At 45.3% G+C, this 104,326-nt stretch overlaps 3 protein-coding genes and 5 non-coding genes across 13 annotated transcripts; all 8 read left to right on the top strand.

Annotated features, from left to right (window-relative positions):
• Positions 1–9,170: 9,170 nt before the first annotated feature.
• LOC109865913 (protein FAM161A) lies at positions 9,171–16,825 on the top strand. The gene is made up of 7 exons (XM_020454419.2): positions 9,171–9,467; positions 10,941–11,209; positions 11,386–12,624; positions 12,940–13,107; positions 13,569–13,668; positions 13,901–14,058; positions 15,230–16,825. Exons 1-7 carry the CDS (start codon positions 9,309–9,311, stop codon positions 15,672–15,674), a joined length of 2,538 nt encoding a protein of 845 aa, XP_020310008.1. The 5' UTR covers positions 9,171–9,308; the 3' UTR covers positions 15,675–16,825.
• A 1,526-nt stretch (positions 16,826–18,351) lies between these two features.
• On the top strand, positions 18,352–35,105 carry LOC109865686 (exportin-1). Its single transcript, XM_031799410.1, has 25 exons — positions 18,352–18,938; positions 19,774–19,905; positions 20,555–20,656; positions 20,938–21,010; positions 21,209–21,270; positions 21,378–21,422; positions 21,522–21,703; positions 22,008–22,056; positions 22,144–22,263; positions 23,613–23,741; positions 24,039–24,197; positions 25,933–26,130; positions 26,423–26,561; positions 26,796–26,977; positions 27,432–27,588; positions 27,913–28,076; positions 28,312–28,446; positions 29,658–29,841; positions 30,293–30,399; positions 30,927–31,121; positions 31,590–31,758; positions 32,052–32,186; positions 33,517–33,673; positions 34,015–34,111; positions 34,277–35,105. Exons 2-25 carry the CDS (start codon positions 19,780–19,782, stop codon positions 34,421–34,423), a joined length of 3,213 nt encoding a protein of 1,070 aa, XP_031655270.1. The 5' UTR covers positions 18,352–18,938; positions 19,774–19,779; the 3' UTR covers positions 34,424–35,105.
• On the top strand, positions 27,172–27,304 carry LOC116355584 (small nucleolar RNA SNORA17). The gene has a single exon (XR_004204591.1). It is a non-coding gene; the product is annotated as a small nucleolar RNA SNORA17 (small nucleolar RNA).
• LOC116355577 (small nucleolar RNA SNORA5) lies at positions 31,277–31,413 on the top strand. Its single transcript, XR_004204585.1, has one exon. It is a non-coding gene; the product is annotated as a small nucleolar RNA SNORA5 (small nucleolar RNA).
• On the top strand, positions 33,798–33,933 carry LOC116355579 (small nucleolar RNA SNORA5). The gene has a single exon (XR_004204586.1). It is a non-coding gene; the product is annotated as a small nucleolar RNA SNORA5 (small nucleolar RNA).
• Positions 35,106–35,797: 692 nt separating the features above from the next.
• Positions 35,798–93,199, top strand: LOC109865684 (ubiquitin carboxyl-terminal hydrolase 34). 6 transcript variants are annotated; one of them, XM_031798988.1, is made up of 78 exons: positions 35,798–36,160; positions 41,666–41,753; positions 42,939–43,533; positions 43,850–43,900; positions 48,632–48,781; positions 49,170–49,237; positions 50,545–50,737; positions 50,981–51,042; positions 51,150–51,231; positions 51,354–51,446; positions 51,718–51,843; positions 54,072–54,201; positions 54,520–54,650; positions 54,936–55,624; positions 56,785–56,999; positions 57,762–57,901; positions 58,690–58,817; positions 58,979–59,068; positions 59,734–59,829; positions 60,294–60,376; positions 61,138–61,292; positions 61,641–61,754; positions 62,007–62,106; positions 62,313–62,475; positions 62,877–63,030; positions 63,376–63,523; positions 64,089–64,189; positions 64,443–64,646; positions 66,638–66,763; positions 67,425–67,547; positions 67,709–67,792; positions 67,905–67,991; positions 68,312–68,512; positions 69,315–69,397; positions 69,690–69,730; positions 69,963–70,087; positions 70,292–70,444; positions 70,656–70,816; positions 71,125–71,429; positions 71,826–71,989; positions 72,366–72,431; positions 72,615–72,818; positions 73,090–73,167; positions 73,457–73,551; positions 73,802–73,974; positions 74,363–74,513; positions 74,706–74,784; positions 74,887–74,940; positions 75,039–75,134; positions 75,242–75,306; positions 75,605–75,680; positions 75,837–75,884; positions 76,103–76,168; positions 76,284–76,364; positions 76,449–76,534; positions 77,136–77,304; positions 77,590–77,664; positions 77,735–77,886; positions 78,248–78,401; positions 78,650–78,706; positions 78,867–78,971; positions 80,338–80,485; positions 81,861–81,991; positions 84,051–84,224; positions 84,573–84,746; positions 85,005–85,160; positions 86,364–86,521; positions 87,223–87,301; positions 87,816–87,942; positions 88,494–88,601; positions 88,782–88,886; positions 89,261–89,385; positions 89,834–89,957; positions 90,069–90,148; positions 90,363–90,503; positions 90,823–90,969; positions 91,211–91,367; positions 91,584–93,199. In XM_031798988.1, the coding sequence occupies exons 1-78, from the start codon at positions 36,118–36,120 to the stop codon at positions 92,348–92,350; spliced, it is 11,076 nt and encodes a 3,691-aa protein (XP_031654848.1). In that variant the 5' UTR covers positions 35,798–36,117; the 3' UTR covers positions 92,351–93,199. The 6 variants fall into 6 exon arrangements, with proteins under 6 accessions (XP_031654848.1, XP_031654853.1, XP_031654850.1 ...); XM_031798993.1 differs by having other exon boundaries at positions 56,785–56,879; positions 57,786–57,901; positions 91,584–93,054; XM_031798990.1 differs by having other exon boundaries at positions 57,786–57,901; positions 91,584–93,054.
• On the top strand, positions 59,985–60,118 carry LOC116355576 (small nucleolar RNA SNORA70). The gene has a single exon (XR_004204584.1). It is a non-coding gene; the product is annotated as a small nucleolar RNA SNORA70 (small nucleolar RNA).
• Positions 88,999–89,131, top strand: LOC116355580 (small nucleolar RNA SNORA44). The gene has a single exon (XR_004204587.1). It is a non-coding gene; the product is annotated as a small nucleolar RNA SNORA44 (small nucleolar RNA).
• Positions 93,200–104,326: the final 11,127 nt, after the last annotated feature.

Below are 104,326 nucleotides of genomic sequence, written 5' to 3'. Positions count from 1 at the left end.
GCACAAATCTGGCCTTTATGGAAGAGTGGCAAGAAGAAAGCCATTTCGTAAGGATATCCATAAAAAGTGCCGTTTAAAGTTTGCCACAAGCCACCTGGGAGACACACCAAACATGTGGAAGAAGGTGCTCTGGTCAGATGAAACCAAAATTGAACTTTTTGGCAACAATGCAAAACGTTATGTTTGGCGTAAAAGCAACACAGCTCATCACCCTGAACACACCATCCCCACTGTCAAACATGGTGGTGGCAGCATCATGGTTTGGGCCTGATTTTCTTCAGCAGGGACAGGGAAGATGGTTAAAATTGATGGGAAGATGGATGGAACCAAATACAGGACCATTCTGGAAGAAAACCTGATGGGGTCTGCAAAAGACCTGAGACTGGGACGGAGATTTGTCTTCCAACAAGACAATGATTCAAAACATAAAGCAAAATCTACAATGGAATGGTTCAAAAATAAACATATCCAGGTGTTAGAATTGCCAAGTCAAAGTCCAGACCTGAATCCAATCGAGAATCTGTGGAAAGAACTGAAAACTGCTGTTCACAAATGCTCTCCATCCAACCTCACTGAGCTCGAGCTGTTTTGCAAGGAGGAATGGGAAAAAATGTCAGTCTCTCGATGTGCAAAACTGATAGAGACATACCCCAAGCGACTTACAGCTGTACTCGCAGCAAAAGATGGCGCTACAAAGTATTACCTTAAGGGGGCTGAATAATTTTGCACGCCCAATTTTTCAGTTTTTGATTTGTTAAAAAAGTTTGAAATATCCAATAAATGTCGTTCCACTTCATGATTGTGTCCCACTTGTTGTTGATTCTTCACAAAAAAATACAGTTTTATATCTTTATGTTTGAAGCCTGAAATGTGGCACAAGGTCGCAAAGTTCAAGGGGGCCGAATACTTTCGCAAGGCACTGTAGATTAAATAAACTCGATAATATACAGTACAGAGATTAAATAAACGGGATAATATACAGTACATAGATTAAATAAACGGGATAATATACAGTACATAGATTAAATAAACTGGATAATATACTGTACATAGATTAAATAAACTGGATAATATACCGTACATAGATTAAATAAACTGGATAATATACCGTACATAGATTAAATAAACTGGATAATATACAGTACAGAGATTAAATAAACTGGATAATATACAGTACATAGATTAAATAAACTGGATAATATACCGTACATAGATTAAATAAACTGGATAATATACCGTACATAGATTAAATAAACTGGATAATATACCGTACATAGATTAAATAAACTGGATAATATACCGTACAGAGATTAAATAAACTGGATAATATACAGTACAGAGATTAAATAAACTGGATAATATACTGTACATAGATTAAAAGCAGAAGGAGCTTTTATTAGATGGCTTGAGGAGGGAGAACAGAATTCATCCTATTTCTTTAGACTTGAGAAATGTCACTCTACAAATAACACTCCATAATTTAAACATTGTGGTATTACAGATTAGCAAAAATGATCCACTAAATACTGTAGCAATTTTTTACAGGAAATTGTATAGCTCTCTCAGGAGTCCACAGATATGTTTTTTGACTCACTGAATAATGTTCCCTATCAGTGATACAGATTCTAAACAGTGTGATGAGCTCATCATAGTTATTGAGTCTATCAAACCTCTAAAGATCAATAAATCCCGAGGTATTGATGGAATTACAGCAGAATTGCACAAGTTATTTTCTGAACAAGTAGTTCCCTTCCTACCTCAAGTTTTTTTTAGAGAGTATTAAAAACAATGTTCTCCCTCCTACAATGAGTCAGGGGTTAATAACACTAAGCATTAAAAAAAAGTGCTGCACATCGATAACTGGCGTCCAATTTGTCTTCTTAATAATGACTATAACATATTAGCCTTACTACTAATATAATTAAATAAGTCCTAGATTCAATCATTGATGAAACAGTCTGGCTTTATTAGGAACAGAGATATTTCTAACAATATCAGACTAGTATTAGACATACTTGACTACTCAGACCTAATAACCGAGGATAGCCTTATATTATTTTTTTGATTTTTACAAAGTATTTGACACAGTGGAGCATCAGTTCTTCTTCCACTCCCTTGGGAAATTTGGCTTTGTGGATTTATTCTCTAAGGCTATTAAGACTCTCCATACTGTCACACCCTGATCTGTTTCATCTGTCTTGTACTTGTCTCCACCCCCCTCCAGGTGTCGCCCATTTCCTCATTATCCATTGATGTGTTTTCTGTTTGTCTGTTGCCAGTTAGTCTCGTCAAGCCTACCAGCGTTTTTCCTATACTCCTGTTTTCTCTATAGTCCCTGTTTTCTAGTTTTCCTGGTTTTGACCATTCTGCCTGCCCTGACCCTGATCCTACCTGCTGTCCTGTACCTTTCGGACTCTGCTCTGGATTACTGACCTCTGCCTGCCCTTGACCTGTCGCTTGCTGTAATAAACTCTTGTTACTTCGACCTGTCTGCATCTGGGTCTGATAGTACGAACTGGCCATGACAGACCCAGCAGACTCGGACCAACTCTGCAACGTCATCACCACCAAGGAGCAACCATTGGAAGACACGAGGAGTCACTTTGAGGTCTTATGGACAAATTCCAGACCTTGGCAGAACGCCATGACTGTGCCTTGAATACATGGCTGGAGCAATTACACAGATTATCTGTGAGGCAGCCGGCCACAGCTACAGCCTCCCAGCACCCCAATAACACTGCTATAAGCAGTGCGTCTCTCCAGGCCACCCTGGCTTCCCGAGAAGCCCGCTTACCACCTCCGGAACGCTTGCTGGAGGAACCTGTTGGCCGTTTCTTTCCCAGTGTTCCCTCATCTTCGAGCTGCAGCCCTCGTCCTTCCCCTCAGACCGCTCGAAGATATCTCATAATGCTAATGTCCAGGGGGTGGGGCTCTCGCCTAGGCTGTGGCGGTGTGGGAACAACAATCTGCCGTGTGTTTCAGCCTGGAGGAGTTCATGGCTTAGGTGAAAAAGGTTTTAGATTCTCCATTGTCCAGGAGAGATGCTGCTCGGAAGTTACTCCAGCTTTGCCAAGACTCTCGTAGTGTGGCAGACTGCGGTTTACTTACGCACGTTGGCTGCCTGGAACCCGGAATCCCTGTTCGACACATTCCTTCATGGATTATCGGACAAGGTTAAGGATGAGCTCGCAGCCCGGAAGGTGCCTATGGATCTCGATTCGCTCATCGCCTTGACCATCCGGATCGATGGGTTGTTACGGGAACGTAGGAGGGAGAGGAGGTCTGATTCTGTTCCCAATCATTCACCCAAGGATCCCACCAACTCGGCAGAGCTAGGCTGCCTCCAGCCAAATGCTTATGCAGATTTAACACCCAGAATTGTCTGTATTGCGGAACTGCCGGTCATTATGTGTCTACCTGTACTTTCAAGAGACCAGCCTCCTCTGTAGGTACGAGTACTCTGGTAGGCATTACGGATAATTTTTCTTCTCTCTCGCATCCCTCTCCATGCCATCCGGCTGTGGGGCCACCAGTCTAAGTCTCTTTGGGTTCTCATTGACTCTGGGGCCAATGAGAGTTTCATGGACAACACCCTGGTGTCTGAGCTGGGCATCCACACTCAGCCCCTCTCCAGTTCCAAGGACGTTAGAGCACTGGATGGGCGTTCTATAGGCAGGGTCACCCATAATACTACTCCTATCCACCTGCATGTGTCCGGAAACCACACTGAGTCTCTATACAGTTTATGCTCATCAAGTCTCCTCAGGTTCCTGTGGTATTGGGGTTTTCTTGGCTCCAGTGCCACAATCCCCTTATCAACTGGATTGCTGGTATTATCGTTGGCTGGAACCTGTTCTGCCATGCCCATTGCCTGAAGTTGGCACAGCCTGCCCCGGAAGAAGCCTCGGACCTCTCCGCCATTCCTGCGGAGTACCAGGATCTCCATAAGGTTTTCAGCAAGGCCCGGCCCACTTCGCTTTCTCTGCATCTACCCTATGACTGCGGGATCAACCTTCTCCCGGGCACTACACCACCCCGGAGACGGCTGTATTCACTGCTAGTGGACACTATGAATACCTGGCGCCGCCAATCGGTTTGTCCAATGCTCCTGCTGTGTTCCAGGCCCTGTTTAATGACCTTCTCTGGGATATGTTGAACCGGTTTGTGTTCATCTACCGCAACTACATCCTCGTCTTTTCCCGCTCGGCTCAAGAACACGTTCTCCATGTCTGACAAATAATCCAGCATCTCCTGGAGAACCAGCTGTTTGCCAAAGCTGAAAAATGTGAGTTCCATCACTCCACCATCTCCTTCCTTAGATACAACATCTCTGCTGGAATGTGCAGATGCATCCGGGAAAGGTGAGAGCTGTGGTGGATTGGTCCCAACCCACGTCCAGAGTGCAGCTGCAATGTTTTTTGGGGGGTTTGCCAATTTCTATCACCGTTTTATCCGGAGTTACAGCACCGCCATGGCTTCCCCCATGTCAGCACTCACCTCTCCCAAGTTCCCATTCACGTGGTCCCCAGCTGTTGACCCGGCGTTCCTGGACCTTAAGCACTGCTTCATCACAGCTCCCATATTGATCCATCCGGACCCGTCCCGTCAGTTTGTGGTGGAGGTAGGCTTTTCGGATATCGAAGTGGGGGTCGTCCTGTCCCAGCATTCTGCCCTGGACTTTAAGCTGCATCTCTGCATCGCCTTCTTCCATTGCCTTAACGCCACGGAGAGGAATTATGATGTGGGAAATCGAGTAGTGGAGACACTGGTTAGAGTGGGTGGAACTTCACATTAATAGTGTTAATGGATCACAAGAACCTGGAATATCTCCGCACCGCCAAGGGTCTCAACTCCAGGAAAGCTTGATGGGCCCGGTTATTCACCATGTTCAACTTCACCATCTCCTACCGCCCGGGGTCTAAGAATGTTAAGCCGGATGCGCTTTCACGCCTCTATTGCCCCGCTTCTACACCCTCTAACACCGAGACCATACTTCCTACCTCGTGCCTGGTGGCTACCCTCATCTGGGGGAATAGACAACCATGTCTGTGGAGCAGGGTTCCCAGACGACTAACCGGATGTTCCAGATGCTGCCTGCTCCCCTGTCCTGGGCTCATTCCAGGCTTGCCTGCCACCATGGCTCCTGTCGGACCCTGGCCTTTGTGCGACAACACTTTTGATGGCCCACCATGGTTCCGGACGTCTCGGCGTTCGTCACCGCCTGCACTGTCTGTGCTCAGAACAAGAATCATCGGTTCGACTGGCCTCCTTCAACCTCTTCCTGTCCCTCATCGTCCCTGGTCACATATATCCCTGGACTTCATCACTGGCCTCCCTCCGACTGATGGAAACACAACTATCCTCACGGTTGTGGACAGGTTTTCCAAAGCCGCCCATTTCATTCCCTTCCCCAAGCTACCTTCTGCCAAGGAGACGGCCCAGCTCATGGTGCAGCACGTCTTCTGGATCCATGGATTTCCGATGGACATGCTTTCTGACCGTGGTTCTCTTTTTTTTTTATTTGCTGTTTTTTTTGTTGAATTTGACCCCTTTTTCTCCCCAATTTCGTGGTATCCAATTGTTAGTAGCTACTATCTTATCGCTAGGTTGAAAGTCATGCGTCCTCCAATATACAACCCAACCAAGCCGCACTGCTTCTTAAAACACAGCGCGCATCCAACCCGGAAGCCAGCCGCACCAATGTATCGAAGGAAACACCGTGCAGCTTGGTTAACATGCACTGCGCCCGGCCCGCCACAGGAGTCACTGGTGCGACAAGAGACATGAGACAAGGATATCCCTACCGGCCAAACCCTCCCTAACCCGGACAACGCTAGGCCAATTGTGCGTCGCCCCACGGACCTCCCGTTCGCGGCCGGTTACGACAGAGCCTGGGCGCGAACCCAGAGTCTCTGGTGGCACAGCTGGCGCTGCAGTACAGGGCCCTTAACCACTGCGCCACCCGGGAGGCCCCCCGACCGTGGTTCACATCCCAGTTCTGGAAGGTGTTCTGCACACTCATTGGATCGTCGGCCAGCATGTCCTCCGGGTTTCATTCCCCAAATTAACAGCCAGTTTGGAGCGTGCCAATCAGAACCTGGAGACGACTCTTCGGTGCCTCGGTCCGCTCTTCTCAAGACCACCTCCAGGTATCGTCTTGGGCAGAGGGTATGGCTGTCCACTCGGGATCTGCCCCTCCGGGGAGAGTCCCGCAAACGTTCCCCCCGTTTTATTGTCCCATTTCCAAGGTCCTTACCCCCTCTGCTGTTTGTCTTCTGTTGCCCCTCACCTTCCGTATACATCCCATGTTTCATGTAACAGGGATTAAACCTGTCTCCCCCCCATCTCATCGATAGCCATCCGGCTTACACGGCGGGGCGTCTCCTGAGTGTTCAATCTCGGGGCGGGGGATTCCAGTACCTGGTTGACTGGGAGGGTTATGGTCCAGAGGAAAGGTGCTGGGTCCCCTCTAGGAACATCCTGGACCCAGCCCTCATCGCTGAATTCCACCGCCGGCACCCCGGTCAACCAGGTATGTGCCCGGGTAGGATGCCAGGTGACGTCCCTGGGGAGGGTGTACTGTCACACCCTGATCTGTTGCACCTGTCTTGTGCTTGTCTCCATCCCCATCCAGGTGTCGTCCATTTTCCTCATTATCCCCTGTGCATTTATACCTGTGTTTTCTGTTGTCTGTTGCTAGTTCGTCTTGTCAAGCCCGTACTCCTGTTTTCTCTCTAGTCCCTGTTTGAACCATTCTGCCTGCCCTGATGCTGCCTGCCATTCTGTACCTTTCGGACTCTGCTCTGGATTACTGACCTCTGCCTGCCCTTGACCTGTCACTTGCCTGCCCCCTGTTGTAATAAACTCTTGTTACTTTGAACTGTCTGCATCTGGGTCTTATCCTGAGGTCTGATATATACGAATGGTAACAGCGCTGTCAAACTGAAACGTGGCACCACACCTACATTTTGAGTTAAAGAGAGGAATTAGGCAAGGTTGTCTATCTCACTGTATGCTTTTATTAATCACCCAAATACTTTAAATAATAGTCCTGTACAAGGTATTTCCATAGCTGATAAAGAAATTATTATAAGCCAGCTGGCTGACAATACAACACTTTTTCTGAAAGATGCTAGTCAGATTCCCATATCGATTCATGTGATAATCTTTTTCCAAAGCATCTGGTCTATGTCTTAACATTAATACATGTGGACTCATGGTGGTCAAAGATTGTGTGACAACCTCATATTATGGTATTCCAGTAGAAGAACTTGCATATTTAGGCATAACCATTACTAAGTATCAGAAATATTATCTTTAAAAGGAAGAGACCTTCAGCCTTGGTTATTAGGAATCTCTAGACATGCTACGCTATCTTTATATCTTGAAGGTAAAATAAGCAAAGAGAGAGACCAGATGCTTTTGAACTTTCTGTGGAGACACTGTACCCATTACATTAGGAAAACTAATGAATACACATTTTCTGAACTTTACTACCTTAAATAATACTTTTAAGATCAATTGGATAAAACAATTCCTAAGAAGACCCACTATGTGGAACTTTAATACTCATGTCGTCTCTACTTTTGGTGGCCTTAAAAGTTCCAGTGACACTCTCTGCTTTTCATTGCAGGTTTTCTTGTCATGGTCCTTAATTTATAAGCATAGTTTTTCTCCACACAGATATTATATATGGAATAATCGGGACATATTGTATAAAAATACTTCTTTGTCTTTAGAATATTGGTTCCGAAATAATATCCTGAGCCAACTTGTAAATGCAAAGTATTTTACTTAAAAAGGAATTCTTATCACTTTACAAAATCCCTGTAACACCTGAAGATTTTGCAATTGTTTAAAATGCCATTCCCTCAGGCGTTGCTTTATTATTCAGGAATGTGTCAAGACCTGACCCTCAGAACATACTTACAATTAAGCTGGTTGACTCAACAGTAGGAAAGATTTGTTTTTCTTTTAGTCCAATGGAGCTATATGAGCCTTGTTTCAATCTTGTTTCAATCTTGTATCAACAGGATATGTTGTACCTTATGTCATGCCTTACTGGAATGGTTTATTTGATAATATTGGTTGGGAAAAAGCAGTGGTGTAAAGTACTTAAGTGTACATACTTTAAATCACTACTTAAGTAGTTCTTTGGCGTATCTGTATTTTACTTGACTATATTTTTCACTACTTTTACTTTTACGTCACTACATTCTTAAATCAAATTCTGTACTTTTTACTCAATACATTTTCCCTGACACCCAAAAGTACTCGTTACATTTGAAATGCTTAGCAGGACAGGAATTTGTATAATTCACACACTTATCAAGAGAACATCCCTGGTCACTCCTACTGCCTCTGATCTGGCGGACTCACTAAACACATGCTTCGTTTGTAAATTATATCCGAGTGTTTGAGCATGCAACTGGCTATCCTTAAAAAAAATTACAAAAAATGGTGCCTTCTGGTTTGCTTAATATAAGGAATTTGAAATTATTTATACTTAAGTACATTTGAGCAATTACATTTACTTTTGATACTCGAGTATATTTAAAACCATATATTTCAAGACTTTTACTCCAGTACGATTTTACTGGGTGACTTTCACTTGAAACATTTTCTATTAAGGTATCTTTACTTTTACTCAAGTATGACAATTTGGTACTTTTTCAACAGCTAGAGAAAAGTTTGGATATTGCCACACATATACCTACTTATTAACAAAATGAAGGAAGTTTCTTTTAAAATGATTCATACATATTATCCTGCCAACCACTATATGAAGAAGTAAAAAAACAAATCGAATTGTACCTTTTGTAATGACCACCCAGAAGGAATCTGTGCCAAGACATCAGTAGATGTATAATTGAAAATGACATTTATGAAGATTTTACACTATTTTGGAGAGATGTACTGCTTGGATTATTTACCTACAATAGAAATAAATTGAAACTATTTTATGTAATTCATTTAATTATTCTTTTGGCCAAATTTCATATTCACAAATGTAATTTTAGAAACAAAACACCACATTTTCATACCTTGCAAAAATAAATTAAACTACATGTTAAGAAAATGAAATACTCTGCCAACAAGAAAGCTGTTAGGCTCTAAATACTAATAAATGTGCACCTTAAAAAAAAACATCTTACTTCCTGAAACAGCTAGTCATTTCCTTCACAACCACACGACGCGTCGATGTTGCTCTGGAGAGCACCTGCTGTTCTTTTGATAGCGTTTGCCAAGTAGTTGTAGCGTCTCTACTACATTAAACTTTGACAAAGAAAGCAAGAACAGGGGAAACAATGGCGAATGCCCATCGCGCCAACGTCCTGGTTACCTCCTGTTTGAAAACGCCGGTAGACCCACATACCAAGGCTCCGTTGGCGTTGTATGAAAGGCAGCGAGCCCTTCCATGTTCGCCAGCAGCTGGTCGTATTGACAATCGAGACTACGAGAAAGAGGTAAGATATCGGCAGATGAGTTTGGTATTTGAAAGCAATCAAGAAATATTCTGAAATGATTGGTTGAAATGCAGCATAAGGGTGGAAAGATGACTGGAGCACCATCCAACACTTGGCAAGATGCCATTCATCCCACTAACCAATCCATCAACGTTATAAGTTACCTCCAATCTTTATGTTGATCTGGAGAGGAATGGAATCAGTTGCCCATAGGAACCCTATATATATATATATATATACACATTCATGGGGTCAAAATTCCATAAGTCCTCCCTCATTGATCTGCTAGATGGCTTAGTCATAATACATATTGATCATACATTGCATACAAGTTGATGTAAGTAGGCCTAATGTATATCCTATGATACTGGATAGTGATGTAAATTAAGTGGAGAATCTATTAATGAATATATTTAATGTCACTCGTGTTAAAGATTGGGAAACTTCAGGTCAAGCATGTACTTATGTCGGTGGATTCTCATAAATCCATGTTGTTCTCAAATGTTACTACAGAGATTTGACTGTTTTCAGGTCCCACCTGCCTGTGTGGGAGAGGATTTCACCTGTATAACTTGTGACTGGCCTATTTTTGGCTCCCCTCGTTGACTAGCTTACGCTGACGTCATAGTGCCAGTAATCCTAAATGCTTAATTTCCTTTGGACAACATTATTTCAAATCCCATTTTATTTTTCCTCACTGGACAATGATCTTCCCTACATCTGGGCATCTCAAAAAATAAATAAATTAGAAAGTACATTCATTTTTATCTGGCTTGTACTCTAACCAGTAGGATACTAGTTAGAATTGCTTGTCCAAGCTTTAGACATATTTTTTTAATATTTGTAAATGTATGATTTGATCTCGTCCATTCATCAACCCTAGAAAAAAGATGGAGATGGTTGGGGGCCGAGCAGCTAGTGTGAAAGTTGAACACACTCCTTCCATTATCACCCACATTCTGTGCGTGACCATATGGATAGGTCATCCAAACCCACAGAGCTGGGGATAATGAGCTTAGGCCTCAAGTAGCCATCTCATATTATGTTCTACTCTACACACTTCATAACCATCCACAATATGTCCAGTCATCAGTACTACTCTTACATGATGACACACTTCCATACATTTGGCATATTAACACAAATGGGGCCACCCATTCAAGAAATATCTGAAAGTCATAGAAATACAGGTGAAAGGCTCTTTCTTCCATGCAACCATAATCCTATCCAAGATACCCGTTGCTTCCAATGACTTACTTAAGGGATAATGCCAGAGAAGCCGGTGTTTGGAGGATATATTGGCACCGGTGTTAGGTCCAAGACACAGTCGATTTTGCATTCGACCAATAATGTCCTTTGTAGGCTACTTTTATTATTTGTATGGAATGGATTCCAGACACATGCTCCACAATCCGTGCACAACGTAAATGTTTTTTTGCTTCATTTCCCTTATGACTTTCTTTGACTTCTCAGCTGCAGTATGACGACTCGGGGTCTGAGTACGGTGATGGGGATGCCCCCGGGAAGGGCAGCCCCCTGATTATCAAAGACTACCGAGTGACAGGGGATCACATCGACTTGCGTGAGTTCTACTTCTCCAACGAGGAGTACTATCGTAAACTGGAGGAGCTGAAGAGGGCCCACCTTCGCACCATGGCCGAGCTAGAGGGCATGTACCGCAAGAAGCTGGAGCTCAAAAGCACACCACCCTCAGAAAATGTGCAGGGGGCACAGGCACACAGGTGTGTTGTGGCTCTTGTTTGGAATTAGTTGTTTTTCTTGATTAACCATCAAGATGATAAGCTGAAGTTGGTAGGGTACATTATTTCTGCTCCTGGAGTGTACTGTACTCAGTGTCTACCATTTCTAACGTGTCAATTAATATTAGAAGGGTGTAAAATCTTTGTTTGCGCACCAGGTCGTACTTGAAGATCAGCCCCATGCCTGTGAGGCGTCTGAGGAAGGCCCACTCTGCTCTGGAGCTTAGGAGGGGCTCTGGGCTGTCGGACACATCTGACGAGGAAGGTACTGTCGACAACAATGTGGAGAAGGGTCTGCAGTCCTCCCCCAAAGAGCACATCAAGAACATGTGGCAGGACTTCAAGCTGTCGCCTCGCAAGTGTCACCCGTCCACATCCTCCCACCAGAGCCTCATTGGGGACAACAAGAACGGCATCAAGGGTAAGGACCGGAAGCAAGGGCGAAAAGATGTCGAACACGAGCCTTGGAAACCCAAAGTGACCGTCCCCAAGCCGTTCCACATGACGCTGCGGGAGAACCAGAAGCACCAGAAAGGTGTCAAGACACGGTCAGAGATTGAGCTGGAGAACACGGCCCTACGGAAGCAGCTGGAGGAGCTGACAGAATGCCAGCGCAAGTTCCGTGCCAGCTCCGTACCCGCCCACGTGCGCCTGCCCCTGTATGAGGAGCTCCATGAACGCGACGAGGCACGGCGGGCCATGCGTGAGCGGGAGCAGCAGCGTCTGTGCTCCACCCAGCAACCCTTCAGTTTCCTGGAGCGCGAACGTCTCAAGAGGGAGCAGAGAGAGGAGCAGCTCCGCAACCTCCAGCCAAACAGCAAGGAGAGAGTCCAACCATTTAGGGCCAAGCCCGTGCCCAAGGCAGTGTATGAGGCGGCGTCGGGCGAGCAACTGAAGGAGGAGCAGCTGTACCGCGCCATCAAGATGCAGATGAGGGCCCAGGAGTTGCTCCACAGCGCCTCCATGCCACCCAGCATGCTTGCACGCCACCTTAGCGAAAGGAAGTGGGCCAAGGATGAAGCCAGTGGGGACACCGCTGGATTTGAGGATGACAACAGTGCCTCTTACAGGCCTAAGATAAATACGGAGGTGCCCGACTTCGACGCCAGCTACAGGAGGTTCAAGAAGCAGCTGGAGAGCCGGCGCGACGTGAAACCTTTGACGACGTGCGAGCCTTTCCAGCTCCGGACGTCACAGATCCCCTCGCACCGCGAACGCATCCTGGCCGACATCGAGAAGGAGCAGATGAGTCCGCGGGCCAAGCGCTGGCCTTACATCAGCATAACTGGGCATGTCCGTTCACACAACTCTAGCCTCTGCTCCTCCCTCTCAGGCAGCCTGGAACAGCTGCCTGCCAAAGTCACCGATGCCAGCAAAAAACGGCAAGAGGCCGTAAGGTACTACCCACATAGAATAGCAAGGAGCGTCTCCTTTTTAGACGAGCTAGTGAGCGCTTCAGAATTTAGTTCCTCTTTTTAGGAATAGTTATTCCCTGAAAGTTGAAACCCTTGTCTGTTGAATCCTGTGGACTTCCTAACCCTATGGACTTCCTATACACTCCCAGCTCCAAAACAACCAAATGCCCAACCTCTGACATTATTACCCCCCTAGTCCTACTTCTAGTGTCATTGGCCTTCATTTTCCCTTTTGACAAAGTCCTTCCTCCACCCATGCCTTCCTGTCATCGATGACTGCCTTGTCTCCTTGAGTAGAAAGGTACTTGAGCAGAGAAAGAAGGCAGAGGAAGAGGAAGCGAGATGGAGTGAGAGGCAGAAGCAGAGAGAGAAGAAGCTTGCGAAGGTGGTTTCGAAGCGCGCCCAGGCCAACGACACCCACGTGCCCCTCTCTCAGACCAACCAGTCCAAGCTCAAGCAGTTCAGGTATCCATAGAAACCCATAACATTACAATAATACTTGTAGCAACCAAGAAACTCACCCTACCTGAGACCAGTACTAACACCCACTCCACAGCCCGCCCCACATTTTCATATGGAAGTAGTGAATGGAATTGCAAACCTAAAGTGTTAATTTAACACTATTAAAAAGACTGAACCGAACATTGCCTCAATAGTCTCAATTGTGACTCTTTTTCTAGTATATTGAAGAATATGGATGGATCTCTTCATTGTTTTTATAAGACATTAAAAACATACTTATGTGTGGATACCCTTTTGTTCCTTATCCCAATTTCAGTTTCAAGTAATTGTTTCGGAATGATTTCCATATCAGTAACAGTAAGCTGCGGTTGTAAAAGTGATGTTTTTGTTGAATAGGTCAGGGTTGAGGGTTATTTGAGGGTTGTGGGATCACAGGGGTGAGAGGTTGTCTGTGTTTCAAACAGAAAGCAGGACTTTCAGCGCAGGAAGGAGTACAAGGAAGAGATGAGGGAGATCCAGGAGAGAGTGAAGGGGAGGCCTCTGCTGTTGGAGCAGGTCGCACAGGTGAGCCTGAAACGCCCCCCCCCCCCCACACACACACACACACACACACATGTGGAGTGACATGACATGGGTTGCATTTCAGTAGTTATAAGTGGCTTCCTTTCCTCATCTCCTCAGTCCACTCATTAACACAATAAATATATATTGCATGAATAATAATAAATGTATAACTGACTATTTTACCCATCACTGGTCATGGTATATACAATTTTTCACTTCTGTCTGTTGACAGATGAATGCCAAACATGCTGCAGAGAAGCACTACACAGACACCCTGCGAGGCTGTGGAGTGAGCGAGGACTTTGTCAGTGGCAAGGTGCCCAAGTCCCAGCGGCCAGGTGGGCAAGACTCTGCATGCAGGACCTCCTTCTCCAGTGACTCCAAACAAAGGTAGACTTCTGGCTCAATGACAGTGAATTATACATTTTGTAAACATACTTCATTAGTCAAAATCTCTACAAAGACAAAACAGTATCACGTTGCAAAAAAATATAGTTTTAGGCCTACTTCATCACCTGTGCTGTGGTCTTAGATCTTGTATACAGTATTACAGTCTCAGATGGTGATAGTGAATAGACATATAATACATAACATATTTAACACAGTCGTAAAGTTACTCATAATCAATAGAAATATTATTTAAAAGTAGTTGAGCCATGTGTAAGGGATAATCAATGAGGGATATGCGTTCTGTGGAAAATAATGAAGGACATGGAAGGTGTATATTATTTTACAGAGAATGCATAGAGCCCCGAGTTTATTATCCCTTTTATACCATGGCTATAATGTACACATTTGCCGCTAGAAATGTGTTCATTTGCAGGTAGAAATGTGTTCAAAATCCACTGAAATATCTAGCAAATGTATTACTACTACTACTGTAGCAGTAGTTGCCTTGGTAACGAAACAAACATACTGCTAGTTTAGCTATCCAAACCATCAGTTTTAGCGCAGAATAACTGATGAATGTACGACCACTCAATACCGGTTGAATATGGCTGGTAAACGTCGGCAAAAAGGCGCAATTAAATTGTTGCCAGCAGTACAGTTACAGTCACCAACGATCTGGGTAACATGAAAACACGAAAAACTAACTCTGCTAGGGCAAGTAAAATGGTCTGAGTGAGTTATTCTCTCATTTGTAGCTAGCAGTTAGCTAGCAGTGCTTGACTGCCGTTGTGAGGTCAGAACGCTCGGATCAACGCTTCTCCTTGGCCAGAGCGTCCACTGTGCGCCCTGAATTCACTAAAGGACAATCTGACAACGCTCCGAATTTACGGACGCCCAGAGCGCACTCTGGCACTCCAGATTGAATTTACGAACACACGCTTAGCTTGCTATTATAAAAGTCGAATTCAACAATGGCAATAATGTTTTCAGTTCGACTTGTGTTGCTTTCATAGGCCACTCAAACATATAACATGTAATAATTAACGAAATATATTGAATCCTAGCATTCTGAAATCATGCACGCTCTAGAATGCACTTCAAGCCAATCAGAAACGAGTATTCAACAATGCCATGGTATAAGGGTTTATATGTTTTTATTTTGTTTCCTCAGTGACAAGGATGAGACAGATACACCAGCTATTTACAACACGGTCTTCCAGGATGACTACCCAGACAATTATGAAGACAGCTTTGCTGACCAAGAACTGGAAGGAGAGCAGGAGGCTGAGAAAGATGAATTAAAGTCCATGAAAGAGGAGGATGAAGGCCATGACGAAGTAGGGCGGGAGAGGGAGGACATTGGGCGTTATTCAGATGATTGTGATTATTCAGATGACCATTACTCAGATGATGATGACCATTACTCAGATGCTAGTGAGCATTACTTGCCCCTGGACGATGAAAAGAATGAAGGGAGTGACATCATCAAAAGGCCCAAGAGTACAGAGAGCAGCCCAAGCTATAGAAGCGGCCAGTACAGCCGAAACAGTCAGAAGTCAGAGAGTGATAGGGAAAACACCGCAATAGCAGACAAGAAAAATGAGGAGGATGACTGAAAAGTCAAAGGAGTGCATTTTCTCACACGTAGGCGGACTACATTGTGCGCAAACGTCTACAACACTGACACACAGTGGTAGAGATGCTTCTACTATAAAATAGGCTAAATGTATGGTAGGATATCTGTCTATGTATGTGTGTGTGTGTGTGTATATATATATATATATATATATCTATGTATATATACATATATATATGTATGTATGTGTGTATATATATATACATATATGTATGTATGTATGTATGTATATATATATATATATATATATATATATATATATATATATATATATATATATATATATATACACACATACATATATATATATATATATATATATATATATACACATACATATATATATATATATATATATACATACATATATACACACACATACATACATATATACACACACATACATGCATATATATATATATATACACATACATGCATATATATATACACATACATACACATATATATATATATATACACACATATATATATATATATACACACATACATACATATATACACACATACATGCATATATATATATATATACATACATATATACACACATACATACATATACACACACATACATACATATACACACACATACATACATATATACACACATACATACATACATACATACATACACACATACAGGGAGATATGTGTGTGTGTATGTATATATATATATATAATGGTAAATGTGTAAATACAATTGGTTAATTTCTTGTTTATTAAAAGAAAATGGCAAATACAATTTAGTTTGATACACAGACCAGAGTCAATTGTAGTAGTAGGTTATGGTTATGCAAATTGTCACATTGAACAGTTTAGGGTACTCTTTGTTTTGTGATATCCTACTATGCAGGAAATACAACAATACACTATGACCACTTACTTTTGGATGTTTGTGATACATTTTCTTTAGACAATTATTTGTCAATTTCTTGTGACTAAATATGTGTAGCCTAACATTTGCAATATATTTCAGGATCATACTTTCATTTCATATATACATAACATTTGGGAACATAAAGGTGTTATGTATTTCATGTACATTATGGGATATTTATATTTCTGTACAATTTGTCATAAAACAATTTGGAAATAAATCATCATCAAAGCACATTGTATTGGTCACATACACGTTTAGTAGATGTTATTGCGGGTGTAGTGAAATGCTTGTGTTTCTAGCTCCAACAGTGCAGTATCTAACAGTTCACAACAATACATACAACGATGTAAATAAAATAAAAACCTATGAGATGATGAGACAGCCTATAGGGAGGAAGTCAGAGTCCTGGCCGTGTGGTGCCAGGATGACAACCTCTCCCTCAACGTGATCAAGACAAAGGAGATGATTGTGTACTACAGGAAAAGGAGGACCAAGCATGCCCCCATTCTCATCAACGGGGCTGTAGTGGAGCAGGTTGAGCGCTTCAAGTTCCTTGGTGTCCACATCACCAACAAACTATCATGGTCCTCCAGACACACCAAGACAGTCGTGAAGAGGGCACGACAAAGCCTATCCCTCCCCCAGGAGACTGAAAAGATTTGACATGGGTCCTCAGATCCTCAAAAAGTTCTATAGCTGCACCATCGAGAACATCCTGAACGGTTGCATCACTGCCTGGTATGGCAACTGCTTGGCCTCCAACCGTAAGGCACTACAGAGGGTAGTGCAAACGGCCCAGTACATCACTGGGGCCAAGCTTCCTCCCATCCAGGACCTTTATACCAGGCGGTGTCAGAGGAAGGCCCTAAAAATTGTCAAAGACTCCAGCCACGCTAGTCATAGACTGTTCTCTCTTCCACCGCATGGCAAGTGGTACCGGAGCGTCAAGTCTAGGTCCAAAAGGCTTCTTAACAGCTTCTACCCCCAAGCCATAAGACTGCTCAACAGCTAATCAAATGGCTACCCAGACTATTTGCATTGTCTCCCCACCCCCTCTTTTACACTGCTGCTACTCTCTGTTTATTATCTATGCATAGTCACTTTAACTCTACCTACATGTACATATTACCTCAATTATCTCGACTAACCTAACATTGAATCTGTACCGGTACCCCCTGTATATAGTCTCGCTATTGTTATTTTACTGCTGCTCTTTAAATATTTATTTTGTATTTTTTTACAAAATACTTTTCTGAAAACTGCATTGTTGTTTAAGGGCTTGTAAGTAAGCATTTCACTGTAAGATGAAACCTATTACAATTTGATTTGATACACACAAACCTAAAAGTAAAATCATGGAATTAAGGAATATATAAATATTAGGATGAGCAATTTCAGGGGCATAGACTAAAAACAGTATATACAAATGAGATGAGTAAAGCCATATGAAAACATTTAAACATTATTCAAATAATTAGTGTTCCATTATTAAAGTGGCCAGTGATTTCAAGTCTATGTACAGTACATAGACTTGAAGTCATTTACCAACCCAAATTGATTATATATGTTTTGTGGTGTGTGGACCCCGCAGACCAACGGAAAACACAGCCGCATGGGTACTGAAGGATGGATGTTAATTTGGATTGACAGCATCTTTAGCCCGTAAAATAACAGGACAACCCTTGTACAATTTTATGACAAACCAATCGGATCACTCAAGGGCGTGCACATAGTCCAAATTTTACGCGGCGCCATGGGCCGAAAAACCTAGATGGAATATCCCAGTCTTAACCGGTTTCAACCGGTCTTGGGTTTGAAGCATGAGATGAAGAGCTAGCGTACAAGCTCTTACACAGCCCTGCTACCAAATATTATATACGAATAGAACCAATAATAAATTCAAGATTATTTTAATTTGTGATTATGAACCGGAATAACGCTATACGTGTGACTCCGTAAATTGTTAGCTAGCCAAGGGAAGCTAAGTCATCATTGGCTTGTGCATTAGCAGGCTAACTTGACAACATTTCTCGCCGTCAGCAACGGTTCAATCATTGCTAAGCTACTTCTAGGCTAGTCCGTGGACATTTATTTGCTATTTGGTAAATTGTTACATGTACATTATCATACTGAAACTTCGCTTCAGTGGCAGGACATACAGCTAACGACGTGCTATTAGGACATAAATAATTTGGCTAGCTAGCTAATTAGCCAGGAAGCTAGCTAGTGAATGTCAACCACACTGGAACGTGTGCCATGAGATAGCTTGACATCCAGCCAGACGACAGTTGAAAAATAAGGGCAAAAGTCTCTTCTTTTTTTATTACAACGGAAAGACTAAATAAGGTAAGTTTGGTAGCTAGCTGATTAGTGGGTTGAATCGCTTGAGTTTGGGTAGTGATATAGCTAACGTTAGCCAGCTAGCTATTAGTGGTAGCTAACTAGCCTTTTAGCTATCTGGCTGATTTTATAGCTAAACTAACTTGCTAGCTATAATTGTGAATATTACTTAATAGTTTGTTAATACGAGTGAGTGAAGTGAAATTTAATCATCTTACAGACTTAACATAACTACATTAGCCAGACGTTAGTTTATGCGATAAGCTAACTAGACCTGTGTCAACTTTGAGGTCAGTTAATTTAGACGTAACCAAGTGGTATACACAATAGAGGTAACGCTAGCTAACAATAGTAAACGCTAAGTTAGCCATAAGTTAAACAGTAACGTTAGCTTGCGTTATCAACTAGCAGCACTCTTGAATCGCTGGATGGAGGGAGGGGTTGCTGTATTGCCGCGTTTACGTGCTTCCCGGAACTAGAAAACTCAGAAATGTCCGAATGACTAACTGGTTTAAACCCGGCACGTGTTTGACTATAACCAGTTTATAAATCGGACATTTTCGATTCTCCTGGTTCCGACGAGCACTTGAACGCGCCATAAGTACCACTTGTGGTCCATGGTGTCGCAATTTCCAAATCTATTTAAGTTTACAGGCTTGCGAGTGATGTCGCAATTTTAGTCACACTCAATATTTCGCCATTGTTGTTACGTGGGTGGGTGTAGCCATAGGTAGCAATATCGGGAGTGAAAATAATATCGTTGGTCAGGTTTTATTTACACGTCTGTCTGTAGTTAAGTTCTGCCATTTGTTCTCATGTTTCCCTACCCCTCCATTGCTAGAGCTCTATGCCAGCAAACATGACAATGTTGGCGGATCATGCAGCAAGACAGCTGCTAGACTTCAGTCAAAAGCTGGACATCAATCTGCTGGACAATGTAGTCAATTCCATGTACTATGACATTGGATCACAGGTGAGAGCTGCTCCTTGCCCTTCTGCTGCTCTGTCATTTGCTACATAATTAAGTCAGACTGCCATCATTTAGGCTGTTTGCAGTGACTTCAAAACCAGGGTTTTTGTAAAAAAAAAAAAAAAAAAAAAAGTAATCAGTGATTGGATAATTTCTGATTGGCTTTGAGTATCAAAGCCAAATCTTCAGTTGCTTTTCCCATGTGTGTTCTGGCTCTCACCCAACCTTTTGGTGTAGTGGACCAGTCCTACGATCTAGAATAGCTTTCCATTCTAGAAATTGTCAGGAGTTACTCAGATCCAGACTCATTGCGAAGAAGAAACTTACGTCAGTAGGTGTGGTGTAGGATTTGGCCGGAGCAAGGAGTTTAGGTAGCCAGACAATTAATTGTACCCCGTTATGACTCAAAATACAAACTTACTTTACTCCCATGTTGGTAAACATAAACAAACACTGTATAGCCTGAACATGGTTAAAACTGTAACTTTCATATCATGGAAGATCAGTCCTGGCATCCATTGCTCTCTATGAATTTGAGTGTTTACATTTCTCCATCCCTTAGTGGCAGGGTTCATGCTTTGTTTCAACTGCGGATTAGACCTTTAAAGCCACACAGATCTCAGAACAGTTTCTCTCTCGTTGTCTTCCACAGCAACGCATGGCCCAGGAGGTGCTGACCAACCTCAAGGATCACCCAGACGCATGGACACGAGTCGACACCATCCTGGAGTTTTCTCAGAACATGAAGACTAAAGTATGTGTCCCAGTGATTCATTCCTTGTGATCGGTTTACATCCTCTAACCAGGGCGAATATATAAGTCAACATTGAAAAGCATATCATTACAGCCAGGCATTGGCAGTCCAGTTAGATCCATAGAGATGCGTAGATCTTGTTTATTACATTTGTTAGCTTTTGATGTATTTTATCCAATATATATCAAACATAAAATATCTCTTATTAGTGGAAATGAGATGAAGTTGTGAGTGATATGCCTTTCCTGATAGTCTAAGCCTCTCCCTCCTCTCCATTCCAGTACTATGCACTGCAAATTTTGGAGACTGTGATCAAGACACGCTGGAAGATTCTTCCAAGAAATCAATGTGAAGGTAACACCCGCTGTATAGATTGTTTGGAATAACACCACTATATTAGGGCCAAGCGTGAGATACGAACCTTGGGAATGAACGGTGACATTAAGATAAGGGAATAACGTGGCTAGACTACATAGCTAATGTTCTGTGTTATGCAGGCACAAACATTTGATATTTGACAATGTTGAGTCAAACATTTCTGCATGTTTTCAGGAATAAAGAAGTATGTCGTTGGTCTGATTATCAAGACCTCATCTGATGCCGCAAATGTTGAGGTAAAGAGTCGTTCCTGTGTTTGACCCTGTTCTCGCTGCAATGTTTTCGATGTTGAAATTCTGTGCTCGTTCCCAAATTTCATCTGCATTTTTAATCTGTGTTTCAGAAAGATGGAGTGTACATTGCAAAACTTAACATGATCCTCGTACAGGTAAAAAAAAAACAATTTTGTAAGAAACGCGTCTGTCCTGTCATTACAAATGGTTAAACCGAAACAATCAAACGCAACGTGTCTCCTTTGCTTGTGTAGATCCTGAAGCAGGAGTGGCCCAAGCACTGGCCTACCTTCATCAGTGACATCGTGGGTGCCAGCCGCACCAGTGAGAGTCTGTGTCAGAACAACATGATCATCCTCAAGCTGCTCAGTGAAGAGGTCTTTGACTTCTCCAGTGGACAGATGACCCAGGTCAAGGCCAAGCACCTGAAAGACAGGTACATAACGTCTCCTATCCAGCTACCTAATAACTTTAAAGTTTGTCATATGTGCAGGATACAATGTAGTCTACACGGTACAATTGAATGCTTATTTATACAATAAATGCTTTGGCTGCTTGGAGATGTATTGTATATCTCAAAGAGTCTGTTTCCCTGAGTATTAGTGGTTGGTATCATTACCAGTCTCTTCATGGCAACGGAATTGTAAAAATTTTATCATCACATTATTTGAAGGCATGGGTAGATAAGATGGAATTGTACACTGACATGCTATTTAGTAATGATTTTCTTTTTCTTTCAGTATGTGCAATGAATTCTCGCAAATATTCCAGCTCTGCCAGTTTGTCATGGTAAGCAATGGCTCAGGGATTCTAAATATGATATGAAATTGACATGTTGAATACCCAACACAAGTTAAATGCAAACATTTTCTGCAGGAAAACTCCCAGAATGCCCCTCTGGTCCAAGCTACACTCGAGACTCTCCTGCGTTTCCTGAACTGGATCCCCCTGGGGTACATATTTGAGACCAAATTGATCAGCACTCTGGTGTACAAGGTAACTCAACTCCTGATGACTCACTTGCACCTGTCTCCATACTGAAAATTAGATGACTAAGTATCGGGGTATTACTACTTCTTGGTTCCATTGAAACATCTCCCTAGGCAATTTAGTGGTGTTTTTGATGTGATACAGCAATACCGGCTTGTGTAAACTTGAAATGGCAGTTGAGCTATAGGCATCCTCTCACAAAGGCGCTCTTGCATTGGTTTTGCTTGCAAGTGCGTAAGAACCGGAGGAACAATATTGTGAATGTTTGAGACATTTGCACCTTGTTGCGTCGGCGACTTGGTCTGCTGCAAACATGCGTACACTTGTACCCGTATACGGGTTGAAAATGGCAGATTTGGCCACTAATAAATGCCTAAATTGGAACGTAGTGGCTGTACAGTAACATGCTGTACATGATGTCAGAGCTCTGTAGTGGCTGAGCAGGACTGTATTTGAGAGATGAGACATGAGGATTATAATACCGCTTTGATGTCATACAAGCAAGCCAAACACTCGTCCAAATGTGACTTTCACGTGTCCAAATCTCAAAACTCATGTCATATACCGTGTCAAAGTTTATGATTACTGTTTGTTGTACAGTTACAATATGACATGGCGGCATACCCTGGGTTGTTCTGAACAGAATAAGCCTATGTTTGTCAATTGTGAAGAAAATTTGCAGCAGCACCAGAATGCAGTCATGACTCCTTTCTACGTGCACCAAAATTCCGATCTGTTTCTCTGAATTGCCTTTTGAACACTGTAATATCATATTTTATAAAGACTGGTAATGTTGGCAATAGAATAAGCTTTCAAATTATGCCCACTTGACCCAGATTGCGATTTATAATTGGGTGTTATTGGATTGCATAAAACACAATAGTAATTGTGCGATGGCGGGGATGTGTTCAGGACTAAACTACAAGTGTGCTTGCTCTAGTTCCTCAACAGCACAGATAGGAGAGCAAAAAAAAGAAGCTTATAGTTGAAGACTCTTCTTTGAGAGGTGTGTGGCCACTTGGAGACACCAGTTAGTCCTCTCACTCAAATCCTTGTCATTTTTTTTGTCTTATGTTGCACCTACCCCACATGTTACTGAATGTATCTAGAGTATTTTCAGATTTCGTTATCAGCAAATGCGTCAAAGTACAGAATGTAAAATGCACATAAATCAAGTGTAATGTTTGGATTCAGTCTTGTCAGGTGAACTGTTGTGTACTCAACTTCGGTCCAGAACTTTTTCTTATTGGACAAGCTCAAGTAGTACCTCCTTGTTTCAGTCAGTTTTCTCCTGATTGGTGCCTAGTGAATACAACCCTGTTGACTAACCTCTTCTTCCTCTCGTCCGTTCCCAGTTCTTGAACGTGCCCATGTTCCGCAACGTGACGCTGAAGTGTCTGACGGAGATCGCCGGCGTGAGTGTCAACCAGTATGAGGAGCAGTTTGTCAACCTCTTCACGCTCACCATGGATCAGCTCAAACAGGTACACACCATGTCAGCTCAAACTGGTATGCTTAGCTCCATCTCCTGGCCAGTTAAGTCTACTGTCAAAACTCTATTGTAGCAGTGGTACCCAAATGATGGAGCAGGACAAACCGATGGGTTTCATATATTATTTTAAACAGGATACTGCAGACCCTATGTTTCAACAACGATCATATTGCAGGCATCATAAGAACTATTAAGATGTTAGCATACATTTTTACATAAAAAAGGTGATTTAACACTAATTGACGCATCACATAATATGCATTTTCCCCCATCTCTCTTTGCGTGTTAGATGCTCCCCCTGAACACCAACATCCGCCTGGCATATTCCAATGGCAAGGACGACGAGCAGAACTTCATCCAGAACCTCAGCCTGTTCCTCTGCACCTTCCTGAAAGAGCATGGACAGCTCATCGAGAAGAGGCCCAACCTTAGGGAGACACTCGTGGAGGTAACGTTAACGCCGTGAATACTGGACAATAATAGCAGAGATACTGTTCCTACAATGTTTTTTTGGTGAGAAATGCACGAATCAATCGCTTTCATCCATAAGTCACGTATTAACAGTTCACATACCCCCTTGTTCCTCCCCAACCTGTACTGCAGCCAGAACAATTTTACCTTTGACCTCAAATACTAAACTCGTCAAAAAAAGAAATGTCCTCTCGCGGTCAACTTTTTTTTTTTTTTTGCAAACTTAGTGTAAATATTTATATGAACATAAGATTCAACAACTGAGACATAAACTGCACAAGTTCCACAGACATGTGAGTAACATAAATGGAATGATGTGTCCCTGAACAAAGGGGGGGTCGAAATCAAAAGTTGGACACCAGCTGCATTAAGTACTGCAGTCCTCCTCGTGGACTGCACCAGATTTGCCAGTTCTTGCTGTGAGATGTTACCCCTCTCTTCCACCAAGGCACCTGCAAGTTACCAGACATTTCTGGGTGGAATGGCCCTAGCCCTCACCCTCCGATCCAACAGGTTCCAGGCATGCTCAATGGGATTGAGATCCAGGCTCTTCGCTGGCCATGGCAGAACACTGACATTCCTGTCTTGCAGGAAATCACACACAGAACGAGCAGTATGGCTGGTGGCATTGTCATGCTGGAGGGTCATGTCAGGATGAGCCTGCAAGGGAGGGTACCACATGATGGAGGAGGATGTCTTCCCTGTAACGCACAGCGTGGAGATTGCCTGCAATGACAACAAGCTCAGTCCGATGATGCTTTGATACACCGCCCCAGACCACGACGGATCCTCCACCTCCAACTCTATCCTGCTCCAGAGTACAGGCCTCGGTGTAACTCTCATTCCTTCAACGATAAAAGGCGAATCCGACCATCACCCCCGGTGAGACAAAACCGCCACTCGTCAGTGAAGAGCACTTTTTGCCAGTCCTGTCTGGTCCAGCGACAGTGGGTTTGTGCCCATAGGCGATGTTGTTGCCTGTGATGTCTGAGGGACCTGCCTTACAACAGAACTACATGACCTCAGTCCAGCCTCTCTCAGCCTATTGCGGACAGTCTGAGCACTGTTGGAGGGATAGTGCGTTCCTGGTGTAACTCGGGCAGTTGTTACCATCCTGTAGGTGTGATGTTTGGATGTACCGATCCTGTGCAGGTGTTGTTACATGTGGTCTGCCACTGCGAGGACGATCAGTTGTCCTCCCTGTCTCCCTGTAGCGCGGTTATTGCCCTGGCCACATCTGCAGTCCTTATGCCTCCTTGCTGTTTGTCTAAGACACGTTCACGCAGATGAGCAGGGACCCTGGGCATCTTTTCTTTTGGTGTTTTTCAGAGTCAGTGGAAAGGCCTCTTTAGTGTCCTAAGTTCTCATAACTGTGACCTTAATTGCCTATCGTCTGTAATCCGTTAGTGTCTTATCCACTGTTCCACAGGTGCATGTTCATTAATTGTTTATGGTTAGTTGAACAAGCATGGGAAACATGCTTTACAATGAAGATATGTAAAGTTATTTGGATTTTTACGAATTATCTTTGAAAGACAGGGTCCTGATAAAGGGACCTTTTATTTTTAGCTGGGTTTATTATCTGCATTTTATTATTTTTTGTTCAGTTTTTGTTGTCGTCCTCAAGTCACGCACCATTGAAATGGTGCTAACCCCCCCAATCCTCAACATTCTCCTTACCTTCTGTTGTTCTAATCACCCCCCCCCTCCAGGCTCTGCACTACATGCTGCTGGTGTCTGAGGTGGAGGAGACAGAGATCTTTAAGATCTGTCTGGAGTACTGGAATCACCTGGCGGCCGAGCTCTACAGGGAGAGCCCCTTCTCCACCTCCACCTCCCCCCTGCTTTCTGGGAGCCAGCACTTTGACGTGCCACCACGCCGGCACCTCTACCTGCCCGTGCTCTCCAAGGTGAGGAGTAACACACAGACCGACGGACGGGTACACACACTCTCTCTTGACCTTCCCCCAAACCAATGTCCTTCAGGGTCGTGTCATGGGGCAGAGCGTAGCAAAGCAATCAACAAAATTAAAAGATGTTTGACAATCGAACAAGGTTTCCACCACTTCAAACTGTTTCCCCCCCTACTGGGCACAACCTTGCTGTTCTACTGTGTCCCTGCCTCATGTTGTCTCTGATAGGATTACACTATTTAGATTGTCCATTAATAGTCACTGGCATGTTGTCTGCCCGGTAACACAGGTGCGTACGCTGATGGTGAGCCGAATGGCCAAACCAGAGGAAGTGCTGGTGGTGGAGAACGACCAGGGTGAGGTGGTACGAGAGTTCATGAAGGACACAGACTCAATCAACCTCTATAAGAACATGAGAGAGACACTGGGTAAGTGCCTGGCCCAGGACAGTTTGAACATTCCACACACACATACACGTCCTCTCTCTCTAGTCTGTAATGTCAGTTAATCCGCAATATTTTCCTTTCTCAAAGGTATTTTCCACAATTGATCGCTCTGTCAGTGATGCACATCTTTCCCGCACACTTTTGTTCGCTGTCTATAACGTAGGGAACTATTCACATACTCCCTCTCTCTGTGATTACCATACCCCCCCCCCCCAGTTTACCTGACCCATTTGGACTATGCGGACACGGAGCGCATCATGACGGAGAAGCTGCACAACCAGGTCAACGGGACAGAGTGGTCGTGGAGGAACCTGAACACGCTATGCTGGGCTATCGGCTCCATCAGCGGGGCCATGCACGAGGAGGACGAGAAGCGCTTCCTGGTCACCGTCATCAAGGTCTGTAGTATTCTTAACGGACACAGCGCACACTCGTGCACTCTCAACCAAGCACATACACGCGTCGCACCTTCACAGGTAGCTACGGTCTTTAAAGGGGAAAATACACACATACAGTAGTTGCTGGTCTTAGTCATCAATTCCGTGCTCTGTTAGACCAGAAATGTTCCCCTTACTGTTCAGAAATTGAATGGCCTGCCCCTTGAGGTGTTGCAGTCCGACTGTGCATGTTGAGCCTGTGTCATGAGGGGCGGAGAGTAACAGGGCTATGTCTACGCCGAGGACTCAGAACAGTGGGTGCTTGGAGTGATTGATAGAACAGACATTTGACCAAAAACCCACCTGACAAGACTTGAAATGTAATTGGCCCCAACTCTGCTTAGTGACTGTCAGGATGTACTGAGCTGCGTTTCTGTGTTGTTGACCGACTGTCGTTTTCTCATCATGTCTCCAGGACCTGCTGGGTCTCTGTGAGCAGAAGAGGGGGAAGGACAACAAGGCCATCATCGCCTCAAACATCATGTACATCGTGGGCCAGTACCCACGCTTCCTCCGAGCCCACTGGAAGTTCCTCAAGACTGTTGTTAACAAGCTCTTTGAGTTCATGCACGGTAAGCAACTTTGTTCAGGCCATCACTTGCATATCTCAAAAAGATACAGGATACTGTTTTCAGTGTCGTTTGAAAATGGATTTCCTTGGTGTGATTTTTGCATCCGTGCAAAATACCAGGGCTCTGTTCATTTGGCACAAGACAGAAGAAAGCCAACTGAAACAGGGAGGGACTACCTGGACTAGTCCAATAAGAAACAGTCATTTGCGGTTTACGATTCAAAGCTTCTTTTTTTTTTTTTTTTCACTACGGTATGTCCAAATGAACACGTCCCAACAGTGTCTTTTATTGAACGTTTTATTTGAATGTAATTATTCCCGGCAGAGACTCACGACGGCGTGCAGGACATGGCGTGCGACACCTTCATTAAGATCGCCCAGAAGTGCCGGCGCCACTTTGTCCAGGTGCAGGTGGGCGAGGTGATGCCCTTCATCGACGAGATCCTCAACAACATCAACACCATCATCTGTGACCTCCAGCCCCAACAGGTACACAGATACACCAAGATTAGCAGTGACACAGTTGAGCTACAGGCCTCTGAAAACAACCAAAACTAAGAGTAAAATACAGTAGTAGTTGAAGAACATTTTCAAGTAGCAACACTGGTTTTGAGTTTTCTATTGGCCAAGTTTAGGGAGCACCATGTTTCCAGTTGTCACAGCCATGTGAAAAGGCTGAAGTTGTTCATATGACCATAATCAACCTCGTATCGCTTCCCCCCAGGTGCACACGTTCTACGAGGCGGTAGGCTACATGATCGGGGCCCAGACGGATCAGGCCGTGCAAGAGCACCTCATCGAGAAGTACATGCTGCTACCCAACCAGGTGTGGGACAGCATCATCCAACAGGCCACCAAGGTAAGTCACACTCCACTATGGGATTGGGTTTTGGTTACCTCTGTTTCAAAGCATTTTAAATTATATGGATGCAACACAATCAATCAAATGTATTTATATAGCCCTTCTTACATCAGCTGATATCTCAAAGTGCTGTACAGAAACCCAGCCTAAAACCTCAAACAGCAAGCAATGCAGGTGTAGAAGCACGGTGGCTAGGAAAAACTCCCTAGAAAGAACCTAGGAAGAAACCTAGAGAGGAGCCAGGCTATGAGGGGTGGCCAGTCATCTTCTGGCTGGGCCTGGTGGAGATTGTAACGGAACAATGCCAAGATGTTTAAATGTTCATAGATGACGAGCAGAGTCAAATAATAATCATCACAGTAGTTGTCGAGGGTGCAACAAGTCAGCACCTCAGGAGTAAATGTCAGTTGGCTTTTCATAGCCGATCATTGAGAGTATCTCTACCGCTCCTGCTGTCTCTAGAGAGTTGAAAACAACATGTCTGGGACAGGTAGCACGTCTGGTGAACAGGTCAGGGTTCCATAGCCGCAGGCAGAACAGTTGAAACTGGAGCAGCAGCACGACCAGGTGGACTGGGGACAGCAAGGAGTCATCAGGCCAGGTAGTCCTGAGGCATGGTCCAAGGGCTCAGGTCCTCTGAAAGAAAGATAATTAGAGAGAGCATACTTAAATTCACACAGGACACCGGATAAGACAGGAGAAATACTCCCGACTGACTCTAGCCCTCCGACACAAACTATTGCAGCATAAATACTGGAGGCTGAGGCAGGAGGGGTCGGGAGACACTGGCTCCCCGTCCGACGATACCCCTGGACAGGGCCAAACAGGCAGGATATAACCCCACCCACTTTGCCAAAGCAGAGTTCCCACACCGCTAGAGGGATATCTTCAACCACTAACCTACCATCCTGAGACAAGGCTGAGTGTAGCCCACGAAGATCTCCCCCACAACCCAAACAACACGAGGGTGTCATCCACCTTGTACCACTGTGCCATGAAGAAATGAAGAGGAACACCCACCGTCTTAGATGCCCTTGTAGTTTTATAAGCAACAAATGCTTTTTCTCCCATTTGTTGTTGTAAATAGCAACTCGCAAAGCCTCATCTTTTTACACTTGAGTAAAAAGCTATCCAGAGCGACTTACCATATGTTGTCTGAAGATGCGGTGAAAGCATTTTAACTGACTTGTTGACTCTCTCTCCCCCAGAATGTGGACATCCTGAAGGATGCAGAGACAGTGCGTCAGCTGGGCAGCATCCTGAAGACCAACGTGCGGGCCTGCAAGGCCGTGGGACATCCCTTCGTGGTGCAGCTGGGACGCATCTACCTGGACATGCTCAATGTCTACAAGTGTCTGAGTGAGAACATCTCCTCTGCCATCCAGACCAACGGTGAGACGTCTGTGCCTAGTCGTCTGTCTCTGGTCTATCTGATCTGTGTACCCGAGGTGCTTGTTTGTCTTGGTGTGTGGGTCTGTCACTCTAGTATGCCTGAGGCACTTGCTTGTCAAAGTGTGTGTGTGCTTAACTGTCTGTCTGCGGCATCAGTCACAGAACTATAAGTCCAGTCAAACGTTGCGTTCAAGACAGCTGGGAACTCAGGGAAAATTACGATGTCAAATCATGCCGTCAGTGATATTCAGGTCGGAAAGTCGGTGCTGGGTGACCATTCACACCGATTTTTCTCAGTCGGAGCTCGTTTGTCTTGAACGCACTGAAGTTCTCAGTTGTTTTGAACGTGGAATAATAACGTTTCTTAAGCGTCACTGAGCTCTCCAATGCTAACTCCATGCTACCACACTAATCCCTATGCTAGCTAACTAATGCTCTATTGTCCTGCAAGGAGAGATGGTGACCAAGCAGCCGCTGATCCGGAGCATGAGAACGGTGAAGAGAGAAACGCTCAAGCTGATCTCCGGTTGGGTCAGCCGCTCCAACGACCCACAAATGGCGAGTCTGTCCTGTCTTAATCAAATCTAGAGTCACAGCCTGTAGGGGATGGTATAGACAGTGGTTATTCTATAGAGTAATTGTAGATACTAATTTGTAACTGACTTCCCTTGTTAAATAAACAGTAAATCTAATGGTGGGATCAGAGCGGGCATCTCTCAGACCATAGATGGCCTGTCTAAACCACACCATAGAGAAACGGGAGGCAGAAAGACAACCAGAAAGATTGAACTCGCTGTCTGGACTAGCTTGCACTCCACACAGCCCCAACCTTATCCAGAGGCATCATGCCCATTGAAACAATTTCATCCACTTACAGGTTGAAAAAGCAGAGTATAGCTCACATCACAGACAAAGATATAGCATTTGCCTGTCAGTTCCTCTAAAATAACTATGGTGTCAATAAATTGAACCACCACTATCCCCCAGTGGAGCCCCAAGCCCTCAGTTATCTGATAGTTTGCTTTGTTAGATTGAATGCCCTTTTATTAACTGGTCACGTTCTACCACGTTCCGTGGTTCTTCAGGTGGGGGAGAACTTTGTCCCGCCCCTGCTGGAGGCCGTACTCATCGACTACCAGCGCAACGTCCCTGCCGCCAGAGAGCCTGAGGTGCTCAGCACCATGGCGACCATCGTCAATAAACTGGGCGGACACATTACCGGGGAGATCCCGAAGATCTTCGACGCAGTCTTCGAGTGCACTTTGAACATGATCAATAAAGTATGTTTCATTGATGTTTCCTCTACTATACTATTACAGCACTATACTAAAAATGTGGTAATCTATTAATTAGTTTATATTCTTAGCTGGCCTGAGTGGCCCTTATAGACTGTACATGATGTCAAAGGAACATTAACAGAAAGTTAGTGTTGGTGTGCAGCCGTGTCAAATTCGGTGCTTCCTCCACAATGGACCGCACTGGCCAAAATGGCTGCCACAGTGAACCTGTAGTTCATGGGCCCCACATCCCTTTTGCGTGGGTGTTGGGGATAAATTTGTACTACAGACAATTGGTCAAGTCTTTACAATGCATGGTTGTGCAGGATTGTTGAACACAGGATACTTTTTGTAATTGTTTATGTGAACAAAGACTATGACTGAGATAATCCGAGCAGTCTTTATTCCTTATAGAAAGTAATTCCACTGACATTGTCCAACTTGAATTGTCCCCTTTTTCTTCCTCTCCAGGACTTTGAGGAGTACCCAGAGCATAGGACCCATTTCTTCTACCTCCTCCAAGCTGTGAACTCGCAGTGCTTCCCAGCCTTCCTTTCCATTCCCCCGGCCCAGTTCAAACTGGTTCTGGACTCCATTATCTGGGCTTTCAAACACACCATGAGGAATGTTGCAGACACTGGTAGGACCCTCCATATGCTTTTGCCTTACCTACCTGTTCATACATACTAGTACTTTCACGAGATTGGAACTGTGTTGATGAATGAGGTTGTCAAACTCCTCTGAGGTGAAATGCAGTTCATTGAAAGATATTTAATTAAGTGGAGAACTGCTTTTTAGTCCAGGACTAGGCTTAATCTGAGTCTGAGAAAATAGTCCTTTCGGTACATTGTGGAATATGTCCTGCTTATTATTGTCATCAAGCCACTCATCCCGCATCCTCTCTTTCTCCGTCTGTCTCGTTATGTCCCCCAGGTCTGCAGATTCTTTACACCCTGCTGCAGAACGTGGCCCAGGAGGAGGCTGCCGCACAGAGCTTCTACCAGACCTATTTCTGTGACATCCTCCAGCATATCTTCTCTGTCGTCACAGATACCTCGCATACAGCAGGTGAGGGGGTGGTGGGGTCGGTGGCTGAAAGTTAAATATCACCGGAAACATCTATGGTACTGTAAAAAGTGTTGGGTACAGGCGAGGAATCCGAGTCCTTGTTTTACACTAGATGGGTAGATTTAAATGTTTTATTGTTTTATTTCACCTTTATTTAACCAGGTAGGCTAGTTGAGAACAAGTTCTCATTTACAACTGCGACCTGGCCAAGATTAAGCACAGCAGTGTGAACAGACAACGCAGAGTTACACATGGAATAAACAATTAACAAGTCAATAACACAGTAGAAAAATAAAGTCTATATACATTGTGTACAAAAGGCATGAGGAGATAGATAGTAGAATAATTACAATTTTGCAGATTAACACTGGAGTGATAAATGATCAGATGGTCATGTACAGGTAGAGATATTGGTGTGCAAAAGAGCAGAAAAATAAATAAAAACAGTATGGGGATGAGGTAGGTAAAATTGGGTGGGCTATTTACCGATAGACTATGTACAGCTGCAGCGATCGGTTAACTGCTCAGATAGCAGATGTTTGAAGCTGGTGAGGGAGATAAAAGTCTCCAACTTCAGCGAATATATATATATATATATATTTATTTATATATTTATATATATTTATTTATTTATATATATATATATATATTTATTTATATATTTATATATATTTATTTATTTATATATATATATTTATATATTTTTTTGTGCAATTCGTTCCAGTCACAGGCAGCAGAGAACTGGAATGAAAGGTGGCCAAATTAGGTTTTGGCTTTAGGGATGATCAGTGAGATACAACTGCTGGAGCGCGTACTACGGGTGGGTGTTGCCATCGTGACCAGTGAACTGAGATAAGGCGGAGCTTTACCTAGCATGGACTTGTAGATGACCTGGAGCCAGTGGGTCTGGCGACGAATATGTAGCGAGGGCCAGCCGACTAGGAGCATACAGGTCGCAGTGGTGGGTGGCACTGATAAATGCGGATGGCACTGATCCGCTAACAAAGCGGATGGCACTGATAAACTGCATCCAGTTTGCTGAGTAGAATATTGGAAGCTATTTTGTAGATGACATCGCCGAAGTCGAGGATCGGTAGGATAGTCACTTTTACTAGGGTAAGTTTGGCGGCGTCAGTGAAGGAGGCTTTGTTGCGGAATAGAAAGCCGACTCTAGGTGGTTTGATTCCTGATGGGGATATTTAACTTTGATGTCACATTGCAGCAGAGTCTAACACAGACATGGCAGATGGACACGACAATGTGCTTAAGTGCCATTGGTGAGTGCCAGACAAGCGTAGGTATAATTGATGTTATGCTTGACTTTCTGCAGGGCTAACCATGCACGCGTCCATCCTGGCCTACATGTTCAACCTGGTGGAGGAAGGTAAAATCAGCACCTCCCTCAACCCAGCCAGCCAGAACAACCAGGGCTACGTTCAGGAGTATGTGGCCAACCTGCTCAAGACAGCCTTCCCCCATCTACAAGAGTAAGTGTGTCTGTCAGCCTGCCTATTTGCATTCTTAGCTGCCCTGAGGGACCCTGTCAAGTCAATTTTAAATGAAACATTTTGTTGTGCTCCACTCTGAGCACTGAAATGGGGATGTGGTAGTTGTCAGCCTTGTCAAATTCGCTGCTTCCTCTACAATGGACCGCACTGGCCCAAATGGCTGCCACAGTGAACCTGTAGTTCATGGGCCTCATCTATTTTACATTGGTGTTGGGGATACATTTTTACTACAGACAATAACTATTTGATCTACTTACTGTAGGTGGTTGGTATGGAGGTAGGTGATTGTGTTGTAATCCTGACTCTCCTCTCCATTCCAGTGCCCAGGTGAAGGTGTTTGTAACAGGTCTATTCAGCTTGAACCAGGATATCCCCGCTTTCAAGGAGCACCTGAGGGACTTCCTGGTGCAGATCAAGGTGAGTCGCTCTGGTTTTGTAGCCACACACACACAGGTGCAAACGCTTAGTAACTCTCTGGCCCTCGCGTGTCTATCAGTCTGAGGTGTCAAACCACTGAAGCATGGTAGATGTACATGATATTTCTCCCTCACACTCAACTTCCTCTTTTTACTCCCTGTCCAGGAGTTTGCTGGCGAAGACACCACAGACCTGTTCCTGGAGGAGCGGGAGACGTCGCTGCGGCAGGCCCAGGAGGAGAAACACAAGCTGCAGATGTCCGTCCCCGGCATCCTCAACCCCCATGAGCTCCCCGAGGAGATGTGCGACTGAGTGCCGCCACATAGGAACGAACACCACAGTAAACATGTACAGTTTTTGAAAAAAAGAAGCTGGGAACTCCTCTTGTCAAGTGTGTGTGTGTGTGAGATTGAGAGGTGCTTTGTCGACCAAATCAATGCCAATATGTAAATGAGAATTGCGCCTATGATTCGGGCACTCACATTTTTTTGCATACGGACGCATTTTATACAGAGTCATTTGTGTAATTAATATGGTATTGCTCCTTTTCCCTCCTAATTCAAGCGTTATATTTTTGGTCATCCTCTGTTTCGCCATGCATGAAGTTGAAAGAAATGATTATTTTTAACCCTCTTTCTTTCCCTACACCCCCCCACCAACACCTCTTCTATTTGTTTATATGTAAGATATGTTAAAAGCACACGTTAAAAGGTTACTTTAAAAAGCGCTGTAGTGTCAGGAAGTGCTCCAATAGAAAGAACGTGTGTTTTTTGGAGGAGCCTGCAGATGAATGTGACGGTAAATGACGCTGCTTCCTTTGTTTATGTTTTGGCAGCAGTTTTTATGTGGCGAGTCAGGTTTTGTTTGCACCAAAAATGGACTGCTCTGACATTTGGACAAGAATGTTAGATCAAAGGAAGGTTATGTGCATATCATCCTGTTTGTAAAGCTGTCTTAGTACTATGGGAACATAAAGTTGGTTATTTTTACAAAACTGTGTATGTCCTATTCTGTGTGTGTGTGTGTTTCCTTCAATCATTGAAGGTTATTAAATCCAATATCTGAATTAGGATTTGAAACTATTAAACACTCACTGATAAATCTGCATTTTGAGAGGAAGTTTGAACGTTAAGGTTAAATTACTTAAATACTTTGGAGTAACAAATAAAATATAAACGATGCCATGGTATAGTGCTTCTCTGACAAATAACCCAAATTAATAAAATGTCTGCAAAGGTGCGCTTGTCTGCTGGTGCCAATGAGGGCCATCTATAAACCTGAGCCGCAGTTCACCGGTCTATGGCGCGTGACGTGAAAGGGCACAAGCAATGAGGGAGGAGCACCCTCAAATCGAACCGTAATCTGCGTCGCTCTATAATGTTGTCAACAAGGCAGCATTGTGACTCGTCCTGAAACAAACATTTTCCATCAAATTTATTTTTGACATTTCAAAAGAGTTCTCAATGTTCTCATTACTGAAGGGGCCACCTGGCATATGCCCTGTGTATTCTTCCCTCACCGGGGTAACCTGGGCCAGATAATCGAATCCCCTCAGTGGCTACTGGCTGGTGCTCTCTTGACTGTTTGCTGCTTGTGAATGAAACGCCATTTGTAAACAGTTTTTGCTGATGGTGTAACCGCGAGACTAGCGGAAAAAGACGAACAAGGCGAAAGAGACAACGGAAAGTTACGAATTATGAACATGCTGTGCCCCCACCCCTTTTCAATATGGCTGCGGTATCTACACTCTCCAGTAACGCTCCGATTGGATATTGACTCGACTGAATCTTAATGCCTCTTACTTTTTGACTTTATCAACGATATTTAGTATCAAATTCAATCTGAATCTATTACTCTCCCTTATTTTATTTAATGCATTAGCAAACCTTCACCAACCACTACGTCGGGCCTTTTCCCCCAAAACAACCAGGTGCCAACAATTCGTATCCATCAACAATTTCCAATGGTTTGACTACACTTTTCCTTTGTTATTTTCTTAATGAACGATGTGTGAAAACTGCGCCGAGCTGGTGGAGGTTTTAAATGAAAGTAAGTGAAAAAAATATATTCAATGTTTTGGCCGTAGTGGTCCCCTAACGCTAGCTAACGTTAGCTAAGTCAGGCTACCTGATGGAAGCTGGACAGCTAGCGATCGTACCCGGTTCTCCACTAGCCAGACAGCTGCCAATGTAAGGCCTTGTCTTGAATTAATGATCTGAATGTAAATGGAACCTTGTCTGCAACTTTGAGGCCTGTCTCTGTCAAATCGCTGCAGGATGAAGGGGATGCCTGAGCAGATTTAACTGGCTTGTTAGCTAGACAAGATTCTGAACATAATTTAACTTAGTTAGCTAACTAATTAGATTGGGTTGATGCCATTGTATGGTAACTTGGTTAGCTAGCTAACAGTTTGGTTAACTGCCTGTATACATGTGGTTTGACATGTATTTGCCCATAACAAATGTTTGCTACACATTGCATGTGCCTTTTTTATGTCCGAGACGAGAGGGGTGGCTGTGGAAGTGGTTATGTTGTGCAGGCGTGTTCGCTCTTTCTAGCTAGCCTGTCTGGTTGATATGTTTGTCAGTTTCACGTTGACTAACGAGTTGTCCAACGTTAACTCACTGACTAGCCAGCTAGCATCAAAACGGACTGATTAGTTTTCATGTTTGAGTTGACACAGGCGCTGTAATATAATTTTGCCAGATTACAAGCAAATATTTAGCATTGTCGGCTAACGTTAGCTGAGTAATATGGGGTCACTAGTTTATTTACGTAAATACATTAAGCTAGCTAGCAAGCTAGGCATGTAACATATGCCAACTATGATTCATTTGAGTTTTTGTTTGCTAGTTAACTATTATAAACTTGTTATTAATACAAATCAAATGTGCCTTCGAATGCCATTGTATGTATTTCCTAGTTAAGATTCAAATGGACAGTATAACATCAGAACAGATTATTTGCTAGCTACGATGAAACGTTAGCTAACTAGGCCATATTGCTTTCATAACGGGATATGGGAGCGAATAAACAAAGGCCCATTTTTTGGGGGGGGGGCTACGTCTCTTGTTTCCTCCATTGCATCTATAGCTAGTTATACGTCTATGAAATTGCAATGGTTTGTATATGTAGAGTGTACTTGTTTTGCCTAGTTAGCGAACTGAATATGGGAATGCATTGGCGATGGTAGCAAGAAGACACTGCTGACAGACAGTCTGCCTTATGGCCTGGTGTACTGTGCTTCTTGCCATATGAGTTGTTTGCCATCAATAATATGGGATTTTGCATTTTAATCTTAATATGTTTGTTTACTAGTTAGGATGTCTTGTGAGTTCTATGTTTTACACCTATTTTCAGTCTGATATTAGTGACTAAGTGTATGATTTGGTGACTTGGACCAGAGGGGAGTAATCGTTTTTTAAATTGTCTCCATGTTTTGGGAGGACATCCAAACCCACATGGTAAAGCAGTTGTGTGTTGATTATTGCAGGACCCCTTTGAAAGGGTCATCATGATGCTGCTGCTCAAAGGTTCTTTCATCCTGCCAATACACATTTAAAATAAACTAGATGAATGGAATATAACATAACCTATCCCCTCTGCAAATCTGTTATTCAAATGAGCAATGAGTATGACACTTTAGGCGCTCATTCATTTGGTGAGAGAAATGTAGCCTTACTTAAAGGTTCTATACATTTCCTTTGGCCTATAATCAGTGAACACACTGATGTATTATTAAAGTGTGTGGAGGAGTAGGCCTATGTCACTAGTGTTCTTAAAGGGTTCTTTTAAAAGGGTTCTTTTGTCTTTGAGCAAAACACCCTCTCTCTGGCCCACATGTACGTCTATCAACAATAATTCTGAAATGGCTAGTAGGCCACACAGGAGTATGTTTTCACAGTAGAGCTGCTGTTTTACGTGTGACTGGGGTCTTCCCTCTGTTGAGCAAAACAGAGTACACCCCTGTGTGAGTGTTTGTCGGCACCAGGCTGCCGCCAATAGAGGTGTGAGAGTCTTGTCTGGAGCGCCAGGCTGTGAGACTGGCAGCCCCATGTGTGTGAGACTGGCAGCCCCATGGGTGTGTTCACTAGGTGACCCCTGACCCCAAATTTGCTGTTGCGGTATGCATGAACCCGGGAATTCTTTGTGTGTGGTTGCATGCATGCAAGGGAAGTGAGGGATTTACTGAGGGAATGAAGGGTTTCAACCTGCTATTGAATATGCTGTGCAAGTAATCCTGCAGGGTGGCAGGTAGTCTCGCTGTTAAGAGTGTTGGGCCAGTAACCAAAAGGTCGCTGGTTCGCATCCCGTGCCAGCTAGGTGAAAAATCTGTCGATGGCCCCTTGAAGAAGACGCTGCGAATTGCTCCTCTAAGTCGTTCTGGATAAGAGCGTCAGCTAAATGACTAAAATGTAACATGTGACTGCCATTGTCAATCTCCACACACCCTGCTTTAAGATGCTGTCTGGCACTCCACACACCCCTAGCCTAATACTAATCCATTGATGTAAAAAGACAAACTGATCCTAGATCAGCACCTAAGCCAACTGACGTTACTTCCACCAACACAGGCAGTTGAGCACAGCAGAGCCCTGCTGAGAACTGCTGAGTTGTAGGTGTCTATTTTACTTCTCTAATGTTTTTGTTACAAGCTCAAAGCTTTGCTGTCAGAACAATGGCTGGGATATCCAGATCGTCTTATCTGGGGATGATCGCAATGTTTTTGGTACAGGCCACTGAACACAATGTCATGGATTGTTTTATGAAGGGAGCTGGGAATTTTGGCCGAGTCCAGTTCAAGATAATACAATTTAAAAAAGTGGTTGAAAAGGGAATGAAGGCAAACACACAGTTGGGTCAGAGTTAAGACAAGTTGCCCTGGTGAACTTTAGAACCCTGTTTGTTGTTTCTTCATCTCAAGAACAGACCCACTTACCTAGACACGAGTTCCACTTTCTGTTTTCTGTTTCTCTTGGTAGCGTTTTGGCACAACTCCAATTTTCACAGTGGTTGTTATTATGTACTATGCATGATGTGACATTGAGGCCTAGGTCAGTCGGGTATGGAAACTTTGTCACAAAGTTTGCATGTAGGCTGCACCTTTTTTAAATGACACTTCTCCCTCAAACATAACGTGCAATATTCAATGTATAGTTGATTTCATTAGTAATTTATCTTAAACTTTTAACTTTTAGTTAGTAGTGAAGAAAAATAAGTAGCAGTAACTCTTCAAGTATTCCAAAACAACCACAGGTGCTCTTGTTGTGAAATAGTACCAGAAAAGCCCAAAAAAAATTGGGTCTGAAGTGGCATAAGAAAAAGTCTAACATGAAGCACTCGTGTGGGTTTGCAAGTTTAAAAAGCCTTTAATATGTGGGCTAAGTCATTTTGCGTATCAGCTAACACTTCCATCGGGGTGTCCTTTTGCTTTTCTTGTTAGTAGCCTCGGCATGTACGCCAATGGGAGGCGACAATATGGTCAGTTTTCTCTTTTTCTGAGAGCAGAAAATAGGCTGTTGGTACAACAACAACAGATCTGTGGGTGCGGCTGAAAATGATGCGTCACAAATGCAGCCTCCCAGTGTCACAAATGTTTTTCATTTACACCAATGACTTTGTGAAGACACGAGTGCTTTGGGTTTGCGGAAATAATATAGGCAATGCTGCACTTTCCACAGAAATGTTAGAGCTGAACTTTTGACACGGCAATAACCTTCCATTGGACATGCCTTGCCCCACACGTCGCTTACATTTTGTTTTGAGACTGTGTGTTTGTGTGTCACCAATAGGGATGTGCATGGTTTTACGAATGTCTTAAAGGATGTTAGTATTTGAATACTTGTGGGAAAACATTTTTGCATCAAGAAAATGTATAGGCCTATTTTAACACAGGCATTTTCTAAATTTAAATATCCATGTGACATTGTTACATACAAGGTCTGTGACATTTCAAATGATTAATTTAATATAATCAGCTGTTTAAGTTTTTATGACTTGCCCCATTTAAAAAAGGCCGGTAGCTGTCTGGTAGCCTTCACGTGTCGCTTGTTGTTTTATGTTGGCCAATCAACGAGGCTCAATGTGCAGTGAGTGTTCACTACACATTGAGACAGAATTAAATTACGGAAGTGAAATTATTTGGCTACAACAAGCAACCGATAGGTAGGCTTTAGTTTTATTGAATGGGGTTGGGGAGAGGGTGCTAAATGTGGCCTAAATTAGCCAAGCTACCTATTGTTTTTGTAGTCTACTCCAGTCAAGACGGGCACTATTGCATGGGATGATAAATAACATTGCCTGCTACAAGTCAGCTAGTCTAGGCTGTAGCCAGGCAGCGTCTCTCTCTCTGGCCGTGTCTAGACTTGACAGTTCATGCAGATTTAGTATTCTGATATAGAGTTCTGATTTATGGAATTCCAAACATGTCATGCGCCTGCACCTACATTTAAATGTGTCTATGGTGTCCACAGTGTGTCCGGATTCCCTTTTCCAGCGCTATATTCAAATGCCAGTATGCATTCTAAAAACTGTGGACTAGGCAATATATGATACAGCAACAACTGATGGCAGTAGCGAACTAGTGTTGCACACGAGCCAGCCTAACCTCTGTAGCTAGTCAAGAGCAAGCAACACAAACGGGTTAGCATAACTCCAGCCCCAAAAAATGTTTTTGTATTTATTTGATTTATATTCATTGTTTTGATGTCTTCACTATTATTCTACAATGTAGAAAATAGTAAAAAATAAAGAAAAAACCTTGAATGACTATGTGTTCTCAAACTTTTGACCGGTAGTGTATTTCCTCCAGCAATATAATGAAAAGGTGCCTCTCGGTCCCAAAACACACGCTTTCTGGAGACTTGTGGGAGGAGTGCTTGCTGATAACATCGCACACTGTATGCGATTTCGGTAGCCTGTTTACGTCCAGACTTAGGAGAAAACGGCACACAATGCGTCCCTGACCATATATTTCTAATATCCGGATACCGACGACAATGTCTGATACTATTCAAATAGTGAAATGTATTTCTACCCCCATTCCTATTCACCAACACATAATACAGTAGCTGACTTTATTTTTAGCCTGTTGTACAATCCAATGCTGCTTGGGAAGGCATTTTGGTGTACCTGTTAGTGGTCGGCGATGGGGAGCCTTGCGTGGCGCCGTGCTAATGTGGTGCTGAGGTACGTTTCTCACCAGAGGCTTGAGACTTCCATGGGTGAGTCTCTCATCCAGAGTAGAGAGACGATCATCTCTGTTCTCCTGTTGACCAAAGGACCGTTCGCATTGCGCCTCCGGAAATATATTTTGTTGTTGTTGAAGCAAAGTGTCTGACAACCACCATTCCCTCTTCAACGGTCTTGGATAATGCCTAAAATATTTGCATTGCAATTTCAGCTTCCTATGTGTGCAATTTTCTAGCGCGTGGCCACTATATAGGCCAGTAGCCTTTGAACAAGCAGTGTGGGTCAAGTGTCATGTCCTACACTTGCCTTTTCCATGTACATTGAACTGTACTCACCACCTTGTCTGCTCTCTCTCCCCTCCAGTATCGGATGCAGACAGCACTGAGGGCCTACAGCTGAAGAAGGAGCATGCTTTACGAGTCTTCAGCTACATCAGCTCATGGACCCAGAGGTCAGTCTCCCGCTCTCCTCTGTTCCCCGCATTCATTATTCTTCCACGGATTTGTCCCAAATGGAACCCTCTTCCCTATTTAGTGCACTACTTTGACCAGGTGCCCTTCTTTTGACCCCTATGTAGGGAAAAGGGTTTCATTTGGAACGTAGACCGTTAATATTTAAAAGGGGAGGATATCCACTCCTGGATAACTCGGAGGTCATTATCAGCCGTGAATTCATCATTTATTACTAGCGCCAAAGGCTAACCAATGTGTTTTAAGTGTAGCTTAGCATGTAGGCTCGCTAAGGTCACCAGAGGACAAGTAGGTCATAATAGGTTTTTCGTCTTGCATAGTGGTGGATTTATTGTTGTTTAGCTAGACGTGTGCGTGCCTGCCTGCCTGCCTGTGCGGAGAAGAGCCTTGAGGAATTATTGACCTTTCCTAGTAGTTCTCCCACTCTCTGAGATCAGGGGGAAAAGTGCTTGGCTAATCAGGGAAACTTGACTGAAGGCATTCTTCTACTTTTGCATTCTTCTCTTTGTGTTTCTGATTAGTGGGATCCGTCATTTGTGTGGGATCCTTCATGTGTGTTATTTGGTTGCTGTCTTATGAAAATACATTGGGGGGGGGGAGAATTTCTAAAATAGGATGGTCAGTAATATAGTCAGACATGCGTTTTAACATTACATAACTGTCAAAAGAAACAGAATTCATGAACAGAGCTCAATAGATCAAGGGCTTCATTCAATCAAATCCTCCAACAATGAATATTCTGCATTGTTAATACAACTAAATCCTACTTTACATGTCTTATTCAGAAAGTGAGTGAACTGAATATTTTATGTTGCAAGTACCTAAAACTAGGCTCCTCTTGCTATTTTATTTGAATATGGGGAGAAAAGTATTTTTCTATGCCTTATTCGCTTCAATGCAAGTTTGATTGAATTGAGCCCGTAGATGAGTCTCTCTAAAGCTGTCTGGTTGTTGAGGCCAACACAAGCAGAAGCTACAGTTCACTGCAGTGTGGACCGTGCATTGCCTTTTTATGGTTCCCAAACGTTTTGATTCTTTGATCATCCAAATGGAATGAGTCAGCCTCGAACTGTGACCCCAGTAGGAGTTGAATGTGACTCACTGGTGGGTCTTCGTGATTCGTATTTCACACAATCCCTCTGGCCACCCCTCCTTTCCCTCCACAGGCAATGTCTATGCTGCTTCAAGGAGTACAAGCACCTGGAGGTGTTCAACCAGCTGGTCTACGCCCTCATCAACCTGGTCATCGCTCAGGTCACCAGCCTGAGGGACCGCCTCTGCAGCACCAACAGCCAACGGGGCGTCACCGACAGCGGGGACAGGGCCGCAGGTGGCACGGAGGGGCCCGGGACAGAATGGGGAGACGAGGGAGAGGGTGGAATAACTGGAGTAGGGCCACACCCCCAGCAACCGCCCTCCTCGCCTGTTGAGGACGAGCCGCTGAATGTGGAGAGGGACTCAGCGGAGGAGGACGCCGCCGGGGATGCACTGGAGCAGAACCAGAATAACAACAACCAGAACCCAGTCCAGGGGACAAGCAAGGCCCAGCAGGAGGCCCCCAAGCCAGAGGAAAGTAGTAGTGGTATTGGGGTGTCTGAGGCTGGAGCTAGCAGCAGTACAGACAGCCAGGCTCAGGAGGACATGTTTGACTCGTGGAGCACAGAGGACCGGGAGAAGCTGCTGCTCTGCGCCGCCAAGATTTTCCAGATCCAGTTCCCACTGTACACGGCTTACAAACACAACACACACCCCACAATAGAGGTAATGGAATGACACACCCTGATACAACACAATACATACCCAAACCCCACTGTAGAGGTAAACAAATAACATGGTTCGCCCCTACGCAACACCCACCCCACCAAAGCATTAATGGTTTAATATGTACCGCCGACACAACACACACGGCACCATAGAGGTAAAAGCGTACACAACTCTATTATGGAATCAGTATTTGTCTCCATGGGGTACTTAATACTTGACAATGACATTGGTGTCATCCTGTTCTAAAATGTTCTCTAATATTTCTCAGTATACAATATACTCGTCATACTTTGTTTTTGTTTCCTTTTTCCAGGACATCTCTGCTCATGAAAGCAATATCCTCGGCTCCTTCTGCGACATGAATGTAAGGAAAACACAATACTCAATCTGCCTGATCGTCGCTTTGTGTCGGTTCTAACTCTTTACAGCAACATCTACGTCTCTCAAATGGCACCCTATTCCCTTTTTAGAGTGCACTTCTTTTGACCCGGGCCCGTATGGCTCTGGTCAAAGTACTGCACTATATAGGGAATAGGGTGCCACTTGGGATGCATCCCATTGCCTTAATGTCTGGGCTGCCTGTTTGACCAATCGCCAATCTCCTCCTAGTCCCCTCTCCTTTCTCCTGTGGTCATGTTACTCATCTTAGTGATTTATGACATATTGGGTCTATTTATATTTTATTGGGAAGCTGCATGAAAAGTGGCATGCCCAGAACCCAACAGCTATGTCCCATTTAGGACTGGGAGAGGAGGGAGGCAAGACTCTGAACACTGTTCCCAGGTCGTTGTAATGGGTTTTCACTCGAGGAGGTTTGGTGTAGATTTGGTTAACAATAGGTCCTAGAATAGTTCTCCCTCAGGGGTCCAATTACAAATGTTTCCTTTAGGACTAGGGGAGACAGAGGGAGAAGGCTCTCTAAACACTGATCTCAGGTCCCTCTTGTGGTTTTCAGGCCAACGTACACATGAGGTGTGAAATGTGTCTGCAGTATATTTAGAGTTTTTATTAAATTGAGGCTAATTTCCACCTCCAAGTACTGTCGATCTTTCCCCGGAGTACAATAATTTGTCTCAGGCTAATTTTAATAACTTTCCAGCTCTTACCTCTCTACCATGTTAAACATTTTTAAGGGATATTTTTACAGGATAAAGTTCATAGTCTGCATCAGACCGGAGTTCAGATAGTATTCTGTGCTTAATTGATCTTGCCTAGCTGGAATAAAACCAATGGAATACTCTAATCAAATTGTATTTGTCACATTACATTTTTTAATTCATTTTTTTACCTTTATTTAACTAGGCAAGTCAGTTAAGAACACATTCTTATTTACAATGACAGCCTAGGAACAGTGGGTTAACTGCCTGTTCAGGGGCAGAACGACAGATTTGTACCATGTCAGCTCGGGGGTTTGAACTTGCAACCTTTCGGTTACTAGTCCAAAGCTCTAACCACTAGGCCACGCTGCCGGCACTTAACCAACGGTTTAAAAGTATTTAATCATAAGTTTAAAAAAATGTATAGAAAAAATAACATTAAAGAATAGGCTATATACAGGGGGTACCGGTACAGAGTCAGTGTGTGGGGGCACAGGTTAGTTGAGGTAATATGTACAGTACCAGATTGGACACACCTACTCATTCCAGGGTTTTTCTGAATTTTTACTATTTTCTACATTGTTGGAAAATAGGGAAGACATGAACACTATGAAATTACACATGGAATCATGTATTAACCAAAAATGTGTTAAACAAGTCTAAATATAATTTATATTTGAAATTATTCAAAGTAGCCACCTTTTTGCCTTGGTGACATTTTTTATCAGTCTTGGCATTCTCTCAACCAGCTTCATGAGGTAGTCACCTTGACTGTATTTCAATTAACAGGTGTGCCTTGTTAAAAGTTCATTTGTGAAATTTCTTTCCTTAATGCGTTTGAGCCAATCAGTTGTGTTGTGACAAGGTAGTGGTGGTATACAGAAGATAGCCCTATTTGGTAAAAGACCACGTCCATATTATGGCAAGACAAGAACAGCTCAAATAAGCAAAGGGAAACGACAGTCTGTCATTACTTTAAGACATGATGGTCAGTCAATCTGGGAAATTTCAAGAACTTTAAACGTTTCTTCAAGTGCCAGTCGCAAAAACCGTCAAGTGCTATGATGAAACCTCTGCTGCAGAGGTTAAGTTCGTTAGTGTTTCCAGCCTCAGAAATTGCAGCCCAAATAAATGCTTCACAAAGTAACAGGCACATCTCAACATCAACTGTTCAGCTGAGACTACGTGAATCAGACCTTCATGGTCGAATTGCTGCAAAGAAACCACTTCTAAAGGACACCAATACAAAGAAGACTTGCTTGTGCCAAGAAACACGAGCGATGGACATTAGACCCGTGGACATCTGTCCTTTGGTCTGTTGATTCCAAATGTGAGATTTTTGGTTTCAACCGCCATGTCTTGGTGAGACACAGAGTAGGTGAATGGATGATCTCCGCATGTGTGGTTCCCATGTGAACCGTGGGGGTGTTTTGCTGGTGACACTGTCTGGGATTCATTTAGAATTCAAGGTACACTTAACCCGCATGGCTACCACATCATCCTGCAGCGATACACCATCCCATCTGGTTTGCGCTTAGTAGGACTATCATTTGTTTTTCAACAGGACAATGACCCAATACACTTCCAGGCTGTGTTAAGGGCTATTTGATCAACAAGGAGAGTGATGGAGTGCTTCATCAGATGACCTGGCCTCCACAATCACCCGACCTCAATCCAAATGAGATCGTTGAGTTGGACCGCAAAGTGAAGGAAATGCAGCCAACAACTACTCAGCATATGTGAGAACTCCTTCAAGACTGTTGGAAAAGCATTCTAAATGAAGCTGGTTGAGAGAATGCCAAGAGTGTGCAAAGCTGTCATCAAGGCAAAGGGTGGCTACTTTGAAGATTCTCAAATATAAAATCTGTTTTGTTTAACACTTTTGGTTACTACATGATTCCTTATGTGTTATTTCATAGTTTTGATGTCTTCACATATTCTACAATGTAGAAAATTGTCAAAATAAAGAAGAACCCAGGATTGAGTAAGTGTCCAAACTTGACTGGTACTGTACATATAGGTAAAGTGACTATGCATTGACAATAGAGTAGCAGCAGTGTAAAAATGTGGTTGGGTCGATGCAAATAGTCTGGGTAGCCATTTGATTAGCTGTTCAGGGGTCTTATGGCTTGGGGGTCGAGGCTGTTAAGAAGCCTTTTGGACCTAGACTTGGCACTCTGGTACTGCTTGTCGTGCCTTGCGGTCAGAGGCCGAGCAGTTGCCATAACAGGCGGTGATGCAACCATGCTCTCGATGGTGCAGTTGTATTACTTTTTGAGGATCTGAGGATCCATGGCAAATCTTTTCAGTCTCCTGAGGGGGAATAGGCATTGTCGTGCCCTCTTTACGACTGTCTTGGTGTGTTTGGAACATGATTGTTTTTTGGAGATGTGGACACCAAGGAACTTGAAGCTCTTAACATGCTCCACTACAGCCCCGTCGATGAGAATGAGGGCATGCTCGGCCCTCCTTTTCCTGTAGTCCACAATCATTTCCTTTGTCTTGATCATGTTGAGGGAGAGGTTGTTTTCCTGGCACCACACTGTCAGGTCTGACTTCCTCCTTATAGATTCTCATCGGTGTTGATCAGGCCTACCACTGTTGTGTCATCAGCAAACTTGATGGTTTTGGAGTAGTGCTTGACCATGCAGTCATGAGTGAACAAGGAGTACAGGGGGGGACTGAGGACGCACCCCTGAGGGGCCCCCGTGTTGAGGATCTGCGTGGCAGATATGTTGTCACCTACCCTTACCACCTGGGGGCGGCCCGTCAGGAAGTCCAGGATCCAGTTGCAGAGGGAGGGGTTTAGTCCCAGAATCCTTAGCTTATTGATGAGCTTTGTGGATACTATGGTGTTGAACGTTGAGCTGTAGTCAATAAATAGCATTCTCATGTAGGTTTTCCTTTTTGTCCAGGTGTGAAAGGGCAGTGTGGTGTGAAATAGAGATTGCGTCTTCTGTGGATCTGTTGGGGCGTTATGCAAATTGGAGTGGGTCTAGGATTTCTGGGATAATGGTGTTTGCTGTGAGCCATGACCCACCTTTTAAAGCACTTCATGGCTACAGACGTGAGTGCTACAGGTCGGTAGGCATTTAGGCAGGTTACCTTAGTTTTCTTGGGCACAGGGACTATGGTGGTCTCCTTGAAACATGTTGGTATTACAGACTCAGACAGGGAGAGGTTGAAAATGTCATTGAAGACACCTGCCAGTGGGTCCGCGCATGTTCTTAGTACACATTCTTAGTACACGTCCGTGCGGCCAGATTAATGTTGACCTGTTTAAAGGTCTTACTCACATCGGCTATGAAGAGCGTGATCACACATTCGTCCAGAACAGCTGGTGCTCTCAAGCATGCTTCAGGGCTGCTTGCCTCGAAGCGAGCATATAAGTAATTAATCTCATCTGATAGGCTCCTGTCACTGGGCAGCTTGCGGCTCTGCTTCCGTTTGTAGTCCGTAATAGTTTGCCAGCCCTGCCACATCCGTCGGAGGGCATAGCGGGATTTCTTATAAGCGTCTTTAGCTCATTGCGGATATTGCCTGGAATCCATGGCTTCTGGTTGGAGTATGTACGTATGACCACTGTGGTAAAGACGTCATCGATACACTTATTGATGAAGCTCCCTACTTATCTGGCACACCAGTCAGGCTTAAGCAAATGCTCAAAGATTTCATATACTATGTACCCAGCTCTGGTCTGCGTACTCTTTCCTGAATAGGCTGCAAAAAAGCCATAATCTCTTCTCCTTCATGAGATGGTGTGAAAGAACTAGACAAGTGAAAGCAAATTCCCAGTATACATCCTTCCACCATATTGCTTTCAATCTATAGTTCTGATAAACCAAAAGGAGATGAGGGTATGAAACCACTTGAAACCATTAAGTTGCACCAATCACGCTAGTCTCTTCCACTATGATTTGCGATATGAAGCCAAAGTTAGTTTTCCACTTCCGTGTGGACAATAAAGTTGCATTGACCTTGTTTTTCCCCGTGACCAGGATGTGGAGGTCCCCTTGCATTTGCTGCGCTATGTTTGCCTGTTCTGTGGCAAGCACGGTCTGTCGCTCATGAAGGACTGCTTTGAGTCAGGCACGCCGGAGAGCCTGCCCTTCCCCATCGCCCACGCCTTCATCACCATCGTCTCCAATGTGAGTAGGAGTTGATCCCAAAATGGCACCACAGCCCACTTGGCAGCCGCCCAATAAATTAATCCAGCCACCCAACAAATTAATCCAGCCACCCAACATTGCAGCCCAACCGCCTAATATTTAGCCACCCAATCCTGGACATATTTACCACTACCTCCAGATGCTGTTTCAGCTCCATATGCAGATGTTCTTGATGCAGTTTCTATGTTATAGCACAGCTGTTTCATTTGTGAATGCTCTCTCTGTCAGTAATTGCAGTGAATAAGCCGTTGTCAGCCAGCTCTGTTAAAGTGGCATCCATTTTTTAGGTTTTCCACTGCTTCTCACACATCTCGAGGGATGTCGGTCTGATTCCAATTCTGTTTGTTCTCTCCACACACACACACAGATCCGAATATGGTTGCACATTCCCGCCGTCATGCAGCACATCATACCGTTCCGCACGTATGTAATACGGTAAGTTCACACTCTCCATATCAATGAAACTCTTTTGGTGAAATCTCTATTTACTTCAGAGTGAGGATCATTAAGTCTTCGTTAGTTTCTCACCGCCAATGAGTTTTCACTAGTGCCTTGAAATCCCTATTTAGGCATGTGTCAATACAGATTGAATCACAAATCTTTTATTGAATATAATGGTTAATGTTAGTCATGCCGTTTTCCCCATATCAAAAACAGCTCTATACAATATGGCATCCCATACTTCTGCGTAGTGTTTTTTTCCCTGCAGTCATTGTAAGAGAATAAGAAAATGGGGCAGAGAGAGGAGAGGAGAGTTGCTGTTGCAGTCGGAGCTCCTCTCGTCAGAAATGGCCCAAGGGGCTGTTTGAGATGCATATTGAATTTGTATACACAGTGCGGTGTTGTTCAACTCGCCCGCCACTTTCCAACACACAATCAAACGCACTTGATAGAGATGCTCCCATGAATCGGGGATGTAGTATTAGGAGGACATTATGCAAATGGTGTAATCCAGCATATTGGCAGTCGATTAGCATAAATCAAGGATGAATTTAGTGGATGCTCTTACAAAGCAAGCATATTTTTGTATTTGAGTTGAATTTCAAAATTCGGTCAGATACTTGACTGTATATATATATATATATTTTTTTCTGGATGGAAAGCAATTGCAGCTTTGAGCCCTCTCTTGCTGTGCCACCAACTGGTGTTGCTAGGAAGAGCTTCCCTCGCCATGGTAACAGTGGCCAGTGCTCCAGTCAGCTTCTCCTCACATGACCTTGGAGCAGCCAGACATCTCGCAGGCCTCGTCATACCTCTGTCATGTGACCTGGGTGGGCTGGTTTAACTGGTCCTGATGTCCAAATGGAACATTCCTTAGTCATTTTGATCCTTAGTCGACGAAGAATGATGAAATGTGAAATTCTGACTCCAGTGCATTGACACCTTATAGCGTATCATTCCTTCCTCCTGAATTGAGCACAATGTTTGTTTTTCTCAGAAGTTATTAAAAAGATACATACTGTATCTTATTGATCGCAAAGACTCCATTCTCATTGTAGCCAACTATTGTCACGGTGCTTCTCATCGGAGTGTTGCAGCCAGCCTCGATAGATGCCCCACACTTAGTCCTGACTGTTTAGTCTCATTTGTCCAGTCATTATGTCCAACCTGTCTACCATGTCTTCTACTTTTTAAAACTAAACAAAACAAATTAAAAGTATTTCCTAATGAAGAAACTTCCTGGTTTAAACAAAGTTAACTCAATTCACAAGTAACTTCTTTCCAAATGTGTCCCTCCCCAGGTACCTGTGCAAGCTGTCGGACCAGGAGCTGCGCCAGAGCGCTGCACGCAACATGGCCGACCTGATGTGGAGCACGGTGAAGGAGCCGCTGGACAGCGCACTGTGCTTCGACAAGGAGAGCCTGGACCTGGCCTTCAAATACTTCATGTCCCCCACGCTCACCATGAGGCTAGCCGGCCTCAGCCAAATCACGGTGAGACTCGCACACTGCCGAGTTGCTTGCTCTTTGGGAGGAGTCTAGGCCGGGTTACTGTGAAGCACGTTGTGACAGCTGTTTTGTTTTTGACACAGGTGTACATTGTTAAAGCTTCACTAGGACTTTCAGTTTAATGTAACTAAGACTTTTACACGAGGGTCAATAACTCACTAAATGAAGTACACTGATGTGTACATGCATACATTCATTACATTTTTACAACTCGTTTTCTCCCCACAGAATCAGCTCCACACCTTCAACGATGTCTGTAATAACGAGTCTCTGGTGTCCGACACCGAAACGTAAGTCAATTGATTTGATTTTTACAATGAAACATAAGTCCATTGAGTTGATTTAGCACTGCGTCCACGGACCGTTAAAAGCAGCGTACCTCAAACTGTCCCTCCAGGTCAATAGCAAAGGAACTAGCTGACTGGCTAATCAACAACAATGTGGTGGAGCACATATTTGGACCAAATTTGCACATAGAGGTGAGTTTTCCCATTCCAAGTCGTTCTTACACTAATGCGATACATTTTTATGGGCAATCTGTGTTTTAACTCCCCTGTTATAATGCAGAGTTTGTCTTTGTGCCTCTTTGTTGTCGTTCCAGATAATTAAGCAGTGCCAAGTGATCCTGAACTTCCTTGCCGCAGAGGGCAGGCTCAGCACCCAGCATGTGGACTGCATCTGGGCCGCAGCTCAGGTAACTAGGTCCTAAACACCAGGGGCCGCATGTATAAAGATTTTCAGCGTAGAAATGTGGATTTGTAGGATACATTTAGCCTCTAATCAAATTGAGGGACCTAATCCTAGAGCAGCACTCCTACTCTGAATTTGTATGGATATTTTTTACTTATTTTTCTTTACTGTATTCTACCAATTAGTTTTGCTATCATAATCCATTTAATTATTTTTTGTTCTTTTCCATTGATGTTCTCCTTGGCCCTGCCTCTCTATCTGTTCTTCCCATGTAGCTGAAGCACTGTAGCCGTTACATCCACGACCTGTTCCCCTCGCTCATCAAGAACCTGGACCCGGTGCCGCTGCGCCACGTCCTCAACCTGGTGTCCGGCCTGCACCCCAGCGCGCACACCGAACAGGTACACACGCACACACACCACACACCATGAGTGCCCAATGGTAGTTCATGGTATTCTACGAATTACCTCGATCCGGGAAGATGCCAGTATCGCGATACTAGTTAGTATTGTGGCAAGGAAACACAACAATAAGCAAATTTAGGCCACGGCAAGGAGTGGACAATCAAATGTTGAGTGTGATTTGATCTACATATCACCAGCCCCCCCCCCCCCGCAGCTACTTGCCCAAGCCTCCCCAGCTTCTCCTTCACCCAAATCCAGATAGCTGATGTTCTGAATGAGCTGAAAAACCTGGACCTGTACAAATCAGCTGGGCTAGACAATTTGAACCCTCTTTGTAAAATTATCCGTCATTGTTGCAACCCCCTATTACTAGTCCGTTCAACCTCTTTCATATCGTCCCGCGATTCCTAAAGATTGGAAAGCTGCCGCGGTCATCCCCTTCTTCAAAGGGGGACACACTCTAGACTCAAACTGTTAGACTTGTATCCATCCTGCCCTGCCATTTCTAGTCTTCGAAAGCCAAGTTAACAAACAGATCACTGACCATTTCGAATCCCACCGTACCTTCCCACCTCAGCCATGCTCAAGGTACTAAACGATATCGTAACTGCCATCGATAAAAGACAGTACTGTGCAGCAGTCTTCATCAACCTGGCCAAGGCTTTCGGCTCTGTCAATCACCGTATTCTTATCGGCAGACTCAACAGCCGTGGTTTTTCAAATGACTGCCTCGCCTGGTTCACCAACCACTTTTCAGAGTTCAGTGTGTCAAATCGGAGGGCCTGTTGTCCAGACCTCTGGCAGTCTCTATGGGGGTGCCACAGGGTTCAATTCTCGGGCCGACTCTTTTCTCTGTATATATCAACGATGTCCCTCTTGATTCCTTGATCCACCTCTACGCGGACGACACCATTCTGTATACATCTGACTTTTTTTGGACACTGTATTAACAAACCTCCAAACAAGCTTCAATGCCATACAACACTCCTTCCGTGTCCTCCAACTGCTCTTAAATGCTTGTAAAACAAAACGCATTCTCTTTAACCGATCGCTGCCCGCACCTGCCCACCCGTCCAGCATCACTACTCTGGACGGTTCTGACTTAGAATATGTGGACAACTACAAATACCTAGGTGTCTGGTTAGACTGTAAACTCTCCTTCCAGACTCATATTAAGCATCTCCAATCCAAAATTAAATCTAGAATCGGCTTCCTATTTCACAACAAAGCCTCCTTCACTCACGCTGCCAAACATACCCTCGTAAAACTGACTATCCTACCGATCCTCGACTTCGGCGATGTCATCTACAAAATGGCTTCCAACACTCTACTCAGCAAATTGGATGTAGTCTATCACAGTGCCATCTGTTTTGTCACCAAAGCCCCATATGCCACCCACCACTGCGACCTGTATGCTCTCGTCGGCCAGGCCCTCGCTACATATTCGGCGCCAAACCCACTGGCTCCAGGTCATCAATAAGTCTTTGCTAGGTTAAGCTCCGCCTTATCTCAGCTCACTGGTCACCATAGCAACAACCACCCGTAGCACACTCTCCAGAAGGTATATCTCAATGGTCATCCCCAAAGCCAACACCTACTTTGTCTGCCTTTCCTTCCAGTTCTCTGCTGCCAATGACTGGAACGAATTGCAAAAATCGCTGAAGTTGGAGACATATCTCCCTCACTAACTTTAAGCATCAGCTATCTGAGCAGCTTACCGATCGCTGCAGCTGTACACAGCCCATCTGTAAATAGCCCATCCAACTACCTTCCTCATCCCCATACTGTTTTTATTTACTTTGTTTTGCTCTTTTGCACACCGGTATTTCTACTTGCGCATCATCATCTGCACATCTATCACTCCAGTGTTCATTTGTTAAATTGTGATTACTTCGCTACTATGGCCTATTTATTGCCTCACCTCCGTACTCCATTTGCACACACTGTATATAGATTTTTGTATTGTGTTAGTGACTGTACTTTTGTTTATCCCATGTGTAACTCTGTCGCTTTGCTTTATCTTGGCCAGGTCGTAGTTGTAAATGAGAACTTGTTCTCAACTGGCCTACCTGGTGAAATACAAAACAAAAAAAGACTTTGATAACGAGCTTTATAGTCACATACACCTAGTCTAAGTAACAGAGCTGCTCTTTGTCTTGGACACCTGCCCACCATAAAGATCCTATAATTGTGATTCTGTATGTAATTCTACGCTGCTCCCCCAGACCCTGTACCTGGCCTCCATGCTGATCAAGGCTCTGTGGAACAACGCCCTGTCCGCAAAGGCCCAGCTCTCCAAGCAGAGCTCCTTCGCCTCGCTGCTCAACACCAACGTCCCCATGGGCAACAAGAAAGGTACGTTGGTTGTGTTTGTGTCTGTGTATTTCAAGGGGATATACCTTTTGATCAGTGGTAGTCAACAACTCCGGTGCTGTTAAGTGAGTGGTATGCATGTTTTTGGTCCAGTCCAGCACTAATCAAGGTGTTGAATCGAATGTTTTAGTGCTGGGATGGAACAAAAGCCTTGAACACCTTTTTAGATACCAATAACCATGGTTTACCACTTGCTTAGAAAAATATGCTCTTAAACATATCTACTGTATATAGACTACCTTATGTTTTGTGAGATGCGGAATCTGATGCATCAAGCCTCTGCTTCTCTTCTCGACCCAGGCTCCCCAGCGGCCAGCCCGGACAGCAGTGACAACAGCGACACTCACCACAGCGGCGGTAGCGACATGGAGATGGACGAGCAGATGATGGGCGGCAGCAAGCGGGGCCAGCAGAGACTCTCTGACACGGAGGTTAGTAGCACTCCAGTACCCTTTTCACGCCATCTAGCTGGAGAAACAAGTGATGCATGTTCTCAATACATTTAATGGGAATTGTTGTTAGTAGCAAACTGTTACTTTCCAGCACTTCAGAAATCCATGCCTTGTTTTTTTGTTAGCTATTGGAGACCGTGGCTTGGCAAACTTTTTAGACTTTTTATCAAAAAGCTAATCGAAGTCCATATCCCCGTCTCGTGGTTCTGATGCATGGCCGGTTTAACTGGAACTGATTTGGTCTCCTCTCTCCGCCCCGTCCAGGAGTCGATGCAGGGCAGCTCGGACGAGACGGCCAACAGCATGGAGGAGGGCAGCAGTGGGCCCGGCAGCAGCAGTGGCCACAGCGAGGGCTCCAGCAACGAGGCGGGCTCCAGCCGTGCCAGCCAGTCAGCGGGAAGCCCAGGCAGTGAGCTGCACTCTGATGACATGGCTGACAGCGAGGTCCTCAAGGAGGAGGAGGAGGAAGATGACGAAGATGATGATGAAGATGAGGACGACGAAGAGGATGAAGAGGGGAACAACCGGGGCGTAGCGGCTGAGGGCAGCCCGCAGAAGCAGCCCCGGGACCAGCCGGAGGTCAGGAAGCGGAAAGCGGGCGAGGCGCTGGTGGAGGAGCATGGCGACAGGGCCGAGAGAGGAGCAGGAGACGGACCAAAACCCAAATGTTTGCCCTTTAATCCCGAGGCAGCCGTCGGCATGGTAACGGCTGCGGTATCGATGGAGGGCCGCATGAGGATGCTGGACGCCTGCTCGGCCCGGCCTGATGGGCCCGAACAACAACATTCAGAGATGGGAGGCCCCTCATCCCAAATGGCCCCTGGCCCCCAGGAGCAGACCTGCCTGCCCTGCCCCGGGGAGTTCCTCGGGGACGCCATGGGCAACGAGCTGTTCAACTGCCGACATTTCATCGGGCCTCACAACCACCACCACCATCACCACCACCACGAAGGGTAAGACTATCACCATCTCCTTTTGCTTTCTTTACGCTAACCTGTTATCTTCTTTATATCTCCTCTTTCACAATGTTCTATATTCGGCAAATTTGCCTCGGGAGATGAGGTTCTTTTTAAGGCTTCTTTCGACTACAGACTCCAACCAAGACAAACTGTCCGTGGCCGATTCTACATGTTGAATCAGGACCAACTACTAGCAATTATGTCGGTGTCCAAATGAGTCTAGACACCACCCGTAGACAAGTTGAGTTTCCTGTAGTTGCATAGATGTGTAGAAGTGTCCAGTCAATCATTTCTACATTTGTCATGAGGAACTAGATGTACACTGAGTGTACAAAACATTAGGAACACCTTCATAATATTGAGTTACATCCCGTTTTGCCCTCAGAACAGCCTCAATTCGTCGGGGCATGGACTCTACAAGGGGTCTAATGCGTTCCACAGGGATGCTGGCCCATGTTGACTCCAATGCTTCCCACAGTTGTGTCAAGTTGGCTGGATGTCTTTTGGGTGGTGGACCAATCTTGATACACACAGGCAACTGTTGAGCGTGTGAAACCCAGCGGCGTTGCAGTGCTTGACACACGCCTGGCACCTTCTACCATACCCCATTCAAAGGCACTTAAATGTTTTGTCTTGCCCATTAACCCTCTGAATGGCACAAATACACAATCCATGTCTCAATTGTAAAAAACTGTAACTCCTTCGCTACTATGGCCTATTGATTGCCTTACCACCTTACGCCATTTGCACACACTGCAAATAGACTTAGTTTTTTTCTATTGTGTTATTGGCTGTACGCTTGTTTACTCCATGTGTAACTCTGTTTGTGTCGCACTGCTTTGCTTTATCTTGGCCAGGTCGCAGTTGTAAATGAGAACTTGTTCTCAGCTAGCCTACCTGGTTAAATAAAGGTGAAATAAAATCCTTTAACCTGTCTCCTCCTTTTCATCAACACTGATTTGAAGTGGATTTAACAAGTGACATCAGTAATTGATCATAGTTTTCACCTCGATTCACCTGGTCAGTCTGTCATGGAAAGAGCCATGTTTTGTGCATTCAGTGTAAATGTATTTGTTTTCCTTGCAACGTGAATCTTCGGCTTATTCAAGTGACAACAACATGCATTGCCCTTCTAACATTGAATCATCCACCAGGCACATGGCGGACGACATGCTGAGCGCAGATGACGTGTCCTGCAGCAGCTCCCAGATCAGCGCCAAGTCGGAGAAGAACATGGCCGACTTTGACGGTGAGGAGTCTGGCTGTGAGGAGGAGCTGGTGCAGATCAACTCGCACGCCGAGCTCAGCTCCCACTTGCAGCAGCACCTGCCCAACCTGGCCTCTATCTACCACGAGCACATGGTGCAAGGTAGGCTGCACTGCACGGTGCACCTAGGGTTGTGAATTGACTTAAATTTACCCCAAAATTCCCAGGTTTCCCAGAAATCGTGGCTGGAAAATTCAGAATACCCTACTCGCGGAACGGTTCACCCACTTATTGCACACCAATAACGGGCCTCAGTTTTCAGCGGCACGAATCATGTAGTTATGGTTCTACTAATCGTCTGGATGGGCCAATCCAGTCAAACGCTTTCACCATCAGTTAATCCCGTGTAGCTCAAGTGGTAGAGCATGGCACTTTTATTTTTTAAAATTTGAACCTTTATTTAACTAGGCAAGTCAGTTAAGAACACATTCTTATTTACAATGACGGCCTACCAGGGAACAGTGTGTTAACTGCCTTGTTCAGGGGCAGAACGACAGGCTTTTACATTGTCAGCTTTGGCATTTGATCCAGAAACCTTTGGGTTACAGGCCCCAACGCTCTAACCGCTAGGCAACCTGCCGCCAATGGATTGCAACGCCAGGGTTATGGGTTTGATTCCCACGGTGTATGTATGCACTCACTACTGCTCTGGATAAGAGCGTCTGCTAAATAATAAAAAATCATCTTCTACCTGTAAACGTGACCGTCTGGGCGTTCCATATGGCTGCTTTCTTATTGCCATTCTTAGTGTCACTCGATTTGTTGTCATCCTTGCCATATTTTAGCATGATATTTTAGCTTGACATTTTAGCACTTCAGTAAATCTTTACTGAACCTTTTTTTTATGGCTCTCTTTTTCACCAGCGGCTGTGTTTTATTCCTCTGCAGGCCCGCAGGTCCACAAGCACCAGTACTCTGGCAACGCCGTGACTGACATCAACCTGGACAACGTGTGCAAGAAGGGCAACACGCTGCTCTGGGATCTGGTGCAGGATGAGGACGCGGTAAGAACCGTGACACTGGATTACACCGTGCACTAAGAAACTCTGTCGATTAGTTTTGGCACATAAGGTCCATTATAACTAGCAAATGTGCCCACTCTGGTCTTGGCACATGCGCTATAGTCAACAGCTCGCAAATACAATGCGAGAATTTTTATTTGGTTATAGGCAGCCAATCACCGATCATTATGTCACCAGCATACAAATGAAGACCCTTGATATTTTTTGGAAAGGAGCATCAAGCTCATTACTTTCACCACCCTGTGAAGTTCATTATAAATGATTTCATCTGGAGCTTAATAAACTGTGCATGCTTTTTCAAGTTGTAGTGACAAGAGCACGCACAGCATCGCATGACTATAAATATATCTCAAAGTCATGGTTAGTCTATCAACAATTGTGCAATTTGCACTGCAATTTGTTGCATATTCTAATCAGCGACCAAAAAAAGTATCCACCCATGTCTCGAGTATTTGTTTTGTTTGTTGACTTTTTCGGGAATTTTCTGACAATTTGACAGTTTAAATCAGGCCTCTCTTTTTTCAACGGGGACTTTACTCGGATAAAAATGGTTGGATGGAAACCTGGTTACTGTGTGGAAAACAAGTTTTGTCAGCTACTAAATACTCAACGTATTAGAGGAGAATGCGTCACTTCCTCCTTCAGGTTTCGAGGAGCAGCTCATTTATTATTAAGGTTAGTTATCGCTATTAATTTAGGATCTGTTGTGATATTCTGAAGTCTGGAAAGAGGTGCGAGTGACCTTTCTCCGTTCTTCCCTGTTCCGTCAGATACACCTGTCGGAGGGCCTGATCAACGAGGCGGAGAAGCTCCTGTGCTCTCTGGTGTGCTGGTTCACCGACCGTCAGATCCGCATGCGCTTCATCGAGGGCTGCCTGGAGAACCTAGCCCACCACAGGTGTGTGTGTGTGTGTGTGCGCGTGCATATATGAGTGTGTATGTCTGTGTGAACAACATGGCTCTGAAATGAATTGGTGTCAAATGATTTTGTATTATCCCTTCGTTGGCTAGCTATTATGTGAAACTTGTTTTTTGACTCCATGCTTCTCTCTCCCACAGATCTGTGGTCGTCTCCCTGCGCCTCCTTCCCAAACTGTTCGGCACTTTTCAGCAGTTCGGCTCTAGCTACGACACCCACTGGATCACCATGTAAGCATCGCACCCTCAGCGTGATTAGAACAAGACAAACGTTGTCCATTACATGGCATCACAGAATAACATTGGCAATGCAACAGATTTGCACATATTGGACATATTGTGACCATAACTTTGTGAAAATAACTACTGTTTTTGTGACATTTGGTATGTTCGTAAATTCACGTTGGACTGCCAGAGTACGGTCAGGGCGTTCGTAAGTTCAGAGCGTTGTCAGACTGTCCGTTAGTAAATTCGGAGTGTTTTGCACTCGGAGCATTCAGAGCGCACACTGGACGGTCTGGCCGAGGAATAAGGTTGATCTGAGCGTTCTCAGAAGTGTTCTCACACGGCAGTCAAGCACCCAATCTAACTGTCTAACGTTGGTTAGCTTTGCAAGCTACTTCCAGACACAAATGCTAGAACACCTCACACACACCTCACCATTTTACTCTCCCTATCAGAGCTGGTTAGGCTGTTATCCACAGCGTTGGTGACTGTAACTGTGCTGCTGGCTACAGTTTAATTACGTTTGTTTTGCAGACGTTAACTTACACCGGCCATATTAAATGGCCGTTATCAGTTATTCTGCGCTCTGGCTACACTCGGGCGAGAGTGCTCCGAAATCGGAGCCGATAATGAATTTCCCAACTCACACCCTTTGGTGTCGTGTCTTTCAGGTGGGCGGAGAAGGAGCTGCACATGATGAAGCTGTTCTTTGAGAACCTGCTGCACTACATCCAGGAAGTCCGAGAGCAGAGGCACAAGTTTGCCCTGTGAGTAACTCACCCGTTCTCTCCACTACCCTACCCACTCCCCCATTGACATTATTGACTTTACCTTGTAACTATACAACGGTAACAGTCTTATTACTGTGGAGTATGGCAACATATTTGGTAACACAGCATGTATTGTAGGTACACCAATGTAACTGCAGCTTATTAAGCCGACCAGTCTCGCTGCAGTGCGGTTCTGGTGTGCAATGGCTGCGGACAGTGACTCTGTGGTTGTGTATGTGGCCAGCTCGGGAGGTGCTGGCTGCTTTAAGGGACCGCCGAGACAAAACGACACGTGCATGTTTTGTCCTGACAGAACCACAGAGAGCGTGGCTAGTCTTTTTGATTTCCTTATTTGAAATGTGAAACGCATTGGAATGGACGTTAGAGTGACGTTGCAGTTAGAAAGGAAACAGAATAGTTCATTATTGAAATATCTTCTTTTGATTACTATGCGATCACAGGTATGGCCACAGTGCAGAAGTCCAAGTTCGCTTGCAGTTCCTGACCTGTGTCTTCTCCACACTGGGCTCCCCAGACCACTTCAGTAAGTCAACAGGGTCGTGTTCATTAGGCACCAAATGGAGCGAAACAGACTGAAACGGCGAGTGTTTCAGCCATGACGTGTCCAATAAGGAAGACTTATTCCAGCTTTCCGTTACATTACCCAGTCTTCACATAAAGTTCAACAGAAACATTCCCTATCATTCTCTCCCTCTATGGCTGGCTGGCTACACCCTGGGAATGGAATTGGCCCTGGAGATGTGCAACCTGATGAGCCTCTCTCTCCTACAACAGAGACCTCATTGTCCTCTGGCGTCTCCAGAGGGGTGACTGGATCTACCTAGCTAATTCACTCTGTTCATAGCTGTGTGTGTGTGTGTGTGACTTTTGTGTGTGTGTGTGTGTGTGTGTGTTTGCATGCTTTTGTGTATGCGTGAAGGGGAGCTAATATTTTTGATTTAGAGGTAGACTGGGAGACTCCCTGCAGTCTTATGGTGGTGCCCGATCAGGACACAAAAGGATTAATACTGCAGCCAATTTTCTCTGGGAACCAATTTATATTGTGTGTATGTGAAAATGTGGATGTGGTGTACATGACTATCTGCCTGTGTGGTTGTGTGCCTATTGTGGATCCAGTGAGGGAGTGATACGCACATCTTCCCCTTTATAGTCAGAAGTGTGTGTGTGGTTGTGTACCAACGCTGACACCAGTTTAACTCCTCCTCTCCCCAGCAGTGAATGTGTGCATATATAACAGCGGGGTATTTGTATATGAACACGCTAACAGCCTCTCCTCTCCCTCAGGACTGAGTCTAGAGCAGGTGGACATCCTGTGGCACTGCCTGGTGGAGGACGGAGAGTGCTACGACGACGCGCTGCACTGGTTCCTCAACCAGGTCCGCAGCAAAGACCAGCACGCCATGGGCATGGAGACCTACAAACACCTCTTCCTGGAAAAGGTACGACCGGACTGGACCATCTGGTCTTAGTGGGGAGGGTTGTTGGGCAAGGGTCATTCCAACGTGGTCTGTGGTGGTGATGGTGAACCTGAGCTAAAAACCAATTCAACAAATTGATAGCTAGAATCTGTAACAAACAAAAAAAGGGGGTGGGGTTGTCATTTAAAAAGTCCCAAAGTTGTCAATTCATTGTGAAAGGTCATTGAAAAGTCATTCACTAGCCAGGGGAAACGAATTGGAAAAGTTGCCCAAATCGTTGACAAGCCTTGGCATTAAAAGCCTTGGTCTTAAAGTCTCAGAATCTGTCATTGTAATACCGTTTGCCCTTAATACTTCCTGTTTCCTCAGATGCCCCAGCTGAAGCCAGAGACCATCAGCATGACGGGCCTCAACCTCTTCCAGCATCTCTGTAACCTGGCCCGTCTGGCCACCAGCGCCTACGACAGCGGCTCCAACTGCGAGGTACACACACACACACTTTATTTGAATCCACAAATCACATTACAAAGAAGGATTCAAACACACACACACACACAGGGACAAACACACTCACCCGAGTACAGTTGGTCATACACACATACACTCTTATACACACACGGTTTGTGTCATCGGTGTTTGGTAACTTTCAGGCCCGTCCATACCTCTCACTGAACCCTGCTGTCACCTTGTCAACGCTTGTCCATGACCTCTAACCTTTGACCACCTCCTCTGTAGTTGTGTGGCATGGACCAGCTGTGGGGCATCGCCCTCAGGGCCCAGTCCGCAGACATCAGCCGCGCTGCCATCCAGTACATCAACTCCTACTACATCAACGGTCAGTGGACCTTCAGTTGGTACATGGTTGAAGACTCGTAGTAGAATTTCTCCACCATAACACCCTTGTTTTATATTGCTGCAAAAAAGGAAGTGAAAACCCTGTCCGCAGCAGCACGTCCAGATCCAAAACATCCTACTTTATAATAGATTTCCGATCTTGGCCGTTATTGATTCTGCGGTTGCGTGTCCGTCTCCGTCCCCTAGCTGGTAAGACGGGCCTGGAGAAGGAGCAGGAGTTCATCAGTAAGTGCATGGAGAGCCTGATGATGACCTCGGCCAACCTGGAGAAGGACGCCCACTCCAGCCTCACCGTCATCGAGAGGGGCCTGCTCATGCTCAAGACCCACCTGGAGGCCTTCCGACGCAGGTTGGGAACACACACACACACACAGAAATGCATGTACGCAAGCAGACGCACCGAAACTCTCTCACAGAGAGAGCCACACGCTCCTCATCTCCATCCTCTCAACCTGTGTACTTTAAGCCCTGAACCTCTAAACTTAACCAGCACGCTGCTTATCATCAACTATATTTCCGCCTCGCCTAGTCGAGATCATCCCTGGACCTGGAGAGCTACAGGACAAGCTCTTGGTCCAGTTCTCCTGACCCATCCACCCTTCACCCAAACCTTTTCCCCCACTCAACTCCCACGCTAATTTCAACCAGCATGAAGAACCGTGTCTCCCTTTGGCGCTCTCTCACTTTCTCTCTGCTCCCCCAACACACTCTTTGTCTCCTGCCCCACTCTCTTTGTCTCTTTGTCTCCAGGTTTGCCTACCACCTGCGTCAGTGGCAGATCGAGGGCACGGGCATCAGCAGCCACCTGAAGGCGCTGAGCGACAAGCAGTCTCTGCCACTGAGGATCGTGTGCCAGCCCGCCGGCCTGCCCGACAAGGTACCCAAGAAAGTACCCAGCATCTTGGTACTTAATTATTAACCCTTGGTCGCTTGGAAACACTCAAATGCTCTTGTTGCTGTTGTGTTCTGTGGTGTTAGGGAAAATGAATGGAAACGATTGGTGCAAGCTAATTTCATACTTTTATGGAGTAGAAATGTTTGTTGTGATACTACTGTGAAGAATGCTGTGTTCTCATTCTTGATGTTTGTAAGGATGTTCTAACACACTTTTTTCTGTGTGTGCGCGTCTGTGTGTTTCTGTTTGGTCACTTGCCTTTGTGTGTGTGTGTGTGTGTGTGTGTGTGTGTGTGCGCCTGTCCCTTTCTGTCTGTGTGTGTGTCTACGTTCCTACCTGTGTATGTGGTACCAGATGACCATCGAGATGTACCCCAGTGACCAGGTGGCAGACCTGCGGGCCGAGGTGACCCACTGGTACGAGAACCTGCAGAAGGAGCAGATGAACCAGCAGGCCCAGCTGCAGGAGTTTGGGCAGAGCAGCCGCCAGGGGGACTTCCCAGGTCTGTCACCTCACCTTTGACCCCTGATCCAGTGTGGCGGCAATACCAATGGAGAATCTCGATTGCTTTTCCTTGATTCCTCGCATCCTCTCCTCGCCTTTAAAAAAAAAAAAATTAACAATTGGATAATGAGTATGTAATTGGATGGGATAAAGGAAATGCAATTGAGATTCTCCCCAAGGCTGTTGCATCCTTCCCTTTTTGAAGCAATCGCTGATCTCACCGTGTATTTTGTATCAGTATTTTAGGGGTATTCAAACAGGTCCTGTGGTGTCAGTAGTCTTGAATTTAATTGAAATCAATTCGTTTTTTGTCCCGAAGGGCAATTCTTAAGTAGTGAATGGTTTCCTTACCCCCTCATTAGAAATGCACACATCCTTCCGTGATCCATTGAGGTAATCACCTCAGAAGGAAGGATTACACCGTTTCTATACCGTCCTTTCAGATCTGAGTCATGGTTTTTCACTAAGGAAAAGGAGCAAGTTAATGGATCAGAAGCCGCTTTTAGTATTGGGTGTTTCGCCAGTCTGTGTTTCTAACGTGTGTGTGTGTGTGTTTCCGTCAGGTGGTTTGATGGGCCCGGTCAGAATGATCTCCTCTGGCCATGAGCTCACCACGGACTACGATGAGAAGACCCTTCATGAGCTGGGCTTCAAAGACATGCAGGTAACTACCTACACACACTTGGCAGTCTGCACTTAGGCGCAAATATTCGCCGGGGATTTCAAACCGATCGCAGGTTATTAGGCATTCCGGCTTTTTGAAGGCCATTTCCGATTGAGCCGACCATATGCAGCGTTTTACGTGAACGATATCTCTGCGAACGGGGGAACGTTGGCTTTCAATGCCGCAATGCCTATAACACACGATTGGCCCCTTCAGCTATGGCACTCATGCCTCTCCCTCTCTTCATTTACAGATGGTGTTTGTCTCGCTGGGCGCCCCACGGCGGGAGCGTAAGGGAGAGGGGGTGCAGCTCCCGGCCTCGTGTCTCCCCCCGCCCCAGAAGGAGCACATACCCATGCTACTGCTGCTCCAGGAGCCCCATCTCACCACCCTGTTCGACCTGCTGGAGATGCTGGCCTGCTTTAAGCCCCCCAGTGCCCTGGGAGACAGCCCCGAGGTGGGTCATGGAGTGTGCGTGTTGTGGGGGCATGGGTTTAGGGCTGTGTGTGAGGGGATGTTGAGGGTATGTGAGATGCCAGCCTGCTTTAAGCCCCCCAGTGTCCTGGGAGACAGCCCCGAGGTGGGTCATGGTGTGTGCGTGTTGTGGGGGCATGGGTTTAGGGCTGTGTGTGAGGGGATGTTGAGGGTATGTGAGATGCCAGCCTGCTTTAAGCCCCCCAGTGCCCTGGGAGACAGCCCCGAGGTGGGTCATGGTGTGTGCGTGTTGTAGGGGCATGGGTTTAGGGCTGTGTGTGAGGGGATGTTGAGGGTATGTGAGATGCCAGCCTGCTTTAAGCCCCCCAGTGCCCTGGGAGACAGCCCCGAGGTGGGTCATGGTGTGTGCGTGTTGTAGGGGCATGGGTTTAGGGCTGTGTGTGAGGGGATGTTGAGGGTATGTGAGATGCCAGCCTGCTTTAAGCCCCCCAGTGCCCTGGGAGACAGCCCCGAGGTGGGTCATGGTGTGTGCGTGTTGTAGGGGCATGGGTTTAGGGCTGTGTGTGAGGGTATGTGAGATGCCAGCCTGCTTTAAGCCCCCCAGTGCCCTGGGAGACAGCCCCGAGGTGGGTCATGGTGTGTGCGTGTTGTGGGGGCATGGGTTTAGGGCTGTGTGTGAGGGGATGTTGAGGGTATGTGAGATGCTGGCCTGCTTTAAGCCCCCCAGTGCTCTGTGAGAGGAGGCCCTTTACAGTCCAATGGTTTGTGTGTGTAGGTGGGGCAGAGACAAAGTGGGTTTGGCAGGACGCGGTGTGTGAGGGGGTTGTATGTTGGGGGGGGGAGAGTCCCCTTCGGCATCTCCATGTGACGGAGTAGATATGTTTGGGGATGGGTTTCATTGTATATCTTGAAAAAAATGTAGTCTATTAGATTCCCTTGATAATATAGCTAAGGAAATAAGAATGCAACAGAGCGTTTGGAAAAAGCAGCTTGGAAACAGCTACATAGAAACCAGACTTGAAATACTCTCCATCCGATTAAATGTGAAATAGTCTTTGAACAAAAAGCCCTTCCAGAATATAAAGTAGGCTCTTCCTTCCAGGTGCATCATGCATAATGCATCACGACTGTCCAATGGTCTTCTGGCAGTCGTTTGATAGTCCAGTAAAACGTACTGCATGGGGTGTGTCCCAAATGCCATCCCTATTCCCTTGATAGTGCACTATTTTTTTGACCAGGGCTCATATGTTTCCGGTCGAAAGTAGTGCGCTGTGTAGGGAATAAGTTGCCATTTAGGACTGAGCCTCGGGTGTGTAATACATAAGATGTAAGGCGCTCATCTGTCAACGTGTATATTTTAGTCACAGCGGCGGGAGCCGTCTCGTTTTGAAATGCAAAGTCACCCGGCGGTCAGTGCTTTTTATAGTCTCTCCCTTCACAGGGACCCAGAGAGGGGTTATCCAGTGTGCTGTTTGTACGTCACTCACTCTCTTTTGCATGCATTTATCCCTCTCCCTCCTCTCTCTGTCTCTCTCTGTCTCTCTCTGTCTCTCTCTGTCTCTCTCTGTCTCTCTCTGTCTCTCTCTGTCTCTCTCTGTCTCTCTCTGTGTCTCTCTCTCTGTCTCTCTCCCTCCTCTCTTTCTCTTTCTGTCTCTTTCTGTCTCTTTCTGTCTCTTTCTGTCTCTCTCTGTCTCTCTCCCTCCTCTCTCTCTGTCTCTGTCCGTCTGTCTCTGTCCGTCTGTTTTTTTCTCTTTCTTTCTTTCTCCCCCCCCCCTCTTCACTTCCTCACATCTAACACTCATCTGACCAGAACGTTAACAAAATTACTTGAATCAAAATGAGGTATTGACTATAGTGTGTGCATGCCTTCGGCTGTGTTTATAGTACTGCTCCAAGACTGCTGCTGCTCTGTGGCTGTGGTGTGTGTGTGGTGTATGGGTTCTGTCACTGTGACAGCAGAAAATAACGCGTTACAAATATCTAAATAAAGATGAATTTTATTTTACTCTCCAGAACCTACGATGTGAGGAGCTGCATCTCCATGCTGAAAACCTGTCGAGGCGCGTCTGGGAGCTGCTCATGCTGCTGCCCACCTGCCCCAACATGCTGCTGGCCTTCCAGAACATCGCCGATGACACGGTACGTCACCTGTTCTCACACACACTACCCTTGCACGCCGTCACGCTCCCCTTGCACGCCGTCACGCTCCCCTTGCACGCCGTCACGCTCCCCTTACACGCCGTCACTCTCCCCTTACACGCCGTCACGCTCCCCTTACACGCCGTCACGCTCCCCTTACACGCCGTCACTCTCCCCTTACACGCCGTCACTCTCCCCTTACACGCCGTCACACTCCCCTTACACGCCGTCACGCTCCCCTTACAGGCCGTCACGCTCCCCTTACAGGCCGTCACGCTCCCCTTACAGGCCGTCACGCTCCCCTTACACGCCGTCACTCTCCCCTTACACGCCGTCACTCTCCCCTTACACGCCGTCACTCTCCCCTTACACGCCGTCACACTCCCCAATCCTGTTGTGCCCCTGCTCATGCTGGCCTGCTTATCCCTTTGCATCCTGCTCATTAGTTTCTGCTCGTATTTCTTAAACATCCCCAGGGCCCCAGGGGTGTACATTTTCGTTTCAGCCCGTCACGCACACACCTCATTCAACATATCAAGGGCCTGCCGATTTAGTTGAGTTGTTCAATGAGCCGTGCTTGTTCTGACCCACTTTGCTCACCAATGAATGACAACATAAAGATATGCGTCCTGTCTCGTGTGTGTTCTCCGTCTGTCCGTAGGGAGGCGAGGGTCTGTGCTGGAAGGACCTGCTGAGGATCAAGAGCCCCCACAAGCTGCTGTACGCCCTGGAGATAATCGAGGCCCTGGGCAAGCCCAACCGACGCATCCACCGGGAGTCCACGGTACTACTGGGACTGATTGATTTATATATATATACTTTGTCACTCACACCTTATTTTCTCATTCATGAACACCCACATTCACACACATATGCATACCCTTGCTTTGCTCACTGATTCCAACACGCATATGAATGACCCCTGTGTTGTCTGTGTGTGTCCAGGGGAGCTACAGTGACCTGTACCCAGACTCTGACGACTCCAGCGAGGACCAGATAGAGAATAGTAAGAACTCTTGGAGCTGCAAGGTACGCCTCTTTATAAACTGACTAACTCTCATACTGTACACACTTATACAAACCACTTATCCATCACGTCAACTCCATTTCCTGTTTGTTTTGTGTTGCTCTCTTTTTACAGTTTGTGTCGTCTGGAGGGCTTCAGTTGCTGTTGGAGATTTTCAACTCTGCCATTCTGGAGCCCAAGGACCAGGAGTCTTGGACAGTGGTGGGTGGATCAGAAACACATTATAATACGTTAGAGAAATGGAATAGAATGGGTTGTATAGATTAAACTAAATAAAGTTGAAGTCTCGGTACTCTACAGTCATATGACGAGTGGTAATGATTCTGTTAAAAAAAACATTGAAAACCGCTTTATGAGGTGCGGACGATTTCCAATTTCAAAGTGGACAATCCTAAAATATATAAGAAAAACATGGGGGGGAATGAACAGGTCAGAAATAAAACCATGTCCTTTTTAAAAACAATGTTCTGTAGTTAGTGTTGAGTGTTAACACGGGTCACGTCTCTCTCTCTCTCCTTCAGTGGTTGTTGGACTGCCTGGCTTGCCTGCTTAAGCTCATCTGCCAGTTTGCGGTGGACCCGGCCGACCTGGACCTAGCCTACCACGACGTCTTCTCCTGGTCGGGCCTCACCGACAGCCAGCGCAAAAGGGCCTGGCCTGGCAAGTCCCGCAAGTCCGCCGGCGACCACGGCAAGGGCCTGCACATCCCCCGCCTCACAGAGGTACAGTGGTCCCTCAGCTAAACGCTAACAGCTTATGCTCACCGCTGGGTGGGGAGAGTTGCCATCCTTAACTCTTTCTGTGTGGGACACAGCCTTTCTTTCCACAGCTGAGGCACTTAAAAGAGAAATGATCGATCGATTTTTGTATTGTTTTGTTTGACGTAACCAGGAAATACAGAAACGTGTAATAACCCAGGATTGACAAACCAGTAACCATAAACCGAAAAAAATATATATAACATCTTAATGACATTTCTTTCCAACTTAATTTCTGTAGTGAAGGCAACATTTCTGTAGAAAGTAGTAGAGAATGTCCTGCAGCATCTTTTTGTCTCTCCCTCTGAAGCAGTCTTCTATTGCCTCTTCTCTCCCTCTGAAGCAGTCTTCTATTGCCTCTTCTCTCCCTCTGAAGCAGTCTTCTATTGCCTCTTCTCTCCCTCTGAAGCAGTCTTCTATTGCCTCTTCTCTCCCTCTGAAGCAGTCTTCTATTGCCTCTTCTCTCCCTCTGAAGCAGTCTTCTATTGCCTCTTCTCTCCCTCTGAAGCAGTCTTCTATTGCCTCTTCTCTCCCTCTGAAGCAGTCTTCTATTGCCTCTTCTCTCCCTCTGAAGCAGTCTTCTATTGCCTCTTCTCTCCCTCTGAAGCAGTCTTCTATTGCCCACAGCTATTTTGTCTCTCTGTACTTCCTTCCCTGTGGTGTCTTGGCCTCTACACAAACTTCAAAACTATCCCCATGGGTAATTATTTGTATCTTAAATACTTGATATACTTGGTAATACTTGATTTTTTTTTTTTCCTGTCAGGTTTTCCTGGGCCTTGTCCAAGGCACCAACCTGATCCAGCGCTTGATCAACGTGGCCTACACCTACGATAACCTAGCACACAGGTGAGAGAACACCGAAGACGAGGCCTGTGTTTCCGTGGTCACACTACCCGCTAGCGTGCTATGTAGTACTTAACTACTAAGTATGTTTGGTGTGGCTCAATGTATGTGGTCACACTCTGCCAAGAAAGGCTTTTGAATTTGAAGACAGGGAACAAATGATTGAATTTGAAGGAAGGCATTCATTGTAAGTTGTGTTGTCGTATGGACATGGGGTATCGGTGTGAAATGTTTTTGTACTCAAGGTTTCCCGTCAGCCTATCTTGACTTTGTTTACTTCCTGTCTCACCTGCAGAGTTTTGAAGGCCCAATCGGATCACCGGTCCCGCCATGAAGGTGAGCTACGTTTTACATATGCTTAAATGTTAATCAACATGAGAAATTAAAAGCCACTTTTTTTTTTTTTCACACAAACATTTTGCGCTGAAAGTAGAGCTTTCATGTGAAATGATGACGTTATTCCTATGTTCCAGTGACCCTCCTATCCATTCTGTATGTGCTTAAGCACATTGTTCTTAGGAATGACACATTAGACATGTGAAATGATGACGTTATTCCTATGTTCCAGTGACCCACTACTCCATGTGGCTGCTGGTGAGCTGGGCCCACTGCTGCTCTACGGTCAAGTCCGGTCTGGCCGACAGCGACCACCTCCACGACTGGCTCAGGAAGCTCACCCTGCTGGTGCCGGAGGTGAGATCTGGGGGAATAATGAGACACTGACCCCCACCCCCCTCAGTTTGTTTCGGTGTAACATTTGTGGGTATTTCCATCCAAAAATATTGTCTCTATTTTGATGCCACTGGAATACTAACTATTCTGTGACCCAATCGATCCGTGTGACCTTGGTAACAACATCAAATAGAGGAATGGGTTAACGTGAGTGTGCCTTCTCAGACGGCGGTGCGTCACGAGGCGTGTAACGGCCTGTACAAACTGTCCCTGTCGGGTCTGGAGGGGGGAGAGTCCATCAACAGGTCCTTCCTGCTGCTGGCCGCCTCCACGCTGCTCAAGTTCCTGCCCGACGCACAGGCCCTCAAACCACTGCGGGTGGGTACAGCACACATAAACACTTGCGTGTATAGACAGATGCATGTACACACACACACACACACAAGCACAATTTGTTTTGTACTGTATACTGACTAAAACAAATGTGTTCGTTGTGGGTTATTCAATTCCTAGGTCACGTCAAGTTACACATGTCTAATATAAATGAAGGGGGCACTGTAGCTGATGTGCTGTGTGGTCATGTGTTCAGGTGGAGGACTATGAAGAGGAGCCCGTGCTGAGGACGGGCTGTAAAGAGTACTTCTGGCTGCTGTGCAAGCTCATCGACAACATCCACGTCAAAGACGCCAGCCAAACCACTCTATTGGATCTGGATGCTTTAGCCAGACACCTGGCCGACTGCATACGGAGGTGAGTCCAAGATGAATCCAAGACCTGGTCTGCGTCTGAAACGGCGTCCTATTGCCTATTTAGTGCACTGCCTTTGGACCATGTGCTGGGGTCAAAAGAAATGCGCTATATAGGACATATGGCGCCGTTTTCAGACACAACCGAGGTCTCTATTGAAATAGATGTTTAATGTGTGATGACTTGCGTTGTCCACATTCTTTCTGGAGAATTAAGGCCAGCTCAGTTCAAATACACGGGACAATATTGTTTTTAAACCACTACAATTAAAGTTTGCTTGCTCAAACATTGACCTGTCTCCCGCTCCCCAGCCGCGAGATCCTGGACCAGCAGGACGGCGCCATCGAGGACGACGGCCTCACTGGCCTCCTGCGCCTCGCCACTAGCGTCCTCAAACACAAGCCCCCTTTCAAGTTCTCCCGAGAGGGCCAGGAGTTCCTGCGCGACGTCCACAACCTCCTCTTCCTCCTTCCCAGCCTGGCCGACCGCGCCCAGCCCAAGTGCAAGTCGCATGCGGCCCGCGCCGCCGCCTACGACCTCCTGGTGGAGACGGTGAAGGGCTCGGTGGAGAACTACAGGCTGCTTCACAACTGGGTCATGTCCCAGCACATGCAGAGTGAGAGGACCCTTTAAGAACGGTTGAAAATGCTACTAGGGATATTTGTCAATGAGAGTAATGCATTGGTAGGAGGGCCCAAGGGAATACAATGACCATTGAATTAGACATTGTGCTGGCTGACAGAATCTGAAAATAGTTTCCGCCCCTAACCCCCACCCCAACTAGGGGGTGGGGGGGGGGGGGGTGTAATGTCTGTTGGTAATGTCTGCTCCATGGATTTCCATTACCGGATCAAATGAGTGAACCAAGTTGGTTTATTAAGGTTCAAAGCCAATTTTTTTTGAAAATGCTATGATTTAAGATATTTGAGCATCATCAAACATAATCTTAGATCCGGTATATTCTATTTGGCCCCTGAACGATATGAATATTTATGTTAATGTTAATTGACAGCCTCTCACGCCCCGTACAAGTGGGACTACTGGCCCCACGACGACGTGCGTGCCGAGTGTCGCTTCGTGGGCCTCACTAACCTGGGGGCCACCTGCTACCTGGCCTCCACGATCCAACAGCTCTACATGATCCCTGAGGCACGCCAGGCCGTCTTCACTGCGAAGGTCAGTCCGCTAAATACTGTGCTCCTCTTACTCCCTCTCTTTGTTCTATCGTTCCTCTCTTGTTCTCCCTCTTGCTTCTCTTACGCCTCGTTGTTTTTTTCCCCCCTGTCTTGTTCTCTCGCTCTCTCTCCTCACTCTATATTAGCGATTTGTAATGGATGATATTACCGTGGTTCCCTTTTCACAGTGCTGTAGTTTGTATGGGGGCAATTTCACCTCATCCACGCTTGGATGATCCACGGCAGCCATTTTGCGAAAGAATGCTCATCCCACACATGCTATTTCACTCCCTCTGCCACCCGGAAGAATGCTTTCGATGTTGGTATTTGCGAATGTTGTTTGCTAACGAGAGTTGTGTTTTTTTTTTCCTTCCCAGTACGCAGAGGAGATTAAGCACAAGACCACCTTGCTGGAGCTCCAGAAGATGTTCACCTATCTCATGGTACGCAGCCAGTCTCTCTCTCTCTCTCTCTCAGCCCTCTGTCTCACACCCTTCTCATCTAGCTCCTCCGTCCACATGACAGGAACAAACTGACGTTGTCCCCGTGGAGACCCTGCTACTTCGATTTTGCTCCGCTCCTCTTTCTTCCATTTTTACCCCCTCGCTCTCCATCCCTCGTTCCAGGAGAGCGAGAGGAAGGCGTACAACCCCCGCCCGTTCTGTAAGACCTACACCATGGACAAGCAGCCCCTGAACACGGGCGAGCAGAAGGACATGACCGAGTTCTTCACCGACCTCATCACCAAGATAGAGGAGATGTCCCAGGACCTGAAAAACACAGTGAAGACGCTCTTTGGAGGGGTCATCACCAACAATGTGGTCTCGCTGGTAAGAATCACTATACTCCTTTAAATGTTTACCTGCAACGTTTCCCTAGTGCAAAAGAGTTGTGTAAAGTGCAAAACTCATTATAAACCGCATTAAACCACACTGCTTGATTACGAGGTTTATGTTTTTTTGTGCACTTTGCACTATTCCTTGGCACTACAAAAATTCACTACAAAATGTTGCCCTACGTGTGTTTACTGCACTTGTGTGTGTGTGTGTGTGTGTGGCTTTACACACACATTCTCATTCAACTGATTTTCCCGTCCAACAGGACTGTGACCACGTGAGTCAGACAGCCGAGGAGTTCTACACAGTCAGGTGCCAGGTGGCCGACATGAAGAACATCTACGTAAGGACAACATCGCCATCAACATCGTTGACGTCGTTTAGAAGTGCAACCAAGTGTTATAGACTGGGGTTTACCTTCCAATCCCACGTCTCAAATCTCATAGCATTGTAGTATCACACTGCCGCCCTTCCATTCAGCTTGGAATTCTTACTCTTGCAAATGGCAACTTCTCCTCAAGTCATCCTATGTTGGACTCTGTTCGTCCGGTGTTTTTTCTATGCTCCTAATTCTAGTGGGCATATAGTACTGCTTGGCATGTTGCTAGAGACTTGTCTTCGTGTTTCCTCAGGAATCTCTGGACGAGGTGACCATCAAGGACACTCTGGAGGGGGACAACATGTACACCTGCTCCCAGTGTGGCAAGAAAGTACGCGCAGAGAAGAGGTGAGTCGACGCGAACCTCATGAAGAGGACCCTGCTGGTTTCTACTGAAAATAAGCCAACCATCCTACACTGGCAGTCGTAGTTGTATACTAGACATTTTTGGAATGGTTGGCTGGTTTTCCACTAGTTGATGTTGGTTTTCCCATTTAAAAAAAAAAAAAATTATTGACGTCTCTAGTTTTTTTTTTGAAGAAGAAGACCTGTGCTTATATTAATCTCCCTTCCCTTTCTCGATCCTTCTCCTTTCCAGGGCGTGCTTCAAGAAGCTGCCTCGCATCCTGAGCTTCAACACCATGCGCTACACCTTCAACATGGTCACCATGATGAAGGAGAAGGTCAACACGCACTTCTCCTTCCCCCTGCGCCTCGACATGACCCCCTACACTGAGGACTTCCTCATGGCCAAGGGCGACAGGAAAGAGGGTACGCGTCACTTCCTGTTCCGACAGACCCCCCCCCCCCCCCCCCCCCCCCCCCCAACTGCATGATTTGGTTCTCATAGGCTCTGTACTAAATTCACTTGTATCACTGTACTAGTCGGTGTGTTTTGAAATCGGGTTGAGTAGCAATTTGCGGATAATTCCTTTTTCGCAGTCTGTAGAAAGAGGACAAATGTGCTGGATAGAATAACGAATATCTGAAAACAAAGTCATGTCTGCACCTCGAATGCTCCCCAGTGATTTATCGGCGATTTAATATAAAGTTTTTATCCTCTTGGTATCTTCATCCATCTGGCCTATCAGAGGCTAGCTGGACCAATAATTGGAGGAATGGGTTGCTCATTGATGTGGTCCACTATGTCCTACTACAGGTTTCCGGGAGGAGGGTGAGGCCAAGGTGGCGGAGAGCTACGAGTACGACCTCATCGGCGTCACGGTTCACACGGGCACGGCCGACGGCGGCCATTACTACAGTTTCATCCGAGACATCGTCAACCCGCACGCCTACAAGAATAACAAATGGTGAGGAATATCTCTGGCTCTAGTATTGAAATCAGATCAGTGGGGGAATTTAAAAAATAGAGGTCTCACGATACACTTTATTGTCCCTTTACATGGAGATTCATTCACGACACGCCTTTTGATATCTGGATGCTTTTGAATTTTAGGGAATACAACCGACTCTCATTAACGTAATTAGTTTGCTTTTCTCAGGTACCTATTCAACGATGCCGAGGTGAAGCCCTTTGACTCAGCCCAGCTAGCCTCCGAGTGCTTCGGTGGACAGATGACGGTAAATCCACACAAAAAAAGACACGGCTTCAATGTTTTACTGTTAATTAATACCTTTTCAATATATTAAATGTTTTGTCTCGCCTACATATTTGTCTTTTAGACAAAAACGTATGACTCTGTCACCGACAAGTTCATGGACTTCTCCTTTGAGAAGGTCAGTTTCCTTGTAAAATCATTTTCTAATGTTTAGATGTAGTTTTAAAAAACAATGGGTTTTAAAGTTGACAGTTTGTCCCGTGTCTCGCACTCCAGACCCACAGCGCCTACATGCTTTTCTACAAGAGAGTGGAGCTAGAGGAGGAAAATGGCAAGGACTTCAACTTTGACGTTTCTCCAGATCTACTCGAGGTACCCGGCTGGTCACAATCTCATAGCACTCTCCTTTCTCACGTTCTTTATTCTCTCTAAACTTTGAAATACTTATTCTGTGTTTTTATTTGATTTTCTCTACTCAGTGGATTTGGCAAGACAACATGCAGTTTCTCCAGGACAAGAACATTTTCGAGCACACGTACTTTGGGTCAGTGACTTTTTGTACTAGCCGTCAAGACTGTACTTTTTCTGAAGCTAGAATACAGATGTGATATAATTGAGAGTTTATGTTAACAGTACTTTGCTTGTGTGCCCTTGACTTTACCCTGAAATGTATAACCAAATCAATTTTACTTATGAAATACTGTCTCAGTTAAAGCTCATATGCAATCAAATGTGGTCTTGATCTATTAACATAGTGCAAGTTATGTAGGATGTAGTGTTGCCTTGGTGGATCAACTGGTCTGAGATCAGTGTTGTGACTCTCTCTCTACTCTTACCTACAGGTTCATGTGGCAACTTTGCAGCAGCATCCCTAGCACTTTACCAGACCCCAAAGCCATCTCCCTCATGACTGCCAAGGTACGACCCCACTCCACTAAAGCCTTATTCTCAACCGTAGAACTTCATTTTAAAATCCTTGACTTTTCTCACCGTAAATTTTTTTATTTTTATGGTTTTACCTATCCACTTTTTGAATATACTTTCCACTCTCACACTTCTCCTCCTTTGTTACAGCTTAGCACATCATTTGTCCTGGAGACGTTCATTCACTCCAAGGAAAAGGTGAGTTGTCCTTCCTTACTTTCAATGGATGGCTCCCTCTAGTTGCCAGCCTCAATTGCGGTCTGGTTAATTTTTCAGAAAATTTTTTAAAATATATTTTTACTTTTTTTATTAATTAATTAATTATTATTTTTAATTTTTTTGCCCTCTGTTTTACCGTGTGGAAGGTCTGTAACTTATAGCAAGGGTTTGTCTAAATTTTGTCTGTGTGTTTTCAGCCCACCATGCTGCAGTGGATCGAGCTACTGACCAAACAATTCAACAACAGCCAGGCGGCCTGCGAGGTGAATTGACTGTTTGTTGAAGGACAAATCCGGGAACACATTGTGCTGAAATGGTTTTCATTCATTAGCGGGGTAATTGCTAACTTCCTGTTGTCATGTTGTCATGGTCTTTCAGTGGTTTTTGGACCGCATGGCTGATGACAACTGGTGGCCCATGCAGATCCTCATCAAGTGCCCCAATCAGATTGTTCGACAGGTGAGAACCCCAATCAGATTGTTCGGCGGTCACACTCACTCACACTCACTCACTCATACTCTCTACCCTGTTGTCCCCCATCAGATGTTTCAGAGGCTGTGTATCCACGTCATCCAGAGGCTACGGCCAGTCCACGCCCACCTCTACCTACAACCTGGCATGGAGGACGGGTAGGGCTGGTTGCATATGTACCAATCAATCATCCACCCACTCAATCACTCACAACCTGAGAAACATGTTAATTTGTATGCTTTATAATGTTAACAATTGATGGCTTACACATAATTATATAATTTTTTGTTGTTGAATTTTCCCCCGATTTAAACTGGCTTCTGATATCCCATGAGTCTATAACGTGGCTCTTGAGCTGATCATGTTTTGCTGAAACTAGAGGCGTTGCATCATGACATCACCGTGTTGTCGGTGTCATTAGCTGGCCATGTGTCACCTTGTTGCCCTAGCACTATGGGCACCTGGAGAGTTTTGTGGCAAAACATTGAGGAAAATGGTCACAAACGAAAGAAGTATCGATTTTATAATTTTTTGGAAAAACTCGGGGAGAACTCCATGTTTAATTCTACTATCACCTGGATCATGTTCATTAGGGTACTCAACAGAGAACGTTTCAAAATGCTTTGCAAAAGGAAATGAAAATGAGTTTCTCATTGAACAAGTCTAGGTAGTCCCTTTGTTTCAGTCCATCTTCATTTGTTTGGTAATGAACATGACCTCACAAGTTGTCTCGTGTCACTTCCTGTGTGCTGCCTCCAGGTCTGACGACATGGACGGGCCGGTGGAGGACATTGGCAGCCGCTCGTGCGTGACGCGCTTCGTCAAGACGCTGCTGTCCATCATGGAACACGGCGTCAAGCCCCACAGCAAACACCTGACTGAGTACTTCGCCTTCCTCTACGAGTTCGCCAAGATGGGAGAGGAGGAGGTGGGTCGTTGATAACAATTGTCATTTTATAGGAAAATACTCTTGACACTTTTATCCTAAAGGACATAAGTGTGTAAAAATGAGTCCCAAATGGCACCCTATAACCAAGAGTGTACTACTTTTGACCAGAGCCTGCTCTCTGAGTACACATGTTTTCTGTGATTCCTGCAGGGCTTGAACCCCATGACCTTGGCATTACCTCACCAAAATACATGGCTGAAAGGGTTTTTAGAGAACAAGGTTTTTGTTAAGTCTGTTTTGTTTTTTCTTTTCTCATACTTCCAGAGTCAGTTCCTTCTGTCCCTACAAGCCATTTCCATCATGGTGCACTTCTACATGGGCACCAAGGGGCCTGAGAACGTAAGTAAACACTAGTTGTGTGTGTGTGTGTGTTTCTGTGATTGGGTGTGTAATAACCTGCCCCCCCCAGCCCCAGGTGGAGGTGCTGTCTGAGGAGGAGGGAGAAGAGGAGGATGAGGAGGAGGACATCTTATCCCTGGCGGAAGAGAAGTACCGCCCTGCCGCCTTGGAGAAGATGATAGCTCTCATCGCCCTGCTGGTGGAACAGTCCCGCTCTGAGAGGTAGGGCACTGCATGGCATGGCACCACTTGGGACACAGGAAAAGCAGTCTCTGGCACAGGGATTTGACCTGCCACTAGCAAAGTGAGATTTGTCAATGTCACTGGGCAATTTGAGTATCACCCAGAACTAGACAAATTGTTGTGACTAGACAATTTGGTATTTACGTTTGCTGGGTCACAGGAAATGTTCATAGCTTTGGCACAGCACAACATAGTGTTGGTAATACTTCCCAAAAGTTAGCTAGAAATACTACCACATATAGCACCTAATTTATTCACTGTTGTCGGTATCAAATCCTCCCCCTTCTTCACATGTTTAATTTCACCTTCATTCTAATCTCCCCCCCCTCTCTCTCTCCAGACACCTGACTCTGTCCCAGAGTGACATGGCAGCCCTGACCGGGGGGAAAGGCTTCCCCTTCCTCTTCCAGCACATCCGAGACGGCATCAACATCAGGCAGACCTGCAACCTCATCTTCAGCCTGTGTCGCTACAACAACCGCCTGGCCGAGCACGTACGTTTAACGCTCGCGCACACACACACACTAACGCACGCACCCACAAACAAACACGTCGCCGTTGTCAATGGTAGACCCTGGCCGTGACCTCACTCTCCGAGGGCGTCTCAGAGAGAGTTGGGATTTGCAAAAAGCACAATTGGTAGTAATACAGACTTTTACATGTTTGAAATAGGACAAATATAGGCACCCACCAAATTATTATTACATAGAGGGGCATAATTTCTCCTGTGTTTTTATTCCAGATTGTATCCATGCTCTTCACCTCTATCGCTAAACTGACGCCTGAGGTAAGCACTGATGTGAGAACCTATACTTTTAATACATAATGCTCTGTCTATTATCCAACTCAATTATTAGTTTGTACAAATCTCAATTTGTCCCTCATGTTCTCTACTTCTTTCTCTCCGTCCCTCTCCTTATCTCCACCCTGCTCTCCGTCTCCCGCTTCTCCTCGTCTAGGCGGCAAACCCTTTCTTCAAGCTGCTCACCATGCTGATGGAGCTGTCAGGTGGTCCTCCGGGCATGCCTTCCTTCGCCTCTTACATCCTACAGAGGATCTGGGAGGTACTGTCACGCACACACACATCAAATCTCATGTTATTTGTCACATGCTTCGTAAACAGTGACCGGCACGGGCCCTTCCCAACAGTGCAGATAGAAAAATATAAATAATACAAGGAATAAATAACTAGCTTGGTACTGGTACCGTGTGTGTGTGTGTGTGTGTGTGTGTGTGTGTGTGTGTGTGTGTGTATATAGCCATGTCGATGTACAAGGTAATTGAGGTAGATATGTACATATAGGTAGGGGCTAGAGTGACTAGGCAACAGGATAGATAATAAACAGTAGCAACAGCATATGTGATGAGTCAAAAGAGTTGGTGCAAAAAGGGTCAATGCAGATAGTCCAGGTAGCTGTCTAATGGCTTGGGGGTAGAAGCTGTTCAGGGTCCTGTTGGTTCCAGACCGCTTGCCATACAGTAGCAGAGAGAACTGTCTATGACTTGGAGTCTTTGGCAATTTTTAGAGCTTTCCTCTGACACCGCCTGGTATCGAGGGCCTGGATGGCAGGGAGCTCTGCCTCAGTGATGTACTGGGCCGTACACACTGGCCTCTGTAGTGCCTTGTGGTCGGTATACCAAGCAGTTGCCGTACCAAGCGGTGACGCAGCCAGTCAAGATGCTCTCAATGGTGCAGCTGTAGAAGTTTTTTAGAATCTGAGGGCCCATGCCAAATTGTTTCAGCCTCCTGAGGGGCAAGAGGCATTGTCGTGTTGGTGTGTGTGGACAGTGTTAATTCCTTAGTGAGGAACTTGAAGCTCTCGACCCGCGCCACTACATCGCGTGGATGGGTGCATGCCTGGCTCTCCGTTTCCTGTTGTCCACGATCAGCTCCTTTTGTCTTGCTGACATTGAGGGAGAGGTTGTTGTCTTGGCAGCACACTGCCAGGTCACTGACCTCCCTATAGGCTGTCTTGTCGTCGGTGATCAGGCCTACCACCATAGTGTCGTCAGCGAGCTTAATGATGGTGTTGGAGTTAGGTGTTGCCACGCAGTCCTGGGTGAATAGTGAGTACAGGAAGGGACTAAGCATGCACCCCTGAGGGGCCCCAGTGTTGATGGTCAGAGTGGCGGATGTGTTGTTGCTTACCCTCACCACCTGGGGGCGTCCCGACAGGAAGTCCAGGATCCAGTTGCAGAGGGAGGTGTTCAGTCCCAGAGTACTGAACTTAGTGATGAGCTTGGAGTGAACATAGTCACATAGGTTCATCTGATTCATTGTTCTTTATCAAGTTACTTCAGTTAAACAAATGTATCTATGTGTATTTGTCCTTAATTCACTTAGTCAAGTTATTTCAGTTGATCTTGACGTCGTTGCCTAAAATATTCAGAATCTTATCCTTTTTGTTGTGTGTGTGTGTTCTCTCCCAGGTGATAGAGTACAACCCTAGCCAGTGTCTGGACTGGTTGGCGGTGCAGACCCCCAGAAACAAGCTGGCTCACAGCTGGGTGCTGCAGAACATGGAGAACTGGGTGGAGCGCTTCCTACTGGCCCACAACTACCCCCGTGTCCGCACCTGTAAGAACACTTGTGATGTCTCTGTCTGGAAGTTCTTACGAACTACACTACATGGCCAAAAGTATATGGACACCTGCTCGTCAAACATCTCATTCCAAAATCATGGCCATTAATATGGAGTTGGTCCCCCTTTGCTGCTATAACAGCCTCCACTCTTTTGGGAAGGCTTTCCACTAGATGTTGGAACATTGCTGCGGGACCTTGTTTCCTTTCAGCCACGAACATTAGTGAGGTTTGGACATTTATTTTAGGCAAATAGGCCTTCCAATTCATCCCAAAGTGTTCAATGGGGTTGAGGTCAGGGCTCTGTGCAGGCCAGTCAAGTTCTTCCACACCAATCTCGACAAACCATTTCTGTATGGACCTCGCTTTGTTTAAATTTTATTTTACCTTTATTTAACTAGGCAAGGCAGTTAAGAACAAATTCTTATTTTCAATGACCACCTAGGAACAGTTGGTTAACTGCCTTGTTCAGGGGCAGAACAGGGTCATTGTCATGCTGAAACAGGAAAGGGCCTTCCCCAAACTGTTGCCACAAAGTCAGAAGTACGGAATTGTCTAAAATGTCATTGTATGCTATAGCTTTAAGATTTCCCTTCACTGGATCTAAAGGGCCTAGCCCGAACCATGAAAAACAGCCCCAGACCATTATTCCTCCTCCACCAAACTTTACAGTTGGCACTATGCATTGGGGCAGGTCGTGTTCTCCTGGCATCCGCCAAAGCAAGATTAGTCCGTCGGACTGCGTGATTCACCAGTCCAGAGAACAAGTTTCCGCTGTTCCAGAGTCTAATGGCAACGAGCTTTACACCTCTTCAGCCATTGCTTGGCGTTGCGCGTGTATTTACTTTGCCACCATGGCCTTTATTTTGCCTTTACCTCCCTTATCTCACCTCATTTGCTCACATTGTATATAGACTTATTTTTCTACTGTATTATTGACTGTATGTTTGTTTTACTCCATGTGTAACTCTGTTATGTGTCGAACTGCTTTGCTTTATCTTGGCCAGGTCGCAATTGTAAATGAGAACTTGTTCTCAACTTGCCTACCTGGTTAAATAATGGTAAAATAAAAATATATATAGTGTAGGTTACAAAACTCTCCCCATAAAACAATCCCCTAAAACAGGTTCCTTAAGTGCCCTTTTCAACTTGTTTTATATGTTACTCCCTCTCTCGCTTCCATCCCCACCTCTCACAGAGAACCAACAGAGAGCTAGGTACCACTGCTGTCCACTGCACTCATCCCCATCCTTCTCTTCTCACTCTAGCAAAAGAACGATTGTGTGTAGTTAGCCTAGAAACATTTTTTTAAAAGACAGACATTTAGGCTAAACGCTGCTCCAACTCTGAAATTCTCTTTCTGACCCTCCAGCGGCAGCCTACCTCCTGGTCTCCCTGATTCCCAGCAACTCGTTCCGCCAAATGTTCCGCTCCACGCGTTCCCTCCACATCCCCACGCGGGACCTGCCCCTGTCCCCCGACACCACCGTGGTGCTCCACCAGGTACGGTTACACGCTGCAGTCTTTCCTCCCTGTGTTTTTATTCGTGTTTAGGTTCTACTCCAGGTACAGTCGGATACTGAGAAATGCTCAAACCAGATTTATTCACCCAGATGGATGCTTCAGCTAAATAGCGTAACATGCAAGCATGGCCGGCCTGCGCGTTGGGCAGGATTAGGCGTCCGCCTATGGCGGCAGACTGACTGAGGGCGCCATTTTCTGATCTAAACTGACCAAGGCGCATCAACAAAAAACACATAAAACCTCACGGAATTCTGGCCAAAAACAATTACAATTTCTTCCACCAGTGGCATATGGGCTTTTTAGGTGTGCTCTGATGCCGCCCTGTGATGAGCAGTGCCCACTTTGTCAAAGACGGGGGCGTGAAATATTTCACTTGTCCATTCCCAGCGCACTTCTCCAGGGTGCTGTTGCTGCGATGCGGCGAGCCACCAACGTTCCGTCAAAAAGAAAATCGAACATAAATCACGTGTCATATCGTAGAAAGAGTATGTGGCCTTTTCTGTTGCCAACAGGCTGGAGATCAAAACGTACGACAATGTATTAAGACAGACACTTTTTTTTACATCGTGCAGGTTTCTCTGATCAAAATAAATGGCGCCCAATCGACGACGACAAATGCGCTGTCACGTTAACAAACAACATATCCTGAAAACAGGACAGGTCAAAGTAACATGGACAATATAGAATCTACAATCACAACTGTTGTCCAGGAGTTTCCCCCCCCTTTGTCATGATCAGTGGTTTCAAGTTTGTGTATTTTTAACAAGTTGACCATAGCGAAAAAATCAAATATTTCTGCATTACGTGTTGATTCTACCCTGATGAAGACGGGTAGGATCTGTCGACACGTTGGACATTAAATTATTGCATCTGAGCTCCTGGAGTGTGCGGCTCTCCTTGAATTTAGTTTATATTACGTGTTGTACAAACACATTGCAAATAGGCTCAGGATAACTCCTGATGAAGTTGGGTAGCTGACATTCTGAGCTTAAATAGCCAAATGTATTAGTCACAGGACCAATAAAGCCAATGCAATGGCCTGTTTTACAAATGGTGGGCCTACCCGGGTGTATGGGCATTCATAAAATTCCATGGCTGGTCGACATGGTAGGCTGCACCCCAGTAAACACCAGCCAAGGTCCTTTTTTTGTGTGTGTCTCGCCTAGGGCGGCAGAGAGGCAAGGACCCTGCATGCAAGTTACACAAGCATGTATTTATACCCCGACTAGGCGGATTTCCCCTTCTTGTATGTCTAAGATAAACAATTAGTCTCTGTTGCTGGGCGGAAACTAGGTCTGTGCCTCTTTGTTAGTGTCCAGAACATTTGTGGTCCGGTGTGTCTGTGAGAGAGAGAAAGCTGCAGTTAGTGTCATTGGCGCCCCTCTGGCCCCCCTCGCAGATGTTTCCTCTCTCTTCAACTATTGTCCTCTCCTTGCCCTTGTCCCTCAAACGAACTTAGCTCAACAGCAACCCAACTATTGTCCTCTCCTTGCCCTTGTCCCTCAGAAACTAACTTAGCTCAACAGCAACCCAACTGTTGCTCTTTTACCTACTTCCTTAGCATCTTAATATACAGCACTAACAGTGTCTGACCTGAGACCTACATGTTCTGTGCTTCCCCTTTGCCGCTACAATAACAAGCTCCAACAACCAAATCCATAACAAGACTACTACTAATGAGCTTATTATACAATTATAATGGGCTCAAGTCAAACGGTTTCCATCATCAGTGACGTTTCGAACAATCAGGTCTTGGCAATAATATCCATTTGCTGGTATTTTTTGATCACCTGCTTAGATATCTTCTAGTTCAAAGACTTCAAGTACAGATATTTTATTGAAACGGAGAAGTGGATGTAATTTACAACCCGTGAAGGAGACTTACATAATACAATTTATTGACAAGATACAGTATGTACAATGATTAGATGGAAGTGTACGTGTTTCACAGGAACTGTTTTGAAGTTGTGTTTATTTTGTGTGAAAATGAAAAATACAGAAAAATATCTGTAGTCTTTCCCTTTTGCTCCTGTACCAGGTGTACAACCTGCTCCTGGGCCTGCTGGGTCGGGCCAAGCTCTACGTGGACGCGGCGGTGCATGGGACCACCAAGCTGGTGCAGTACTTCAGCTTCATGACCTACTGCCTCATCTCCAAGACGGAGAAGCTCATGTTCTCCGGTTACTTCATGGACCTGTGGAACCTCTTCCAGGTGAGTGGGGGGGGGGGGTGTTGAAAGGGCTTTGTCTGCTTTGGGAAGAATTGAGTGTGCTGAATGAGAGTGGGATTAGATTTGTCACATTAGTCATTTAGAAGTTAGTCTCTTTGTGCATTCACTGCACCACACTAGAATAATTAAATACATGCGTTTTGGTTCATCTCAAGGCATGAAAATGAAGTCTATTAGTTTAATTTAGATTTGTTTGGTTCCTTTTTCTCTTCCTCTGTGGTGTGTTCACCTGTACACACCTTATTGAATAATAACTAGTGATAGTAATGAAATAATTGGGTTGCAGTAATCAAACTTCTCTGATCTTTCTCCATGTCCCTCCCCTCTCAGCCCAAGTTGTCTGAACCAGCCATTGCCACTAACCACAACAAGCAGGCCCTCCTCTCCTTCTGGTACAACGTGTGTATGGAGTGTCCCGAGAATGTCCGTCTGGTCGTCCAGAACCCCGTGGTCACTAAGAACATCGCCTTCAACTACATCCTGGCCGACCACGACGACCAGGAGGTAGAAATAATACATTTTAGCTGCAAACCCTAATTATTAAAAAACGTCCAACAGTTCAATAGTTATCACCTTCAGTGAAAGAAGCGCCTTCCACTGGCAAAGAGAGAGGAGAGAACTTATCTTTTTCTGAGCAATTTGTCCAGGAACACATTGAAAATGTACAAAATGTTTCTAGCAGAAGCACAACCGCCAAAGAATGAAGGTGGGCCAGTTGCTAGAGGTGAGTCTGAAAGCCTGCCTGAAATGATTTACCAACAGGTGGTGCTGTTCAACCGGGGAATGCTGCCGGCGTACTACGGCATCCTGAGGATGTGCTGCGAGCAGTCGCCCGCCTTCACCCGCCAGCTGGCCTCGCACCAGAACATCCAGTGGGCCTTCAAGAACCTGACGCCGCACGCCAGCCAGTACCCAGGGGTGGGTGGTCCAGCTGACTGACTGACTCTGTCCCTTTGTGTGTAATGGGAAGATGACCTGATTGACTGGGTGCTGGTGTGTGTTGTCTGTTCGTGTGACTGTCCGTCTGTCTTTTTTTTTCTCTCTTACTGAGTCAGGTCGACTTATCTTATGCCTCTGTTATACTGCCTGTGACCATGACCCCCTCAGGCGATTCATTAGTCCCTTGTGCCTTGTCCACTATCATCCTCTAAGCACTTCATGAGGAGGGATGGATAGTAGTAGGGAGTAGGGGCTAGGCCTCTGAGATGTTTCTACGTAGTCTCTCTGACTCCGGTATGAGGTTGATTTGCGTTTGTCTCTGTTGCCTCTCTGACCACTGTCTGGTGTGTTTGTCCCCCTACATTCTGACCACGGTCTGGTGTGTTTGTCGCCCTTCATCTCTGACCACTGTCTGGTGTGTTTGTCCCCCTACATCTCTGACCAGTGTCTGGTGTGTCTGGTGTGTTTGTCCCCCTACATCTCTGACCACTGTCTGGTGTGTCTGGTGTGTTTGTCCCCCTACATCTCTGACCACTGTCTGGTGTGTCTGTGTGTTTGTCCCCCTACATCTCTGACCACTGTCTGGTGTGTCTGTGTGTTTGTCCCCCTACATCTCTGACCACTGTCTGGTGTGTTTGTCCCCCTACATCTCTGACCAGTGTCTGGTGTGTTTGTCCCCCTACATCTCTGACCACTGTCTGGTGTGTTTGTCCCCCTACATCTCTGACCACTGTCTGGTGTGTCTGTGTGTTTGTCCCCCTACATCTCTGACCACTGTCTGGTGTGTTTGTCCCCCTACATCTCTGACCACTGTCTGGTGTGTCTGTGTGTTTGTCCCCCTACATCTCTGACCACTGTCTGGTGTGTCTGTGTGTTTGTCCCCCTACATCTCTGACCACTGTCTGGTGTGTCTGGTGTGTTTGTCCCCCTACATCTCTGACCACTGTCTGGTGTGTCTGGTGTGTTTGTCCCCCTACATCTCTGACCACTGTCTGGTGTGTTTGTCCCCCTACATCTCTGACCACTGTCTGGTGTGTCTGTGTGTTTGTCCCCCTACATCTCTGACCACTGTCTGGTGTGTCTGTGTGTTTGTCCCCCTACATCTCTGACCACTGTCTGGTGTGTCTGTGTGTTTGTCCCCCTACATCTCTGACCACTGTCTGTGTGTTTGTCCCCCTGCAGGCGGTGGAGGAGCTGTTCAACCTGATGCAGCTGTTTGTGGCCCAGCGGTCGGACATGAGGGAGGAGGAGCTGGAGGACGTCAAGCAGTTTAAGAAGACCACCATCAGCTGCTACCTCCGCTGCCTGGACGGACGCTCCTGCTGGACCACACTCATCAGGTAACACAGAGGGGGTCGCGCACACGGAGGGGGATGTAACAGTATAACTTTAGACCGTCCCCGGGCGCAAACCAGGGACCCTCGGCACACAACAGTCACCCACGTAGCATCGTTACCCATCGCGGAGGGGATCGCGTGCACACGGGGGTGGGGGGAAATCGCACGGGGGTGGGGGAAATCGCAAGCGCACGGGGGTGGGGGATGGCGCGCACAGGGGATGTAACAGTATAACTTTAGACCGTACCCGGGCGCGAACCAGGGACCCTCTGCACACATCAACAACAGTCACCCACGAAGCATCGTTACCCATCGCTCCACAAAAGGCACAGAGGGGATCGCACGTGCACACACAGAGAGGGGATCGCACACACACACTTGCCACCAGGATCATGTTCATCAGGCACCACGTTGAAGAAAATGGACTGAAACAGGGACTACCTGGAATGGTCCAATAGGACACAATCATTTGTTGCAAAACGTTGTTTTTTTTAAATTCCGTTGCATGCCCTAAAACACGGCCCAGATACGAAGCATCTGCAGAGTTTTTTTTATTTTTTATGAACTCACGGCAACTTAACCAGAGAGATGTCTGATGCCTTTTAGAGAATCAAATGGGCACGGTCTTACTTTTGAGATGAGAGCACTGTGAACTACGGTATATGTCCATGATATAGTGTAACTGTGTTTTGTGTCCGTCACAGTGCCTTCCGCGTGTTGTTGGAGAACGACGAGGACAGACTACTGGTGGTCTTCAACAGAGGACTCATCCTCATGACAGAGGTACGTCAGGACATTCTGCACTAATTATGGTTATTAGGCTTATAACGAACCGTTCATACATGGCTTCATTTCACTGGCTTCTATATTATCATTTTGAGTTAGTTGTGGGGTTGGGGTTCGTCTCGTGTTGCCACATTTCCAAGTCTCTTGTATCACTCAGATAGCGGAAATCAAGGGTTCAAAGTGTAAATAATATTAGCGTTTAATGTAGTATTATTCAGTATCCGATATAAAAAATATATATTTTTATTTTTTATGTTTCTCAATGTAAAGAGTGTCAGCTGTTGCATAAATCGTTACCGGGCATTTGACGTGCCCCCCCCCTCTCCATCCTGCTGTCTAACACCCTACACATGATGTTGGTAGTTTGATGAAGTTTCTTCATTGTGAACTGTATCCAGTAAAATAATATTTTACTATAAAGTGTTGGAACGTTAATTTCGTAGGGTTCTAGCGTAGGCAACGGTTTGTCATTTGACGTGCCCCTCTCGCGCTCTCCCTCCACTTCCTGCAGTCGTTTAACACCCTGCACATGATGTACCACGAGGCCACAGCGTGTCATGTGACCGGGGACCTGGTGGAGCTGCTGTCCATCTTCCTGTCGGTACTCAAGGCCACGCGGCCCTATCTGCAGCGCAAAGGTCAGCAAAAACTACCTTCCCTCCCCCTCTGGATGTTGTAACCGTAATGGGGTACGGAGTTCATCTTTACAGTTAATTCGTTCCACTGTATCCTAAAAATCTTTTATTTGAGTTATTTACATATGTAAGAGTAATTGTATTAGAATTCATGTGGCGATTTGAGAGAAGACCACCATCAGTACGTATTTATGTTGTATTGGATTACGCTATTGACTGCAAGTACCAGAATGTCTTCCAACAGGAAGTTTTAAAAAACTCAAGTCATTATCGTGGCTTTTGTTGGCAACTTTCTTTTTATTGTTCTGTAGAATCTAAAGTGATTCTACGCCGACCACCTACCTTGTAGCAAAACCTCATTTCCGAGTCAATGGGAGACAGAACATTTGACATCAATGCATGACTGAAGTGAAAGTTAGGATTCACCCCCCCACCCCCATGTGAATAAGCCCTGTGTTCTTCTGTCGGAGCCTTTTGTTTAGCTCAGTGACTTGCCTTTCTTTATTTAGGGGACCCTGTAAAGTCTCTGTGTAACCTGTGTTGTTCTCCTGTAGATGTGAAGCAGGCTCTTATCCAGTGGCAGGAGAGGATCGACTTTGCCCACAAGCTGCTCACCCTCCTCAACTCCTACAGCCCCCCGGAGCTCCGCAACGCCTGCCTGGGTAAGAACACGCAAACAGTTTGGATAATATTTGACCACATTTTCCCCTCTAAACTATTCCACATAGAGTATACAATAGACCTTTGAAACAATTACAATCACTGGAGGGAGTACCTGTTGTTGTATGTAATATGAGATGTGATGTCACTAGTAGTTCCTGGTTATTTCTGCCCCCCCCCAGATGTTCTGAAGGAGCTGGTCCTGTTGAGTCCCCATGACTTCCTGCACACTCTGGTGCCCTTCCTGCAGCACAACCACTGCACCTACCACCACAGCAACATCCCCAGTGAGTGCCCCCCTCCAAGCTGCTACACTTGGAGCTCGTCTTATGTACTGACGAAAGTTAACGAGGACAAACGCAAGCGATCAGGGAAACAATGCCGACGAATAATACTACACAGCATGCTATCCTAAGGACCCTGGCTCTGTCTGTAGCCTCTGGTTCTCCAAGTGCATGCCAGAGTACCGGGGGAGTCTTTGACTGTCCTGACCTCTCCGTGCCTGAGGCAGTCACTCAACTGTCCTACACATATCTAGAAAGTGACAACAACAAAAAAAAAACGTATTTTTGTCCACGATCTCCCATTGGCGTAAATGTTGCTGTAGATTTGCGTAAGACCAGGTAGGATTTGTCTGAATGTGACTCTCTTTTGTACACAGTGTCCTTTGGGCCTTACCTGCCCTGCAGAGAGAACATCAAGCTGATGGGAGGCAAGAACAACATCCGGCCTCCCAGACCTGAACTCAACATGTGCCTCCTGCCTTCCATGGTGGAGACCAGCAAGGTGTGTGTCTCTGAATACTACCACTGCTTCATGTCTCTTGGCCAGTTTGTCATTTTCTTAACGTAAAGACCATCTTTGGCACCAAGATCATGGCAAGTTTGATTGAACAGTGGTCTTTGTGCTAAAGAGGATGTTTATGTTTTGGGGGAAATCTCACCGCAGGTTGTTGTTGTTGTAAGGGAGATTGTTCTTGATAGCTTACCTGGCTAAGTAAAGGTTCATTTAAGATAAGACCATCTGTCCTACCTGGTTACAATCATGGTTGGATCAGTGGAAACGGTACCCCAATAAGGGCCACCGCTGAAGTAAATAAAGTGGTTTATGTATGCATGTTTCTTTGCAATTTCAAGGTCTGTTCATTTCATGTGTATATTTGCGCTAGTGTGGTCTTCCTGCTTTCATTGAGAAGGATCATCAACTTCCATGTCTCTCTCGCTCTCTCTCTCAGGGTAAAGATGAGGTGTATGACCGGATGCTCCTAGACTACTTTCTCTCCTACCACCAGTTCATCCACCTGCTGTGTCGAGTCGCCATCAACTGCGAGAAGTTCACAGAGACCCTTGTCAAACTAAGTGAGTGTGTGTGGATGCGTTTCTAATGTTACTCTATCTAATGACTAAAAAGGCTGTGTGTGTGTGTGTATCTGGTGTGTCGCCAATGTGACCATGTCTCTCTGGTTCCAGGTGTCCTGATAGCGTACGAGGGCTTGCCTCTGCACTTGGCCCTCTTCCCCAAGCTGTGGACGGAGCTTTGCCAGTCTCAGGTAAATATCACACGCTTTCACACACACTTTAACACGCTCACTCCAATACAGTCACACACACACACACACACACACACACAACACTCAGACACAAATGTGTACTATTTCTCTCACTTGCAAAACACACTTAACACACATCCAAATCTACAAACACACGTAACGCACAAAATATAATTGGTCGTTGTCACCACCATCTTGCTGTGCTGTTCTGTAGTCGGCCCTGGCTAAGACCTGTGTGAAGCTTCTGTGCGAGGACCCGGCATTCGGCGAGTACATCAAGTGCATCCTGATGGACGAGAGGACCTTCCTCAACAACAACATGGCCTACTCCTTCCTCACCTGCTTCCTGCACAAGGTAGCCATCTTGGAGCCACCGCTACCATCCGTTTATTTCAACACCGACAGCCTCTGCTTTAGCCAGTTTTTATAGCGTGTCATTTCATGTATGCATCCAATGTTGACGCTCTACCAAGGTGTCATGCTGGTCCCAGATAGCCTGAGTCCCAGATCTGTTTTGCCGTCTTGTCAACTTCAAATGACCGCAATGATGTTGGCAAGACTGCATAATCTGATCTGGGACTCAGGCTAACCTTGCTACTTGTTGACAACCTTGCCATGTTGATGGGCCTTTCGAGTGCATGACCGTAAGTGTGTGTGTGTGTGTCATCTCTCAGGTCCAGAGCCAGGTGCTGTCAGGCCCCAGCTGCGCCAACCTGATCAGTCTGCTGGTGACGAACCTGCTGAATGAGTACCGCAGCCTACAGCCCGAGCTGGCCTCGCACCGCCTGGAGCTGAGCAAGACCAGCGGCCTCCTCAACGCTGTCAGTACCCCTTATTCACGCCTTATTCACATTCTGTTAGTGCACTATTCATGCCTTATTCTAATGCAATTCATGCCCTATTTACATGCTATTCATCCCTTTTTCACGCTCTACTCGGGCCTTATTCATGCTTACTTGTTAATTCCATAGTCATGCCTTACTAGATTGTCATTCCCTGTTCAAATGCTTTTCTATACTAGATAATCACTGTTCTTTTGTCCCTCTCCCTCCCTCTTTGCAGGACCTGCGTGCGTTGGCGTTGATGTTGTCCATACACACCCCCCAGGCGTTGGACCCGGCTCTGGGTCCGGCCCTGCAGGAGTTGCTGTCCAAGTGTAGCGCCTGTGTGCAGCAACGCAGCGCGCTCGAACAGGAGGCCAAGGACCGCAAGGCCAAAGGTACGACACATACAGTATACTGTCACAAACTTGAAAAATGTAAACGCATTGATGGTAGTCAATGTGTGGTGTCACTTAGTCCAACCCTGTTATCTGCTTACACTGTGTCATTTAAACTCGTTGGGAAATGATGAATTGAAGTTGAAAATGCTAATGGTAGTACTTACCTGTACACAGATGTGAAGGTTAATCACCCGAGTTTCTTCTGTCTTTTAGCGGAGGAGGAGGGCGCCACCCCAGTGAAGCGCCGGCGGATGAGTAGCGACGACGGCCCCGGGGAAGGAACCAGCGCCGGCACCAGCACCGGGGGTGTGACCGTTTCCGGACCCACCTGCGCAGCCGCCACCTCCTCCTCCCTCCCCCCATGTGTCGAGCTGAAGCCGGAGCACCAGGAGGCACTGACTCCCACCAGCACCTCGGACACAGAGACTCGGGACTCCTCGTCCCTCATCGACCCGGGAACCGAGCACGACCCGCCCTCACCGGATCCTACTGCTGCCACCAGTTGCAGCCAACCCCCTGGGGACGCCTCCCCCAAGGAGGAGAAGATGGAGGCTTCCTCTTCCTCCTCTTCCTCATCATCATCCTCTTCCTCCCTCCCGGAGACGGGAGAGTTGTCGTACGGCGGCAGCGGACAGGGAGGGGAGGAGCCGCAGTCGTCTCAGACTCAGCAGGCAGCCATGGCAGGAGCGGAGGAGGAAGAGAGGAGGGAAGCAACGGCGGCAATGGATGAGACAAAGGAGGAGAGGGAGACGGGCTCTAAGACTTGCGGAGCCTCGGAGGACCTGGCCTTCCCATCTGCCCTGGGCCTGGCAGGAGAGGGGCCAGAGGTCCCAGGGTGCAGTAGCCACGCCCCCTCGCAGGCTCTGACGAACTCTGCCCCGCCTCCGGACACCCTGGAAATGCTCTACAGGACAGTGGAGGCCACTATCGCCGTGGTTACAAAACTATCTGCGAAAGGGCCGTGCTCCGCCGCCTCGTGACATCCCCATTATTGCTCTCAGCGCTATGAGCCCTTTTTAAAAATCTTTTTTGTCTGTTATTTTTTTTCCCTCTAAGTGTATTATGCTCTTTCGTTTAACACTTTTCTTTCCCTGTTTTCATCCTTTCGTTTTTGTTTCCATTTTGTGTGTGTGTTGCGTTGGCCTCTGCTGACGTGCTTCTATCAGTTCTTGTGCTCCGGTTTGTCACGCAATCACTCCTCCCCAGCTTCAATGGCAGAAGAAGGCTCTAGACAGCATGCTCCCAAATGACTATAAACATGCACAGCCGCCGATCCATTGGACGAAAAAGAATTAATTTTTTTACCGATTTCCGAGTTCTTTTTGAAGTGATTTATTTGTTTTGAGGTTGCTGTAACGGGGAAAGGTTTACAGGAATTTTAGTCTCTTCTGTATGCAATTTAATTTGATTGCATTTTTACTCTGTATAAAATGGTGTCCTCTGTGCCAGTTTTGTACTTGATGAGAGGCAAAAGTTGCCTTGCTTTTTTCTGTGGTTAATATCCAAACTAAGTTTACCTGTACATTGAAAAAGAACCACAAGAAACTTGATTCTGTAAAGAATCTTCTCTAGTTGTTGCCTGGCGGTGTATATGAAAACTATATATATATATATATATATATATATAATGGTGCTTTATTTGACACGATATCTGTGGGTGAAATAAAGCAGTCTTGGTGTAACAGTTGGAGCTTTATTTTATTTACTGAAAATACATTCCAGAATCTATTGTCATTCTTTCTTCTTCTGGTTGTTTTGTTTCTTTTTTTATTTATTTTGATTATAGGATCAATGAATAAAAATTGTAATCTGAATAATTATGAACTGAACCACAAATGAGCTATGATCATTTTGTTCTATAGCGTCCTCGCACATCCTTGGATTACCGTTACAGCCTTCACCGTCCTCCGGTCCTCGTAAGGTTTATTAGAATGTTTCCGGACTTATTCCGCCACACGTTACACTGCTGTGAAGAACCACAATCATTTGAATTGAACCGTGTCTTTATCAAATCAATCGTGTCCCATTTAGATGGATGTATGTTTTCAAGGGAAACCTGGTCCGTAGACTGCAGCAGTTTTGAGAGAAGTCTTTGGGTGGACTGCGACACTAATGGCCGCTATTATCAGCTCTGCTCTTGTTTTTAATTTTGCTCCGTCTGGTTTTGCTTTATACCGTAACAATGTTAACATATGGTGTAAGTCCTGCACAACCCAATGCTAGGTCAGTGTTTTGAAACAGTCTTGAAACTGTCCTTGAGAGGAGGACATGCGGTGTACTCAACGTTACCCAATCCTGGTGTGTGTGATGGTATTTTATCATAATCATCCTCTCTGTAAAAATGTTGTATTGATTTGTTACAGGGTTACTGAAGACCACTTTTACACAGGGACCCTTCAGGCAGCTGTGGAACTTAATTTTTTTTTATTTCACCTTTATTTAACCAGGTAGGCTAGTTGAGAACAAGTTCTCATTTACAACTGCGACCTGGCCAAGATAAAGCACAGCAATTCGACACATACAACAACACAGAGTTACACATGGAATGAACAAAACATATTCAATAATACAGTAGAACAAAAGAAAGTCTATATACAGTGAGTGCAAATGAGGTAAGGCAATAAATAGGCCATGGTGGCGAAGTAATTACAATATAGCAATTAAACACTGGAATGGTAGATGTGCAGAAGATGAATGTGCAAGTAGAGATACTGGGCGCTGTTTACAGATGGGCTATGTGCAGTGATCTGTGAGCTGCTCTGACAGCTGGTGCTTAAAGCTAGTGAGCGAGATGTGAGTCTCCAGCTTCAGAGATTTTTGCAGTTCGTTCCAGTCATTGGCAGCTGAGAACTGGAAGGAAAGACGACCAAAGGAGGAATTGTCTTTTCGGGGTGACCGGTGAGAAATGAAGCGATGGCCAACCAACGACAGCGTACAGGTCGCAATGGTGGGTAGTGTATGGGGCTTTGGTGACAAAACGGATGGCACTGTGATAGACTGCATCCAGTTTGTTGAGTAGAGTGTTGGATGCTATTTTATAGATGACATCACCGAAATCGAGGATCGGTAGGATGGTCAGTTTTACTTGGTTATGTTTGGCAGCACGAGTGAAGGATGCTTTGTTGCGATATAGGAAGCCAATTCTAGATTTCATTTTGGATTGGAGATGCTTAATTTGAGTCTGGAAGGAGAGTCGTTTGGTCGCAGACCCATTACGGATGCAGGCAATGAGGCAGTGATTGCTGAGATCCTGGTTGAAGACAGCAGAGGTCTATTTGAAGGTTAAGTTGGTTAAGATGATATCTATGAGGGTGCCCGTGTTTACGGATTTGGAGTTGTACCTGGTAGGTTAATTGATCATTTGTGTGAGACTGAGGGCATCAAACTTGGATTGTAGGATGGCCGGGGTGTTAAGCATGTCCCAGTTTCGGTCACCTAGTAGCACGAGCTCAGAAGATAGATGGGGGGCAATCAATTCACATATGGTATCGAGGGCAGAGGGAGGTCTATAGCAAGCGGCAACAGTGAGAGACTTGTTTCTGGAAAGATACATTTTTAGAAGTAGATGCTCGAATTGTTTGGGTACAGACTTGGATAGCCTGCAGAGTTCTGTATTACTATCTTTGCAGTAGATTGCAACATCGCCCCCTTTGGCAGTTCTATCTGTGGGGAAAATGTTATAGTTAGCGATGGAGATTAAGGTTTTTGGTGGTTTTGCTAAACCAGGATTCAGACACGACTAAGACATTCAGGTTGGCAGAGTGTGCTAAAGCAGTGAGTAAAACAAACTTAGGGAGTAGGCTTCTATGTTAACATGCATGAAACCGAGGCTTTTACGGTTACAGAAGTCAACAAATGAGAGCACCTGTGGAGTGGGAGTGGAGCTAGGCACTGCAGGACCTGGATTAACCTCTACATCACCAGAGGAACAGAGGAGGAGTAGGATAAGGGTATGGCTAAAGGCTATACGAACTGGCCGTCTAGCACGTTCGGACCAGAGAGTAAAAGGAGCAGGTTTCTGGGAATGATAGCATAGATTCAAGGCATAGTGTACATAAAGGTAAGGTAGGATGTGAGTACATTGGAGGTAAACCTAGGCATTGAGTAATGATGAGAGAGATATAGTCTCTTGAGACGTTTAAACCAGGTGATGTCATCGCATATGTAGGACGTGAAGCAACATGGTTGGTTGAGGCATATTGAGCAGGGCTAGAGGCTCCACAGTGAGACAGTAATCACTAACCAGGACATATTGATATTAGAGAGAGGCATGCGTAGCCAAGTGAACATATGGGTCCACGGCGATTGACAGTTAGCAGGCCGATGCTAACACGCTCACTTGCGGAGGGGATGGGGACGGGACGGTTATTAGAAACACGTCAATTTGAACCCCCCGTTAATATGCCATGATTAGTTTGATTTCCCACTGTAAAGCGCCAAGCAGCTACTGTCTTTCTGGCTTTGCACCACAGAATCAGTTCCTCATTTTATCATCGTATCCCCCACTGCAAAATATGCTTTTGGACCGGCCCATGGTAAGCGCAGCACTGCGCACAATGCAGTATAGGCTTCACTGGAATGTTCCAAAATGCAATTGGAGGGAGCCGTTCCAAAAAGTGCACAGTACGTCAGTGGTTCTATGTGACCGATATTAACATTTAGGAAGAGGGGAGATCTAAAGATGCAACTAGCATTGGTTGCTAGTATAACTAGGATTGTCTTGGGCTGCTGGAAACTGAAATGAAGTTGATAGAAACCCAGTAGAACATGCTAGAAATGCTGCTCAATGGTATAAGGAACTGTTTATAAAAATCCCTCAACATTTCATGGTCTGATTTTCACTAGGCTACTTTGGAGCAAGGTAAGACATGCCTCAAAATTACTTAAAACCTCCAGGTTTTAAACCATGAAGTTTTAGTTATAAAATGCTGATTACCTCTGTTCAGATTTCAAGGTGGTTGACGTGTGTGGTGCGCAACAGGCACTGGCCTTTCTAGCAGCTCTTGTGACCATTTGATCTGAACGAACCGTGCCTTGAGTATGTCAGCAGAACGAGCCTTTACGTTAATGTTAATTATCTTAAATTATATTTGTCAAACATCACTGCCTTTAGGCCTATTTATGTAATTAAACATTTGGCTATATTTTCATGCTCCTCCATGTCAGCATCAGTGTGGACAAATCACCTTGGCTATGCTTTGAGATGTTGGCTCATTTATTTATATACATCCACTACGAGCTGCCAGAACAGCTTCAATGCGTGCATGTTTCAGCATGATAATGCACAGCCCCATGTCACAAGGGTCTGTACTCAATTCCTGGAATCTGAAAATGTCCCAGTTCTTCCATGGCCAGCATACTCACCAGACACGTCACCATTGAGCATGTTTGGGATGCTCTGGATCGACGTGTACGACAGCATGTTCCAGTTCCCGCCAATGTCCAGCATCTTCGCACAGCCATTGAAGAGGAGTGAGACAACATTCCACAGACCAAAATCAACAGCCTGATGAACTTTATGCGAAGATGTCGCGCAATGAGGCAAATGGTGGTCACACCAGATACTGACTGGTTTTCTGACCCATGCCCCTAAAAAATGTTTAAAGTACTGTATCTGTGACTAACAGATGCATATATGTATTCCCAGTCATGGTGGGATGGGGTCTGGAAGAGTAGGGAACTGGGGTGTGTTGTCATTGTAGTCCAGAACGGTGATGTTGAGCTGGGCTGTGGCGTTCAGCCCATCTTTGTCCACCGCCACCACCTGAACACAGTGAGAGGGGTAAGATCTTAACAGGTAACGTAGTTGACAAAACGTAACATTGTTGACTCCAACGCATAACGTTGCTGACCTTCATGGTCTCACTGAGCATCTTAAGTCACATTTGCCTATCCACATTGTACATTTTTATCACCTATATGACTTAACAACATGAGCAAAGACAATGTTTACTTTGGGGTAGAGTTAAGGTCAGGGTGATAGGAAGAGAGAGATTCTCCTCCAGCTGTGTCCTTGCCCATCGTTAAGAAAAATGTTCCCTCCTCCACATGGATTACATTTATGGAAGTAGACCCGACCTTTATTGGGGCCTATATTTGGGTGTAGATCTTATGAGAGACGCAGCTAAAGCACATGCTGTTTGACATGACGTGGTATACCTGTAGAACGTAGTTATCCTTTGTCTCTCTGTCCAAGGTGACGTCACTCTTCAGGGACACAACACCTTGTTTGTTTATGTTGAAGGTATCACTTGTAAATACAAAGTGACCACTCGAGAATCCACCCTAAAAGGATAACCCAGAGATATGTTAATGGTGCGTGTCGGCTTATCATTCCTAGGTTTGTCAGAAATGTATTAGTGGGATGGATGTATTGAAATATTTTCAGATTGTTGATATCATCATATGATAAACACCATTATGTATCACCATTATATATTTTCATCGATTATATATATTGTCATTGATATACCGTAATCGATATACCAATATTATATATAGCCAATAGTCTTCATGTCGTACAGATACAGTGCCTTGCGAAAGTATTCGGCTCCCTTGAACTTTGCGACCTTTTGCCACATTTCAGGCTTCAAACATAAAGATATAAAACTGTATTTTTTGTGAAGAATCAACAACAAGTGGGACACAATCATGAAGTGGAACGACATTTATTGGATATTTCAAACTTTTTTAACAAATCAAAAACTGAAAAATTGGGCGTGCTAAATTATTCAGCCCCTTTACTTTCAGTGCAGCAAACTCTCTCCAGAAGTTCAGTGAGGATCTCTGAATGATCCAATGTTGACCTAAATGACTAATGATGATAAATACAATCCACCTGTGTGTAATCAAGTCTCCGTATAAATGCACCTGCACTGTGATAGTCTCAGAGGTCCGTTAAAAGCGCAGAGAGCATCATGAAGAACAAGGAACACACCAGGCAGGTCCGAGATACTGTTGTGAAGAAGTTTAAAGCCGGATTTGGATACAAAAAGATTTCCCAAGCTTTAAACATCCCAAGGAGCACTGTGCAAGCGATAATATTGAAATGGAAGGAGTATCAGACCACTGCAAATCTACCAAGACCTGGCCGTCCCTCTAAACTTTCAGCTCATACAAGGAGAAGACTGATCAGAGATGCAGCCAAGAGGCCCATGATCACTCTGGAGGAACTGCAGAGATCTACAGCTGAGGTGGGAGACTCTGTCCATAGGACAACAATCAGTCGTATATTGCACAAATCTGGCCTTTATGGAAGAGTGGCAAGAAGAAAGCCATTTCTTAAAGATATCCATAAAAAGTGTTGTTTAAAGGTTGCCACAAGCCACCTGGGAGACACACCAAACATGTGGAAGAAGGTGCTCTGGTCAGATGAAACCAAAATTGAACTTTTTGGCAACAATGCAAAACGTTATGTTTGGCGTAAAAGCAACATAGTTCATCACCCTGAACACACCATCCCCACTGTCAAACATGGTGGTGGCAGCATCATGGTTTGGGCCTGCTTTTCTTCAGCAGGGACAGGGAAGATGGTTAAAATTGATGGGAAGATGGATGGAGCCAAATACAGGACCATTCTGGAAGAAAACCTGATGGAGTCTGCAAAAGACCTGAGACTGGGACGGAGATTTGTCTTCCAACAAGACAATGATCCAAAACATAAAGCAAAATCTACAATGGAATGGTTCAAAAATAAACATATCCAGGTGTTAGAATGGCCAAGTCAAAGTCCAGACCTGAATCCAATCGAGAATCTGTGGAAAGAACTGAAAACTGCTGTTCACAAATGCTCTCCATCCAACCTCACTGAGCTCGAGCTGTTTTGCAAGGAGGAATGGGAAAAAATGTCAGTCTCTCGATGTGCAAAACTGATAGAGACATACCCCAAGCGACTTACAGCTGTAATCGCAGCAAAAGGTGGCGCTACAAAGTATTAACTTAAGGGGGCTGAATAATTTTGCACGCCCAATTTTTCCGTTTTTGATTTGTTAAAAAAGTTTGAAATATCCAATAAATGTCGTTCCACTTCATGATTGTGTCCCACTTGTTGTTGATTCTTCACAAAAAGATACAGTTTTATATCTTTATGTTTGAAGCCTGAAATGTGGCAAAAGGTCGCAAAGTTCAAGGGGTGCCGAATACTTTCGCAAGGCACTGTACTATAGGTCACTACACCGTTTGTGCCTTCGTCAAGGTCCACCGCTTCTAGGGTGACCAGTGTCGTTCCCACGGACTCTGTTTCTAAGACCTCAACCTCATATTCTGTCTTGGAGAAACTTGGAACGTTGTCGTTGACGTCAGATACTTGAATGAGCAGGGTGGCGGTAGAGGGAGAGAGCTGGACGACCTTGGTCCTGAGCCACCACCTCCAGGCTGAACTCGGCTTTGGTCTCTGTCCAGCACCCCAGCCATGGGACACCATCCCCATTTTGGGGTCGATAGTGAACTTCCCCTCACCTCCCCAGAGGGCATAGCGGAGCTCCCTGTTGAAGCCGTCGTCCGCGTCCCTGGCGGTCATGGCAGTGAGGTTGGCCCCTACCTCTGTATCCTCCGGGACAGGGTGTGTCACAGAGCTGGCGCCAAACACGGGGCTGTTGTCATTGATGTCAATCACTAGCACCACGATGGTTGCCTCATCGCTGCTTGTGCCATCCGAGATTGAGATCTGGACTGAGTAGTTCCTTTGGGTCTCATAGTCCAGTTTGACCTTAGAGGTAAAAACGCCTTTGGAGTCGATGGCAAACTTGTCGGCGTCTGTCAGGACCTGAAGCGTCACGGGAACTACTGTAGTTACTGTTAGGAAGGTCACCTGTATTTGGGGTGACAAAAATGTTATAGGATCGATCTGGTTGTTTTTTCAGATGAAGTAGAATTTAATGGATCTGGGGAAGTTCACCTTGACAATCACAGCCCCTGGATCCGTCTCTTCCTCTATGCTCCCACGGTAGGTGCTCAAGATGAACATGGGTTTGGAATCTCCAGGTGCCAGGATCTCCACCAGCACCGTGGAGGAATGAGAAATTCCGCCCCCTACAGGACAGGAGGAGAACATCCACAGTCACTTTGGGCCCCCAAAAAATGTGGGAACCCATAACCAAATCTCCAGCTGTTGACCTGACTAGCCTCCTGTAGATATACACTATTCCTCTCATATTATTCTAGTCTACAGTGTATATATGCTATGACTGCTAGGCTATAGTATGTTTTCTTGAGTTGCTTGGGTTCATTTACATATTTTCTCAACTTTACATTCAGATTAGTTCCACACTACAATGCGCTCAACAAAATTGTTTACATGACAGTGCCTTCAAGTTCTGTAGACAGAGATTGTACCTATAACCTGTCTAGGACATACATCCCGCTAGGGGAACGGATGGCCGGAAATTGCCTGATATGTCATTATTAAAAGTAGGGGGGTAGCCTTAACAGGTTTTAATCACCATCTCTTGCTGCCACATAGAGAGGGAACTGAAGGACCTTGTTCTCCTCCAGAGGAATGTTCTTTTCCAGTTTTATCTCGCCTGTGTTTTCATCGATGGAGAAAAATCCTTCCAGGTTCCCAAACTCTATTGAGTACTTGACCTGTCCATTAGCACCAGCATCCAGATCTGCTGCTTCAACCTACCAATCACATGGCATAAAACCTACCAATCACATGGCATAAAACCTACCAATCACATGGCATAAAATGCATGTGGTGACAAAGCAGTACCGTTGTTTCCTGTTTACAGTCGTGTTCCTGTGGATATGTGTGGTGACATCAGCTGATGAAAAAGGCTATCATGTGTTTCCCACGTTGCACATGCCTCGGACAAAAAACCCTTACCAAACACAGTGACGAATTGAGGTGCAAGGTTAGAAACCATCTCACCTGGGTAACCAACATCCCCACCGTTTGGTTCTTGAAGACCTTGCCCTCGTACCTGGAGCTCTTAAATTGGGGACTGTTGTCATTCTCATCCAGGAGGGTGACGTTCACATCAGCCAACGCAACGTGGTTAGGTGGGTCGTTTTCCCGTGCTTCAATCTTCATATTTGATGTATGGAAGATATGGGAAGGTGTTCAACAGCATGCCAACTGACGTGTGCACTGCCCATTGTGACAGACTAATTGATAAGATACGTTTTATTAGACGGACCAGGGCACTGCCAAGTGCCATTAGACCTGGTTTGCAACTTTTTAGACATATTTACAGGTTCCTTTCGGATTTATAAGTTATTGTGATTATGTCTGCTGCTAAATGGATAAAAGTTGGAGGTCTAAGTACTGCTGTGTTTCAGAGTGTCTGATCTGAAAGATGAAGTTCCCAACAGTCTCCCTGTCCAGGTCAGCTGAACTCTTCACTATGACAGTTCTTGTTACTGTACAAGTTTCTAGTCCCGTTCATTGGTGACATTAAACTACATATTCAATAAAAACTGAATGGAGATGAGGTTATTATGAAACAATGTGATTTGAGAAATCGAGACTGACCACCTTCTGACACTGTAACAGAATGTATATTGTAAACCGTCTATAAATAGACCATCCTTGACGTAATAATTGAACTTTGACCTTGTATAAATCACAGCAGGTGTGATACACACAAAGATACACAGTCGTTATTGTCAAGTGTGCTCTAGGTCACCAGGCTGCTCATGCTGGCGCACACCTGTCACCATCGTTACACGCATAATGACACTCACCTGGACTCCATCATCTCCTTGATTACCTGCCCTTTCTATGTCTCTCCCTTTGGTTTCTTCCCCAGTCGTCATTGTTCCTGTTTCATGTCAGTGCGCTGTTTGTGTTTCTTGTTTTGTTTATTTATTATTTAAATGTGTTCACTCCCTGAACTTACTTCCCGACTCTCAGCGTACATCGTTACAGTTATAAACTACTGCTTGTGAAAAAGGGATTTCAATTGATATGAGAATAAATATGTGAATCTCTTTAAATGTATAACGGCTCTCGTTTGTTGAATGAAGAGTGGACCAAGACGCAGCGTGGAAAGTATTCATTTTAATATTCAAAAAACACTCATACAAAATAACAAATGTGAAAACGAAAAGCACAGACACTAAGCAGAAAACAAGATCCCACAAAGAAAATGACAACTTATATATGATCCCCAATCAGAGACAATGATAGACAGCTGCCTCTGATTGGGAACCACACTCGGCCAAAAACAAAGAAATAGAAAACATAGACTTTTCCACGAGAGTCACACCATGACCTAACCAAACATAGAGAATAATAAGGATCTCTAAGGTCAGGGCGTGACAAAATGAATGTAAACGTGTCATTTTCTACAATATACAGTGTAATGAGATGATTTTGAATTAAACACACATTTTGAATATAAGAAACTTTAATAAATGCATTGGAATAGAAACCAAGTTAAAGAAGCTAATTCTCTCTTTCTCTTCATTACATATCTGCCTATAGCATCCCACACCTGGGAACTATAACACAGGCACAATCAAGGAACTACAGTATGTTCTGACTGGTCAATAGTTCTCAGTGCTATCTTTAAGCGAAGAGAATAAAGAGTGGGAAATAGATGGGTCGATTTAATGTATGCTTTCTTTGATCGCTAATGCACTAATGGTGACTTATTCCCTTTTATCAACAGTTGGCTTGTGATTTCTAACTAATTCATTCTGAATGAATGCTTCATAATGAGTCTACGTTGACACTTTGTACCAGTTTGTGAAACTTTTGTATCAGCTTGTAAAACCATTTTACTCATCTATAAGGTGTGGCGTCGGTTTGTGGTTTGCTTTGCTTTATCTTAGCCAGGTCGCAGTTATAAATGAGAACTTGTTCTCAACTGGCCTACCTGGTTAAATAAAGGTGGGGAAAAAATGGTCTTACTTTTTTTTATCAGCTTTTTATCGGAGCAATTTACCGTAGGGCTCTATTCAATCTGTGTCGCTGAAGAGTTACAGATTGCGAGATAGAAATGTAAAGGTAATTTCCCATTGAGACGACATATGCCGAGTTTACCGTTAACGCGCGGTCTCCGCTGAAATTTGCCCTCAAATTTCGATCATGCTGTAACGCTGAACTAAGCCGATATGAATTGAATAGAGCCCTTTAGCCATTTGAATCTAAACAATAAGCTGTTTAACCAATTAGAACAGAGCTGTTACAAGACTGTGGGAATTTGATAAACTATTGGCCTTGGTTTTACAGAAAATCAACTATGTACAGTTGCATTAGTGAAAGAGAATTACGATTATTAAAGGGCAATCTACGGTTCAAATAATAACAAACTGGGTACCCCACTACTGTTTGGTAAAAACCTGAGGGATAGGACTGAAGAACTGTAACCACACTGAAATTCATAGACAGTAGAAATTCATAGACAATAGATAACAAATATTCTATTTCATGTCAAATAGTTACAAAAAATACCTTGAGACATCACATTAAGCCCCGTACAGCATATGGAACAAATTAATTTATTGTACAAATTGTTCTAATCCTTGGGCATCCTAAAGGTCTAGCTAGGGGAATCCCCCTTAGGATTTAGGTAAATAAAAGGCCTTTGAAAAAATATGTATTGCCTCCACATTCTAGGTTTGTGTGCGGCTGAAAAAAGTTTGCAGACATTTCACTGAACTGTTAACATATAATTTACAAGAGTATATCATTTGACTTGGATACACCTATCGAAAAGCTTCATCTAAAATGTAAGGTTGTATTACTCCATACTTATATTTTTGATGTCATTTGAGTCTTTGTAAACAAACCATGTATACCTTCAACATATCACAGTTATTTTGAGAAGCGGTTTGGATCTATTGGCTTAGCCCAACTGTTTTGGGTGATGGACCAACAGTCTACAGACCCAGGTTGGAGTCCTAGTTGTCAGTCTTTGGGCTGTCAGTCTTTGCAAGCATAGCTCCATTTACATCCAATGTAGCTTATTGTGTTCCAAACCAGGAACAGGTTCTGTATTCTGTTCCAA

Source organism: Oncorhynchus kisutch, linkage group LG20 (genome assembly GCF_002021735.2).
Source record: "Oncorhynchus kisutch isolate 150728-3 linkage group LG20, Okis_V2, whole genome shotgun sequence".
NCBI classification, from domain to species: Eukaryota; Metazoa; Chordata; class Actinopteri; order Salmoniformes; family Salmonidae; genus Oncorhynchus; species Oncorhynchus kisutch.
The sequence above is the reverse complement of the archived record's forward strand: the minus strand, read 5'-3'. Positions and strand labels throughout refer to the sequence as shown.

Excerpts from the sequence above, each read along its gene's own strand:
- LOC109865684 (XM_031798988.1), top strand. The coding sequence starts at position 36,118 with ATGTGTGAAAACTGCGCCGAGCTGGTGGAGGTTTTAAATGAAA. Across the intron at positions 62,476-62,876 it reads CTGGAGGCCTTCCGACGCAG|GTTTGCCTACCACCTGCGTC; the intron begins GTTGGGAACACA and ends CTTTGTCTCCAG. Across the intron at positions 68,513-69,314 it reads ACATCCCCCGCCTCACAGAG|GTTTTCCTGGGCCTTGTCCA; the intron begins GTACAGTGGTCC and ends TTTTCCTGTCAG.
- LOC109865686 (XM_031799410.1), top strand. The coding sequence starts at position 19,780 with ATGCCAGCAAACATGACAATGTTGGCGGATCATGCAGCAAGACAGCTG. Across the intron at positions 20,657-20,937 it reads CTCAGAACATGAAGACTAAA|TACTATGCACTGCAAATTTT; the intron begins GTATGTGTCCCA and ends TCTCCATTCCAG. Across the intron at positions 30,400-30,926 it reads GCTCCAACGACCCACAAATG|GTGGGGGAGAACTTTGTCCC; the intron begins GCGAGTCTGTCC and ends GTGGTTCTTCAG.
- LOC109865913 (XM_020454419.2), top strand. The coding sequence starts at position 9,309 with ATGGCGAATGCCCATCGCGCCAACGTCCTGGTTACCTCCTGTTTGAAA. Across the intron at positions 9,468-10,940 it reads ATCGAGACTACGAGAAAGAG|CTGCAGTATGACGACTCGGG; the intron begins GTAAGATATCGG and ends TTGACTTCTCAG. Across the intron at positions 11,210-11,385 it reads CAGGGGGCACAGGCACACAG|GTCGTACTTGAAGATCAGCC; the intron begins GTGTGTTGTGGC and ends TTTGCGCACCAG.